Source organism: Nicotiana sylvestris, chromosome 1 (genome assembly GCF_000393655.2).
Source record: "Nicotiana sylvestris chromosome 1, ASM39365v2, whole genome shotgun sequence".
NCBI lineage: Eukaryota > Viridiplantae > Streptophyta > Magnoliopsida > Solanales > Solanaceae > Nicotiana > Nicotiana sylvestris.
The window spans coordinates 153239473-153382664 of NC_091057.1; the positions used below are offsets into that span (position 1 = coordinate 153239473).

At 37.5% G+C, this 143192-nt stretch overlaps 14 protein-coding genes, 1 long non-coding RNA gene and 1 pseudogene across 17 annotated transcripts; 11 read left to right on the plus strand and 5 right to left on the minus strand.

Moving 5' to 3' along the window:
* The first annotated feature begins 14596 nt into the window (after window positions 1-14596).
* LOC104224706 (histone-lysine N-methyltransferase ATX4-like) lies at window positions 14597-24797 on the plus strand. 3 transcript variants are annotated; one of them, XM_009776392.2, is made up of 23 exons: window positions 14597-16108; window positions 16325-16380; window positions 16455-16653; window positions 16967-17098; window positions 17289-17357; window positions 17460-17528; window positions 17636-17727; window positions 17866-17967; window positions 18420-18555; window positions 19190-19277; window positions 19366-19465; window positions 19577-19701; window positions 19791-19936; window positions 20158-20262; window positions 21391-21455; window positions 21707-21926; window positions 22745-22831; window positions 22929-22985; window positions 23304-23393; window positions 23497-23583; window positions 23927-24001; window positions 24163-24263; window positions 24409-24797. In XM_009776392.2, the coding sequence occupies exons 1-23, from the start codon at window positions 15260-15262 to the stop codon at window positions 24497-24499; spliced, it is 3141 nt and encodes a 1046-aa protein (XP_009774694.1). In that variant the 5' UTR covers window positions 14597-15259; the 3' UTR covers window positions 24500-24797. The 3 variants fall into 3 exon arrangements, with proteins under 3 accessions (XP_009774694.1, XP_009774696.1, XP_009774695.1); XM_009776394.2 differs by having other exon boundaries at window positions 17878-17967; XM_009776393.2 differs by having other exon boundaries at window positions 16970-17098.
* Window positions 24798-32178: 7381 nt separating this feature from the next.
* Window positions 32179-35917, minus strand: LOC104224709 (uncharacterized). Its single transcript, XM_009776397.2, has 5 exons — window positions 35802-35917; window positions 34690-35381; window positions 34339-34577; window positions 33286-33580; window positions 32179-32630 (listed from the first exon to the last, which is right to left on the minus strand). The coding sequence occupies exons 1-5, from the start codon at window positions 35915-35917 to the stop codon at window positions 32179-32181; spliced, it is 1794 nt and encodes a 597-aa protein (XP_009774699.2).
* Window positions 35918-37739: 1822 nt separating this feature from the next.
* LOC104224707 (putative B3 domain-containing protein At3g49610) lies at window positions 37740-38288 on the minus strand. Its single transcript, XM_009776396.2, has one exon. It carries the CDS (start codon window positions 38286-38288, stop codon window positions 37740-37742), a length of 549 nt encoding a protein of 182 aa, XP_009774698.1.
* Window positions 38289-40466: 2178 nt separating this feature from the next.
* Window positions 40467-44305, plus strand: LOC104224704 (probable F-box protein At3g61730). The gene is made up of 8 exons (XM_009776390.2): window positions 40467-40529; window positions 42399-42598; window positions 42701-42745; window positions 42871-43035; window positions 43108-43155; window positions 43438-43608; window positions 43894-44001; window positions 44091-44305. Exons 2-8 carry the CDS (start codon window positions 42454-42456, stop codon window positions 44171-44173), a joined length of 765 nt encoding a protein of 254 aa, XP_009774692.2. The 5' UTR covers window positions 40467-40529; window positions 42399-42453; the 3' UTR covers window positions 44174-44305.
* A 326-nt stretch (window positions 44306-44631) lies between these two features.
* On the plus strand, window positions 44632-47251 carry LOC104224705 (putative RING-H2 finger protein ATL21A). Its single transcript, XM_009776391.2, has 2 exons — window positions 44632-45479; window positions 46572-47251. Exons 1-2 carry the CDS (start codon window positions 44792-44794, stop codon window positions 47024-47026), a joined length of 1143 nt encoding a protein of 380 aa, XP_009774693.1. The 5' UTR covers window positions 44632-44791; the 3' UTR covers window positions 47027-47251.
* Window positions 47252-48451: 1200 nt separating this feature from the next.
* On the plus strand, window positions 48452-51186 carry LOC104224703 (putative RING-H2 finger protein ATL21A). The gene is made up of 2 exons (XM_009776389.2): window positions 48452-49149; window positions 50725-51186. Exons 1-2 carry the CDS (start codon window positions 48456-48458, stop codon window positions 51162-51164), a joined length of 1134 nt encoding a protein of 377 aa, XP_009774691.1. The 5' UTR covers window positions 48452-48455; the 3' UTR covers window positions 51165-51186.
* Window positions 51187-61580: 10394 nt separating this feature from the next.
* LOC138876330 (uncharacterized) lies at window positions 61581-62231 on the plus strand. Its single transcript, XM_070155244.1, has one exon. The coding sequence runs from the start codon at window positions 61581-61583 to the stop codon at window positions 62229-62231; it is 651 nt and encodes a 216-aa protein (XP_070011345.1).
* Window positions 62232-62294: 63 nt separating this feature from the next.
* Window positions 62295-71632, plus strand: LOC138876336 (uncharacterized). Its single transcript, XM_070155250.1, has 7 exons — window positions 62295-62442; window positions 62848-63290; window positions 63405-63519; window positions 63562-63711; window positions 63925-64157; window positions 64389-64589; window positions 71240-71632. Exons 1-7 carry the CDS (start codon window positions 62295-62297, stop codon window positions 71630-71632), a joined length of 1683 nt encoding a protein of 560 aa, XP_070011351.1.
* Window positions 71633-80302: 8670 nt separating this feature from the next.
* Window positions 80303-80755, plus strand: LOC104218061 (RING-H2 finger protein ATL20-like). Its single transcript, XM_009768459.1, has one exon. The coding sequence runs from the start codon at window positions 80303-80305 to the stop codon at window positions 80753-80755; it is 453 nt and encodes a 150-aa protein (XP_009766761.1).
* A 7684-nt stretch (window positions 80756-88439) lies between these two features.
* LOC104218060 (uncharacterized) lies at window positions 88440-92508 on the minus strand. The gene is made up of 3 exons (XM_009768457.2): window positions 91693-92508; window positions 90068-90638; window positions 88440-88800 (listed from the first exon to the last, which is right to left on the minus strand). The coding sequence occupies exons 1-3, from the start codon at window positions 92358-92360 to the stop codon at window positions 88654-88656; spliced, it is 1386 nt and encodes a 461-aa protein (XP_009766759.1). The 5' UTR covers window positions 92361-92508; the 3' UTR covers window positions 88440-88653.
* Window positions 92509-98593: 6085 nt separating this feature from the next.
* On the plus strand, window positions 98594-106424 carry LOC104212812 (wax ester synthase/diacylglycerol acyltransferase 11-like; annotated as a pseudogene).
* Window positions 106425-107556: 1132 nt separating this feature from the next.
* Window positions 107557-108230, plus strand: LOC104212808 (uncharacterized). Its single transcript, XR_011403171.1, has 2 exons — window positions 107557-107975; window positions 108058-108230. It is a non-coding gene; the product is annotated as an uncharacterized lncRNA (long non-coding RNA).
* A 395-nt stretch (window positions 108231-108625) lies between these two features.
* On the plus strand, window positions 108626-109000 carry LOC104212811 (non-specific lipid-transfer protein C, cotyledon-specific isoform-like). Its single transcript, XM_009762163.1, has one exon. It carries the CDS (start codon window positions 108626-108628, stop codon window positions 108998-109000), a length of 375 nt encoding a protein of 124 aa, XP_009760465.1.
* An 11205-nt stretch (window positions 109001-120205) lies between these two features.
* Window positions 120206-120950, minus strand: LOC138876360 (uncharacterized). The gene is made up of 2 exons (XM_070155273.1): window positions 120659-120950; window positions 120206-120576 (listed from the first exon to the last, which is right to left on the minus strand). The coding sequence occupies exons 1-2, from the start codon at window positions 120948-120950 to the stop codon at window positions 120206-120208; spliced, it is 663 nt and encodes a 220-aa protein (XP_070011374.1).
* A 3465-nt stretch (window positions 120951-124415) lies between these two features.
* LOC138876362 (uncharacterized) lies at window positions 124416-130351 on the plus strand. The gene is made up of 12 exons (XM_070155277.1): window positions 124416-124755; window positions 126907-127183; window positions 127289-127496; window positions 127601-127804; window positions 127906-128037; window positions 128121-128226; window positions 128460-128552; window positions 128636-128828; window positions 128936-129079; window positions 129177-129303; window positions 129481-130019; window positions 130105-130351. The coding sequence occupies exons 1-12, from the start codon at window positions 124416-124418 to the stop codon at window positions 130349-130351; spliced, it is 2610 nt and encodes an 869-aa protein (XP_070011378.1).
* A 1062-nt stretch (window positions 130352-131413) lies between these two features.
* On the minus strand, window positions 131414-131897 carry LOC104212810 (uncharacterized). The gene is made up of 2 exons (XM_009762162.1): window positions 131691-131897; window positions 131414-131575 (listed from the first exon to the last, which is right to left on the minus strand). The coding sequence occupies exons 1-2, from the start codon at window positions 131895-131897 to the stop codon at window positions 131414-131416; spliced, it is 369 nt and encodes a 122-aa protein (XP_009760464.1).
* Between the last annotated feature and the right edge of the window lie 11295 nt (window positions 131898-143192).

Consider the following 143192-nt stretch of genomic DNA (forward strand, 5'->3'; position numbering starts at 1 on the left):
ACAGGCTAAATTTACAAGTAGAATAAAACAGGAAAAAGAATTAAATTGAAATACTTAAGGAAAAATCAGATTTTCAACAATTAGCTCAGTATGCGCTCATCACCTCACGTACAAGGCATTTCAATTATTAAATATATCATATCCTAAGGGAAAGGTCCCCCACACAAGGTTAGACAAGCCACTTACCTCGAACCGGCTCAAAAATCAATCTGAAACCACGCTCTTGCCCCGAGTACTCGACTCCAAATGACCCAAATCTATTCAATTCAATTTCATAATGTAAATAACACTTCAAGTAACTGATTCTACAATTAAATTCTAAGCTAATACGCGAAATTAGGTAAAATGGCCAAAACACCCCTCGAGCCCACATCTCGGAATCGGGAGAAATTTACATTTTTAGAAACCTCGTACTCTCACGAGTCTATACATAACAAGAATACTGAAATCGGAGTCCAAATGACCTCTCAAATCCTCATCTAAAGGTCTCTTAAACTCAAGCTCTATTTACTCATTTTTCCCAAATTTTTTACCACTAATTAGGTCCTTAATCACATAAAAATGAATTATGAAGTCAAAATGTTACTTCCAAGTGATTCCCCTTGAATCCCTCTTCAACCCTCTTCAAAAAGTTTCAAAATCGCCTAACAATGGAGGAACCTAGACTAAAATTCGTGAAATAAACCTTTTAAAACATTTTGCCTAGGCATTTAATTCCTTCTTCGCGAACGCGGTCAAGGCCTCACGTTCGCGAATCACAAAAATGATGTTGACCAAAAGTCCTCTTACGCGAACACGACAAGGCCCTTGCGAACGCGAAGATTTACCCAGACAAGCCTTCGCGAACGCATTCCTCTCATCGCGAACGCGATGAGTAAATTCTACTGGGCCAATTTTTCTCCTACGCGAACATGAAGCCCAAACGCGAACGCGGTTCACAAGTATCCAGCCCTTCGTGAACGCAGAGACTTCCTCACGAACGCGAAGGCTAAAATTTCACTAACCCCCACTAACTCTTCGCGAATGCGAGGGTCCACTCGCGAAGGCGAAAAGTAAATATCTGCAACAGTTGAACCTGCAATTCTGAAACTTTTTAACAGCTAAAAATGATCCGTTGAGCATCCGAAACACACCCGAGGCCCCGAGACCTCAACCAAAGGCATCAACATATCCTAAAACCTTATTCAAACTTGTACCAATCTTCAAAACACCTCAAACGATATCAAATCAACCAAAATACATCGGATTCAAGCCTAAGTTTTCCAAAATCTTCCGAATTATGCTTTTGATCAAAAACCCAACCAAACCACCTCCGAAAGACTTGAAATTTCGCACACACATCCCAAATGACATAACGGAACTAATTCAACTCTCGAAATTCCATTCCAACCCTCGAATCAAAATCTCACTATCGAACCGGAAACTTCAAAAATTCAACTTTCGGCGTTTCAAGCCTAAATTAGCTACGGACTTCCAAAACACAATCCGAACACGCTCATAACCCCGAAATCACCCAATAGAGCTAACGAAACTATCGGATTTCCATTTTGAGGCCGTCTTCATATTGTTCCGACTACGGTCAACTTTCCAACAATTAAACTCTTCTTTAGGGACGAAGTGTCCCAAAACTCTCCGAAACTCAAAACCGAACATCCCGACAAATCAAAATAGCAGAAATAAACTTGGAGAAAGCAGTTAATAGGGTATCGGGGCATTAATTATTAAGACGACCGGCCGGGTCGTCACATCCTCCTACACTTAAACATTCGCTCGTCCTCGAACGAGCATAGAGACATACCTGAAGTAGTGAAAAGATGAGGGTAACGGCTGCGCATATCCTGCTCGGTCTCTCAGGTCGCCTCCTCGACCGGGTGACCTCACCACTGAACCTTCACTGATGCAATGTTCTTTGACCTCAACTTTCTGACCTGCTTGTTCAATATTGCCACTGGCTCCTTAACATAAGATAGATCCTTGTCCAACTGGACTAAGCTGAAATCCAACACGTGCGACGGGTCACCGTGATACCTCCGGAGCATCGAAATATGAAATACCGGATGAACTCCGGCCAAGCTGGGAGGTAAGGAAAGCTCATAAGCAACCTCCCCAACACGCCTCAATATCTCAAAAGGGCCAATAAATCTTGGACTCAACTTTCCTTTCTTTCCAAATCTCATGACACCCTTCATAGGCGAAACCCGAAGCAGAACCCGCTCTCCAACCATATAGGAAACATCGCGAACCTTCCGGTCCGCGTAACTTTTCTGTCTGGACTGGGCTATACGGAGTCTATCCTGAATCACCTTAATCTTCTCCAAATCATCTTGAACTAAGTCCGTGCCCAATAGTCTAGCCTCACCCGGATCAAACCAACCCACCGGGGATCTACACCGTCTCCCATATAAAGCCTCATATGGTGTCATCTAAATGTTGGACTGATAGCTATTGTTGTAAGCAAACTCCGCCAATGGAAAGAACTGATCCCAAGACCCTCCAAACTCAATCACACATGCACAGAGCATATCCTCAAGAATCTGAATAGTGCGCTCGGACTGTCCGTCCATCTGAGGTTGAAATGTTGTACTCAACTCCACCCGAGTACCCAACTCATGTTGGACGACCCTCTAGAACTGTGATGTAAACTGAGTACCCTTATCTGAGATGATGGACACTAGAATACCATGCAGACGAACAATCTCCCGGATATAAATCTCCGCTAACCGCTCCAAAGAATAAGTAGTACACACAGGAATAAAATGAGCGGACTTGGTCAGCCGATCCACAATCACCCAAATAGCATCGAATTTTCTCACAGTCCGTGGGAGCCCAACTACAAAGTCCATGGTGATCCGCTCCCACTTTCACTCCAAGATCTCTATCTGCTGAAGCAACCCACCCGGCCTCTGGTGCTCATACTTCACCTGCTGACAGTTGAGGCACCGGTCTACAAATCTTACTATATCCTTCTTCATCCGCCTCTACCAGTAGTGCTGCCTCAAATCTTGATACATTTTCGCATCACCCGAATGAATGGAATACCGCGAGCTATGGGCCTCCTCCAAAATCAACTCCTGAAGCCCATCAACGTTGGGTACACAAATCCGACCCTACACCATCAATACCCCATCATCACCAATAGTCACATCTCTAGCATCACCGTGCTGAACCTTGTCTTGAGGACAAGTAAATGAGGATCATCATACTGCCACTCCCTGATATGATCTAATAAAGATGACCGAAAAATCACGCAAGCTAGAACCCGACCGGGCTCCGAAAGATCCAATCTCACAAACTGGTTGGCTAAGGCCTGAACATCCATCTTCATAGGCCTCTCCAATGCTGGTAAATAAGCCAAACTCCCCAAACTCTCTTCCCGATGACTCAAAGCATCGGCCACCATATTGGCCTTGCCTGCGTGATACAAAATAGTGATATCATAGTCCTTTAGAAACTCTAACCACCTCCTCTGGCACAAATTTAGATCCTTTTGCTTGAACAGGTGCTGCAAGCTCTGATTGTCAGTATAAATCTCATAGGGAACACCGTATAAGTAACGGCGCCAAATCTTCAGGGCGTGAACAATGGCAGCTAACTCACGGTCGTGAATAGGGTAGTTCTTCTCATATATCTTCAAATGTTTGGACGCGTAGGCAATCACCCTACCGTCCTACATCAACACCGCACCGAGTCCAACCCTCGAGGCATCACAATAGATCGTATAAGACCCCAAACCTATAGGCAGTATCAAAATTGGGGTTGTGGTCAAAGTTGTCTGGAGCTTCTGAAAGCTCGCCTCACACTCTTCCGTCCACTGAAATGGAGCACCCTTCTGGGTCAACCTGGTCATAGGGGCTTCAATCGATGAAAACCCCTCCACAAAACGACGGTAGTAGCCCGCCAAACCAAGGAAACTACGGATCTCGGTAGCTGAGGATGGTCTGGGCCAACTCTGCACGGCCTTTATCTTCTTCGGATCCACCTGAATACCCTCACTCGATACCACGTGGCCTAAGAATGACACTGAATCCAACCAAAACTCACATTTCGAGAATTTAGCATATAACTTCTTCTCTCTCAAAGTCTGAAGCACAGTCCTCAGGTGCTGCTCATGATCTTCCCAACTCCGGGAATACACCAGAATATCATCAATAAAGACAATGACGAACGAGTCAAGATACAACCGGAACACACAATGCATCAAATGCATAAAGGTTGTTGGGGCATTGGTCAGCCTAAATGACATAGCAAGGAACTCGTAATGACCATACCGAGTCCTGAAAGTAGTCTTCGGGATATCTGGCTCCCGAATCTTCAACTGATGGTAACCTAAGCGCAAATCAATCTTAGAAAACACCCGTGCGACTTGAAGATGGTCAAATAGATCATCAATATGAGGCAAAAGGATAACGGTTCTTCACTGTAACCTTGTTCAACTGGTGATAATCAATACACATACACATAGAACCATCCTTTTTCTTCACGAACAAGACAAGAGCACCCCCAAGGTGATACGCTGGGCCTAATAAAACCCTTATCAAGCAATTCCTGTAACTGTTCCTTCAACTCAGGATGAGTCATACGATACAGAGGAATAAAAATGGGTTGAGTGCTCGGCAACAGATCAATGCCAAAATCAATATCTCTATCAGGCGGCATTCTAGAAGATCAGCTGGAAACACATCGGGGAAATCCCATACTACTGGAACTGAATCAACTAAAGGGGTATCAATATCGACATCTCTCACATAAGCTAAATACGCGTCACACCCCTTCTCAACCATACGCTGAGCTTTAAGAAAGGAAATAATTTTACTAGGAGTGTGATCTAAAGTACCCCTCCACTCAACACGCGATACACCTAGCATAGCCAACGTCACGATTTTGGCATGACAATCAAGAATAGCATAATGGGGCGACAACCAGTCCATGCCCAAGATAATATCAAAATCTTCCATGTTGAGCAATAATAGATCAGCTTTGGTCTCAAAACCACTAAGAGCAACCAAACACGACCGATAAACGTGGTCCACAATAAGAGAATCTCCGACAATAGTAGAAACATAAACAGGGGAACTCAAAGAATCCCGAGATACACCCAAATTCGGAGCAAAATAAGAAGACACATAAGAGTAAGAAGAGCCTGGATCGAATAGAACCAATGCATCTCTATGGCAAACCAATATAATACCTGTGATGACAGAATCAATTGAAACAACCTCGGTATGGGCAGGAAGGGCATAATATCTGGCCTGGCCTCCCCCTCTAGGGCGACCTCTACCTCCCTGACCTCCACTTTTAGCTGGCTGAGCAGGTGGGGTAGCAACTGGAGCTGTAATTATAGCTTGTGAACTCTGCGGGGCATGCTGTGGCTGAAAAGTCTATGGAGGTGCACTCCTCCCAAGTCTAGGGAAATCCCTCACCATGTGCCATGTGTCACCACACTCAAAATAAGCTCTGGGAGGACGTGGCGGCTGTGACTGGCTCAGACCAGGTCTGCTAGGCTGACCTCAGAAACCCATGCAGGAGGCGCGCTAGAAATTAGAGGTGTATAATAAGGCTCCTAAGGCCTAGGAGGATCTATAGCACTACTGGTTACTGGAAGATCTGAATGAACAGAATGACTCATATAACCCCTACCATGACGACATGTAGCTGGGGTACGGGCACCAGAATAATGGTCCGACTCTCGAGACCTCTTGGCCTCCCTCTCCTCTCTCTCCCTAGCATGAATACCCTCAATCCTCCTAGAAATGCTCACCACCTACTGATAAGAAATATCCATCTCTAACTCACGAGCCATGCTAGACCTGATGCTGGGAATAAGGCCCTCAATAAACCGGCGAACACTCTCGCGAACAGTAGAAACCAAGGCTGGTGCATGCCTAGACAAACTATTATAACGGACATCATACTCTGAGACAGTCATAGCGTCCTGGCGCAAATGCTCAAACTCTGCGCGCCATGCGTCCCTGAGGCTTTGAGGAACATACTCTTTCAGGAACAGATCTGAAAACTGAGTCCAATTCAGTGAAGCAGCCTTATCCAGACTGTCTAACTCATAGGTGCGCCACCATTCATAGGCGGCTCCTCGAAGCTGGAAAGTAGTGAAGGAAACCCCGCTCGATCCTGATATACCCATGGTGTGGAGAATGCATTAGCTCTCATCTAGAAATCCCAGAGCATCCTCCGATGATAGACCGCTGAATACAGGAGGCTTGTACTTCTTAAACCTCTCAAGCCTTAGCTGCTCCTCCTCGGAAATTGTTGCCCTGTCCTCGGGCTGAACTGAAACTACAGGCGGTCCAAGAATAATCTCAAGCAACCTGCTCAACATGCACTCGCTGCTCAAGAGTGCGGGCGGCAGGAGTTTGTGCTCCTCCCTCGGCCTGAGATGTGGCTACAGCAAGGGGAAGCAACCCTACCTGAGCCAAGGTGGTGTGCATGCTCATGAACTATGCTAAAGTCTCCTGAAGGGCTGGAGTAGTAGTAGCAATAGGCGTATCAGGTGCCTGGACTCCAGTTAGAACTGCGGGTGGTACCTCAGCGACAACTCGCGTAGGTGCTCTAGCTGCACTATGTGCTCATCCTCGGCCTCTACCCAGCCTCTGACGGCTGCAGTAGGGGACATAAGTGTCTGATCATCTCGGGTATCATGTGTCCTCACCATTTGTGAGAGAATATAAGATAGAAGTTTAGAATTGTGATGTCAAAATATCGCACGACAAGGAATCAAATGAAGTGGAAATTTTCCTAACAGTTACATAGCCTCTCGTAGATAAGTACAGACGTCTCCGTACCGATCAGCGGGACTCTAATAAACCGGCTTGTGATCCATAACTCCTATGAACCTAGGGCTCTGATACCAACTTGTCACGACCCCGGTTCGCCCTTCGTGAACTATCGTGACGACACCTAGTCTCTACGACTAGGTAAGCCTAATTTGCGGAAGAAAAACAAAAATTTTGTGGAAGTAAACAATTTAAAACAGAAATAAAGCAGTAACAGTGTTTAAATGTGCCGCTCGGCATACACCATGCTTAACTCTCAATACCAAAACATAAATCCAAGACTTGGAAATCCACGAATCATAAGCTAAGATTAATACTACATGGCTCTAACTCCGAAATGTCTAATAAGAACAGAAAAATACTGAAGGGCTAAAATACTAAAAGCAGGAATAGAAAGGGACTTCTCGGTATGCAGACGCGGCAGATGTACCTCGAAGTCTCTAGAGCAGTCACCTCCTCAAGTATGATAGGCCTGAGTAGTGGTACCTGGATCTGCACATGAAAAATATGCGCAGAAGGGGCATGAGTACACCACAACGGTACTCAGTAAGTGCCAAGCCTAACCTCGATTGGGTAGTGATGAGGAAGGTCAGGGCCCTACTGAGGTTAAATAAAATATAAAGATGATAGGATAAGATAAGCAGTGCAATTGAGAATACACAGTAAGAATCTATACAAGATAATAAGAGTACAATAATGAAAACAGAGATGAAGGCAAACCACAAGGAAGTACCACACATAACAAGGATGATAACGGGGATTTCTTGGTATCCTCAATATATGCTAGGGATCTCTTGGTATCCCGAGGATCTCTTGTATCCTCAATATATGCTAGGGATCTCTTGGTATCCCGAGGATCTCTTGGTATCCTCAATATATGCTAGGGATTTCTCGGTATCCCGAGGATCTCTTGGTATCCTCAATATATGTTATGGATCTCTTGGTATCCCGAGGATCTCTTGGTATCCTCAATATACATGCTAAGGATCTCTTGGTATCCCGCACCTCAGTTCATATCATAAATACGTATAGGGGATCTCCCAGGATGCCGTCCCGTAGTCCCAAAGTAAAAACACACGGCAACAACTCAAGAATACCCAATTAAGCTAAATTTCGTACCAAGTAAACAGTTAATTCTAGCCTAACATGCTTCACGTAATGCAATTAAGGCAGTTTAAGCAAATAGGCAATTAAGTCAACTAAACATGCTTTTCTAAACTAGCAATAAGCTAAATTAACAAGTAGAATAAAACAGGAAAAAGAACTCAATTGAAATACTTAAGGAAAAACTAGATATACCTCACGTATAAGGCATTTCAATTATCAAATATATCATATCCTAAGAGGGAGGTCCCCCACACAAGGTTAGATAAGCCACTTACCTCGAACCGGCTCAAAAATCAATCCGAAATCACGCTCTTGCCACGAGTACTCGACTCCAAATGGCCTAAATCTATTCAATTCAATTTCATAATATAAATAACACTTCAAGCAACTGATTCTACAATTAAATTCTAAGCTAATACGCGAAATTAGGTAAAATGACCAAAATGCCCCTCGGATCCACGTCTCGGAATCGGGCGAAATTTATATTTTCAGAAACCTCGTACTCTCACAAGTCTATACATAACAAGAATACTGAAATCAGAGTCCAAATGGCCTCTCAAATCCTCATTTAAAGGTCTCTTAAACTCAAGCTCTATTTACTCATTTTCCCCAAATTTTTCACCACTAATTAGGTCCTTAATCACATAAAAACGAGTTATGAAGTCAAAAATGTTACCTCCAAGTGATTCCTCTTGAATCCCTCTTCAACCCTCTTCAAAAAGCTTCAAAATCGCCTAAAAATGGAGGAACCTAGGCTAAAATCCTCGAAATAAACCTTTTAAAACATTCTGCCCAGGCATTTAATTTCCTCTTCGCGAACGCGGTCAAGGCTTCGCGTTCGCGAAGCACAAAAATGACGTTGACTAAAAGTCCTCTTACGCGAACGCGACAAGGCCCTTGCGAACGTGATGATTTACCCAGACAAGCCTTCGCGAACGCGTTCCTCTCATCACGAACGCGATGAGTAAATTCTACTGGGCCAATTTTCCTCCTACGCGAACGCGAAGCCTATTCGCAAACGCGGTTCACAAGTATCCAGCCCTTCGCGAACGCGGAGCCTTCCTCGTGAACGCAAAGGCTAAAATTTCACTAACCGTCACTGACTCTTCGCGAACGCGAGGGTCCACTCGCGAACGCGAAGAGTAAATATCTGCAACAGCTGAACCTGCAATTCTGCAACTTTTTAACAACTAAAAATGATCCGTTGTGCATCCGAAACACACCCGAGGCCCCCGGGACCTCAACCAAAGGCATCAACATATCCTAAAACCTTATTCATACTTATACCAATCTTCAAAATACCTCAAACGACATCAAATCAACCAAAACACATCGGATTCAAGCATGTTTTCCAAAATCTTCCGAATTACGCTTTTGATAAAAAACCCAACCAAACCACCTCCGAATGACCTGAAATTTTGCACACACATCCCAAATGACATAACGGAACTAGTGCAACTCTCGGAATTCCATTCCGACTCTCTGATCAAAATCTCACTATCGAACCGAAAACTTCAAAAATTCAACTTTCGGCGTTTCAAGCCGTAATTAGCTACGGACTTCCAAAACACAATCCGAACATGCTCCTAACCTCGAAATCACCCAACGGAGCTAACGGAACCATTGGATTTTCATTCCGAGGCTGTCTTCATACTGTTCCGACTACGGTCAACTTTCCAACACTTAGGCTCTCATTTAGGGACTAAGTGTTCTAAAACTCTCCGAAACTCAAAACCGAACATCCTGACAAATCGAAATAGTAGAAATAAACTTGGGGAAAGCAGTTAATAGGGGATCATGGCATTAATTCTTAAGACGACCGGTCGGGTCGTCACAAGAATCTAATATGTTAGTAAATAATTAATTTAGTTGTTATTTTTCACTTATCTAACTAATTAACCTTTAAATACAGTCACTGTTTATCTCAAATCTTGTATGCACGTGGAAAAGGTGAACATGATTTCAATGATCTAAATGTCCAAATACTTTGATGTATATCATTGTCAACAGCTTTGCCGAAATTCAGGTAAAGCTTTACTCCGTTTTGCTCTGTGTGTGTGTTCGTGTTATTAATTTTTTTGTGAAATTGGTTCTGTATTTCCAAATACACTTCTATTTTCATTTAAAGAAGCCATTGTAAAACCAAAATAATCAGTCATTTAGGGACTCGGGGATCACTGTTTGTGTTATAAATTCAATATGCATTGAAGTTATCATGTTAACTAAATAACTCATTCATACATAGATCTTTGACAGAATTTCATGTTACATTGTGCAGCTTAGTGGTTAGTAAAGATATATATCAACACAGATAAAGTAATGTCTGGATACTACACAGTTTAAATTCCATTAGACTATCAATCAACTCTGTTAGCGGGGTAAATACTGACATTACTATTATGCCTCTGTTAGTTGTTTTAACGTTGGTTATTCACCATTCTTTTCTAGTGCTAGCAGATCAACCTGTGATGCGCAGATAAAACTTAAATACCTAAGCTAACCAGTAAAGGTATTAACTGAAATTACAAGTATGAATTTTGATGAGTTATTGAATCGTTACATGGATAAATGATTACAAGCATAAGGCGATACACCTAGATAAATTATAATTTTAAGTATACGTCACCTGTTTAGTACATTGTTAAGCCTATTGAGCCAAGCTCAACTTGTAAATGTCACCACATCTTTGCTAACCTGCAAGTTAGCACTAAAACTACCGAATTGTATCTTCCATATGCTCAGATTCATCTGGTTACTGCCACTAGCAGTGGAGAAGCTCTTGGAAATCTGGTTCTGGTTCCTACTATTTTCAGTAAATGGGCTGTTTTGAGGGAAGGAAAGTAAAATGTGTCCTCCCAGAATGGGTAATTGTGAAATCTCTTCCATTTCTTTCTCAAAATTATGAAGTATACAATAGACAACAAAGACAAATTTTCCTGATCTACTATAATTAACTACTACAATTATTTTGAAAAAAACCAGTGAGAACATTACATAACAGAAAAGGGTACTAAGAATCACCTTAAACTCGTAGTAAATTCAACCAACTTTCCGACTTCTGAAAACAAGAATTGTTCCCCATATTAAGTAGTGTGACTTGGAGTTGACCAATTTCTGCTGAAACCAAAAATGGCTTACACCATGTCTCCACTATTTGGTGTCGCAAAAAGAATAGATTTTTTTTTACACTCTCGGTAATCATCTCTTTTACAGAGAGTTATTCCATGTGTAAAAGAGTCAATCATAAGGAAAGAAGATGATCAAGACTGGATATTCAAAATATACAAGTAGAACAAATAACGAAAATATCAGTTTGCAACTACAACATTCACTACACATAGCATGTGTCACAGCAGCTGCTACTCCAGGCCATTAATAATTACAACTGTCTGCAGTTTGTGTGTGTAAACATGTCATGCACAGCTTGATGAAGATTCAACACAATTTTTTCATATGCTACAAGAGAAAATACGTAAGCTACTAATCGGTCCAGATTGATATATAAATGAAAAAAAATAAAAGAAAAAACATTCATACTGGTGTTAAAGAAGAAATCCTTTTACTCTCAAAATAGCAAGTAGGTGAAAACTTCTGCATCAACATACAATTGGTGTGTAACTGTGTATAGCAATCTCGCAGTAACTTGTAATGCAATTGGAAAGTAATTAATTTTTATATTTTAAACAGTTTCTATTTTTTCTACACATGAAACGAAGAAGCATATAGGTAATACCAACTTGAAGAAGTTTCTGTCCAAAGCCAACCATTTCTCGGGAAGAACATATGATCTAGAAGATGTGTGTAAAGAAAAAGTAATTAATAAAGCATGGTGCTATATATTCACGAACGACTTTCTCCTTTATCAATGAGCTAAAATGTAGTCGAACTATAGAATTTCATGTGCCATGGTGTAGCTTGGTGGTTAGTAAAGATATATATTAAGATAGATAAAGAAATGTGTGAATACTACACAATTTAGATACCATTACAAATATCAATCAACTCTAGTTCAATCTCGAACCGGTTGATTGGCTATTGTTTAGACACCATTACATAATACTATACTAATTTACCGTAATTGTTTTATGATTTCACTCAACATACTTACAATTACAACGACTAATTTGTTTTTGAGCTATATGAAAATAAGATTGACGAATCATTCTCCTACAGTGTAAAATCATTGACAATATCGTCACAACCACCAATAGATATATTAAAATATTCCTTAAGAGTTCCTTACCAGTTGGTCCACCACCCTAACCATCATGCTTCACAAACACTAAAGGCATACCAGCTTTTACTTATTGCACTTATTTCAAGTGTCATTGGTATTCTGCCTGAAAAATCAAGCCACACATGTTAAAAAACAAAGGAGTAATCTAAGTTAAGGGAGTTTTGGAACTGTTTTTATCTTTAAGGATATCATATCTTAATGCATGCTTTATCCATTACTAGAGAGTAGTCTGACTTTTTTAATCAAACACGTTGTAGGTACAAGTTATATGAGTTTCAGGTCCTACACTTCATTTTGCTCATATTTATTAATGACTTATATATATCCCAATTATTGAGTTCTTCATATATTTTTTCATAACGAAACTTTTGTGCTTTCCATGTAATTTGCTATTTCATAGGTTTTGTTACAGGGTCATATGAAATTGTGGCCTATTAAGGATATTCCCGGACCTGGTGATAAGCTAATGATTGTTGTAAACAACAAGAGTGAAGAGAAGCAGTTTGTTGCTTAAGAAACCTCTTCTGCTGACAAAGGTGAAGGAAATTGTTGAGGCCTACCTTGGCTCAACTGTCAAGAATGTCGTGGTGAATGTGACTGCATGCTTCATATATCCATATATTATGACATGGAGATGATTTACGTCTAATTATTGAGTTGCAGTTTAAGTATTTGCTCAGGTAGGAGTTAGCCTTTAGAGCTGTTGATGGATCAATACTACTATTTATAATTACGGCATTTGTCACTTCTGTTGATGCCGAGAGTAGAAATTATAAATTGAAAGCTCTACTTTTGTTCTTGTTGATCTCATAGTTCCTTCGCCAATGTATAAGCTCAACAACAACAACAATCCAGTATAATCCCACAAGTGGGGTCTGGGGGTAATATGTACGCAGACCTTACCTCTACCCCGAGAGGCAGAGAGGCTGTTTCCAGGAGACCCTCGGCTCAAAAAGGCAACAGGAGACACTATATTAGTACTATCAATAGACTCATAATAAAACAACATAAAGTACCATAAAATCCATAACATAACATAAATACCATAAAAAACAAAGTAACAGCAATATAAGAGATATAAGAAATACGAGAAAGATGTAAGGTATTAATACACAGGAGATAAAGCCCATCATCAGTAGTTGATCAATAGCATCATAAGACTAATTCCTAACTGGCTAGTCTCACTCTAGTGCACTGTAACAAAGACATCACAATTTCCCTTACCTACAACCTTAATGCTCGATCTCCACAATTCCCTGTTTAGGGCCATGTCCTCAGTAACCGTAAGTCGCGCCATATCCTGTCTGATCACCTCTCCCCAATACTTCTTAGGTCTCCCCCTACCTCTCCTCGTACCCACCACCGCCAGTTGTTCACACCTTCTCACCGGTGCATCAGTGTTCCTCCTCTGAATGTGCCCGAACCATCTGAGTCTTGCTTCCCGCATCTTGTCCTCCATGGGGGCCACACCCACCTTCTCTCGAATATCTTCATTTCTAATCTTATCCTTCCTTGTATGCCCGCACATCCACCTCAACATCCTCATCTCTGCAACTTTCATCCTCTGGATGTGTGAGATCTTCACCGGCCAACACTCGGTCCCATACAACATAGCAGGCCTAACCACTGCCCTATAAAATTTACCTTTCAGTAACAGTGGCACTTTCTTGTCACACAGGACTCCCGTCGCTAACCTCCATTTCATCCACCCCACCCCTATACGGTGTGTGACATCCTCGTCGATCTCCCCGGACCCCTGAATAAACGACCCCAGGTACTTGAAACTACCCCTCTTAGGGATGACTTGAGAATCAAGCCTCACTTCCACTTCCGCTTCCGTCGGCTCTGCCCCAAATTTGCACTCAAGGTATTCCGTCTTCGTGCTGCTCAACCTGAAACCTTTGGACTCAAGGGTGTGTCTCCAAACCTCTAACCTCTCGCTGACGCCGCGTCGTGTCTCGTCGATTAGGACTATGTCATCAGCAAATAACATGCACCATGGCACCTCCCCTGAATATGATGCGTTATAGCATCCATCACCAGGGCAAATAGGAAAGGGCTGAACGCAGACCCTTATGCAATCCCGTAACATCAAGGGCTCAATAATAAAAAATTCCAAATAATACTTTTCTTTTCAAATGTTATGTTTTACGTTTTTCGCGCAACGTACGACTATGGATACTAGTTAAAAAAAAATAAAAATAACAATGGATCGTGTACCAAAAGGTCCAAAAACACAGCACCCTTCCAAGCTAAGCGGGCGTTACACGTCACATAACATCACAACTGCTCTTTTGGTACTTTTTGGCCACGAACCCCCAAAAAAATGATCCAATAGAAAATATACACGTGGAAAACCTCATAGATCCCGCCGTTCAAATTCCTTGCGATCACGGTTTCATCAATGCAAAGTCTATTTTACCCCTACAGAAATTTCGACTACTAACATTTTTCCTTTCGCGCGTCTACGATACCCTCGTCTCCCTCCCTATTTTCGCTTCATCTTTCGAATATCGCAACAATCTTGGAGCCAAAGCTTCCAATTCCTTGAGGAGAATTTAATATATTCTTTTTAATTTACTGTTTTTATTTTTTATTTTTATAGGGAAAGAGAACAAAAATATACCTTAGTATTGCTACTTCACAGACATATATCCCTTCTGAACATATATATCTCCAATTTCATCTGTACATCTACGAAATTTTGTTTTCCGTAACTCACAAATTTCAGAATTCTCATCAATTCAGAAGCTTCAAGTTTCGATTATAACTTGATTTTGTTGAAACATTTCGTTTGTTTTCTTCAATTTCACCGATTATAGATTTCTTCCTATTTTTTGTCCTTACGTGGTCTCGCTCTTTGCGATAAGTAAATTTGGAAAGTTGTCGATGTTGTTTCGATTGTGTTTCTGTAACTGATTGATTCGTTGAAGTGGTGAGTTTTTGGAGCAATTGATGTGAGTTTCGGGTTTTGAATTGGCTTTGAAATTCGCAGAATTGGGGATTTGAGTTCGAAGGATTTGTTGTTTCAATTTGAAAATTAGGGTTTTGGTTTTGGGATGGTTGAGGATTTTCCTAACGTACAACTTCGCGTGCGAGGAGTACATCCCCACGTAACCGAATTTTGATGAAGAGAAAGATGTTTGTGAAACGGACGGTGAAAGTGGAAATGCCGAAACTCAAGCGGTGCAAAACCGAGGAGGATGAGAAATTGAAAACCGAAGAGCTGTTCACAGTGCCTATAAAGGAATTAGAGGATTACCGCACTAGTTTGGTGGATTCGTTTTGTAGAGAAGCTTTGAGTTACGCAGGTGAAGTAGAATCAAGCTTGGCTTTAGCTGGAGCTTCGAGAAGCTTGGAAAAAGCTTTTGAGGTTCATAACCATAATAAGCCTCCACTTTTGAAGTCTTCTCGTGGCCGCATTCAAGTGCTTCCTTCAAAGTTCAATGACTCTGTTTTGCCTTCGTGGAAGAAAGAACAAAACCCAGAAGAACAAGAGCTGTTGTGCTTGAGTGAGAAAGATGAAGGAGCAGTTCTGCCTCACAAGAAAAGGTTCAAGTCTGAAGGGTATAATCAACGAATGCAGCATTTGCCTAGTTCTGTAAAATTTGAGGATAGACAATTTGGTTATATGCAGAGTAAAGATTGTTCTAGAAGTTCTGTGACGTCAGTAGGTGAAGTTGGTGGTTCTTCAGCTCTGGTGGAGAGTGGTGGGTGTGAATCACGGGGGAAGAGGGGCTTTGCAAGGGAGGATAGTAATTATATGAAGGAGAAGGTTGGAAAGAAGAAGGATTTCTTTGAGCCGGGAGATTTTGTTTTGGGAGACATAGTGTGGGCAAAATGTGGAAAGAATTACCCTGCTTGGCCTGCTGTGGTGATTGACCCGTTATGGCAAGCACCTGAGGCTGTTCTAAGGGCTTGTGTTCCAGGCACGCTCTGTGTGATGTTTTATGGCTACTCCAAAAGTGGGCTAAGGGTAATCTCTCTTTCTTGATTAGTAGTAATAAGAGTTTTTTTTAGTCTGCTGCGGAGATTATACAATTGGTATGTAGGCAAAAGGGTAATCTGTCTTTTTTTTTTGGTTGTAAAACTCAGCAATATTAAGTGAGCAGTTATGCCTTGGTATATTGAATACTTATATACTTAGCTATAGTTATTTGATTAGAGACTTTAAAGCTATTGTTGCTTGTAGGATTATGGGTGGGTCAAAGCTGGAATGATCTTTCCTTTCCAAGAGTATGTGGACAGGTATGTGATGTTCCATTTATCAATTAACTTCTGGTACTTCTGGATACGTGTATTTTCATCGTTACTTTGTCCAGATTTCAGGGGCAGACTAAGTTGTATGGCAGCAGACCAAGTGATTTTCACATGGCAATAGAAGAGGCAATTCTAGCTGAACATGGTTACACTGATAAACGCCCTGAGATGGAACAGGAGACATCTCCAGCAACTAATGACAGTGGAATTGAAGAGGCCACTGGATCGAATCAGGAGCTGGACTTGTGTTTCTCTGACCAGGCAAGTTTTCAAAAAACGTCCTTTATGTTTAAGAGCCAGGAAATGGATCTGAAATTGAATATTTTCTGATGTAGGCCTTAATCTAACCTGTTATCAGCTTTATGCTATTCTCTTGAGTTTTATTCTTTAGGTTTATAGTAATCTTCTTACTTTTATTAAAAAAAGAACCAAAACTCTCCTTTTACTTTTAGTCAAAAGTGTTCAATTTTTTGTTGCTGGAGCATTTGCGTTTTGAGATATAACCTTTCACTGCCATAATGACTTGAAGAATCTCCAGTAGTTCCATTTTGATGACTTCTGATTAATTCTTTAGCAGGATGGATATGATAAGAGGAAAGACACTCGACGATGTGACAGCTGTTATTTGATTTTTCCATTTCGAACCATGAAGAAAGTTAAAGATACAATGTCCAAGGCCCAGTTTTTCTGTGGGCATTGTGTTAAGGTCATCTGCAAAATCTTTTACTATGCATTTCATTGTATTCATATGTATTTCCTTGCGGAAGAGCGAATCCTGAAATTCTTTATTTATGCTGTTCAATTGATACTGTTGTATTTTTTTTTTCTATGAGAATCTATATAATGCTGTACTTCTTTTCAATCCCCCACTTTCTGAAGATTTTTATGCTGTTCAGTTGAGGAAATCAAAGCAATATTGTGGCATATGCAAGAATATTTGGCATCATTCAGATGGTGGGGACTGGGTGAGATTTTTGTGTTTTGATTTTGGTCTTTGGTTCCTTTGAATCTTTGGCTGGCAAACTAGAACAAACTATGGACCTTTTTTCGTGCGATATTCTTATTAGGTGTGTTGTGATGGTTGTGATGTCTGGGCGCATGTGGAGTGTGCAGATATTTCCAGCAATGTTTTAAAGGTATGTGATTTTCATATTCATTTTAAAGTACTGTCTTTCTTCTGTTTTCTTTACTTGATTCTAGATAAGGTTTTGGGAGATTTATCATATATACCAACCTTTTGCAGAATCTACAGAACACTGATTACTTTTGCCCTGAGTGCAAAGCAAATTCTGACAAAAAAATGTCGGTCTCAGAACAGCGGGGGGCAATAGCAAGGTATCTTCTTGCTTAATTTGCACTTTGCCACTTTGGTTATTGTATCCTATCAAACCAACAAGCTGCCTTTGTCTTTGGCTGGTCTTTTCCTTGTTCTAGTGTGCAGACTGTAACATTTTCTTTTTGACACTGTTTAAGTGTTTCAAACAGATTAAAAGAGAGCAATGGAAGTGTGATGCCTGACAAGATTACTGTCGTGTGCACTGGCGTCGAAGGGATTTATTATCCTGATCTTCACTTGTAAGTTCTTTAAATTCTGGAAAGAGAATGGGGGTAGAAAAGGCTTTGTCATGAAAATTCTTGAAATTTATTCTGGAACGGAACTAATCATCTGGATTGGAAAAAAAGGAAAGAAAAGCTAACCATCTGGATTGCTCTTTGTGGAGGGCTAAGGTCAACTGTCTGCTGTGTGTTTGACAGCCAATATTTCTTCTATTTTGAGAGTATTCTTCTGTCGGAAACATAATTCATGGACAGTTTTGGATTTTATTCCCCCAAAAGAGATCTACTACTTGATGAGAAAAACTATTTGCCGTTGGTATCAAATGTGAAAACTCACTTAAAGATGAGGACGCTCTTGTGAATCAACTGGTCTGCTGTAAAATATATAGGACACTTCTAATGCTTGATTACTGCATACTTATCTGCTTTAGACATGAAGTGCTCTAGTTTACTTCCTTCATTTTTGTCAGAGTTCAATGCAAGTGTGGTTCTTGTGGAACAAGGAAGCTAACACTTAGTGAGTGGGAGAGACATACCGGTTGCCGAGCAAAGAAATGGAAGTGCAGCGTGAAAGTGAAGGGCTCAAAGATAACATTGGACCAATTGGTGTGTTTCTAATTCATATTTCATCTTCTATGATGTCATATCTTACTCTATCTATTCCATTGCATTCTGTCACTAATCTTAAGGGTTCTGTTGCAACTGTTACAATGGTTTATTTTTTTTTATGTCAGCTTCACAAAGATTTTATGTTGTTGGGCAGTAAAAGGCCGCAAAAATGACTAATAAAGAAATGACTGATATTTGTTTTTATTTTACGATTAGCTTTATTTGTTTATTATATATTTATTTTGATCGGTGCAGTATGCTTTATTTAGATCATCCTTAACATTTTTGTTAGGATTTTAGATGGATCTTTGGTAGTTAGTAAACATGCTATCATCGCCTCAATGTTGCTTTTCGTGGGTATTCATTTCAGTTTTTTTTCCTGGAAATTGTAAGTGACATTATTTTGGATATGAACCTTTCATTTCCTTTGCTTTCCCGTGTTTTCTTTTTGATGTGAAGAAGTGATATATGATATTATTTGTAGTTGGGCGGGTGGGTGAAGAAATATTCACTTTAAGAGGATCTTGCTCCTCACTGCCAATAAATAGTAGTGATTCTTCTTCTGTTCATTAATATCTGGAATAGGTTTGCTTTATTTTCTTTATCTGAGATAGTAGTATTGATGCTGCAGCTTTCAGATCATAATGCTTATAACTTTACCTATCAGAAGTTTACCTATCAGAAGTTAGATCACCAGCAGCTGTTTGCATTTTTAAGAGGTATGCTGTATTGGAGTTTCAGTTGTGAGCGCCTATTTTTGTGTGTATTTTGTTGAGCCAAGAACTCATATATGTCCTTTTGTGGCAGAGAAGTATGAACCTGTTCATGCAAAGTGGACTACAGAGAGATGTGCTATTTGTAGATGGGTTGAGGATTGGGACTATAACAAAATAATCATATGCAATAGGTATTCCTGTAAATCAACTGTTTAGAAGAAAAAGATATATTGGATGAACATGTTACTTTGATCTGGTTGGCGAGATATCATTTTCTAGTGTAACTAATGCCGAAGATTCAGGTGTCAAATAGCCGTCCATCAGGAATGCTATGGAGTTAGCAATCTTCAGGATTTTGCTTCGTGGGTCTGCCGAGCATGTGAGACCCCAGAAATTGAACGAGAATGTTGTCTTTGTCCAGTCAAAGGCAAGTCATCTTGTATATCCAGCATTTTTCGTAAAATATTTCTCATCAATGGCTTTCAAATCTAGATTTGTTAAATGATGCTTTTGCAGGTGGTGCACTAAAGCCAACTGATATTGACTCCCTGTGGGTTCACGTCACATGTGCATGGTTTCGGCCAGAAGTTGCTTTCCATAATGCTGATAAAATGGAGCCTGCCGTTGGGCTTCTTAGAATTCCTCCAAACACTTTTTTGAGGGTAAATTGGTTTCTAGATCCAAATATTTAGTGGTATCTTTCCCATCTCAAAAAAATATATTTAGTGGTATCTTTGTATTCATTTGTTTGGTCCTTGGACATTCTTGGATTTCTCAATTGTGTCTGCTGCTGATTTGTTTGATGCAATAGGTAATTTTCTTTTTCTGTCAAAATATATAGTTATTGGTGGCTAAAAACCCTTGGTTATAAATAAATCTGCAGGCATGTGTGATCTGCAAACAAGTTCATGGATCATGCGCTCAGTGTTGCAAATGTGCTACCAATTTTCATGCTATGTGTGCTTTGAGGGGTGGATATCATATGGAAGTAAGCTTTTCCTCGTCGTATATGTTGTTCCACTATGATAATCTCTACGAGAGATGCTTTCAGTAGTAGAAGGAAGAGAATGTGATAGTTTGGTGTAAACTTCAAATATCATTCACCAAAACTCAGGCTTGGAATGATTGTCCTCACCGATGGATCAAATTTCACGCTCACATTTCACAGTTGCTTGGCCAATATAGGAATGCTAACATCTAGACAGCTTTTTATTTCTTATCTTGTAAGGGTTGAACTCTAAGTTTTGTGACTGGCAAGGTCTATAATTCAGTTTCTTTTGAAACCTTTTTTTTCTTGTGATAATTGTAGTATCCTGGTTAGCTGTGCGCACTTCGACTTGTACACTGGATATTTGCCACTTTCCTTACCTCTGCTAGAGTTAAAACCTTGGATCTTTGTTTTTTGGTAAATGTGATGTCCGGGCCAGCTTACGTGCACCTCGACTAATACAAATGGGTACCTGCTGCTATCTCCCACCAGCAATAGGTACCGGGTAACTCTATTCACTAATGCTTGGATAGATGTGAAGAAATCACCTAGTGCTTTTTTGTCTTCGTCGCGATTTGAACCTGAGACCTCATGGTTCTCAACCCATTCATCCACCATTAGGCCACACCCTCAAGTGCCCTTAAAACCTTGGCTCTCAAGGTTGTTAATCCAACTCTTCGATTGTTAAGTCACCCCTTGGTGAAAAACGAAGAAAAAAAATCAACAAATTTCTTTTCTTGCTCATAAAGCTCCCTTCTTTTGCCTAGAATTGCTTAAGTATGCCATTGTTAATGATGCATATATGCTAGGACTAAGTGCTGAAAGTTGTAGTGCCCAGTTTCTGTCTCTACTTCCCTTTTCGTTTTGTACATAGATGTTATGCTCTAGAACTGCTTTAATTGAATCTTATGAATGCACTATGTGTTTCTTTTCCCTCCACGGCGATTGGTAAGGCACTTGAACTAAGTGTACTATGACTATATAATGTTTGTAGTGTGTGTGTAATAATTGTTATATGTAGATAGACATTTACTTATCAACAAGAGAGAGTGTTTGTATATGGCAATGTGCTTTTTATTTTATTGGGAGTAATTACTTGCTTTGATAATTAAAAATTTTGAATCTCAGTTGAACTGCTCGGAGAAGAATGGTGTACAGATAACAAGATGGTTATCATATTGTGCCTTTCACAGGTAACATAATATCCTCTTATTCTTTATCTTTTGCTTCTTGCTTTGTTTTATATCTTTTTAGATTAATAACACCTACGGCATATAAACAATTCTCTTTTTCTATTAAATCTCTCTACCTAAACTTTGAAATTAAACAGCTCAAGGTTGATACAGTTAAACATTCCTATTAATTGTTGGGAAGCAATTTCTACATTGTTCATTTTTTCCATGGTTTTGATGTTTACCTAATATGTGGTATGCTTTAATTTCAGGGCCCCAGACACAGATAATGTCTTGGTCATGCGGACTCCCTTTGGAGTGTTTTCTACAAAAAGTTTGGTTGAAAGACAAAGTCAAGAACATAGTTTGAGAGGTCGACGGCTCATCTCATCTAAGGCTCTTGAATTCCCTGAGGCATCTGATACTGGGACCAGTAGCTTTGAGCCATTCTCTGCTGCAAGGTGTCGTATCTTTCAGAGATCTAGCAATAAGGTATTATGCTCTCTTATATTTTTAGATGTGGTGTGAAAATACATATTTACCTTTTGCATCTTATTCTGTTTGGTTCTGCGAATATCCTTTTATGATATATTTTTCCGCGTGTGTTGGGTTGCGACATCATAAAGCTACCAACCTTTATTCCTTGGTAATAAAAGAAATTATTGGTGTAGAGAGGAAAGATTGCCAAGTTGAGGATAAGATTCCTCTATGAATGACGAGTTAAATTGGAAGTAACAGAGCAAAACTGCTGTCCTCGGTGCCAACAGAGCACTGTCTAGTTGTATTAATTGTTCAATAGAGCCGCACCACCCAAACTATCGGGCTCTTACAACACTAGAAATCCATGTTTGCCGCACCAAAATCTTCTGTCATATGCTAGTTGTGAATTTTTTTGCATGTCTTTCTGATGAAACTTGTTAAATTGATGACGCACATCAAGAGCGCTGTATCATTTGCTTAATTCATCTTCAAAGACCCAAAACCTGGGTTCAATATATTTCATTAGAAACCTAGTACCCATTACTTCTATGCCATTCCATGTAACATGGCTTATAACAAGTCATGCGTGTCAAAATTAGAAAGCTCTAAGCCTTAGAGGAACCTTATCATAACAAATGAAATGGCTAACAGCAAGTGCTTGGCTTGGAGATGCTAGCAAGACGAACACATAAATTGCAGGGAAGTGATCCATTAATTTTATTATTTTCCACCCTTTTGTATCGTTTGCGTCTAATTTCTCGATTTATTTTTATGAGCAAAATTTCTTGTTTTTCTTTCTTTCACCTCTAATTTACTTCTATTTCGTCTAGAGGGTTGGACAAGTGGCAGTATTCCATCGACTGATGGGACCAAGGCATCATTCTATAGAAGCAATAGATTGCTTAAACTCACAAGAAGTATGTAATATGTTTCTTCTTGTGTTTTCGAATCCATCTTGTGTTGTAACACCATCTAATTGTATAGTTTTTCCTTCTCCTATTTTTATGTTTGCAGTTGGCTGGAAATGTGAAGGCTTTTTCAACACTCAAAGAACGGCTGATCCATCTACAGGCAAACAATCTTCTCTCTGTGCCACGAGGACTGATTGCTTATTCTATGCAGTATTTTCTCTAGTTAATATGCAATTACTTTAACTAGTTGCATGATACCTGTTGGCTAAGCATGTTCATCACCCCAATCTTTAGTACTACACAACTAAACTCACACTTAAGTATTACTTCTTACTGTCATCAGTTAAGCAACTATAACTGCGGCAAGATATTTATCAGAGTAAAGGCAAACAATTGCTGAGAGTAGAGTTTGGAACACATGCTTCTATAACTGCAAATACATTTGAAACCAAACTTACTCTCTATTTGTTTAAATCAGACGACGGAAAGCCGGAGAGTTTGTTTTGGTAAATCTGGAATACATGGATGGGGCCTCTTTGCACGTCGAAGCATTCAAGAAGGAGAAATGGTACTTTTCATGAGTGGAACATTATAAGTAATTTTTTAATTACTGTTATGAAGGTTTTAATCCAGGTATTTAAGTGATCCATTGTCTTTGGCTGCTTCTCTAGGTCCTTGAGTATCGTGGGGAACAAGTGAGGCGTAGTGTTGCTGATCTAAGGGAGGCACGCTATCGGCTGGAGGGAAAAGATTGTTATGTGAGTCAATTTCATTAATTTATGTGAGGTTATGCGTACATGTGCCTAGGCCATGGTTGTCTTGAACATGTAAAGATGAGCCTAATCTACTACACTAGTTTAAAATAGGCTTAGATTTTAGCAGTAATCGTTGGTTTCATCCTTCGTAAGGATGCTAAAGTGCTAAGACAGTCTTATCTTGTCCCTGCTATCCTATTTGCTGTACTCCATTCAAAAGGATAAAGGGAATGATGGTGCATAAACTGTCAAGCCCTTAAACAAACGATCTATAAGTTAGATCTGTTGCTTCTTCGGATTGTTTGCCTCAGTCATTAATTCTAACACATGTTCTCACTCCATGCAGCTGTTTAAAGTAAGCGAAGAAGTGGTAATTGATGCCACAAATAAAGGGAATATTGGACGCTTAATCAATCATTCGGTAGGCTGTTGTTCATTGTCAAACTGCTGGTTGAGTTTATTCTGCTCTCTGGGATACTTGGTTTCTCATCTCTACCGTAGACATGCCTTTTTGCTGACATTTTAATTCAGATTCAGATTTCATACTTTAGGTTTAAGCCTTCTTTTCGCTATCTCATGTAGTGCATGCCTAATTGCTATGCGAGGATCATGAGTCTGGGTGAAGAGGAGAGCCGGATAGTTCTTATAGCTAAAAGCAATGTCTCAGCTGGTGATGAGTTGACGTATGGCAGCTTTTTTTTTTCTTTCTCTTCATCTGTGGATCATCTGTTCGTTCATTTGGTTTCAAATTACGTTTTCCAATTTGTAGTCTTACAGTTTTTTCTCTTCTGAAAAATAAACTGTATTGTGCTTAATCTTGTTTAACAGGTATGATTATTTGTTTGATCCTGATGAGCATGATGATCTTAAAGTGCCCTGCCTATGTGGAGCTCCGAATTGCCGGAAGTTTATGAACTAGTGTAGCTGAAGTACAGGATTTATTCTTACAGTGACGTGCTGACATGAATACAGCAAATCTTTTTCTTTTATTATTTAAACAGCCAACAGTTTTGTCATTCTTACTCCAATTGCATTAATTTTAAGTTGTAAATAAGATGTATACACCAGCTATTTAGCTGGCATTTTACATTCTTCTTCATATCGTGAAAGCTTCTTTCTTCTCACAAAGGAAAAAGGAAAAAATTGTTGAATAACTGCTATGCTATTTGATTTATTTGGCAGAAGAAGGCTAAATTGCATTGTGAGTTTTGAATCAACAGCTCTATGTTTCAGGAGAAAGTTATACTATTTGTCTTATTCAGTTTGACCTTTTGTTATATTTAGTTCTTTCCAGAATATCAGTTTTTTGTTTATAAAATGGCACTAACTTTTCCCTCAACTAGTCTAAATTACTACGAAGTTGTATTATTTTGTAATAGGCAAAATGGCCTTTGTGACCACTTAAACTTGCGCCCATTTGTCAATCTGGTACACAAACATATATATTTCCCATTTGAATACTTCAACTCCAATATTTGTTAACCAATAAATCACTTTGACAGTTGATTATGCCTGTGTGGAGGTAACGTAGCTGACATGGCTAAATTGAATGAACATCACGATTAAAAAGCGCATGAATATATATAAATAATGAAAAGATAACAAAAATATAAAAAAGAAAAGAAAACAACACTTCCTCCCAGTCCCCTTCCCCATCCCCATTTCTTTAGTTTCATATTCCGTTCCCCAACGACCCAATACTATCTCGTCCCCATCCCCTTTCCATTATTACTTTATACTTGAAAAGGATTAAGGCATCTATCTTGTTGTATTGAGTACAAAAATGTAGAAGAAAAATAATAGAAAAGATTATCCACACAACTCGATGTCGGAAGAAGGAAATCTCCGATGATGTTGCCGGAGAAAATGAAGACCAAAGATGGCTTTATTTGAATTTGGAAACTAAGCACCAACAAATTTGAAGCGGGAATGATTTTCTGGTACCGCATCGAACCATTCACCATTTCAATTCTCCGATCTGGTTATGGGGCAATGGTGTTTACAATTGATATTGATGTTAGAAGCTTTCGATCCAATCTGGTCATTGCTCCTTTTTTTTTTCTTTCTTTAAATTTTTGTGGCAAGGGATATTAAATTGGGTTATTTTTGATTTGTTTGGTCTGGGTTGGTGGGAAGGAGGTTTAACGGAGATGGTAATTAATATGGTTGAAATCAAATGGATTAGGGGTTTTGGGCGAAAATGGTGGCTGAAAATTCTCAGACATTTACCAGTGAGTTTTCTGGTCAACTCGAGTTTTTCGGTGGTCTATGAGTTTCTTGGATTTGGGGCTTGATCGGAGGCTTTACCGGCAATAGCTTCTTTTACTGATTCTGGGGGGAGGGGGGAGGGTAGTTTAGTGGCAAAAATGACATGAAATTTTAATAAATAAATTTTAAAAATGGGACCCACAAATAACATATGTCATGTAATAAATAGTCTAGCATATGATGTGTTGTACAGGCCACCACAATTGATGTACACGCGCTATCGGATGTATTTATTAGTACTCATTCTGTCAAGATGGAGTTGTTTAATCGGAAAATATGAATTTTGGTCAAAGCTTACTTTTTAGAAGAACTCGGGTTACTGATAATCAAATATTGAATAAATAAGAAGATTTGACTTAGACAATAACTGAATAAGTAAAAGAAAACAAAATAAATCAGTATATTCGAATAATATTCTGTATCCTTACAAATGTTATTTCTTTCCTTTTATAGTTATTTCTAAGTAATACGTTTCTTTCCTCTCATAACAGAGCCATTATGAGCATTTAATGGCATTAATGTAACGTTATAATTGACAATCGCAACGGTTTCTTGAAGATTCTATAACGTTTTCCATCATTGATGCTCATTAATCACAAATAATACGTATTTGTACTTTTTGCTATCCAGGTTCACTCCTCCGATGTCTCTTCAAATTATCAAGAGGTCCGAATAACCGTGCCTTCTTGTTTCTAGAATCTTTACCCGCGCCTGTTAAGGTTCGTGCCTCTTCAACTATTCTTTGCCAGCTGTCATTCTGTTATTGATCCACGTATCTTGACGTGTCAGCACTTAATTAATTCCAAATGTTAACTTGATTTTTTCTAATACAGATAGTCCCCTCACTTGCCATTTATTCATCAATTGAATATTTGGGAAGTTGATCTCATTAAAGCGGAAATTTTTGCCGCCATTCTTCGTATCATTATAACTTCTCCAAAACTAACGCTTCGCATGTCACTTCCATTTAATGCTCGTGACACGTGGTGGCTTTTGATTGGTTCTGCAACTCTTGAGCGCCTTTTGAGGCTTTTTCCGACTAGCATCAATCACGAAGTGACAGTTCTCATTATGACGCTCCCATCATTAACTTTTTTGTTTAACGGTTGCTTTTGAGTATAAATATAACCTTTGTCTTTGTCTTTTCGATAAAAGTTTTCCATCTTTGAACATTCACTCTTGTCTTTTTCCTCGTACAACTATGTCTTCTTCGAACCCTAATCCCCGAAGAGTTCTTATTGTTGATGAACTTCCCCTTGCTCCTGTGAGAAGCAGAAGAGGGGGAAGACTACAAAGTTTAGGATCATCATCTATTCGAGGTGCTTCTTTGCCTCCACTTAGTTCTACCCCTCCTCCTTCTTCTAGAACTAGGGGTTCTCTTCCACATAGATCTTCTGCCAGAAGTAGGGATTCCAATGAGCCAATCCGTGAACCTATAGTAGACGAGATTATCCCTTCTGAACTTTCCTTCTATACCGATAGAGAATCAATTAGGAACCAAGTTTCCTCTATATCCTCTCATGATCGTGCTGATGTTTACCCTTCTCAGATTACTTGAAGGCTTAATCTCTGTTGTCCGTAGAGATTGCCATTGGAAATTTGACTTCCCAATCATAATTCTTAATCCAAACCAAAGAATCACATCCTACATGACTGGATTTTCTTTCATGTATACATATCCTTTTACATTGAATTTTAGACCCCTCATTGATCCTGTTATCATCAAGTTCTGTCGTTTTTTCAATGTTTGTTTAGGACAAATTGGCCCCATTATGTGGAGGGCTTTTGCTTGTTTAAGGTACTTGGCGAACTTGGTTCAATTGCCTTTTACCTTTTTTCATCTAATCCACCTCTACTCCCCTAAGTTGTTCCAACATGAGATCTTTACTTTGGTGGCGAGGAGTAAGAGGGTTTTAGTCAGCCCTGAGGATGACAAGGATCTTGGGTGGTATGCCAGATTTGTTGTTGCTCCTACTGTAGGGTTAGTAGGTGAAGAAAATACTCCATTCCCCGAAAAGTGAAATTTTGCACGTAAGTTTTCTTTACAACTTTCTTTTTCCTCTTTTTCTTTTTTTTTTCCCCAGAAAAGGTTTGTTCTTCCCGTGACTATTTCGCTTTTTCTTTTTTAGCAACCATGAGAACTGTTGAAGAGATTCCCAATTTCCGTAGCTGGGTAGAGAAATTGTTGACCATTGCTCCGATGGAAACTAGATCTTGAAAATACATTTCGAACAGGTTTGGTTGGAAGGTTAAAACTCATGGTAAAAACTTTACTCTTTCCCTTTCTATTTTTGTCTATCTTTCATTTAGAATGTATTTGACCCATCTTTTTATTAGGGTTTTCTATTCGTGGTGTTAGTGCCGAGTCAATCATAGCTTCCAGGGTTTCTTTGGCAATAGCTCAAGAGATAATTTTGAGTTCTTCATCGAAAAGGAAAGCTGATGCATCCCAGGATTCATAGGAGGAAGAGGAATGAGATGGAAATTCCTTGATTAGAAGGCCGCGGGCGAGAAGACGTGCCATTTCGGATGACGAAGCTACTTTCTCCATTCTATTCCTGTGACCGAGCCTGTTGAAGCCACCTTAGTGAGTTCTGATGATGATGCTCCTATAGCTGCTCGTGACTCTGATGAACAACTTTTTTCCTATGGGTTTGATAGTGAAAGTTTTGATTTGGTTTCTGATGAGGTACCTCTTGCCTCTTTCCCCGTGTCTGTCCCGGTGGAATGCTCTTTACCCGTTTCTACTGCTGTTGCTTCTCCCATGCTTCAAGCTATTATGTCCTCCTCTACAGTCCCTACTACTACCGTTCCTCACCTTGAAGTTGGTTCTGCAAGTGGAAGTAGAGTGATGAAGCATATTACCATTGAAGTCCTTGCTGATGGTAGTCTTTTGAAAAAGTCAGGTCGGGCTAATGTATGGTTGAAACCCTTGATTAGTCCGGTTAAGAAAACCAAACTAGAAAGTCATAGTTCTCTGACTTGGATGAATGATATCATGCAGTTATCACTGAAGGTATTAATTTCTTTTCATGATTTATTTCATTCTCCTTTTACCAAGATTCTTATCCCTTTTTTTAAGATCAATCTAATCGGTACGGAGATGATGAAAAGGGTTTCCCATACAGAGCAGTTTATGCATAATTATCAAATTGAGGCAGACAATTGGAAAGAATAATATGAAAGCCTTCGGTTTGACATGAAAGTTTTAGAATAAAGCAAATGTACCTTAGAGCAGCAGTTGAGGGTCATGGATTCAGAGTTAGTAGTTGAAAAAGCTTCTTCCAACCAGGCAGGCAAGGATAAAACTCTTCTTGAGTCATCATTTGCCGAACAACTCTCCAAAGCCACCGAGGAGATTAGAGGTTTGAGGGCCTTGTTGAACGAGAAAGAAGTCTATGCTGGAGAACTTGTTCAAACACTCACCCAGACCCAAGAAGATCTTCGTGTGTTTTCTGATAAGGTCAAGTTTTTGGAGAGTTCACTTGCCCCTTTACAGTCTTCTTATGATGTTGTTTTAGTTGAAAGGGAGGGGCTCAAGTGTGAAATTGACCATTGGGAAAGAGACTACGAGCCTCTTGAGGATAAAGCTGTTGTCGAAGTAAGTTGGGCTATATTGAACACATGCAATAACACCCTTATGGAGGTTAGCCAAGAAGGTTTTAACTTAGGTGCCGAGTTAGCAAAGATTAAGGAAACTATTGAGAAAACTCAGCAAGGCCAAAGTTTCTCTTCTCCCATGGCTGATACTCCCGAGCACGTTGAAGCTGATTCTAGTGCGGTGGATGTCCCAACTCCTTCAGATCAAGTCGAGCCTTCTGTTGCCAATGATGCTGTTTTGAACCCTTCTCGTGCTCCATAGTGAAAGCTTATTTGTGAAGTTTGACTTTTTTTTTCTTTTTTGGTGGAATATATGGGGTTAAGTTTTTGGCGATAATAAGTCCCCAGGTCCTTTCAGGGCTTTCTGCAAAAAAAAAAAAAACAATCAGTTTATAACTAAGTTCATACTTAGTTTAAACTTAATATTATAAAGTTTCTATTTCAATTCAATTCTCTCGAGTTTTTGTTATACTCTTTTTGCATTGTTTTTTTTTATATATCAGTCCAAGGTCTTGTTTTTAGTTCGCGGGTTTTTGTTCTAACCCTTTCGACTTTTTGCATTTTTAGAAATGCTTTATTAATTTCATGGATCTTTGAATCGAACATGAATTTATAAAAGAGGGCCCTTTTATATACGACATTTAATGAAGAAGACGTCTCAACTTTATAATGGTATAATTATACGAAAAGAGAAATAGGAACACACATGTTTCTTGAAATAACTTTGATAAAGTTTTCATCAAACTTTGTCAAGTTTAGATAACATCTTACATGCATTTAACTATCTTCTATTACTCTTCCATAACTGTTTTCTTTACAATATATTTGCAAAAAATAAAATCCAAGGGTTTCTTTATGACCCATGGCTAAATACTGCCTTTAACCTAAACACTGTAAGATTTTGAAATCTATATCCACTAGTGTACTCTTCACAGGTTTTTTGATCAGGCTTATGTTATTGGCTCATGACTTTGCTCTAAACTTGATATTTGATGAGTAGACTTTTAGGCTTGACTTGAAATTTAATTGTTTTCAGTCTTCTTTGCTTTCCTTATACATATATATGTATATTATATAGTCCCCCAAGTTTTTGAGCTTTGAAGTATGAAATCTCGAGCACTTGATTATTCCTTCTATGCGGTCCTTTTCTTGAAAAGGAAAAACATACGGGACTCGGAGGTACAATTTTAGATGAAGACTTCTTAACCCGTTTAAATTTCCATCAGAATAGTTGTAACCTTAGACCGGAAATTATGTTCTTTCCACGTGTCTTTTAGTTCGTAATTCATCATTTAGTGTGGTCTAGATTTTTGCCTATCATCTAAAATCATTAGTAAAATTTTAATAATTCAAATAAAAATCGTTAGTAAGGATACCTGCCCGTTGGTATTTTCTTCCCTTAGAAGTAGTATCTCTTTAGGTGAACAATATTCCAATTTGAAGGTAGAATCTTGCCATCCAACGTTTCAAGCTCGTATGCTCCTTTTCTTGCTATACCATTAACATTATAAGGCCCTTCCCAAGTTGGACGTAACTTTCCTGCATTGGCTGCCCTCGTGGATTGGAAAACTTTCTTGAGTACGTAGTCCCCAATCTTGAAATATCTGAGACGAGCTTTCCGATTGTAATACCACTCAATAACTTATTTTTGTGCTGCCATCCTTATTAGTGCATTTTCCCTTCTTTTTTCAAGCAAATCCAGGTTTACCTGCATCTCTTCTTCGTTCGATTCTTCGGTAGCTTGAATATATCTCGTACTTGTTTCTCCTACCTCGACTGGAATTAAGGCTTCAACTCCGTACACAAGTGAAAACGGTGTTTCTCCCGTACTTGTTTTTGCTGTTGTTCGGTAAGCCCATAAGACTCCAGGTAGTACCTCTGGCCAATTGCCTTTAGATTCTTCTAGTCTTTTCTTCAAGTTATTGATAATGACTTTATTTGTTGATTCAACTTGTCCATTACCCACCGGATAGTAAGGAGTTGAAGTAATCCTTTTAATTTACCAACTTTGAAAAAATTCTATGATTTGTGCACCTATAAATTGCGGGCCGTTATCACATACGGTTTCGTTTGGTACCCCGAATCGGCATATGATGTTCCGCCATATGAAGTCTCTGACCTCTTTTTCTCGTACCTGTTTGAAAGCTCCCGCTTCTACCCACTTAGTAAAATAGTCAGTAAGCACTAATAAAAATCTTACCTTGCCTTTGGCTTGTGATAGTAGACTACGATATCCATCCCCCATTTCATAAAAAGCCATGGTGCAACGACCGGATGTAATAATTCAGCTGGTCGATGCATGTTGTTACCATATCTTTGGCACTTGTCACAATTTGCCACAAAATTTTTCGCATCTTCTTCCGTTTTCGGCTAATAATAGCTGGCTCTAATCATGGTTTTTACCAAAGATCTTCCTCTAGCATGCTTTCCACAATGTCCCTCGTGTATTTCCCTCATCATGTACTCTTTTTGAGAAGGCCCGAGGCATCTTTCTAGAGGACAACTAAACATTTTTCGATAAAGATTGCCTTATTTTAAACAGTAGCGAGCAACTTTTTTGCGAAATGCTTGAGTTTTTTTCTTATCCTCAGGTAAAATTCCATGCTTCAAAAAATTGACAATCTCGTTCCTCCAATCCCAAGTTAGATTATTGTAATTTACCTCGTTTGTGTCTTGATCGAGTACTGAATGAAACAAATGAATCAAGGAAGCATTCTCTTCATTTGTCACTTATGCAGCAGATGCAAGATTAGCTAGGGCGTTTGCCTCAGCATTTTCTTCCCTTGGTATTTGCATGACTTTCCAAGTTTGAAATTGCGTAACCAAATTCCGTGCCTTTTCCAGGTATTGCTGCATCCTCGCCTCTCTGGCTGTATAAGTCCCCCGCATCTGGTTAACAACAAGCTGCGAGTCGCTTTTGATTACTATCTGCTCTATTTCAAGCTCTAGTGCTAACTCTAAACCTGCAATCACAGCTTCATATTCTGCCTCATTATTAGTGATTGGATGACACTTTATTGCTTGTCTTATGGTTTCACCCATAGGTGGTACCAGGACAATGCCCAGACCTGCTCCTTTTACATTTGATGAACCGTCAGTAAATAAGGTCCATGTACCTAGAATAGATCCGTTAAATACTTGCAGTTCCTTTTCTGCTTCTAATTGTATCCTTTGGCTAAAATCTGCCACAAAATCTGCTAAAACTTGTGATTTTATTGCAGTTCTAGTTGATATGTAATGTTATATTCACTTAGTTCTATAGCCCATTTGGCTAATCTACCAGATAATTTTTGTTTATGCAATATATTACATAAGGGGTAGGCGATTACCACTGAAATAGGATGACATTAGAAATAAGGTCTTAATTTCTTAGATGCCATAATCAAAGCTAATGCAAGTTTTTCTAAATGAGGATATCGGGTCTCAGCATCTAGCAAAGATTTTCTAACATAATAGATTGGTGATTGTTTACCTTGATTTTCTCGAACTAATACGACACTTACCGCCACTTCTTAAACTGAAAGGTAGACAAATAATTTCTCCCCATCTTTTGGTTTGGATAGAAATGGTGGATTTGACAGGTACACCTTTAAATTCTTAAGCATTTGTTGACATTCTTCAGACCATTCAAATTGGTTCTGCTTTTTTAAAGCTGAAAAGAATTTGAAGCATTTTTCTGATGACTTGGAAATAAACCTGCCTAAGGCTGCTATGTTTCCTATCAACCTTTGAACTTCTTTTTTGCTCGTGAGTATGTCTGGAATCTCTTCGATAACCATAATTTGCATAGGAGTTACTTCAATGCCACGGTTAGAACAAGAAATCCCAAGAACTTACCTGATGAGGCACCAAATGCACATTTCTCAGGATTTAACTTTATGTTGAATTTGCGAAGAATCTGAAATCTATTAGTCAAGTGTTGAATATGGTCCCCTGTTTGTTGTGATTTGACCAATATATCATCTATATACACTTCCATGGTTTTGCCTAACTGTTCTTGGAACATTTTGGTCACTAGCCTTTGGTGTGTGGCCCCAACATTCTTCAATCCGAATGACATGACTTTGTAACAGTAAGTCCCCCTATTTGTGATGAAAGAAGCTTTTTCTTCATCTAGAGGATCCATTTTAATCTGATTATATTCTGAATAGGCATATAAAAACTTAACAATTCATGCCCTGCAGTAGCATTAATTAGTTGATCTATATACGGTAATGGAAAAGAATCTTTAGGGCAAGCTTTATTTAGATCAGTATAATCTACACAAACTCGCCACTTACCATTCTTTTTAGGTACTACCACAGTATTAGCTAACCAATCTGGATACTTTACCTCGCGGCTAGACCCAATTTTTAAAAGTTTCTGCACTTCATCTTGAATCACCTAGTTTTTTAAGGAGTCTTGATTCCCTTTCTTTTGTTTGACAGGTGGATACGATGGATCTTCATTTAATTTATGGGTCATTACCACCGGTGGTATACCTGTCATGTCTGAATGGGACCAAGCAAAACAATCTGTGTTAGCTTTTAAAAATTCAATCAACTCACATTTCACTTTCTGGCTGAGGTTGGTTCCAATGTAGACTTTTCTGTCTGGCCAATGTACAAACAACACCACAGCTTCGAGTTCCTCGATCGTTGTCTTGATATTTTCAGTTTCTTCTGGTTCCCGAATAGTATCGGGCCTCGAATCTACATATGTTTTCCCATCTTCAGTTGAGGTTCGTGTTGATGTGCCCTCAACTATATTCTGTGATTGCTATTTTTCATCACTTTTTACTTTTGAATCTACCACAGAATTAATGCTTCGTGAATCTTGTTGGTCACCGCGGATTTGCCGTATCCCCTATTGTGATGGAAACTTGATAACTTGATGTAGAATAGATAGTACATTGTCCATTTCGTGAATCCATGATCTATAGAGAATCATATTGTAAGCCATATCCATTTCAACCACCTGAAATTTCATATCTTTGACGACTCTTTCTGCGAATATGGTTAGTATTATCTCCCCTTTTGTTACGACGCTCGAGTTGTCAAAACCAGATAAGGTGTGTGCCTTGGGTATTAGCTTATCATTAGCTTGCATCTCGTTTACCACTCTTAATAGAATGATATTCATGGAACTACCTGGATCAATCAAAACTCGTTTTACATTAGTGTCATGTACAAGTAAAGAGATTACCAATGCATCATTATGCGGGGTTAGCACGCCATCTGCATTTGCATCATCAAATATAACTTTCTTCTTCCAAAACCTGTCGAACTCGCTTTCCGCGTGTGACTGTAATTTTTGAAACTTTCTTTGTTGCCGTATACATTACGCCATTAATCTCTTCTCCCCCGCTTATGACATTAACCGTCCTTTTTGGTGAAGTGGGTTTAGGGGGCTCCTTCCTATTCTTCATATATGTTTGCTTCCCCTTTTCACTAAATAATTCGGTTAGATATCCTTGCTTTAATAAATTTTCAACTTTGCCTTGCAGCAATCTACAATCCACCATTTTGTGACCGTGATTGCTGTGAAACTCGCACCAAAAATCAGGATTTCGCCTATTCAGATTTGATCTTATTTCCTTTGGCCATCGTACCTTGTCTCCCATGCTCCTTAAAATAGCCACCAACTCGGAAGTGCTAACATTAAAACTGTAATCGCCGATCTTTACCTTCGAGCTTCTATCATCATCTCGCGGCTCTCGCGTGTTGCGTTCTTTTCCGAACCTTGATGATGAACCTGACTCCCTATCTCGTGATCTATGATCGTACCTCTGGTTTTCTTGTTTTGAACGAGAGTCTCTTCTTGATGGTCCCTTGTAAGGCTCGTACCTATTTTTACCGGACCTTTTTTCAGCTTCAGCTCGTCTTGTACTTACCCTTTCATCTTTTCGAGACTGAGTGATGGTATCCTCTTCTATCCGCAGTTTAGTGTTGTATCTGTTATAAACATCATTTCAAGTTGTTGCTGAAAATTCTTGTAGACATTCCTTAAGTCTTCTCGTGGCTTCTGAACTTTTCTCATTTAGATTACTAGCAAATGCCATAGCTGCCCAGTTATCAGGTACACGTGGCAACATCTTCCTCTCACGCTGGAATCTATCTACGAATTCCCTGAACAGCTCCTTATTTTATTTTGAAAATATCCCCCATTATTTTTTCAACTTTTTGAGCTTTTGAGTGTGTTTTGATAAATGAATCTACAAGCTCAGCAAAAGAATCTATAGAATTTTTGGGTAAAAGAGAGTACCATGTTAATGGTCCCTTAGTGAGTGTTTGGCCGAGTTTTTTGACCAATACTGATTTAATTTCTTGCTTGGTCAAGTCATTGCCCTTTACACCAGTTGTGAATGCAGTTACTGATCTCGTGGATCAGTTGTTCCATCATATTTCGGAATATCAAACATCTTGAATTTCTTCGGAATTGGTAGAGGAGCAACACTTGGCTTCCAAGGTTGTTGTGAGTATCTGTCCATATCTATTCCCTTGATTACAGGTGGCACTCCAGATATTTGCTCTATGCGGTCTCTCTACTCCTTGAGCGATTTCTGCAAAGTTAATACTAAATTTTGTAAATCAGAATTAACTGGGTTACCTGGTTCTCCATCACAAGATTCGTTAGGAGTTCCGCCACTGCCTGAATTAACGAGTCCTGAGCGAGGATTTTCTAGGGTGTTGTTGCTTGGAGTTATTGTTGGCGGTACAACTGGCAACTGGCTGGTAAAAGCCTAAAGAGCATTGCTGACATGTTGAGGGATTAATTTCTTTAGAGCTTCATCGATAGCTTGATCATTTGAAAGTCTATCGTTTTCATTCGATTCAGATTTGTCAGGAGACCCCTCTCGTGATTGTCGCTGAGAATGTTGTAGCGAAGGAGGGGGAGTTCTGTCACCTTGTTGGTTCAGCTGTTGTGGATCTCCTTGGAGTGGTGAATTTTATTGGTTATTGTCGTTGGCATTCAACATGATTGTTTTTGATAAAGAATCAATTTGGAAAGCAGAAGATTATCAGATTCCCGGTAACAAAACCAATTTGTTTAACCGGGAAATAGGAATTTTGGTCAATGCTTACTTTTTAGAAGAACTCGGGTTACTGATAATCAAATATTGAATAAATAAGAAGAATTGAATTAGACAATAACTGAATAAGTAAAAGAAAGCAAAGTAAATCAGTGTATTCCAATAATATTCTGTATCCTTACAAATATTATTTGTCTCTTTTTATAACTATTTCTAAGTAATACGTTTCTTTCCTATCATAACAGAGCCATTATGAGCATTTAATGGCATTAATGTAACGTTATAATTGGCAATCGTAACTGTTTCGTGAAGATTCTGTAGTTTTCCATTATTGATGCTTATTAATCACGAATAATACGTATTTGTACTTTTTGCTATCCAGGTTCACTCCTCCGATGTCTCTTCAAATTATCAAGAGGTCCGAATAACCGTTCCTTCTTGTTTTCTATAATCTTTACCCACGCCTGTTAAGGTTCGTGCCTCTTCGACTATTCTTTGCCACCTGTCATTCTGTTATTGATCCACGTATCTTGACGTGTCCGTACTTAATTAATTCCAAATGTTAACTTGATTTTTCCCAATACAGGAGTATTCAAATAAGAAAGATATAAGTTTGTGTATCGAATTGACAAACGAGTATAAGTTTAACCGATCACGAGGCCATTTTGCCTTTGTAATATTTCACAACGCAATGCAAATGTGCTCTACACCCTTTTTTTCTGTGGGATTTTCCCCTTGTTTGGGTATTTGATATTTGATTGAAACGTTCTCACTTTCATTCTAGATTACACGTGGAAAGGAAATAAATTCAATCCTTTTTGTATGCATAATACTCCCTTTGTTTCATAGAAATTGACCAATTTACTTTTGGCACGCCTATTAAGAAAATACTAAATTCTATATAAAAATATCTAGTATGACTAAACTACCCTTAATTAAATATTTAATGTGAGGAGTAAGGAAGCTTTTTAGGGATATGTACATAAAGGTAATTTTGTAAAAACAAATTGCATTCTTTCTTGATTATATAAATGAACACTTATTTTGGACCAAAATAAAAAAGTAAATTGGTCACTTATTGTGGAAGTGAATTTTAGCGTCATCTAATGTACATTTATGCCCTCCAAAGATGATCATACTTGTAAAAACTGTTCATAATTATGAATTAGGCATCAAGAATACTATCTTCTCAAAATAATATTTACTATCTTAAAGATAAAATTACGATGAAAAAGGCAAAAGGTAAAAGGCAAAAGGGAAAAAATTCTACATGGAAATCCTAGTTCTTAATGATATTTATAGCAAAACACAATTTCAAATCAATTCGGAAGTGCCAGAGATCAACTGTATCTCCCTTTTGAAGATTGTTAGCTTCCACAAGATTGTTCCATCCTTTGTTAAGCACAAATCTCTTCAAGCTTTGCCATCTGGTGAACTTCATCTTATGAAAGTTACCGTCTTGATCCATTACTTTGACCTCAAAACTTTTATTTTTATCATCGTTCTCTAACTTGATTCTCTCCTCTTCACTCAAGTTCTTGAGTAGTTCTTTGTCGAATGTACCCGGAATTAAGAGCCTGCTCAAATCAGGGTTGATGTCTGAATCCTCTGCCTTCTTCCTTCCGATGTAAACCAGTCGACTCCCTCCGGCAAGTCGAATAGCCTGACACATATTTGTTGGAGGCAAATTCTCTTGTAATGCCGCTTCTTGTTCTTGTTCTTGTTCATGTTTAACGTTGCATGGGTAAATGCGTGTTCCAAATAGCTTTATGGTCTTCGGCTTCTCCTCCACTTCAATTTCTTTCCCAAAGAGTTTTATTCGAGTCATGGCTCAATTGATGTTGTTGGAAGTGTAAACTTTGCATGTTATATATAGAGGGGGTTAGCTTGCATCCTAGCGTTATGTTTTTTCCTATTTGATCTGGATTCGGAAAAGTTGTTTTGTGTGTCTACCGTTAGCAACAATCCCATGCATATAAGAATTAGGAAAGATATATTACCGCGTCCAAAAATTCCTAGTTAAAGAAAACAGAAGAAATTTTCCAGAAAATAATACATATATTGGATTAAAATTACACAAGTGCCTATAAAGTTCCCAAAACATGGGCTTCAGGCCTAGTGACGCAAGCACCAGAGTAATGGGGGAGAAATTCAAAATTAGCATGATTTGCAACTGCTATAAAAATTAGCCATTTTTTTAAAATTATTCGTAATTTAGCCACTTTTTTACGTGGTAATAATATTTGGACAAAAATACCTTAAGTTAAAATTCGAAAAAAAATTCAGCATAATATATTGGATTTTGAACTTTTTACATAGGTAATTTCAGCATAATGTATTGTAGTTCAAAATATCCTGTATGTGAATTTCACCGCAATTCGCTGGAGTTTGAATTCTTTCAAGTTACACTCCAGCATAATATGTTGAAATTCGTATACAAGGTGTCTTTGAAGTTTGCAAGAGTTTTATAATCCAGCATATTATGTTGAATTTTTTTCGTATTTGGTAAGGGTGTTTTTGTCTAGATTTTATCTCCGCATAAGATAGTGGACGCTAGCTATTTTTTAATTACCAGTCGAAAATTGGCTAGCCCATGCTATTTTGACGAGTAATGAGAACCTAACAGGCCGAGACATACAAGGGTTATTATTATTTTTAGCCCGCAGCAGAAACTATTTACATCTGGGTTGCCGAAAAAGTATATAAAATTTGTATAATTTTGTATATAACGTACAGTATATATATATATACACATACATACATACAAAAAATATACAAATTTTATACATTTTCCGGCTATTATTCTTACAGCGGCTATAGAGGGGTATTGTCACTTTTAGCCCGCACTAGAAATTATTTACATCTGGTAGCCGAAAAAGTGTATAAAATTTGTAATTTTTTTTGTATATAATATACATAATGTATATATACAAATTTCATATATTTTGGGAAATTATTTTTACAACGGCTATGCACGGTTATTTTTCCTAAAATAAATTAAGGAAATTACCGGCTATGTCCATTTATAAGTAGCTCATTACAAAAATTGGCCAATTGATAAAATATTACTAATATTAGCCAAATAGCTATTTGTAGCAAAAAAATATCAAATTTTTGTTTTGTTTTGAGTGGGTGTTATTAGAATAGATTGGGCACAACTTAAGGAGCTTGAATCTAAGTTTTGGGATAATTTGGTGAAGTTTTGAGGTGGTTTGAATTGAAAATTCGAAGTAAAAGCTGAACATGAAAAAAATAATACGTGTATCACACTGTGTATCACACTGTGTATCACATATGTATCAATTGTGTATCACATGTATATTCATGTATACCTGTGTGTGAGATACATGCGTGATACATGTTTCGCAGAAGACTTTTTTGAATTCGATTTAATTATGAATTTTGATACAAAACCAGTCCAAATCACCTCCAATCTTCCTCAAATTTTGTATATTGACTTATCTTTATATTTTGAATGAATTTCAACTATGCCCATTGAAAAAGTTCCTTTTTTTGTTTAGATTTTTGGAATATTGTATAGATTTTTGTATTTCATCACCTTATTTGCTACCCCGTCCATGAATTTCCTTTCCGTCTTGTATCTAATGTTGCTAATCACGCTTACAAATATGGAAGGTGATTTTTGCATGTGATTCTTTGATAGAAAGAACCCTATTATTTGGTTTTTCAATTTTTGTTGGCTAGTTTTGGTGAGTCTATGACTAATGGCTAGAGGTTGGTAAGTTGAGATTTATTTGGGATATTTGTGTAAGTTTCCCAATAAATTAAAGAGAAAAGGGCCGAGATCCGTGTTCGATGGGCCTGAAGCCCAGAGTACTGATGAAGCTCCAGTGTCCTCCCTCATGCAAAGAAAGCGTCTGTAGTTTGAATTCTAGTGTTGGCGCGCCTATAAATAGCTAATAGGCCTTCAGTTCAAACTAAGCAGAGTCATTTCAAATCTAAGAGATACAGAACTCACCATGGGTAAACGAATGAGAAGAACCAGAACGCTCTGTTGCTGCGTATCTCCTCGAGTTTCACATCTCACTCCTCACGCTATCTTCTCCTGGTTCTCTCTCTCTCTCTCTCTCTCTCTCTCTCCAAATTTGTATTGTGTATATCTAGAAAACAGGTAATTCGATTGGAAAAGAATTTTGAAGCGGAAGCTTTTGTGATTTTTATATCAGTTTAGTGCACTAAGTTATGTGAATTCAAAAGCGAAACGAATTGAATTTTGTGCTTAAGTTCAGCTGCTTCGCTTATACTGATGCCTGTAATGCGGCAACTGTCAAATTCTTATTGATTGAGATTTTGCAGTTCAATACTCTCTGGTCGAAATATTTGAGCGAGAAGCAATTTATCTTTGAATATTAGTTAAAATTTGATAGCCGAAATTTCTCCTGTAGTCGAATCTATTGCTTCTGTGAGAAGGCAATGCGATACTGTATTACTCCAATAGATTTCTCTTAGCTCCAGCGCATATTTTATTGTATCTAGAAGATAAGTAATCCGATCGGTAAAAACAGTTGAATAGATGCTTTGTACTTTCTCAATCAATTTGATGCTCTATGATTATATGAATTTGAACCCGGACCAAATTGAATTTTGAGCTAAAATTCAGCTGCTCTGCTTATTTCGATGTGTGTTATGACGCAACTGTTGAATGCGTATTATTGATCGAACAGTTCAGTGCTCTCTCTGAGTTGGAAATCAATTCATTTATTAATATTAGCTACATTTTGATAACTGATATATTACGCCTGCAATCGAATATATTGTTTCTGTAAGAAGGCGATTCGATCTCTCTGACGCTGCATATTTCTACAGTATGATATACTGCTATTAAAATCATCATCATTAGACTCTTTCTGTTGCGGCGTATTTCTATTTTATGTATCTAGAAGATAAGAAACGATTGAGAATACATTTGAAATTAAGGTTTTCTGATTTCTCAATCAGTTCAATGCTCTAGGTTCCATGGATTAAATAGCTAAACATGTTAAAATTCTGAGCAAAATTCAGTTGCTCTGCATATTGCGATCCATGTTGTGCTGCAACTGTCAATGCGTACATCTAGGGCTGTCAAATTTGGCCCAAGCCCAAATGACCCGCCCAACCCGCCCAAGGTTGAGTTGGTTATTGACCCGCCCATTTATTGAACTTAACCCATCTTGACCCAACCCATCTCAACTCATTTAAAGTTCGGCTAATTTTTAGCCCAAATTAATCCACGAGTAAGTTTGTCAAAATATCTTAGAAATAATTTTATTTTTTGTTTAATATTTTAAATATGACCATAACAAAAGCAAAAAAACTTTATTTAGTAATTATACAATTTATAAGAAAATAACACATATTAATTAAAGTTTAATAAGAGTTGGGCGGGTTGGGTTATGACCCGAATTTTAACCCATCTTGACCCAACCCATCTTAGCCCAAGTAACTTTTGGGCGGGTCATTTGACCCGCCCAATTATTGACTCAACCCATTTTGACCTGCCCAAAATTGACCCAACCCGCCCATTTGACACCCCTATGTACATCGATTGAGGCTTTACATTTGAATGCTCTTTGATCCAAATTTTAGCTTCGAAAAGCACTTCGTTTTAATTTATCAGTTCAGGAATGAGTTTAGAAGTATTCTGGTTCGTGGATAACCGTAAGGTTTTGAATGTACAAGACTACAAGTTCAAGGGAATTTCTAATGGCTATCCTACTTTTGACGTCAGTTTAGCCTCTGTGATACAGCGAATCAAAATCAAATGGTTTGTTATATCGCAGAAGTCAATATTGCTATGAACTCTAGAATATTAGCTGCTTTGTTTAATTAATATCATCCGCATGATCATGAACACTACTGAGATTATATTATCATATGGTAGTTATCAAGTTACTCTTGAATGTTGAAACTGAGTTTATGCCAATTTGAATTCCATAAGGTACGAAGAGGATCTGTGGACAGAGATAGCTAAGGTCTTGGATGGAAAATCTTTGATGATGCTTTCAGCAACTAGCAAGTGGTTCCGTAGTATCATTATGGAGGACAGCATATGGAAATATGCATGCTTGCGAGACCTCCAGGTTCCCGATCCTGGAAAAGTATCTTTCAAATGGATCAACTTATATGCAGCAGCCTTTAGTAAGTAGTTTCTCGTTTTACAGTGAGTTTGACAACTTAATTGAGAAATGACATCAAAAGTGTCTTGTTCTCTACTATAACAAATTAATTTATTCGTTGCAGATGGATGCCACTCTTACAAGTTCCGCCAGCAGGAGAAGCATATTGGTATGACCTCTCCTGCAGTTTCGCTTTTATATGGTGGATTTTGGTATTAACACTAAGCACGGCTGTGCTGACAATTTCTGTCAATGGTTGGTGACCCCTTTAATTTGTTTGAACAAAATGATCAGACTGGATGCGCATTGGAGCATTTTCCTTTGACTCGCAAAATGCACTCCTGACAAATAATTTGATCCTTCCCTTGAAAATCCATAAGGAGAAGACAACAGAGAAGATGTTGGAGTCAAATGGGTGCTGTGTGGTCAGAAATATCAAGAGTGGAATCTGGATTGCTGGTAAATTCGTGATTGTGCAATATAATTTCTTATCATCATGACTTTTAAACCCCTGTTCATTGGGTTTTCCAGATTTGCAGCTTGTTCGTTGTCCAGTCTGTGACCTCAACACATGTGATGGTAAGCTGATTGTGTATTCAGTTAATATTTTAGAAAGGAAGGACAAGGTTAGTGTCCTTCAGGATCTTAATCAGTAATGGAGGTTTTCCACTAAATCTGCAGCAAATTGAATGGTCGCCACTTTATATTAGTGCAAATTAAATTATTCCACAGTCCGCCCTTTTGGGTTTTGCCCATTCACCTAGGGACTCCACCCCCTGGATTAATTCCTTCGATTGTTTGTCCTATCTATCTGAAGTGATACCAAAGCTGCTTAAAGATTTGGATCATGTGTTATTACAGGAACAATGCAGGTATTAGATGCAAGACATATTGAACTGTTCCTAAGTGAAGGATACCAGGATGGAAGCTGGGACTATGAATTGCTGGGTTCCCACGATGTGAAGAAGCAAGCTGATGGAGCATCTGCTGGTATATTTGATATCAAACATCTCAAAGACTGCTCAACTTCTGGTAAGTTCAGCAGTAAAAATCAGTGACATAGTTACCAGTTACTGTTAGTTTTTCCAACACAATCAATTTCAAAATCAAACTTCCAAAATATAGAATCTTCGTGCTGGGACCTTCTTGGGTTCTTCATGCATTAGTACAAGAATTCATCAATTTTTCAGCACGTAGATAATTCATAGTCACAAGAAATCATTGGAGACAACTCCTCGTATAAAGAACAATAGACTGGGACTTATTCTTGATATGAAATTTGATTTTATCCTGTGTGATTTATAAATGCATGTTCAGCTGTCCTTAATCTCAAGTCATGGGTAGGAAAGCCCAAGGATTGGCAACCAAAAGCTATGATAGCCCCTTATGCAGTTGCAGTCAACACAAATTTGCAAGAGAATGAAGGTATATTTTCCCTGGTTTCTGCAACTTTCATGAGTGACAAACTGTCCCTTATCTCTCACCCAGTACTTACTGTTACATTGTGGTGGCAGGTCTTCACATAAAATTCCATACCATGAAGTCCGGGAAGAATGGTGAAATTGTTTCAATGAGAATATGTGAGCAGCTCCTGTGATTTTGTCAAATTCTGCCAAGTCTAATCTTACTGTCTACAAAACCATAGTTCATTTTTCCAGCAAATATCAGCTATAACTCCATAAATACAACAAGCAGCCCACTATCGACAAGTTTCAGATGGGTTGTAAGTTGTAACCCGCCAAGTATACCTAGCAAATTAAAAGAATATATATACTATTTGTTAGTAAATGATTCTTGTTTGTAAAAGTATTACTTACTAGCCAAATTAGCACAGGCAAAATTCGTAATCTGCAGCCTGAACTTTTTTTATGGCTTATTCTTTCTTTTCCTCTAACAGAAGCGACCTAATAATAAATAAATGGAATTTGTAAGCTTTAACTTGTTCTGAGTTCCCAAAGGCAGTATTTTAAAGGAAGTTGAACTGTTAACATCATCTTATCTGTTTATACATCGTACAACTTGGATTTTATAACATCTTTGGCGTGTCAACGAACTTGAACTTATGACTTTTTAAACAACGTGATAAGTTAACGAAATTCTCTATGCTTTGCTATTGGCTATTGCTGATAGCGGTTTGATCTTTGATATACATGAGCAAACTGCTATATATTCCTGATGGCAGTTTCTCCCTATCCAAATTGACTTTTTGAAATACATGGGCAATCTGAAATTCATCATTTTCTCTTGTCTCCTTTGTTCAACTGTTTATGCAAGACATGATTATCCGGATTTCATTTGTGGGAACAACCACTTTGACATACGATTCCCTTTTGCATTAGAAGGCCAGAACTTTCAGAACAGTGGCTATCCTGGTTTCACTCTTAAATGTAGCAATAAAGGCAGAGTAATTCTAAGTCTTCCAGGTGCAGGAGATTTTTATGTACGTGATATCGACTACCTCACCCAACAAATACAGCTCTACGATCCATCTAATTGCCTCCCAAAACGGCTGTTCAATTTCAACACTTATTCTCCTTCTTCACCTTTCAAAGCTGTTTCCCACCGAAAATATACTTTCTTGACCTGTTCAACAAATTCAGTTTCGTCTCTGTTCAATGTCATTGGTTGTCTAAGCAACTCCACCACTTCTACTTTAGCTACTTCTTCAACGAGTCTTGCAAGCCAAATGACAAGTTTGTATAACTGTAGCATAATGAACACTTCGTCTGTTCCTGTTTCTTGGACTTCTCAATACGAAACAGATTTTTCAACTGACCTTAATAACGATCTTGTGTTAACATGGGATGAACCAAACTGCCAAGAGTGTGAAGCAAAACAAGGTGTTTGTGGGTTCAGGAATGCCACTAGCGGAGAAATTCAATGCTTTGATAGTCCTGGGACAGGTAAATATTTTCTCCTTTAGAGTCTCCTTTCGTTTCTTCTTCTGTATTTTCGTTTGGGTAGCTAGGAGTAGAATCAATCAATAGATTACGCCTCAATCTCAATCTTTTTGGGTTACTATACGAGTCCTTCTATATCTGGATTGGTAATAGTTAAATTATACCTCTACATCGGCCATCAACCAATGTAATTTTTTTTTTTTTTTTTTTTTTTAAGATCTAGCTTAGGACAAACTATACTAGGCAATCACGTAGGAGAAGCTCAAGGATAGGTGAGAGTATTCGAAGAAAATAATCAAGGTGGTTAAAGGACTTTTTGACTTTGATTTCGTAGGATATTATAAGGGAATGGAAAAGGATAGCTTTAGGTGAGCTTTTTGAGTAAGGTCGGTTTATAAGGTGATGCGGAAATAAACTAAAGCATAATACTAATCATGATGTTTGAATCTTGTATGGATTGTCTCTCACCCATTTTTGTATTCACCACCAACGTTAATAAGTGCATTTGACAAATTTGAAAGGCCAGGCTGCCCCCGTTTTATTTTAATACAGTAGTCAAATGTCAATCCTTATGGAGAAGCTGACTTCTATTTAAGTGGCTAAGATTATTCCCCAACTTACGAATCGTGATTGATTGAGATCGTGCAGAAGATGAAAATGTATCATGTATGTCATTTTATCACTTCCGTATAGATCGTAACAATTCAATAAATTGATCTTATTGATTTTAGATTGTACCACTGGCTTGTAAAGAAAATAACGATTTAACTTGACATATAAAATATAGAGTATTACTTTTGGATAACATTTTATATCCTGTATGAAATGTTATATGACTCAACACCTTGCAGTATATGTAATTCAATTGTGATACTTACGGGTGCAATGACAAGCTCACCAAAAGTTGGTTCTGATAATTTTGAGTATCAAATTCGAAAACGGTAAGATTAATTAGTGAAATAGTCCAATAACTTCATATAATAGCAATGTTATTAACAATGATGAAGCCAATGTTACTAAATTTTAGGCTCAATAAAAATAAAATAAAATAAAATATGCCAACAGTTTTGCCTAAAGTTACCATTTCATTTGCAGGCAGCAACCGGGGTCTACAAATTGCCAAATTTATTGCATTAACCTTACTTATTCCAGCTATCACATGTGCATTGGGAGTATCATGTTACATCTGCTTGGATTATAGCCGATACAGCCGCGCCATGGCTGCAGTTCGGAACACCGCCGCTGCAATCCAGAACGCCACCAACAGAACAACCGTAGCACCACAACCGGCAGTGACCGCCGGCCTCGACGATTCGACAATCGAGTCCTACACAAAAGTAGTCCTTGGAGAGAGCAGGAGAGTTCCAGGGCCAAATCAAATGACTTGCCCAATATGCCTGGCGGAATACAATCCTAAAGAGACAGTTAAGAGCATACCTGAGTGTGAACATTGCTTCCACGCTGAATGTATTGGTGAATGGTTAAAGATTAATGGTACTTGTCCTGTTTGCAGAAACAATCCTTCTCCTGCTCATTTTAGTTCTTTATAACACATGTAATTTGTTTACATTTCGCATTTCAAAATCAATGTTGTAAGTTCCAATTCAAAGTTGTACATATGCTTACAGAACGTTTGTTAAGATCATTGTGGTTCAGTGCTAATTTCTTTACTTCTTAAGAAGCTTAGCTAGTTCTCCTCAGATATTTTGTTCACATGCCCATGACTAAAGATTGAATTTTTCATTATTTATATGAAAGTCTTTCATCTTTTGATTCGATTTTCCCATAGTGTATTCTACTTTTTTCTTGGATTAATTCTTTTTCTGATGATCGAGATACAACTTTAATAAAAAAATATACCTTGGTTATATTTTGTCTCAATCAAAACGAAGGTACTTAAATTTCACATTCAAAAGTGATAAGCATGTCACACACACACACAAACACACACTCTCTCTCAAGTTTTCAATTAATCGCTAATTACACACCTTTCAAATCACCATTTCCTTTCTTTCCCTACTCTGCTCTTTTGAACTAGCTATTATATTTAGGATGGCGGGTCTTCACATAAAGTTCCCTGCCATGAAGTGCGAGAAGAATGGTGAAACTGTTTCAATCAGAACATATGGGCAGCTCTTATAATTTTGCTATATAATGGCAAGTTTAATCTTTCTCTCTACAAACTCAGAGTTTATTATTCCTAACGGTCGATGAAGTTGAATGAAGACCACGGGAAACCACGATATCAGTTAGCAAATATAGATGATTTTTTCTTATCTGTCTAACCTTTGGTAGGCCCAAGTTGACTTGCAACCTTCATTAGAAAAAAAAAATACTAGCAAATATCAGATATAACCCGATAGATGATGCAATTGCTCCATTTTCAACAGGTTGCAAATTGGGTACTCCGCCACGTTATACCTAGCAAATTCAAACAAATGTAATATAATGCTGTTGCCAAGCCATTCTCGTTTTGTATATATTATTAATACCATTCACATTAGTCACAGGCAAAGTTCATATTCTGTAGTTTAATCTCCTTATGGTTTGTGCTTTCTTGTATCCATTGAAGCAACTTAAAGATAAACTAATGGAACTTTTTAATCATTTACTTGCTAGTATGAGTTTACGAATACAGTGTTTTCAAGGAAATGGAGCACTTAAAATTTTTTCCATTTGCTAATAATCATTCAATCAATGAATTATTTGTATTTGTTCTGCTTATTCAGGCTCATACGTGTCCTTATGGAATTGTATTCACCTTTTTTAACTCTTGCGTTAACCTAGGGCGTCACATCCTCTGTCCTCTATTTTATATGTTGGATTTTATATTTGCTGTTGAACAGGCTCATAACATTTTTGGTATGAACAGCAACTCAAACATTTGACTTTTGAAACAACTAATAAATTAATGGAACTCTTTATATTTCTAATATAAGGGCCTTTCCGTATCCTTATCGAGATTGATTCTTGAAACATATGGGCAATTTTCAAGTCTTCTTTGTCTCTTTTCTGCTCTTTGCATCTGTCTATGCAATTGCAAGATATGATTGCCAAGATTCCATGTGTGGAATCAACCACTTTGATATACGATTTCCTTTTGGATTACAAGGGACAATAAATCTTCAGCACTGTAGCTATCCTGGTTTCAATCTTACATGCAACAGTCAAGGCAGAGCAATTCTAAATGTAGCAGGTGCAGGAGATTTCTATGTACGTGATATCGACTACGTTGCACAAGAAATTCAACTCTATGATCCATCTAATTGCCTTCCAAAACGGCTTATTGATTTTCAATCTTCTTCTTCTTCTCCTTTCAAGGCGGTTTTTTATCGGAACTATACTTTCTTGACTTGTTCTACAGATTTGATCAAGTCTAATTTCAATGTTATTGGTTGTCTAAGTAATTCTACAACCTCTACTTTAGCTACTTCTTCAAGGAGTTTTGTAAAAGAAATGACAAGTTTATATAACTGCAGTGTAAATAGTACTTTGTCTCTTCCTGTTTCATGGACTTCTGAATATGAGTCAGTTTTTTCAACTGATCTTAATCTTGATCTTGTGCTAACATGGAATGAACCCAACTGCCAAGATTGTGAAGCACAACAAGATCTTTGTGGGTTTAAAAATGCAACTACTGGAAAAATTCAATGCTTTGATGCTCCTGGAACAGGTAAATATCTTTTCCATTTACAGTCTCTTCCCATTTCTCCTTCAATATTTTCAGCCAAAATTTGCTAGGAGTATCAATCACCTACGCCAAAATCTCAATAATTGGTTGAAGTTGGTTATAAACATTAAGTTTATTGTTCTTGAATAGCTCAGTCTCTTGGGTTAAATCAGCCAAAAAATAGTCTTAACTATATACTGTTTGCTTTAGGCCAAGTCCGCACGCGGTAATGCGTTCCCTAAAAGGTGGCTATTGAAAAAACATAGAAGAATTTTCCTAAATAGCCGCCTATCTAATCGCTTAAACTAAAAATAATATGTATAATCCATGTATAATATGTGTATAATATATATATATATATATATATATATATATATATATATATATATATATATATATATAGCCCGAAGGCTCGTTGCACTTGCCATACAAAACATATACATTATATATATATATATATATATATATATATATATATTTACATATATATATTTATGTAAAGATCTCTAAAAATATGCATACACCTTATATTAACTTCTTTTTCTTGTCGATTCTTAATGTGAAACTTTATTTGAACATCCAACAAATGGTGGAGTACTGGTCGATCGTTAACCTATTGTTCATGACGCTACTTTACTTAAATATAGATAGGACATTGAGCAACAGGGGCGCAGCCAGCATATCGTATACGTGTTCGGCCAAACCTAATAGTTTTGGTTTAAATCATGTATTTATCTTAAAAAATTCATTGAATATATAAAAGTTATTAGTTTAGAAGCCAGTAACTTAAAAGGATTAGAACATTAAACCCATAAGTTTTAAATCCTGGATCCGCCTCTGAGCAATCCTTCGTAATCATTCTGATTTAGTATTAAGAAGATTCATTATAGTTAGACTGATTTCTTTATTTAAACTTCGAAGTGATTGTACTTTACAAGTAACCAGGGTTAGCTGAGAGTATTTAACGGATAAAAACCAATGCGGCTAAGCACATTTTGACCTTGATTGGGTCAAGTTGCCCTCTTTAATTAAGCTTTTAACATATATAGTACTCAAATGTCAAACTTATGGAGGAATAAGACTAATATTTAAGTGTTTATGTATTATTATTTCACCAACTTTTCTATCGGCTGAGATCGTGCAGATAATGATGTATATATGCCATTCTATAACTTATAGGTTTTAATTTTAACAACTTGATAGTTGATAAATTCAAAATTATTGAAATTGATTTGGATTAATATTACTTTAGCTGAGAGAATCTGATCTAAATTTTAACCTAATGGGTACAATTATCGCTGCACACGTTATTTCTTTATGAAAATGGGTTTAAACTTAATACTCCATAATTATGTATTGTTAAAAAATTTAAGTATATGTATAACTTGAGTTAAAGATAGCGAGTGCGTCACATTCCTTGCGTTCAAATTACATCAGGTTTTATTAGCAATATTTACTTAGTTTAGCAGGTAAAGAAGTCTACGTTACTCTTAGGCACAACAGAAATAGAAGCAAACATGACAGAGACATTTTAATTTAATTTTTTTGGCCTTAACATTACCATAATTTTACTTGCAGGCCATACACGAGGTATACAAATTTTCCGAATTATTGCACTATCTTTAGTGATACCAGCCATCACATGTTCATTTGGTGTGACATGTTACATTTGCTTTGAGCAAAGCCGATACAACCGCCGAGCAGCGGCTGCAGTCCAGAACACTACGGCCGCTACAGCAGCCGCCGTAGCACCACAACCGGAAACGACCACCGGCCTCGACGAATCGACGATCGAATCCTACACAAAAGTTGTGCTAGGAGAAAGTCGGAGAGTTCCAGGGCCAAATCATGGAACTTGTCCAATATGTTTGGCAGAGTACCATCCTAAAGAGACAGTGAGATGCATACCTGAGTGTGAACATTGTTTCCATGCAGAATGCATTGATGAATGGTTAAAGATCAATGGTACTTGTCCTGTTTGTAGAAATACTCCTTCTCCTGCTCATGTTAATTCTTAATAACACGTTCTAATTTCCCACATCTCGAATCTTGTCTTTATATGCATTTTTCTCATCAAACCTTTTTCTGTTTGTTTGTTTTACACGTTCCATTATAAAATTAAAATTGTATATCTCAATTCAAACATGTACATATGCTCATTGAACGTAAAACCTTGTTTTATTTAAATGTTGTTCTTCTTATTTATATTGAAAAGCTCTCTTTGCTTCTGCTCCGAGGATTAGGCTTACCCGAACCTCATTAAATTATTGTGTTATTTTTTCGTTATCTATTTACTTTATATGTGATTGTGTGCAAGTTAATTAACCCACAATCTTCCGCAACAAGTTGAGTGTGCGAACAAAATCTCATATTATTAGCTGAAAATATTGGGAGCATATATATATATATATATATATAACGATCTCTTAATGGTGTGAGACATTTTTGGAAGACCATGCGGGTTTGGCCCAAAACAAATAATATCACACTATGTTAAGTATAACTTTGAGCCATTGCGCTTCGGGCTCATAGGTTGGTAAAAATAGCACAGTATAGCCAGTTTTCGGACTGGTCATTTAAAAATAGCCAACGTTTATGAAATCAATGAAAAATGGCCACTATTTTGCTGCAACAGAGACCGGTCCAGCATAATATACTGGAGTTCGGTGCACTTGTGTATGAACTCCAGCATATTATGCTGGACCGGTATACTTTGTTGACTCCAATATAATATACTGGAGACTGGAGCACCGGTGCTCCAAACTCCAGTATATTATACTCGACAATTATACTTGCTGGAACTCCAGCATATTATGCTGGAGTTCTAGTGTACTTATGCTGGAACTCCATCATATTATGCTGGAGTTCCAGCATACTTATCCTGGAACTCCAGTATAATATGCTGGAGTTCAAGAATACTTATGCTAGAACTCCAGTATAATATACTAGCGTATTTTCCGGGTTTTGAATAGTGTTTTCGCTCAGATTTATCTTTACATGAAAAGTGGTTAAATTTCAATTACTTTTGAAACAAGACTATTTTTGAACGACCAGCTATAAATCTGGCTATTTTTGAATTTCTCCCCATAGGCTGACCCATTTGATAAAAGGCCAACTATTGAGCATGTTGAATAGTATATTGGACATTTATTTAAATTAAATTAATTAGATTTAACTAATTAATCCAACTATACTAGCTTATAATATTTATCTCGACTAATATATGTTCAATTTATGATAAAATCCAATTTTTTTATGGATTTGAACTTAATAAAAAATTTAATGTCTACAGAATTTTAGCTGCTGCAATTGTAATCAAAATTTAGTGCACTCCAATCCACAGTTTGGTGTCATGAGTTCAAGCTTCAGTGAACTCCTGACCACATAGTTATCGACTTGAAAATTCACTCGTCGTTTATACTTAGTTTTAAGCCAAAATAATTTCGTGTTAAGATTTTAAGAAAGTCTACAAGAAAAATTATCATGAGCTGTAAAGGTTTTAATTTTCAAGCTGAATTACTTTCATTTGACTTATCTTGAATTAAGTTATCACATTTGTTTTTCTTTTATTTTTGGCCAAATATATAGATAACCCATTCAACTTGCCACCATTTTTCATTTTGGCACTTTATTTTAATCTTGTTCCATTTTGGCACTTCACCCTTATTTCTCATGTGTCACTTTAACACAAAAGCTGATTAGTCACATAATGTAAATTGCCTCACCTGGTAGGGCTCGTGAGGCAACTTTTTTGGGGCAAAACTCCTTCTCCAACGGTAATAAAATTACTGTTGGCCCCATATTTAATCCTCAAACTTCCTTCCCCATTATTTCATCTGCATTATTTCCTTCCCTTGCCTCATCTTTATTTTCAAAGCTCCAAAGCTTTTATCTGATTTCATACTGGGCCATCCAGAAAGCTTCAAAGTTTTGCAATTTTGTTGTTCCTTTATTTAATTTGATTAATTTTTTTGTGGATTTATTTCATCTAATCTTGAAGTTTGAAGTGAATCCACGTCTCAAAGAAAATTATGGACAAATCGATACTTACCAGTACAAGAACCACGCTAATAAACAGTAGTTACTTCGAAGGCCAACAACAATCAAAGCTACTCTTCAAATCAATCTCAAATGTTGATGAATCTGAAGAAATAGCTGATGAATATGTGATTCTCGTCTTCAGATGATGAAGAAACCACCGATAATCGAGTGCGATTAGGGACTTGGGAAGGAGCTTAGAGTACTATTACGATTAGGGATTTGTGACAGTGAGAAAATAAGAAGCGTGATATTAATTTTACCCAAATACAGACAGTTCAAATATTTTAGTATTGATCCGTTTGACATGGATGGAAAATCAGGTGGCAACATTTAATTGGATATTTATTACACTTCAGATTTGCGTATACACTATCATGGGCTGCTTTCCAGACATGCCCCATGACCCCTTGGCCGCGCCCCATGGCGGCCTAGCAAGCCTCACAATGCCTAGCGCCATGGTCGGCCCCGTGGTCTTGGCTGCGCCAAGCGACAAGCGCGCATGTGCCTCTGTCGCCCCACCGATGCCTCTCGCCAGCGCCCAAGGGCTGGCCAATGACAACAGCGCCGCGCGCCCTGACAATGCCGCGCGCGCAGATCCTGATGCCTCGCCAGCGCCCAGCTGCAGGCCCATTCCAGCAGCGCCTCGCGCACAGACCCTGATGCCAAGCACCAGTGCCCAGCCTCAGGCCAGCACATCAAGTGTCGCGCGCGCCCACAGCAACGCGCGCGCAGACCCGCAAGACAAAGATGCTGCCATCGGACTTAGTTTTTCCTTGTAATAATCTAAGTCCTTTTCATTGTAATCATAGACTAGTTTTCATCATTTTCATTTCAGTGTGCTTCTACAGCTTTATTAGGACTAGTCTTGTCATGTTGGTTTATTTTTTTTAAGCATTATTAAGGGGGACCAAACAATCAAACATTTCAATCAGCATTTTCTGGTGTCTCTCCCCCTCGACACCACATCATTGTAATCAGCATTTTCATTCAGCAATAAAATCATCATCATCATTCAAAACCCAATTCTCTCTCAGCTTCCGCAATTTGCTTACGACATTGGTTTTCCCGCACGGCACTGACAATCTAGTCTAGCGTGCGGCGAGGACCTCATTGGCGGACAGCAACCGCACTGACATCGGTTGCTTAGCCTTACGTTGCCCTTCCAAAGATCATCAGGAAGGCGTTGCGTAACAGTTGGTATCAGAGCCTAGGCTCGACATCGGACGAGGGAACATTTGCCATCATCACCATTTCTGACCATGGTGAATCATGGGGAGCGTCTAGCATCCCTAGAGGAGACGGTTGACCGATTACGACCCATCGTAGAAACGGTGCCTGATCAAAGCAACAACCTAGTGCAAAGGTTGGACGACCTGGACCGCCGAATGCGGCAGGCGGAAAATGACATTGCAAACATCAGTCGTGACTCCGACGAGGACCGACAAACGGCAGCCATCGAAACTGCCAATATTCATGGCAAATTTGAGGACCTCCAACAGGAGCGTGCCGACGATTTAGCCCATCAGCAACATGAGGCAGACAGACTAACTGCCATGCAGCAAACCATAAACGACTTGACTGACAAGCTCAACGTTGTCAATGCTGCCTTACAGAGCCTACTTCGAGAAGGCGACCATCACATCAGGGGTGCAGCAAACCTCACCCCCATTCCACAAAAGCTTAAGATACCGGAGCCAAAGCCATACGACGGATCCCGGGATGCTAAAGAAGTGGAAAACTTCATCTTCGACATCGAACAATACTTCGATGCCGTGGGCCATTTGGAGGAATCCAAAAAGGTAGCGACTGCTGCCATGTATCTTCAGGGCGATGCCAAACTTTGGTGGCGGGTCAAACACGAAGCCATCAAGGCCGGTGAAGATACTCTTCAGACATGGGACGAATTGAAGGTAGCCATACGCCTGCAGTTCTTTCCCGAAAATGTGGAATACAATTCCAGGAGAAAGCTACGGGACCTCCGCCACACCAGATCAGTGAGGGAGTACGTGCGCGAATTCTCCGCACTCATGCTAAACATACGCGACATGGGGGACAAAGACAAACTCTTCGCATTCATAGAAGGTTTGAAACCTCATGCCCGTATGGAACTACAGCGACAACGGGTAGACACCCTGCCCAAGGCCATTCAAGCTGCAGAATGCCTTGGCGACTATCATTTGGGAACTCAGAACGACAGGCCCCAGCCGTCTGTCCGAGGGGGATTCAACGGGCACCATCCCAGCAATGGTGGCCCAAGCAAAAGTGGGGGAGATCGGAGTGCATCCAAAACTAAGACTCCTCCCTCCAACAGCAACAGTGCTGCATCCATCAACAACAATCAGGGGAGAAAGCCTCCCTCAGAATGCCGTCATTGCGGCGGGGCACATTGGAACAATGAATGCCCAAACATCAAGGTCAATGCTCATCAGACGGTCGAGGGTGAGTTAGACACATCAGACTCATCAGACGACGACCAGGTAGGCGCCTTCAATGCAATTGTTGGCTCTATCCCTCATGCCTTAGCGGGGACCAGTGCATCTCCTCCTAAGAAAACATCAGTCCCGATCACCAGGAAAGGGAAAGAAAAGATGGACGAAGGACCTCCTAAACAAGCGAGGACCCTAATGTTCGTCGAATTGAAAGTGAACGGCAAGCCCCTTCACGCCTTGATAGACACGGGTGCCACCCACAACTACTTGTCATCAACACAAGTAGAGCGCCTAGGTCTTGTTGTACAAAAGAGCAAAGGCCGCGTCAAGGCTATCAACTCACCACCTCAGACATTGGGTGGAACAGCTACAAATGTCCCAGTGAAACTTGGCCCATACAAAGGAAGCATCGACCTGCGCATCGCAATCATAGATGACTTCGACATCATAGTGGGTTTGGATTTCATGAGGCAAACCAACACCATACCAGTACCATATGCCAACATGCTCCTGATGATGGGAGAAAAAGGGGCCAAGCCCTGCACCATACCATGCTTTCCCATAAAGATGGCCGCTGAAAACATCTCGGCCATGCAGTTGGAGAAGGTAGTCAACAGACATGAACCTCAGGTTCAGGCTACCCTTCGCAGCAACAATCAGTCATCATGTCATCGGCCTCAAAAGACTGGTGACGCTCATCATCGTGTGAAGACTTGTCAGCCATGCCACAAGGACAAGTCGGATCACTCATCACAGCCGGGACCCTCGCAGCCATCACATGTCCCTCAGAGACCATGGGAAAGTGTTTCCCTCAGATTCATCACGGGATTGCCCCAAGTCGGCAATCTTGCATCCATCATGGTTGTCATAGATCAATTTTCAGACTATGCAACTTTCATAGCAGCCCCGCAAAACATCTCAGCAGAAGATACAGCTCGACTCTTCTTCTCGCACATTGTCAAACATTGGGGCCTGCCCAAAAACATTGTTAGTAGGCGCGACTCACGCTTCACTAGCAACTTCTGGACCCATCTCTTCAGGTGCTTTGGGTCAACATTGAGTCACAACACAGACATCCATCCACCATCGGATGGCCAGACAGACCGGTTCGATGACATGCTGGAGGAATATCTCCGCAACTTCGCAACCGGATCACAGAAGCATTGGGTGAAGCTCCTGGATGCTGCTCAACTGTGTTTCAATTCTCAAAAGAGCCATCATACAAACAAGAGCCCTTTTGAAATTGTTACCGGACAGCAACCGCTTCTCCCGCAGACGGTGAATGCATCAACCATGCCGAAATCTCCTCGAGCTGCCAACTTCTCGAGCGAATGGGAGCGCAACATGGAGATAGTGCGGAGCTATCTCACCAGGGCCCAAGAGCGGGCAAAAAGGTTCACCGAACAAAAGCGTTGCTTTTCCCAACATCAACCAGGGGACAAAGTAATGCTACGCATCCCAAAGCAGTACTTGTTTGCAGAAAGGACCCATGACCCTCGCCTGCAACAAAAATACATCGGGCCCCTGTCCATTGAAAAACGCATTGGGGAGTCCACATACCAGGTAAAAACTCCATCCTGGTGGAAGATCCATCCAGTCTTCCATGTCAGCCGCATGAAATCATTGCTTCGCTACAACAGCAAGCTCAAACAACAGAGGGGCGCAGACCTCCCATCCAACAACAATCATCATCATCATCATCATCATCATAAGGCTCCGAGGACGGCGCCAACTCAGGTGGGGGAGAATGTCATGGGCTGCTTTCCAGACATGCCCCATGACCCCTTGGCCGCGCCCCATGGCGGCCTAGCAAGCCTCACAATGCCTAGCGCCATGGTCGGCCCCGTGGTCTTGGCTGCGCCAAGCGACAAGCGCGCATGTGCCTCTGTCGCCCCACCGATGCCTCTCGCCAGCGCCCAAGGGCTGGCCAATGACAACAGCGCCGCGCGCCCTGACAATGCCGCGCGCGCAGATCCTGATGCCTCGCCAGCGCCCAGCTGCAGGCCCATTCCAGCAGCGCCTCGCGCACAGACCCTGATGCCAAGCACCAGTGCCCAGCCTCAGGCCAGCACATCAAGTGTCGCGCGCGCCCACAGCAACGCGCGCGCAGACCCGCAAGACAAAGATGCTGCCATCGGACTTAGTTTTTCCTTGTAATAATCTAAGTCCTTTTCATTGTAATCATAGACTAGTTTTCATCATTTTCATTTCAGTGTGCTTCTACAGCTTTATTAGGACTAGTCTTGTCATGTTGGTTTATTTTTTTTAAGCATTATTAAGGGGGACCAAACAATCAAACATTTCAATCAGCATTTTCTGGTGTCTCTCCCCCTCGACACCACATCATTGTAATCAGCATTTTCATTCAGCAATAAAATCATCATCATCATTCAAAACCCAATTCTCTCTCAGCTTCCGCAATTTGCTTACGACATTGGTTTTCCCGCACGGCACTGACAATCTAGTCTAGCGTGCGGCGAGGACCTCATTGGCGGACAGCAACTGCACTGACATCGGTTGCTTAGCCTTACGTTGCCCTTCCAAAGATCATCAGGAAGGCGTTGCGTAACAACACGCGCGCTATATTTTTTGCACTGATTCAACTTTTGTGTTACAGTGACAAATAAGAAATAAGATTAGAGTAGCAAAATAGAACAAGAAAGAAATAAAGTGCCAAAACAAAAAATGGTACCAATTCCTTTATTTTTCCCTGCGTTTTTACCTTGACTCTCCCCTCCATCTCCTCCCCACCCCCAATTTGCGTGACTGATGACACAACATATGTACTACTATATATTAGTTGATTTTTGCCCTTCTTTTTTTAATTCCTCAAGTTTGGTGATGGGGCTTGTCCCTCAAGCTGGAAACTTTCTGCTGACGACAACATAGATATATTAATTGCTATTAAGGGACGTGACCCTTTCTTTCATTAGTCAAAATAATTGAGTTCTTACTTCGATTACCAATTATGATTGTTTAAATAAAGACAGCATTATATGCATATCTTTCGAGAGAGCTGCCTCATAATTTCAAATATTAGATAAACATACATTGTAATCTACGAAACAAGCTAAATATTCTTTATGTTTTAGTTAAACTTTCTTTATTTTTTTTATGGAAATTCTGTACTCTACGATTTAATTTGTAATTCTTTGTATTCAAGTTTTAAAGGGAGAATTACACAAAAATACAGTCCATCTATATACATTGCAGCAGAATAATCCAGTTACAACTTTGCAAATTTGTAGCCCATTAACAATAGGCAAACGTTTGAAAAATAAGCATTTTTTTATTTTTTTTTATTTTGCAGATCTTCAAGCACGAAAATTCGGTGATTTTTTATTCTTCTTCCCCAAGTTTGTATATATTCCTATTCCAGCTACAAAAAATTCAAATTCATATATAATGCAACTTGAAAACCTTAAGTTTTCTTCTTTTCCAAGTTCCAAATAGCATAAATAAAAAATAAAAATTGAAAAAATTATTGGACGTTCATGATTTTGCAAATAAATCAACAAGAAAAGTCGATTTATACATAGATTGAACATATAAAATTTTAATTTTAGATTTAACTACACATGTCCATTACATGTATAATGATGTATAACTTTGTATAAACTTGTATATACAATCTCTAATAATGTATATCATAAAAATAAGACAAAGAAGAAGAAAAGAAGAAAGTGTCAAACATCCATGAATGCCTACTATACACGTACAATGTATATACACACTTATACATTAAAAATATATCTAATTTATACAACATTGTACGCATATATACATATTTATACAATATTGTATGAGTTTGTATAAGCACTATTGTATTGGGAAAATCGAGTTCACATATTGAAGTGATTGAAAGATGACGTGTCATGACACGGAGGCTGGTCAAAGAGTGATGATTGTCAAAGAGGCACGAGTTGCAATAGATACGAGCAGAAGGTACAAGTAGAGGCACGAGCAGTTATTCAAAAGACTCAACGCTCGTACCTATTTATACCCAAAAATCAAGGAGAATGAATCTGACAGCACAAGAGAGTACATATACAATATTTAATAAGCAGTAAATACTAAAAACGTTAGAGAATATGTATTAAATTATAATAATTATGTAACGTAGCATTTAATGCCTTTAATTGTCTATAATGGCCTTATTATGACAAAGGCAAACATATATCTTTAAGATAGCTATAAAAAGGAGAGAATGGATCATTTGTAAGGACACGAAAGATCATCTGAATATACTGGTTTACTTTGTTCTCTTCTGTCCATCTTATTATTAGCAAAATCACTTTCCTTTATTCCGTTTTGATTATCAGTAACCCGTGTTTTTCTAAATTAAAACTTTGACCGAAATTTTACTTTTTGGTTAAACAAATTGGTTATGTTACCGGGAATCTGATAATCTACTCTTTCTTAGCCTAACCTTTTTTGTTGCATCAACTATGTCGAACATCAATGACAACACCCAAGGAAACCAATAACTCCAGGAGAATCCACAGGATGATCACATCCCAATCCCTTCTCCACAAAGCTCCCCTCAACGATCTCGAGAAGGCACTCCTGATGGATCTCATGCAATTGAAGCACTCAATTCAAAAATGATGAAGCTATCAATGAAGCTTTGCAAAAGCTAATCGCTCAAAAGGTCAATAAAGCTCTTGAGGCCTTTGTCAGCCAATTACCTGTTGCACCACCAACACCCACTCCAAATAATAACACTTTGGAGAACCCTCGTTCTGGGCTTGCTAATTCAGGTAGTGGTGGAATCCCCATCGAGTCACGAGAAGGAGAACCAGGTAACTTAGTCAATTCTGATTTACAAAATTTAGTACTAGCATTGCAGAAATGGCTCAAAGAGCAAAGTGACCGCATAGAGCAAATGCCTGGAGTACCGCCCATAATCAAAGGGATAAATATGGATAAATATTCACAACAACCTTGGAAGCCAAGTGCTGCTCCCCTCCCAATTCCAAAGAAATTCAAAATGCCCGATATTCCAAAATACGATGGAAAAACTGATCCACGAGACCACGTGACTACATTCACAACAGGCGTAAAAGGAAACAACTTGACCAAACAAGAAATTGAATCATTATTGGTCAAAAAATTCAGTGAAACACTTACTAAGGGAGCATTAACATGGTATTCTCTTTTATCCGAAAATTCCATAAATTCTTTTGCTGAGCTTGCAGATTCATTTATCAAAGCACACTCTGGAGCTCAAAAAGTCTAAAAAAGAATGGAAGATATTTTCAAGATTAAACAAGGGGTCTCAGAGTTGCTTAGAGAGTTCGTGGATAGGTTCCAGCGTGAAAGGATGACGTTACCGCGTGTACCTGACAATTGGGCATCTATAGCCTTCACTAGTAATTTGAATGAAAAAAGTTCAGAAGCCACGAGGCGACTCAAGGAAAGTCTTCGTGAATTCCCTGCCACAACGTGGAATGACGTTTACAACAGGTATAACACAAAGCTAAGGATAGAAGAGGATATTATTTCACGATCTCAAAAAGAATAAAAGGTAAGTTCTAAACGGGCGGAAACCGAAAAAAGGTTCGGTAAAAATAGGTGCGAACCATATATGGGCCCAGCGAGAAAAGATTCACGGTCAAAACACGATAATACTAGGTACGATCATAGGTCGAGGAATAGAGAGTCAGGCTCGTTATCAAGATTGGGGAATGATCGAAACAAGCGAGAGCCACGGGATGATGATAAAAACTTGAAGGCAAGATTTGGCGGTTATAATTTTAATGTAAGCACTTCAGAGCTCGTAGGTATTTTAAGAAGCATGGGTGATAAGGTGCGGTGGCCAAAAGAAATGAAATCGAATCCAAACAGGCACAATCCTGATCACTGGTGCGAATTTCATAACGATTACGGGCATAAAACGGTAGATTGTAGGTTGCTACAAGGGGAAGTTGATCATCTATTAAAGCAAGGGGTAAGCAAGCACACATGAAAAATAGGCAGAAGCCCCCTAAACCACCTTCTCCCAAAATGACCGTTAATGTTATAAGCGAATGTGAAGACATCAATGGCATGACGTACACAACAGCCAATAAAGTTTCCAAAGTCACAATTACCCACGGGAAGCGAGTGCGACATGTCTTAGAGGAAGAAAGTATTACGTTTGATGATATGGATGCGGATGGCGTATTATCTCCACATAACGATGCACTGGTAATATCTCTACTTGTACATGATACTAATATGAAACGAGTTTTGATTGATCCAGGTAGTTCCGTGAACATTATAATGCTAAGAGTACCACGCGAGATGCAAGCTGAAGATAAATTAATATCAAAGGCGCATACTTTGTCTGGATTTGACAATTCCAGTGTCGTGATGAAAGGGGAGGTAATACTTACTACATTCGCAGAAGGAGTTGTCAAAGATACAAAGTTTCAGGTGGTAGATATGGAGATGGCTTACAATATAAATCTCGGAAGACCATGGATCCACGAGATGGATGCCGTTCTGTCGACCTTGCACCAAGTAATTAAATTTCCATCACCATGGGGGATATATCAAATCCGTGGGGATCAACAGACATCCAGGAATATCAATTATGTAGCAGATTCAAGTACGAGAAACGAAGAAAAATAGCAGTTATAGAATCCAGTTGAGGGTACCACAACACAAACCTCAACTGAACAAGGGCGAACAGATATGGACTCAAGGCCTGATTCCATTCAAGAACCAGAGGAAAACGAAAATATCAAAACAATAATTGAAGAACTGGAGGTTGTACTGTTATCCATACAATTGCCTGAAAGGAAAGTCTACGTAGGGGCCAATCTAAGCTATGACATGAAAGGTAAGTTGATCGAATTTTTGAAAACTAACGTGGATTGTTTTGCTTGGTCCCATTCTGATATGATAGGAATACCACCGGAAATAATGACTCACAAATTAAATGAAGACCCATCATATCTGCTTGTCAAACAAAAGAAGAGAAAGCATGGAACTTTCAAAAATCAAGTGATTCAAGATGAGGTCCAAAAATTACTAAAAATTGGGTCTATCCGCGAGGTAAAGTATCCTAACTGGTTAGCCAATACTGTTGTGGTACCAAAAAAGAATGGTAAATGACGTGTTTGTGTAGATTACACAGACCTTAACAAAGCTTGTCCTAAAGATTCTTTTTCATTACCACATATAGATCAACTAATTGATGCTACTGCAGGGCATGAGTTGTTAAGTTTTTTAGATGCATATTCAGGATACAATCAGATCAAAATGGATCCTATAGATGAAGAAAAGACTTCATTTATAACAGACAGGGGGACTTATTATTATAAAGTAATACCCTTTGGTCTTAAAAATGTTGGTGCAACATATCAAAGCCTAGTGACCAAAATATTTCAAGAACATTTGGGAAAAACTATGGAGGTCTATATAGACGATATGCTCGTTAAAACTCAACATTCAGGGGATCATATATCACACTTGTCTGATACGTTTCAGATCTTGCGAAAATTCAATATGAAATTAAATCCTGAGAAATGTGCATTCGGTGTTGCATCAGATAAGTTTTTGGGTTTTCTTGTTTCTAACCGTGGTATTGAAGTGAATCTCACACAGATTAAGGCCATTGAAGCAATCCCTAACATGCTTACAAGTAAAAAAGAAGAGCAGAGGTTGACAGGAAGAATTGCAGCCTTGGTGAGATTTATTTCTAAATCATCAGAAAAGTACTTTAAATTCTTTGCAGCTCTTAAAAAACAAGATTAGTTCGAATTGACTGAGGAATGTCAACAAGCACTCAAAAATTTGAAGACATACTTGTCAAATCCGCCATTACTCGCAAAACCAAAAGTTGGGGAAAAATTGCTCATCTACCTTGCTGTCTCCGAAGTAGCGGTAAGTGATGTGTTAGTTCGTGAAGATCAAGGTAAACAATCTCTGATTTATTATGTCAGCAAAACCTTATTAGATGCAGAGATGCGATATCCTCAATTAGAAAAGCTTGCACTTGCATTAATCATGGCATCTAGAAAATTAAGGCCTTATTTTCAATGTCATCCTATTGCAGTAGTAACTACTTATCCATTACACAATATATTACACAAGCATGAGTTGTCAGGTAGGTTAGCCAAATGGGCTATAGAATTAAGTAAATATGACATCACATACCATCCTAGAACCGCGATAAAATCTCAAGTGTTAGAAGGTTTTGTGGTTGATTTTAGCTAAGGAATGCAATTGGAAGCAGAAAAGGAATTACAGGTGTTTAACGGGTCTAATCCGGGAGTTTGGACTTTATTTACTAATGGTTCATCTAATGTGAAAGGTGCAGGCTTAGGAATTGTTTTGGTACCACCTACGGGTGAAACCATTCGACAAGCCATTAAATGTCATTTTATAACTAACAATGAAGCAGAGTATGAAGCTGTGATTACAGGTTTAAGACTAGCACGAGAACTTGACGTTAATCAGATTGTAATTAAAAGTGATTCACAGCTCGAAGTTAATCAAATGCTGGGGACTTATACGGCCAGGGAAGCACGAATGCAGCAATACTTAGAGAAGGTACGGGATCTGATAAGGCGATTCCAAACCTGGAAAGTTATGCAAATACCAAGAGATGAAAATGTTGAGGCGGACGTCCTAGCCAATCTCGCATCTGCGGCAGACGTGGCAAGCAATGAAAATGCTTCTGTGATCCATTTGTTTCATTCAGTACTCGATCCAGACAAAAATGAGGTAAATTTTAATTACTTAACCTAGGATTGGAGGAACGAGATTGTTGCTTTTTTGCAGTATGGAATCGTCCCTGAAGACAAGAAAAAAGCTCACGCGCTTCGGAAAAAGGCTGCTCGATATTGTTTAAAGCAAGGCAATCTTTATCGAAAAATGTTCGGTGGTTCCTTAGCAAGGTGCCTCGGGCCTTCACAGACGGAATATGTAATGAGAGAAATACACGAGGGGCATTGTGAAAATCACGCCGGAGGAAGATCACTGGTAAGAACCATGATTAGGGCAGGTTATTACTGGCCTAAAATGGAAGAAGAAACGGAAAATTTTGTGGCTAAATGTGATAAGTGCCAAAGATACGGTAATAACATGCATAGACCTGCGGAGTTATTACATCCGGTCATTGCACCGTAGCCATTTATGAAATAGGGGATGGATATCATGGGTCCACTACCACATGTAAAAGGACAGGTAAAATTCTTGCTTGTACTCACTGACCATTTTACTAAATGGGTGGAAGTAGGAGCATTCAAACAGGTGCGAGAAAAAGAAGTTAGAGATTTTATTTGGCGAAATATCATATGTCGATTTGGTGTGCCAAAGAAAATCGTGTGTGATAATAGCCCTCAATTTATAGGCACACAAATCACAAAGTTTTTTCAAAATTGGCAGATCAAAAGGATTATATACACACCTTATCATCCGGTGGGTAATGGACAAGCTGAGTCAACAAACAAAGTCATTATCAACAATTTAAAGAAGTGTTTGGAGGAATCCAAAGGTAATTGGCCAGAATTACTACCTGGTGTTTTATGGGCATACCGCACAACAACAAAAACAAGTACGGGAGTGTCACACCTCCTTTTTCCGGCACCGCGAGGTGCGTAAGGAGTTTTTTCCAATTAAAGGACAGTCAAAACGGGATTGGTTTAATTATTTCAGAGTCGCCACTTGGGAGATTTAGGGTGTCCCAAGTCACCAATTTTAATCCCGAATCGAGGAAAAGAATGACTCTATATTACAGTCTGCGTACCAGAAATCCGGATAAGGAATTCTGTTAACCCGGGAGAAGGTGTTAGGCATTCCCGAGTTCCGTGGTTCTAGCACGGTCGCTCAACTGTTATATTCGGCTTATTTATCTGATTTTTAATACAATTATGAACCATGTGCAAATTTTATCTTTTACCGCTTTATTATTATAATTATTATTTTTTAGGAATGTGAACATCGCTTAAAACATATCTTTGGATTGTGTCACATGAAATGCACCCACAATACGAAACATATTTTATTTGATGTTTTAGGATTTAGATTTGGGTCGCATGAAATGCGCATCCGAGTTTAAGAAGGTAAAATTAATTAAATCGCGCCTAAAGAGTCTAGCGCGTCATTATCTTTGGGGAAGGAAGTGAAATTCACTAAACAATCCATCCCAAATTCTAAGTAATTTTTTTAAATAATTAAATAAATAAATGAGATTGGAGAATCCTGTAAATTTGTATTATTTACATCTATTTATTTTTAGCGAAATCCTTTAAGAATATCCTTTAATGACTACCTTTTTATTATTACTAAGTTTTTTATAAATATAAAATCAAGGTTGTATTGGAAATGTCCTGCGAAAGCCTGTGCCAAGTCATCCCAGGTGTACCACCTGCTCGGATCTTGTCTTGTATACCACTCTAACGCCGACCCGCTCAAACTCTGGCCAAAGTAAGCTATTAATAGCTCATCTTTGCCCCCTGCTCCCCTCATTTTGCTACAAAAACCTCGTAGATGTGCCATAGGATCACCATGCCCTTCGTATAAATCGAACTTGGGCATTTTGAACCCTGCTGGTAATTGAACGTCAGGGAAAGGGCATAGATCCTTGTAAGCCACGCTGACCTGGTTACCTAACCCGTGTATGTTCCTGAAGGATTGCTCCAGGCTTTTAAATTTCCGCATCACCTCGTCCTGCTCTGGGCTCTTAGCCGGCTTTTCAATCTCCGCCGGGACCTCAAAGTGGGGATTATAGGTATGTGGCTCGGGTGCTTTGAATGTGAGTTCAGGGGGGTAGTATTGTGTATCGTGAGCCTGAAACAATGGCTCACTAGATGATCTGTGCAATGGGGCTGGGGGAGGTGCCACAAAGACGGGAACATTTGGTGGAGGAGGGTTTTGAGTGGGTGGTGGAGCTTGGGAATCATAAGCCTCTCTTCCCTGATAATAGTGATGGCTTGGGAAACTTGTTGAAGGACCGGGAGAGGGGTATTCCGGCGTGTGTGTTGGTTGGAGGGTAGGAGTAACGGGTAGTTCTTGCCCCTTCTGGGCTCTAGCTAAGGCTATCTGCATTTCATTCATTTCTAGCCTCATTTTTTCCATTTTCTCCAGGGCTTCCTTCAGCATCTGATTGGCCGTTTTTTCTGACTCAACGCTGTTGTCTGACCCAGTCATGCTTTCTGGTATAGGACCTTTTGATCTTGTCTGATAATGGTACGGTGCCAGTACGCTCTAACAACTAACTGATATTGATTGGAAAAACAACAAACTTGTCAGTGTTAGAGTCTTAACGGATATTGTAATTGCACGTTAGGGGGATGCAATGCTCCTAGGCAGTTAATCATTTCTAACATGCTTTTGCTCTGATCGCATGCATCATCCCGGCTTATTTTTGCTCTGACAAATATATATTCTTCCTCTTTTTTTTCTTTTTCTTTTTTTTTTTAATTACGGTCGAATCCTATAGAGATTGCCTACGTATCGTGACCCCGCACGAATCAGACCAAGCGTAGTTCGTGCCATAAGACCAAATATTTTTTTTATTACTCAAAATAATGCTATTACAAGCCATCATAAAAAAAACAAAAAATACAGACTTTATATATATATATATATATATATATATATATATATATATATTTTTGAGAATGTTTGAAGAAAAAAAAACATATGGGTAGACAACAGACTCGAAAAACAAACAAGTGCAAGATTGAACTAGGGATACATTAAAGCTTTGAATTTTGGTGCCCGCGAGGCATCATTCGGCCTTTCCGCGGGCTTGGGGGCCAGGCTTCTTTGCAAGCTTTTTAGTTCCTCCATGATCTGATGGACATAACCCATGATTGAGGCAAATAGGACATCACGAGGCATCTCTTCACATGTTAGGCACTTTGTGGTGATATAGCGCCCTATATCATTGATCCTACCCCTGATTCTATCCCTCTCTATGCACAGCTGTTCTATCCGTTGATTCTTTAGTCCCAATATTCGAGTATTGTCAATGAGCTGCTCTTGGAACCTCTCCATTTGTTCTTCCATCCGGGCTATCGACTCATAGCAGTGTTCTCTATATGTTCTAGCATCCTGGGCTTGTTTGAGGACCCGATTATTGAGAATGGAGTTTATCTCTCTCAATGTCGCAACACTCATTTCGTAGTCCCTTTTTACTTGCCATAGGTGCTCTCTCCGTGATGTTGTAACTGTAGCCCACCTGACCCGCATTCTTGTTATACAAGCCTGGGATCTCTCCAAGTCTTCTCGGCTTTGGCTGACTTGATTTCTCAATTCCGCTATCAACCTTTCATCAGAGCGACGTTTCTGTCGGTCGCTATCACTCTTACTGACTTGGCGAATTCGGGCTTTCAGTGCCTGGTTTTCTTTGGCTAATTTGTTCTTCTCACCCTGCTCTGAGGCTACTTGAACGTTGTTTTCAAACATAAGCCTTTCAATTTGTCGCTTCAGCTTCCCGATTTCAACCCGGTAGCCTTCCTCTCTCACTAACCAGCCCCACTGTTCCTGCGAATCATCCGTAAATTGTTGGACGTGAGCTCTTTTGGCAGGCCTCTGACGAATCTGGAACCTTTTCCCGAACCAAACATCGTATTTTGGGTCTACCTCACCCTTAGCCAGCTCTCGAACCATAGTCTTGGGTTCAAGGAATCTACATTCGTGCCACAGCTTTCTAATTTTTCCTTCGGGGAACACGACTCCTGGACTCAACTCAATGGCGTGCTTGCTTAGATCCTCATCAGTGGGAATTACCTGAAATCTTCCTAGTTGGCGCAGTACCCGATGAGGAGCATATGGTTGGATGCTACGAAGTCCCATCAAAAGAACATGACATTCCTCGGCCGCCATGTATATTACCTCAGTATCATTCAACCACCCAAATGCCCATTCAACTTGGTCGGCTGTTGTTGACCTCAATTGTGCAAGCCATGCTTCGACGCCTTCGGGAAATATGACGCCTGTCATTCGTTTCTCAAAGCCGCTAATGCAGTTTCTCTCAGTCAACCCGTGGTTCATGTATCCCACTCGGTGATGGAGGTGTTCTTGCATCCACAGCTGGAGTAACAGATTGCATCCCTGAAAGAACTTGCCTCCTTCTCGGCATATAGTTAAAGCTCGGTAGATTTCGGACAAAATCAAAGGAACCACAGTACTGTCGGTTCTTTTGATTGCAACATCGGCCATCCCTACAAGGCCTATCTCTATTTTTTTATCTTTGCGGGGACAGACCACAACTCCCAGAAATGCTGTGATAAATGCCAAAGTACGTCTTGCTTCCCACTTGATTCTGTTCCCAGTGTGAATTAATCCGAGGTTTGGTTCTTCCAAACCCTGAGGAATTCCGTACCGTTGATACAAGAATTGGAGAGTACAACATCCCTTCGACAAATCATCATTCTGTACCTTCCGACTAATGCTTAGCAAATCCAAGAACGCGTGCGGAGATACTGGTCTTGGTGAAAGTAAATACTGCCCTCTTAGTTTCCCATTCAACCCCGCATATCCGGCGACTTCCTCTAGTGTAGGTGAAAGTTCAAAGTCAGCAAAACGAAACACGTTGCGTGTTGGGTCCCAGAACGGTATTAGAGCCTCGATGATATCTGTCCTTGGCTTGATATTCAACAGATCGACAAAACCTCCCAAAACTCTTTCCACTATCTTTATACTATCCTTTCCCATATCATTCCACCACATGTGGAGTTGCGAAGGGACCTCGCTACACACTGAGAATGATTCATTTTGACTTGTGCTCATCCTGCACATTTATTATAGTGATTAAAGAAGGAAAAACTTTTATTTGACTTAAAAACTATCTATATTCTAAAGAAATATTTTTTGGATTTTAATTTTTTTTTTTGAAAAAAAAACTTTTAAGGAGAAAGGAAATATTTTTGAACCAATATTCTGAATTTATGAAAGAAATACTACAGAAAAATATTTTTGAATTTTATTTTGAATATCTTTTAAACAAATAATTGGGATTTTGAGATTAAAAGGAAATATATTTTTTTTAAAAAAAAATTTTGAGGTTTAAAAGAAAAACTTTCTAAAGAAGTGAGTAATGTTAAATATTTTTGGATTTTTTTGAATATGGTGAGCCGAAACCAAAGAGGTTTGCCTCTGATCTCACATCCGGTGAGAATCATACCCGCGTAGTTCAGGCTATAAACTAACTAATTTTTTTTTGAAAACAAACAAATTTTTCCTTTTTCTTTTATAGCAAAAAAAACTATTTTCCTTTTTCATATTTTTTTTTTAAAAAAAATAAAGCAAATTAAAATAAAAGACTTATTCCTACACACTTTCTGCTTTCTAGGCAAACAAACAATTCTAAAAGTAAAAATATATATGTTTTTTTAAAAAAAAAAATCGGCAGCATTTCGACAGTACTTGGACACTGATTTTTCTAAATTAATCATCTAACTTTCCACTTGCTAGTTTTATTTTATTTTATTTTTTACACTCCCGAGACTCAGAAGCCGGTCAACATGCAAGACCGAGCAAATAAATGCACATAAAACAAATAAGATGCATCAGGATGGTCATTTTCATTTTTGGTGCACCTGTCCTAGACAGACCCAACCCCTGTGTTGAGCCTCCAAAGTCAGATGCACGTGATGCAAACAAACGTTCCTACTAGGGATCCGACATGTGGTTTTGTTATACTAGGTTCAGAACCTGGGTGTTTGTTCTAGAATAACTAGGCATATTATAGCGACATATTAAATAACGTCTTTACCAGATTATTAGGAAATATATTTAAACCTGATTATTAATTAAAATTGTTTAAATAAAAAAAATAGAAGAAATAACGTAAAAATGGCGTTATTGAATCAGTTTGGCAAAAATTAACTAAGTTCCTTATTCATAAGGTTTTTCGTCAACGATAAGTTAATCCGAATCATGTAGTCAATTTCAGTTATAACATGAATTAGTTTGCGAACAAGTATTAGGACATGATGAATTAAAACAAAGTTAGTTAATGTTAAATTGTTTAAATTTTTAGAAATATGATTTAGTACTCAAGTTTTTATTTTTATTTCTTTCAATTTTCAGTATTTGTAAATAATTAGTTTCAATAAGCTTAAGTCTTACTAATGGACTGGGTCGACCCAGTTCGAAATGGACTGGGTCGTAGGGAAGATTGGGCCATTTTTTGGGCCTATGGCTTGAAATCGAAGAAGAGGCCCAATTCCGACTTTCTTTATATTTTCGCTCTCTTTTCTTCTTTTATTTTTCTAAAACTAAATTATAAAAATACTTAAACTATTATTAAGAACTAAATTAAGTTATAAAAGCGCAAATTAACTCCCAATAACAATTAACGCACAATTAAGTAATAATTAAGCATAAAATTGTATATTTGGACATTAAATGCTAAAAATGCAAACGATGCTTATTTTTGTAATTTTTAATTTTTTGTAAACAAATTTAATTAGTAACAATTATAGAATTAAATCCTACATGCAAATGCGACATATTTTTGTATTTTTTTATTAATTTAACAAATAAACACGCACAAACAAATACAAATAATTATTCAAAATATCACAAAATATCACAAAATTGCACACCAAAGAAAAATCATTTTATTTTTGAATTTTTGGGAGTAATTCTCATATAGGGCAAAAATCACGTGCTTACAGGGAGAAACACCATTCTCATTGGTTTATGGAGCTGAAGCCTTAATTCCAATTGAGATAGGAGAGCCAAGCACGAGGTTTACACAAGCGTCAGAAGAATACAATGACGAAGAAATGCGCATAAACCTTGATCTACTTGAAGGAAAAAAGGAAACTGCATTAATAAGAATGGTAGCACAAAAGCAGGTCATGGAACGATACTACAATCGAAAAGCGCGTCTAAAATACTTCAAGATTGGGGACTTCATTCTCAAAAAAGTTTTTCAATCTACGAAGGCGGCTAATGCAGGAAAATTGAGTCCAACCTGGGAAGGACCCTACAAGATTCATGGTATGGCAGGAAAAGGAGCATACGAGCTGGAAACGATAGATGACAAGATACTACCTTCACACTGAAATATCGTTCACCTGAAGATATACTATTTCTAAGGAATACCCACGGTCAGGTATCCATATTTTAAAATTTTATTTTTGAATTGTTAAAATTTTACTAACGATTTTAGATGATAGGCAAAAAGCTAGCCCATACTAAATGATGAATCACGACCTGCAAGTCACGTGGAATAAATTAAAATTCTCAGTCTAGTGTTACAACTATTCTGATAGAAATTCAGGCAGGTTAAGCAGTTTTCATCTATAATCGCACCTCCGAGTCCCGTGTGTTTTTCCTTTTCAGGGAAAGGACCAAATGAGAGGAACAATCAAGTGCTCGAGACTTCATACTTCAACGCTCAAACACTTCGGGAACTATATAATATATGTGTATAAAGAAGGCAAAGAAGATTGGGAAATAATCAAAGTTCAAGCCTGAGAAGTTTACTCATTGAGTGAGAGCAAAGTCACGAGCTAAGGCCAAAGAAAAACCTTATCATAGTTAGGGTAAAGACAATGTACTGAAACGGGTTATAAGTAAAAACCTTGTATTCATTTTCTTTTTTGAAATATGTTATAAGGGAAACAGTTGCGAGAAAGTTATAGAAGTAATTCAAATACATGTAAAGTGTTATTTAAAACTTGACAAAGTTCAAATAAAAACTTTTCTAAGTTATTCCAAAAAACATGTATATTCCTATTTCTTTTATCGTACATTAACACTATTATAAAGTTGACACGTCTTCTTTATTAAGTGTCGAATATAAAAGGGCCATCTTTTATAAAATTCATGATTAATTCAAGTATTCATGAAGTTAACAGAAGCATTTTTGAAGAATAAAAATGCAAGTTATTCAGTAAGTCCTTAAAAATAAAGGCAAGAATAAACAAAACAGAAGTTCAAACAACAACGAAAACTTCTTAATATTAAAATTTTTAGACTAAGTATGAACTTAGTCATAAACCAAAAGTTGTTTATACAAAGTGCCCCATAAAAGGTCTGGGGACTTAACATTTTCAACAAACCTTTAAAAAGACCAAGGGTCACAATCACATACCACCAAAAGAAAAAAAATTAAAGGAATTCAAACAACATAAACTTTTCACTGAGAAAATGAAGGGACTGAAGCAGGGTCATCAGCAGCAGCGGGCTCAACTTGACTTGAAGGAGTGGGGATACCCATATTATCTTCAACATTTTCAGAATCTTCAGCCACGGGAGAAGAAAAATCTTGGTTCTGCTGAGTCTTCTCAATAGTCTCTATGATCTTGGCTAACTTATATTCCAAGTTAAAATTCTCCTAGCTAACTTCAACGAGGGTGTCATGGCGAGAATTTAAAAACGCCCAACTCACTTTAATGGCAGTTTTATCTTTAAGGATCTCATAATCTATTTCCCAGTCAGCAATTTCATTTCTTAACTTTTCATTTTCAGCCAAGTCAGATTCATATGAACTTTGAAGAGAAGCGTGGGAAGTCTCTAAAGAGCAAACCTTATCAGAAGATACCCGGAGGTCTTCTTGAGTTTGAGTTAAATTCTGCACGAGTTCACCAGCATATGCTTCTTTTTCACTCAAGAGAGCTCTCAACTCTCTAATTTCTTCACTTGCCTTGGTATAATTGCTCGGAAAAAGAGGTTTCCAGATGAGCCTTTTCCTTACTTTCTTGATTTGAAGAAGCCTTTTCAACTGTTAACTCTGAAGTCAAAGCCCGTACCTGCTGCTCTAAGGTACTTTTACTTTCTTCTAAAGTTTTCATGTCGATCTGAAGACTTTCACACTGTTCGTTCCAATTATCCGCCTCCACTTGGTAGTCACGCACTAATTGCTCTGAGAGGGAAACCTTTTCATCATCTCTGTGCCAATTAGATTGACCTAAAAAAAAGGGGAAAAAATGAGAATCCTGAAGATAGAAAAATGACAAAGTAAAGCTTGAAAAAGGAATACCTTTAAAGAAGCATGCACTATATCATTCATCAAGACCACAGAACTATGGCTATCAAGCTTAGCTCTCTCAACTGGACCAATCAAAGGCTTTAGCCACATGTCAGCTTGACCTGATTTCCTTGAAAGGTTACCTTCAGCGGAAACTTCAATGGTAACTCGCCTCATAGCACCACTCCTACTCGAAGAACCAACTTCTGTGTAAGGAGCAGTTGAAGGAGGAGTAGTCGAGGGAGGAACTGCGGAAATAGTCATAATAGCCTGGGGAGGAACGGTAACAGCCATGACCGGCAAATGAGGAATCACAGGAACGGGAGTAGAAAAAGAAGTAAGAGGTGCTTCATCAGAAATCGGACCTAAATTTTCACTACCAAACCCGCGGTTAAAACGTTTCTCAACTGAATCATGAGCAGCAACGAGGACTTCATCATCAGGAATCATCACTGGGGCTTTAATAAACTCAGTAAGAGGAACAGAACGAGGGGGATGCTTCATCATCAGAAATGATTAGCCTACGAGCTCGTGGCCTTTTTACCAAGAAACCCCTATCTTCCTCTTCTTCAGAATTTTGGTCACTAGCGGCTTTCCTTTTCGATGAAGAACCCAAGATTATCTCTTGGGCTCTTTCCAAAGAAATACGGGAAGCCACGACCGCCTCGCACTAATCCCTCGAACAACAAATCCTGATAAAAAGAAGGATTAAAATAAGTTCTGGGAAAAACAATAAAGAGTTAAATAAAAAATAAAAAAACTCTTACCATGAGTTTTCACTTTCCAACCAAATCGTTGGGAAAGATTCTTCCAAGATCCACCCTCCATTGGGGCTGTATTCAGTAACTTTCCTACCTAACCACGGAAATTGAGAATTTTCTCAACAATTCCCATGGTTGCTGAAAAGGAAAAGGAAAATGAGAATAATGATCATCAAAATTGAAGAAAAAGGTACGAGAAAGTTATTAAAAAAGAAAACTCACGTGCAAAATTCCACTTCTCGGGGAAGGGGACATTTTTATCACCCACTAAACCAACAGTGGGGGCAGCAACAAACCTGGCGTACCAGCCACGGTCTCTATCATCTTCTGGACTAACCATAACTCTTTTGCTCCTTGATACTAAAGTAAAAACACATGTGAAAAAGTCTGGGAGTGTAAAGGTGAATTAAATGACCAAAAGTGAAAGGCACACCGACCATGTTAGTCAAATGCCTCAAACAGGCAACAACCTTCCACACTATAGGGCCAATTTGACTTAAGCAAACATCGAAAAAATGACATAATTTGAGAATAACAGGATCAATAGCAGGTTTGAATCCTAATGTGAAAGGGTATGTATAAACAAAGGAAAATCCAATTAAATAAGAGGTGATTCTTTGATTCGCGTTGGGAATTATGATAGGGAAGTCATGACTCCAATGACAGTCTTTACAAACTAAAGAAATCAGACCCTCTGTGATCAGAGTTGGATAGATATCAGCACGATCTAAAGAGGATACTTGATTCCTAAGGGACTCCCTATCATTGTAGAAAGATAGTTCGGCAGGAACTATTTCTTCTACTGTAGGTTCACGAACAGGTTCAGCGGGTTCCTTACCCCTAGAAGAAGATCTTTGTGAGAAAGAATCTCTGTTCTAAAGGAAGGACTGGAACTAGATGAAGGAAGAGAAGAACCACGTATAGAAGAAGACCCTAAATTATGAAGTCTACCTCCTCTTCTACTCTTGCTAGGGGCAAGAGGAAAGTTATCAACTATGGGGACTCTTCTAGGGTTAGAGTTTGGTGAAGACATGATAGTATGAGGAAGAAGCAAACAAAAATTCAGGAATCGAATATTTAGAGAACTTTAAGGAATAAGGATAAAGACGAAAACTATGTTTATACTAGGAAGCAACCGTCAAAGGAAAATGAGCAATGATGGAAAGGTCATAATGAGAACTGTCGCTTCGTGATTAGTGAAGCCGTAAAAAACCTTAAAAAGTGCTGCAAAGTTGCAAAGCCAATAAAAGGGTGCCACGTGTGATAAGCATTAAATGGAAGCGACAATTGAAGCGTCGATTTTACCGTAGCATTAATAGCGGCAACATTCCCGCTTTAATAATATTCACTTCCTAAATATTCAATTAATGAATAAATGGCAAGTGGTGGGACTATTTGTATTGGAAAAATCGAGTTTACATATTGAAGTGATTGGAAGATGACGTGTCATGACACAAAGGCTGGTCAAAGAGTGATGATTGTCAAAGAGGCACGAGTTGCAATAGATACGAGCAGAAGGTACAAGTAGAGGCACGAGCAGTTATTCAAAAGACTCAACGCTCATACCTATTTATAACCAAAAATCAAGGAGAATAAATCTGACAGCATAAGAGAGTACAAATACAGTATTTAATAAGCAGTAAATACTAAAAACGTTAGAGAATCTATATTAAATTACAATGATTATGTAATGTAGCATTTAATGCCTTTAATTGTCTATAATGGCCTTATTATGACAAAGGCAAAACGTATATCTTTAAGATAACTATAAAAAAGAGAGAATGGATCATTTGTAAGGACACGAAAGATCATCTGAATATACTAGTTTACTTTGTTCTCTTCTGTCCATCTTATTGTTAGCAAAATTACTTTCCTTTATTCCGTTTTGATTATCAGTAACCCGTGTTTTTCTAAATTAAAGCTTTGACCGAAATTCCACTTTTTGGTTAAACAACTACCTATACAAGTTTACACCAGAAAATACCTTCTGTCCATCACCACATTACAGTTTTCGGTGGTTGCTGGTGTTGAATTTTTTCGGCGAGGTTTTGGCATTCAAATCTGGGCTTCACAAGTAGCAAAGGATGAAAGAAAAACTAAGAGAAGCATATCATGGCTATATAAATAATATATATGTAATATGTATGTATAAATCAAATTATTAAAGTGCTTGACGAAAAAGTAAAATAACAAAACAATAGTAAAACTAAATTGCCATGCGTAATAAATTAATAAGAAAGTACAACATGAAGCATAAATACGTCTAATAATTTTAAAATAACACAAATTGTTGAAATATCTTAAAGACGAATTTGTGGATAAATACCATCAACACAATACCACCATGGAATGAGCACAACACCATGGAATACTATAAGAAATATCTTAGTCTTCCTCCCCCAATGGAATGAGCACAACAAAGTATTAATACCACCATTAAAAGGGGAAAAAATTAAAAGAAGATATGCCAAAGTACAAGGTACACCATAATCTACATTGTATCTTATAAATTTTCTTGTAGTATATATGTAAGTATATATTGTATGTTATGTGTATATATATATATATATATATATATATATATATTCTTGTAGTATATATTGTATGTTATGTATATATATTATCTTTTATATTTTCTTGTAGTATATATTGTATGTTATGTATATACATTACCTTATATATTTTCTTATAGTATATATTGTATGTTATGTATATATATTCCCTTATATATTTTCTTATATATATATATATATATATATATATATATATATATATATATATATATATATATATATATATATATATATATATATATATATATATATATATATATATATATATATAGTATATATTGTATGTTATGTATATACATTACCTTATATATTTTCTTGTAGTATATATTGTATGCTATGTATATATATTACCTTATATATTTTCTTGTAGTATATATTATATGTTATGTATATACAACAACAACAACAATAACAACAACGACCCAGTATAATCCCACAAGTGGGGTCTGGGGAGGGTAATATGTACGCAGACCTTACCCCTACTCCGAAGGGTAGAGAGGCTGTTTCCAGGAGACCCTCAGCTAAAAAAAGCAACAGGAGCCGATATATTAGTATCATAAAAATGCATATTAAAATAACAACAATATAAGAGATATGAAATACAGAATATGAAATACGAAATAGATGGCTGGTATAGTAAAACTAGCAGGTAAAGCCCTGCATCAATAGACGACCAATGACATTCTTAGTCTAACTCCTAACTGGCTAGTCTCACTCTATTGTAATGTAGAAATATTCACAACTCTCCCCTAACCTACAACCTTAATGCTCGACCTCCATAATTCCCTGTCAAGGGCCATGTCCTCAGTAATCCTAAGTCGCGCCATGTCTTGTCTGATCACCTCTCCCCAATACTTCTTAGGTCGTCCTCTACCTCTCCGCGTGCCCACTACAGCCAGTCGCTCACACCTCCTCACCGGTGCATCAGTGCTCCTCCTCTGAATGTGCCCGAACCATCTGAGTCTTACTTCCCGCATCTTGTCCTCCATGGGGGCCACGCCCACCTTCTCTCGAATATCTTCATTCCTAATCTTATCCATCCTTGTATGCCCGCACATCCACCTCAACATCCTCATCTCTGCTACTTTCATCTTCTGGATGTGTGAGTTCTTTACCGGCCAACATTCAGTTCCATATAACATGGCAGGCCTAACCACTGCTCTATAAAACTTACCTTTTAGTAACGGTGACACTTTCTTGTCACACAAGACTCCCGACGCTAACCTCCACTTCATCCACCCCACCCCTATACGGTGTGTGACATCCTCGTCAATCTCCCCGATCCCCTGAATAACCGATCCAAGGTACTTGAAACTACCCCTCTTGGGAATGACTTGAGAGTCAAGCCTCACTTCAACTCCCGCTTCCGTCGGCTCAACTCCAAATTTGCACTCGAGGTATTCCGTCTTCGTCCTGCTCAACTTGAAACCTTTAGACTCAAGAGCATGTCTCCAAATCTCTAGCCTCTCGTTGACGCCGCCTCGTGTCTCGTCAATTAGAATAATGTCATCAGCAAATAGCATGCACCATGGCACCTCCCCTTGAATATGATGAGTCAGTGCATCCATCACCCTTATATATTTTCTTGTAGTATATATTGTATGTTATGTATATACACTACCTTATATATTTTCTTGTAGTATATATTGTATGCTATGTATATATATTCCCTTATATATTTTCTTGTAGTATATATTGTATGTTATGTATATACATTACCTTATATATTTTCTTGTAGTATATATTGTATGTTATGTATATACATTACCTTATATATTTTCTTATAGTATATATTGTATGTTATGTATATATATTCCCTTATATATTTTCTTGTAGTATATAATGTATGTTATGTATATATATTCTCTTATATATTTTCTTGTAGTATATATTGTATGTTATGTGTATATATTGTATGTTATGCTATTTTTTAAACTTCCAAACGGTCATAATTGCAGCCCAACAACTATAATTTTAATTTTTGGAAGTTGCTATTTTTTTCTAATTTTTTTTTTTTAAAAAAAGTAGCCCATCAGGCCCGTTAGGCCCGGTAAGACCGGCCCAGGCCCGCCAGCCGGTCCGGGGCTTAGCGGTCCCGGGCTCGTGGGCTTTTTTACCATACCCGGCCCGCCACGGGCTTTTTGCACCATTAAGGACCGGCCCACCAGGACCGGCCCACCAGGACCGGCCCACCAGGCCCGTTTAGCCCGTTAGGACCGCGGGCCCGGTCCCGGTCTCGGTCCCAGCCCGGCCCACCGTACAACACTATGGTTGTATTTATCATCTTGTTCTCTCCTCTACAAAAAGAAATGACGCCATAGCCATCATAATTAAGCTTCCTCTATTGAACTAGCTATTCCAAATTCTTAGATCTCTGTATTCCGCCATAGCTAGTTTTTAATCTTTATTCCAAAGATTTCTAACAAAATCATTAGAACTGAAAAAACAAACATTGCCGCAGCAACTTGTCCTTCACACATCATAGCTAATATAACCAGCTGTTTTTAGAACTTATTGTTGCAGAAGCTGATAAATACAACCATATATATGATATCAATGCTCATGTCATATCAATTTCTTCATATCAGAAATTGTATAAACCAAGAGTGGAGATAAAGGTCTTTCCAACTGAGGTTGGCTGCTAACTCTGAGCGTTTAAGAAAATTAAACACTGCTGATCTAGAATAAATTAATGAAGCCATCTCCATACTTAGAATATGGAATTTGAAAGGTTAATCTTCCTCCCCAAAAATAGAAAACTTCCGCTCTAAAGCTGAAGTTCGATAGTTACAAAACAAAAACTTCTGCTCTAGAGCTGAAGTTTGCCCGTTACAAATAAAAACTTTCGCCAGTTATAAAAACAAAAACTTCAGCTCTACAGCTGAAGTTCGCTAGTTACAAAACAAAAACTTCAGGTCTAGAGCTGAAATTCAGGCCCGGCTACTAGAATGCTGAAGTTTTGCGTGATTGTCTTTGCTACTTCAGCCCCGTTTGCTGAAGTTATGCGAAAAAGCGGGTACACTTGCAATTTTTTTTGCAAAGCGGACACAAATTAAAACATGACACAAAAAACGGGTATAGATGCAAATGCCCCATTAAAAACGTAATTCTTTCAGTTTTAAACTCTCGTCCCAATTTTGCATAAAACTGATTAACTGTAGTTAAATCGTCCCATCAAATTAAAAGAAAAAAAAGTGTGGCAGGGGTAACAGTGACTTTCCAATTTATTTTATCTATTACAATAAGCGTCACACAACAATAAAAGAATCTCAACTGGATGATATAATATAGCGAGCATTGCACATTATTGAACAAAAAACTTTTAACTAGTACTCGATCATAACTAGTTGACTTAATACATGGTATATTGATGATCTGGCTGGTAATATATATAAGGATGCGATTCAGTTGAATATTCCAGAATCAATGGCAACTCATCAATTAATCATCTTCGTTCTAATAGTTACGCTATGTCTTGTTGTACCAACCATATTGTTAGTACTCTGTATAGTATTTCGTTTTCGCGCTGAAGGCATTCACCGGCAACATCGACAAACCAGCAGCGGCGGGACCACCGAGTCAGCGGCGGAATCCGGCACCGGCACCGGTCTTGATGAGTTTACGATTCAGTCATACACAAAAATAGTTATTGGTGAAAACCGGCGACTTGTTCCGGCTTGTAAGAACGAATCAAGTTGCCCAATATGTTTGGCTGAATACTTAGCAGGAGAAATAGCAAAGTGTATGCCTGAATGCCAACATTGCTTCCATCTTGATTGTGTTGATAGGTGGTTGAAGATCAATACTACTTGCCCTGTTTGTCGAAAGTCTCTCCTCTTCTCCAAATTGCATAATGATAACCTCGTCCCCAATTTGTAGCGTTTTCTTTTATATCCAACTTTATTGTCATTATTTGCCTTGTACATAAACTTGGATCAGTGGAATTCTAAAGCTTATCTTCTGTTCCAAATTGATGTTTATCTTTTTTATTTTCAATAGTATCGTCTATTGTATACATATTGGAGTGTTTTTGTTTAAGAAGATAGAATAATTTTAGTTAAAATTTCCGACAAAGTTGTGACGAGTGATACTCTAGGTTCAAGGTGTCTCTGCAATTGATTAGTAAACTTTTTTACCACAGTAGTTGTGAACAAAATCAGTTTTGATCTTTGGCAAATGCACATCAAGTAGATGAGAAGTAGAAAAAAGCGAAAAAAAATACACAAGTTAACAAGTAAATATAGTCCTTGATATAAAAAGGGACATATTACTTATATTAATTGGATTATATTTGGACTAAATTCTTAAATGCCTTAACCGCGTCTTGTTTTGCTACCCGTGAATATTATGTGTTAGGATCGAAATAATCAAATTTTAGCAAGCGCCAGAGTTCCAAGTGCAAACCCAACATTAATAGTTGGATCATATGTCAAGCACATGTTAATCAGTGATCCATATGCTTCTATTAGCTTTAATTTCTTCAACATTAATCAAATATTATGTTATTTGTGGCTTTGAATTATTTTCTTGTATTTTTAGGAAATTCATAGTCCCTATAGGTTTAGGAAAACTCAGATTTGGGAAAAGAAAACCTATAGTCCTTGTCAAATTGGAAAACCTTTCTCATATATGTTTGGGACATTTTGGGATCTATATATAGGGGTTGTAGTTGGGGATTCTACAGATTGTATTGTGCTTTTCTTCTCATTCATAGTGGAAAATTCTCTTTGCTTTTGCCCCGAGGATTAGGCTTGACCGAACCTCGTTAAATCCTTGTGTTGATTTTTCTTCTCTATTTGCTTTGTGTGTGATTGTGTGCTAGTTAACCCACGATATTCCGGAACAATTGGTATTAGAGCAAGGTTCGGGTTTCTACACATAATTTAGGGTTAAGATGTCTTCATCATCTTCAACAAAGTACGAAGTAGAGAAATTTGACGGAGGTTCTAGTTTCAGTCTATGGAAAATTAGGATGAAATCGTCCCTGGTGTTACAAGGATTATGGAAACCAATTGATGAGGATTTTCCTGAAGATATGAAAGAGACAAAGAAGGAAGACCTAAAGGAGAGGGCTTTGAGTGCGATCTTCATGAGCGTTACAGATAGCGTTCTTCGGGAAATTGCTGAAGAAACTTCTGGAACAACGGCATGGAAGAAGCTAGAAGATCTGTATTCTAAGAAATCGCTGACAAACCGCCTCTACCTGAAAAAGAGGTTATACAATCTCCGTATGAGCGAAAGTACACCTGTTAAAACCTTGATGAATTTAATTCAATTATAATAGACCTGAAGAATGTGGGTATCAAAATTGAGAGTGAGGATCAGGCCTTGATTGTATTATGTTTTTTACCACAGTCTTATGATACTTTTGTCGATACACTGCTATATGGGAAAGATAGCATTTCACTAGAAGATATTAGTAATGCACTAAAATCTAAAGAGTTGAAAAAGAGCTTTCCAGACAACAGAATTGAGGGCGAGGGTCTTGTAATTAGAGGAAGAACACAACAAAAGGACTTTAACAGGAAAAAGTCAACCGCCAGATCAAAGTCTAGAGCAAGGAAGCAAAACTGTTATGAGTGCTGGGAGAAGGTCACTACAAGAGAGATTGTCCTAAGCTGAAGGAGAAAAGAGGGAAGCAGAAAATAGATAATTCGGCAAATATTGTTGACACTAGCAATAATTCTGATGATAGTGATTATGTAGTGGAAGTTTGTGCTATGAGTTTCAGTCATGGGCAAAATTCTTGGGTTCTTGATTCCGGTGCTACATTCCACATGTATCCACACAAGAATTGGTTTGCAACTTACAAACAAATGAGTGGGACTGTCTATATGGGAGATGATAATCCATTACCAGTAGAGGGGGTTGGTAACATCAAATTGAGAATGTTCGACGGAATTATCAGAAACATTGAGTGTTGGCATGTTCCTCGGATAAAGAGAAATTTGATTTCTCTTTCGACTTTGGATGATCAAGGGTATAAATTTCACTCCGAGAATGGAATACTTAAAGTGTGTAAAGGCTCCATGGTACTTATGAATGGTAAACTACATTCTAAATTGTATCATCTTCAGGCCAGTGTAGTTGAAGGGGAAATTGTTGTAGCTTCTGAAAAAAGTGATCTGAATCAGTCTCAGTTGTGGCACTTGTGACTTGGTCATATGAGTGATAATGGATTGTCTTTGTTGAGTAAGCAGAATTTGCTGAATGGGTACAAAAATCAAGTTTTGAATTATTGTGAACATTGTGTGTTTGGTAAACAGACAAGGGTAAAGTTCATCAAGAAGGCCTAGCACAAGACCAGAGACAAGTTAGATTATATACACTCTGACTTGTGGGGTCCAAACAGAGTTCCCTCCAAGAGTAGTGCCAGGTATTTTATGACTTTGATTGATGATTACTCAAGGATGGTGTGAGTGTATTTTCTGAAAACAAAAGATGACGCATTTTCGACATTTGTTAAATGGAAGACGATGGTTGAGAGGCAGATAGAAAGAAAAGTTAAACGTCTTCGAACTAACACTGGGTTGGAATTTTGCAATTTTGAGTTCGATAATTTCTGCAGCATGGAGGGCATAGTGAGACACCGCGCTTGTGTCGGAACACCACAACAAAATGATATTGCAGAACGTATGAATAGAACGCTTTGTAATAGGGCACGAAACATGATTTCACACTCATGTGTTAGCAAAGATTTTTGGGCTGAAGCAATCAATACAACTTGTTATTTGGTCAATAGATCTCCATCCACAGCTATTGAGTTCAAAACTCCTTTTGAGGTATGGTCCGGTTCGCCTGCTGATTATTCAAATTTAAGAATATTTGGTTGTCCTACTTATGCTCATGTGAGGGATGGAAAACTTGAGCTGAGGGTAAAGAAGTGCATATTTCTAGGGTATGCAATTGGAGTGAAAGGTTATAAGTTGTGGTGCACATATCAAAAGACTCCAGGACTAATTATTAGTAGGGATGTAACATTCAATGAATTTGCCTCACTGGATAGTCAGAGGGAGAAGGCAATAGCAGAAACAGATCGTGGTGTCAGTGACCACATAGAGCTAGAAATTGAATCTCCACTAGCTCAGCCCAGTAGTTCTAAAGTAGAGGAAGTGGAGGAGGTGCAAAATATTGATCAAGACGATAATGTTGATGTACCTGCGCAATAACCCTATAGCATTGCAACAGGTATAGAGAAGAGAGTGATCAACCGACTGCAAAGGTTTGCAAACGTAGTTGATGGGAATCTTCTTGGATATACGAATCCAGTGGGATTTGCTTTGGCGGTTGCAGAGACCGTTGATGCGTTTGAGTATTATAGCTATCTAGAAGCTATTCCGAGTATAGAACCAAATTGACGGATTAGTGCTATGGCTAAAGAGATTGAGTCTCTTAACAAGTTTAGGTGTTGCCTAGACTTGGTTGATGTATGCGAAAATGGATAGAGCCCTTGCGAGGGCTGAGGGCAAGGTAGAGAGACGTTGTTCCTGTTGATGAAGAGAATTCAAGCCAAGGGGAAGATTTGTTATTTGTGGCTTGAATTATTTCCTTGTATTTTTACGAAACCCACAGTCCCTATAGGTTTAGGAAAACTCATTGTCCTAATAGATTTGGGAAAGAAAAACCTATAGTCCTTGTCAAATTTGGAAACATTTCTCATATATGTTTGGGACCTTTTGGGATTTATATATAGGGGTTGTAGTTGGGGATTCTACAGATTGTATTGTGCTTTTCTTCTCATTCATAGTGGAAAACTCTCTTTGCTTTTGCCCCGAGGATTAGGCTTGGCCGAACCTCGTTAAATCCTTGTGTTGATTTTTCTTCTCTATTTGTTTTGTGTGTGATTGTGTGCTAGTTAACCCACGATATTCCGCAACATATTAATATGTACAGTCCCTATAGACAATAATGTTTAGCTTGCGAGTTCACATCTCAGTAACCTGTTTCTTTATTATTATTGAGTTGAACCTTTCCAATTTGTTAACTATGAAAAAGAAAGAATAATCAATTGTATTAGTCATTTTCAAGCTGGAAATAATTAATTTCCCGTCTGACTCCCTCAATGTATTATGTATCAGGCCAGGTTTTAGGAGTGTCTTTTTGTTCCTTTTAATATTCTTCGCTAAGTTTGATAATGTATAGTTTTTTCTTGAAGCTCAAGGGACAGTGACCCTTGCATTTCTTCAAATTATATACTCTTAGTTGATTTTCCTACTTTAAACAATAAATTGCCAAAAGTCTTCTCCTCTTCTGCAAAATGATAAGCTTGATTCTTTCTTTTTCTTGCATAGTTTCATACTTACTTGTAGCTGAAGGGGCAAAAAAAAATTCACTTATACGAGACATGTCTTTTCACTTCATGCTTTGCACGTAAGTTTCGATAAACAAGAATTTTATCTTTCTTGATTCTCCCTAATGACCCATGAGAAGACCAAGCATAATACGTTAGACAGATACACTATGGTTTTTTTAGATATACTTATTTTTTTTGTTGAGATATACTTCATTTGTTCACTTTTACTTGTCCGATATTCTACTTGTCACGACCCAAATTTACCATGTCGTAATGACGTCTAACGTAGAACTAGGCAAGCCGACTCTTTTACCAAGCAACCCGATAATCCGAAATGAAGATGTCTTTAAGCTATTAATTAATAAAACTTCATAATATAAGTCAGAATAACAAAGTGCGGAAGAAAAACCCGACATCGGGGTGTCACAAAACTAGAAGGCCCATTCCCTTCTATGAAAATCCCCTAAAAAATCGCCTTCAACCGAGCTCTCTATTGAATTTTAGAATTATGAACTCAAACCCTCGTTTTGAACATTTAAAATTATGCCCAGTTATTTTCTTAATCGCGATCGCGGAAATACCATCGCAATTGCGAAGAACAACTTTGCTGACTCCTGACTTTACCCTATGCGAACGCGTTAGACACCACGCGAACGCGATGTTCTGCCTCTCACTCTTACGCGATCGCGGACCGCGATCGCGATGAACAAACGCGTGACCCCAGCTTTCGTCCACTTAACTCTACGCGAACGCGGCTTAGCCCGCGCGTTCGCGATGCATCACTTGAGGAACTTACGTGATCGCATCAAGGCACCTATTCTAAATATATATTTTCACTTTTATCATATCAAGGACAATTTTTTTTTCCATACCCACAGTATTAATTACTCATTTAAAATCATTTTCTCAAATTCATTTAAAAAATAAGCATCAATTAATATAGGTGTCATGGTAAATTATGCACTTCATTTATTATTTTTTAGGGGTGTGCAAAGTCCACGTGGATAAGTAAAAGTGAATGGAGGGTGAACTATGTTAAATCACTAGTGAACTTAATTGCTCTCTCTTCACCAAAAAGTCAAAATCTTCATAGATGAGACCTATGGGCACTGTGAGTCTCTTCTTCTTTCTTTTTCTCCATCATTTTGCCCTTAGTAGTTCTACAACATATTTCTCTTCAAACGTTTCCATTTGTGGGAATCTCACCATTAAATACCCTTTCCAACTACAATCCCAAAATCATCAAGATCAAAATCCAGGTTATAATAATTGCTTTTCCCTATCCCTATGGTGTACTGATCAAGGCAATGCACTACTCAATATTCCCTTTTCAGGAGATTTTCTTGTACTAGAAATCAACTACTCCACTAAAGAACTAAAACTCCAACGTCCCTCTAATTGTCTTCCAAGAAAGCTCCTATATTCTCTCCTTTCTTCTTCTCCGATTTCGTCTTCTCATCAGAACTACACCTTCTTCCTGTTATCTGGTTTTCGTGGAGATATTAGACTATCATGGGATGTTCATCTTGACAAATATAGAGATAGTAACGTGACAAAAAGTGGAGAAACCACTCATCCCAATGTCCCAAGAACAGGTGAAGCTTTTGACTTTTTATAACATGTTACTATTTCTTTCAACTCGCTAATCAATGAATTATACAAAATTACCTTCAATTACCTTTTAAGTGATCTAATTATGTAACTATTTTAATATTGCAAGAAGTGGATAGCTAAATGTTTTGGTGTGTCTTGTGTAGCTATCACACTAACGCATTTGCGTAGACGAAATGTTAATTAGATGAAAAGTCGTAAGGTTTAGGCTAACGTTTGTGCTTCAACTATTATGCTTTTTCACACATGCATATAACAAATTTTATATATGTAATTGGCATAAAGTTATGTGATAGCTAATTATTGATTTTACGTTGGGATATATAATCATTTTCATGAATTGACAGATAGGACTTCACGTCAAGAAGCAATCTTGATCATTTTCGTGGGTGTGTCCCTCATTCTACCATCCCTCCTCTGTTTAATCTGCGTAACATGTCGAATTTTTCTCGAATTAAGCCATCACCGCCAAGTCACGGCCGCTGCTGCTGCAGCCGCTATGGCAAGGTTAGCACCAATGCCAATGATTGTGATAGCAGGGCTTGATGACTCCACGATTCAGTCCTACCCGAAAGTGGTTTTTGGAGAAAGCCGACGCCTTCCGGGAATTAATGCTATAACTTGCTCAATATGCTTAGCTGAGTACAGTGCTGGGGAAGCACTGAGATGCATACCTGAATGTGAACATTGCTTCCATGCTGAATGTGTTGATAAATGGTTGAAAATGAATAGCACTTGCCCTGTTTGCAGAAATTCTCTTCATTCGTGATCTTGTGCTCTTCTACTTTAGCTTCAGTGCTTTCAGCTCGAATCTTATATATGTGTATGTGTGTATATATATAGTAGTTACTCTGAACTATTGAGCCCAAATCCTGCGTCCACGTCCGCTCCAAGTTGTGAACTTTTCTCTCTAATCCGATCAACGTAACAATAGTCAAACTGTGATGAACAGTTAAGAAAATTGAATATAAGTTACTACAACCAACCCCAATTTATTTGGATTTGAGGTGCATTAATGTATACTTCTTTTATTGTGATTTTGGTGTAGCACGGCAACAGCTCTTCATCTCCCTGATTCAGGGGAGTTTTCTGTGCGCGAAATCAACCACTTCAAGATTACAACTATATGATGCTCCAAATTGATTTCCAAGAAGGTTTTTAAACTTCAGCAACTTCTCTTCTCCATTTCAAGCTTTAAACTATCAAATCTACACATTTCTTAGGTGTCCTCAGGAGCTAGTGAAGAGCTGCTTCTCCAATATTGAGTCCCTTAGCAACTCTATAACTTCAATATTAACTACCACTTTAATGAATTGTATGAGAGCTATGGACAAGTGTGAAATTGATGTAACTAACTTGCCTGCCTACATCTTATCACAATGATTGCATTTACCTAGGTTGATTCTATCCTTTTAATTTCTATTTCAGAGTTTTTGGTTTACTTCCACTTCCAAACGATTTGGAAAACTAGAGGAAAAAAAGCTTTTCTAAAGATGGACAAACAAAATTGTGAATGTAACCAGAGACTATCAATAGGAGACCGTAACTTATCATGATTCTTAATGTAGTAGCCGTTTTAAAAACCAGTACTAGTTAGCTTCTGGTATTAGTAAAAACGAATCATGCAGTCATGCATATACGGCACTGAATTCACATATATCGAGACAAAATCAACATTAGTAGCCTTTTATAATTCTGAAAATGCGAACTACTATTCATCGTGCTCGGAACATGTTCTGGAACCCAGTAAAATACACTCATATCTACAATTCTACATGGCACGTCGAACAGAGAAAAAGCTGACACTTTACTTAAACATCTGGGTTTACAAGTTACAACCAGCTTCTCAAAAGCAAAACAAACGAGCACACAATTATTTCTTAGCGAGCAACTTCTTTGGAAGCATCTCCAAAGGTGTGGTTTTGAGTAGGAAAAGCCTGGCTGCACGTTCTTGCAGAGTGCCCCCACACTTCAACCCACGCACTTGAAGTTCTGATTTTAACCTCTCCATACCGAGGGCCTAACATAAAACCAAATCAAAAAACATTATAAGGTACAATAAAACCGTAAATCAGAGCGACATGACTGCCACATCTACAATTAACAACAAGACAAGCATCACTGGTGATGAGGCAACCATACAGATAATAGAATATCTCCAATGACCAAAATCACGATACACTTTCCATTAATATAGCAACTAATTATATCCCAATTGCATTCATGTCAAACAACATATAACCCTTGCACTCTTCAGGTCAGACTGATAGGAAATGCTTAGTGTCAGACACCTCCATCCTCTTGTCTAAGTAAAGACTCACGGCAGAAAGTAAGAAACCAAGCAATGCCTTAACACAGGAGTTGCCCAAAACAACAGACGCCCAACATTCGCAAAACCTTATTCCCCTTAAAACACAAACTTACTTGCAATAAGGCACATAGGTAGCATTCAATTGGGCGGAAAGCAACAGCAAAGAACCGGAAGTTAATTGTTACAAATGTTTATTCATTTTGATAGAAATAAAGTTGTTAGAAAAGCGCTTAAAACATTCCCCCACGTAAGATTTCCTTCAAACTCCTGCAAATGAGAGAAAAGGAAAATAGTCCCGCCTTTTTTGTTTTTGTTTTTTGTGGTAAGTGAAAATGGTCTTCTTATCATTTAACACTCATTTCCTTTCAAACAAAGAATTCTAGAGAATGACTTCCCTTCTCTTTTTCTGATTTTACTGCAATTTTCTCAGGAACACATTTTCCGCCAACCTTTTTAACAACCAATTGAGTCCTAAAAAAGTATATTATGTCACTGAAGAGCAATGTGACTGATTCAGCTAACATCTAAAAGGTAATAGCAAAGAGAGTGAACCATGACAAATGAGATGTTTAGAAACTCTCTCAAAGATTTCTATCTCAATTGTCTCAAGTTGGCCTGCAGCGCCAGCCAGTAGGATATAAAAGGTTTGCGACTCAAGCCTATGTATTACTCCCTTCAGCTAGGCTAATGTAAACAAGTAAACAGTTACCCACACTGTGCGGTCATTAGAGAATTTTTAGCTATCTAAAACAGAGAGCGGGTCACCCATAGGACGTCCACAAATAAGAGAAGCTCAAGCTCTATGTTATTTTCAATGTGATAAAAAACCAGCTAGTTTAAGAACAAATTGGTAGCAAGCAGGGGACAGCCTAAAGGATATGTATGTAATGACAGATGAACCACACACATGTTCTACGCAATGGAATCATATGATGTCTACTATATCATAACAATATCAGAGAATCTGCATACATACCTCCAGTTCTGATGCTGAACTAAATTCCTCAAAATTGAAAGGCTTGTTCAAGTCTGAATCCTTTGAGGTTGCATCTTCCAGAGGAACTGGTTTAGGGCTTAAACTACCGCTGGCTTCAGCAACATCATTTTCTTTCTCACCAGAGCTAGCTTCCACTACAATTGGCTCAGAACTACCAGAAACTTCCTTTCCTGTTTGAATACTTTCAGTTGCAGATGCAATATCAGTACCAACAATAGAGGCAACACAATTCTGTCCAGGTTTTTCTTGATTGTCTGGAGTGAGTGTGGAGGGACTTTCACCTTCATGCTGAACTGAAACTACGTTGACATCATTACCAAATTCAAGATTCTTCAGAGTATCCTTTTCTTCCTCGGAGCCGCTCTCAGATGTAACACCATCAACTTTCCTGCCAGTCACAGAATCCAAACTTCCCTCTGCTTCTCCATTGGAGTCTGAATTATTCCCATTATCGATGACAATGGATTTGTCATTCTCTTCCTCGTCTTCCTCACTGTCATCATCATCTAGATCCTCGCTATCACTGTCACCCATTATCCTCTTACCCAACCTACCAAAAATCACAAGCTTTAAGTTATTATTCCCTTTTACAAGGTACTAATTTTACTAAATAAAACGGGAAATTTCCGCATACAAAATGTGTATAAAAAGCGGAAAATCATCATGAAAAAGCGTGATTCTCTACAACTAGCATTCAATAATCTGATGTTTCCATTTTATAAATTAATGTGTTTTCTACCAGGCAGGTAACACGTAAAATTATGAGTGTTTATAAATATATCATTATACAGAACACTGATTACTCAAACTCACCACTTTTTAAGAACAAACTGAATAGACAAAGATTAGGTAGAAGAGAAATTAGAGATAGAAAATTCACAAACCCATTCTAGCTAAGGATTCTTATGGTCCAACTATAGAGAAAAAATTCACAAACCCATTCTAGCTAAGGATTCTTATGGTCCAACTATAGAGAACCAGCATCGTTTATCCAAATAAGTAAATAAACAAATAAAAAGAAAGAAACAGGAAAACCAGGAAAACCAGGAAAACAATGCTTTCCCTCCTTTTTCTGTCAGATTATTTGGTCTTAGAATGCTGATCTTAAGAATGAATCATTACCCTTCCCTGTCCCTGATTGCGCAACATCTAATGGGTTCCACTTCTTGACCAAGTTTCAATGGCTGTCGAAGGTGTCCTTGAGGTAATACAACTCTATAAAAGGGGAGAACTATACAAAACCAGTCGAAAACATACTAAACATAAGAGTATTACCTTTTAAAAATACTTCATTTTGAAAAACTCAAAGCACGTGTTCATGTTCTCACATTCAAATTAAACTGAAATACATTTCACCAACTGAGAAAATAGAGATGATTATCAGCTGTTCAACCCAAGATATTGGCTTTCCAAATAGCAACTCAATTCAAAACAACACTAAAGCTAAACCTATAATCACAAAGTAGTTGGCATCAGCTACTAATCCTCAATATCCACTCTGGTTTCATTCCAATACTAAATATTTAGTCTTTCGAGCAAAAAAATTATTCTTGAACAAAATGGTTCAAAAAAGAATGCGACAAGTGAAAAGTGACAGGCCTTACCATATCTTGAGCTTCTTGGGATCAGATTCATTGAGCTCAGCAGCACCTTTTCTTTTAGATGACACAAACCCCTTAAGCGATTCCCTAACAGATCTCTCTACTTCCTCCATACACTTAGCAGAATCATCCCTATACTTCTGCACATACTTATCCGTGTTACTATCTCCACTCTTATTACCCTTTTTTGCCGCTTCTTTGGCATTCTTCTTAAGGAACTCCTCCGCCATCTTCTCCAACTTCCTCTCCTCCGCTTCAGCCCTCCACTCTTCCAGCTTCTTCTCCGCATTCACATGCCTTAGCCTTCGTCCACTCATGTCCCTGCAAGCGTCGAAATTATTTGTCTTCTTCTGCCCTGCCTTCGTCGCCGCTCCTCTCAGCAATGACCCGAATCCTCCTTTACCGCCCCTCAGCCGCACCAACAAATTCACCACCACCGGAAAATTAGACCTGTTTGAGAGATTTAGAGTTTGGAGGTCGTCATGTAGGGGGTAGAATGAATTGGAAAGGAGTAGGAGCTGAAGGTGACAAGGGATTGAAGTTAGGGCTTGGATTTTCTGCTTTAGGGTTAGGGTCGAGATGGATGAGGTACTGAAATTTAGGGTTTTGTGCTTCCCATCGAGAAGTTTAACGAGGACTTGATGAATTACAGACCCTTCCTTCATCTCCATCGCCGGTTTAATTGATTGATCGGTAGTTTCCCTTTTGTGCTTGTTCGCCGGAACGTGCTTTAAACCGATGGGCGATTGGGATTGAGGAAAAAGAATTCCAATTATCGCAATTTGGACAATATATATAGAAGAGCTCGAATTCGTTATAACTTCCGGCAAAAAAATAAAGAAGAAAAACTATGGATAACTTCAAGCCGGGTCGGTTCTTATTAGTGTACATCAAAGTTCGGGCCTTTATACAAGCCCAAGTATCATCCAATGTACTAAATTGAGAAATTTTTATAAATCACTGTCTTTTAGTGGTAATTAGTTATTTATAGATACCATTTGCTATATTACGAATTGTAGATACGTTTTTTGTTATTATAAGATGTATTAGATGTATTTAAGCTATTGTATTCATGAATACAGTAACAAAAATGGGCGTGAATCAGGGAAGTTCAGCTAATCAGTTGTTATATTCGAGTGTATTCGACTATATTCATGGCGTGAAACATGAGATTACAGTTGGAGAGATTATTGTATTCAACTGTATTCACGGTGTGAAATAAGGGATTACACTGTTTTAAACGGAAAGTGAATCCATTAACATAATAAACTCCTAATATAACTCAACAAACTCAATTATAACATACAAATTTTATATTTCCAGTTATAAAAAAGATTCTCAACCGAAAAATACCTCAAAAACATAGCAATCTTCAGAGAAATTATATAATAGATCTGAATACATAAATTATATTAATTAAAAAAATATATGAATACATTCATGGCATATAGCGAGACAGTGAATACAATGAAATACATAGAATACAGCGGGATACATTGAAATATAATGAAAAAAAGACATTAAATACAATGAAATACATGGAATACAGCGAGATACATTGAACTATAATGAAAAAAAGAACAATGAATACAATGAAATACATGGAAATACAGTGTGATACATTGAAAATACATTAAAATATATTAACAGAAAATCAAGTTGCTCAACCCCAAACTCTGTCGTCTTTGTTCAAGAACAAACCCTAATTTCCGTCGAATCTGCCATCGAGCAAAAACCTTAAATCTCACTGTTCCCACGCATATGGTACATTAGCCGAGCAAAAATCATGGCATGACTTAGCATATCGTTTTTGATAATGTTGCATCTTAGAATACTGAATGAGAAAAAGAGGAATATAAGAACCAACACGGCTAAAGTAAGAACTTAGGCCATCGATAGATTCTTCAGGAACAATGAGTTTCAACTAATTAAATCCTTAATATACCTATTCTCAGCAGCTTATCAGAAGAATAAAGAGAAGGCAAAATCACCATTTGTGACTAGTGGTAGGTAATGTGGGTGAGCTGATTTTTGAGATTGAGCATCGTGTTTTCAGGGAATGAGGGAAGAAAATGGCATGTATCAAAGTAGAGAGCGAAAGAAAATAGTGTAACTGAATAGCGTATTTAGTGGCTTAGGGATATGAGATAACCAAAATTAGATATTTTGCTATAAACATTAAAAGGTATCTATAGAATATAATTTTTTAAATGATATTTATTTAAAATAAATAAGGTGTTAACCTTTGCTATAGCAGGTAAAAAGTCCTACTAAATTTTATTGGAAAAATGACCGTGTATAGCCGCTTTTAAAATAATAACCTAAAAAATGTATATCTATTGTGTGTGTATATATATATATATATATATATATATATATATATATATATATTTCGGCTACCGAATATAAATTATTTCCTCTACGGACTAAAAGTGATCTTTGACCAATTGAAATTTTACTTGGACATCAAATTATGAATGAAGTGAAATTTCAAGATATATATAAATGAGTTTAATTTTCCCGTTCTATATTGTGAAGCATCAATAGAACTAAGCTCATAATTGCTCGTTTAGCTTAACTTTACGAGCCAATTACACAATTTAAGAAAGATTGTATGATTAATACAGTACTATTTAGCTGGGTTTAACATTATTTCAGCTTCATAAATTTTATTTCCTTTAGTCATACAGTCGCCCTCTCTATAACAGCCTTGTTTGTTCCGATACTTTTTAGCTTTTTTAGTGAATGACTGTTATGCACTTATAACATTGTTTGACGTTTAAATATTTTTTGGCTTTTACAGATAAATATTATCCAAAAATCAATTTTTTTTCTTTTTTAATGTTGCATATAAAAGATAAGAAAATTATTCAAATTTAAAATCTAAAAAAATATGCATATTTTCACTAGTTAAATATTGAAGAAAACTAATACATTATTAATAAATTCATAACTAAACGTATAAGGATACTCTAAGGCAGACATTTTAAAGCTACCTAGAAAAATAAGTTCTTTCAGGAGTGATAGAAGAACTTTGTAATTGTAGTTTTTTCCGTAGATTTCATTCTCTTACTAGTCACATAACGCTTGAACTGGCGAAGATTCATGTCCAAAATTTTAGCAAAAATGTATCCAATAGCTTTCCCTTGAAGACAATCTAAGCGCTTACAACAACATACTCAGTAAAATTTCACTAGTGGGGTCAACAGTTAAATTTTCTATCTATAAATATTTTGAAATTTGTCCAATGGAAAAAATATTATGTGCAAATCTTCAAATCTTATATTTTATGCAAGATAGAAACTTTTTTAATCTTAATGATTCTATATGACTGTTATAGAAGGATAATTTTACAGAGAGCGCTCTGTTATAAATATGGTCGTTGTTGTTATAGGTAAAATGCTTTTATAGAGAGATAAAATATAACGTAAAAAATTGATTCTAAAAAAAGCTTGTTTTTTTATAATAAATGACTGTTATATATGAATATTGTTATAGAGAGTTCTCATTGCACGCGATTTTTCAAGTGCCTGCGTCCTTCGTCTTGCATAAGGAAAAGTGGTGGAAAGAAAGGGGGCTAAAATGATTTAAATAAGGAGGAATATATAATTGCTTGAAGTTCTCTTTTGTTGTTTTTTTCTAATCTTGTCTTTTTTCATTTATCAGGTTTATGTAGGCACTAATTTGAGATTGTATTTCTTCTCAGTTGACCAATTACTAGTGCGGCATAACTACAATGCACTTAGACAACTACCCAAAGTCGAAAGGGAGTCAGATGAAACTTCCGGTTAATTGGCCATAAATTTTGGCTTCGTTTTTTCAAAAAAATATTTAAAATATTGTTTATTTATGAAATATGATCATGTTTTGAAAAAAAAAAGACTTTAAAATTTTTAAGTTTTTCAAAAGCTGGTTTAGGGCAGTTTTTTCTTGCGCTCACAAAACTTCTACTTTTATTCAAATAAAATGCATGTTCAAACACAACTTCAAAAACTCTTTTTCCAAGTTTCAATCAAATCTCTGTCCAAACGCTAACGTAGTAATTTTCGTTTCGGCATAGAAACAAATTAATCCAGTGCAATTGCTAAAACCTAAGGTGAACTATTTTTCGTCAAAATGTGACTGCTATGACTATATATATGACGTGGCAGTCCGAGATGAAGGTGAATAGAAACTTCAGAAATGGATATGATCGCCCATTTGGGAATTGTACGATAAGCTGCATCATTTTGGTAATTGCATGCAATCTATAAAATGAAGATGGCAATCACAAGCTGAAGTACACCACGATCGACATCCTAAATTAAAAATATCATATACTATCATATTCCATGGCTTCAGCTCCACACCTTCCAACTCCTATTTCATCACCCAATAATGGAAAAACCTTCGACCAAAAACTTTTTGCCAGAATTCGAGTAGCCACTGAATCCGATGTCCCACACATATACAAACTCATACAACAGTTATTTGCTTATCACAACATAACTCATCTCCTTAAATCCACTGAGAACTCCATTGCCTCGGCGCTATTTAAGCCTAAATTCCCTCATCTTAGTCCTGTTACTTCACTTGTTCTCGAAGTCTCACCTTATCATTTTCCTTATTCTACGTGCAAGGTCGACTCCAAGGTAAGCCCATTGAAACGATTGCTTTCTGCCCAGACAGTTAAATGACGGGCCGCGCGCATTGCGGGACTTAGTGCATCGGACTGCCTTTTTATTTTATTGTATATTGTATATATTTACAAGTAATTTAACTTTCATTTAATTAAAATTTACATTTTATTTTTAATGAGATGGTGAACTACATAAATATTTTTGGCTTATTTAAGAGTATAAATTTCAAAAGAATTTCCTTTTTTTGTTAAACTTCACACTCAATCTGACACCATCATATAAATTAGGACAAAGAGAGTCTTATATATAACGAGGAGCAGATCTAGTAGTATAAAGATATTTTCATTTGAACGTGAGACGGATCCAAGATTTGAACTTTATGGGTTCAAATTCAGAATTTTATCACATCACGTCTAATTTACTAGGTTCAAACTCTATTTTTACACTAATTTAGCTGGATTTTTAACACATATACAGAGCCTAAGCCGACGTTACTCGGTTCAGATGAACCCGTAACGTCTTCATTGGCTCCGCCCCTGATTTAAACCCATAACTTTTAGCCTAGATCTGACTTTATCACTACTAGAATTCCGGAAAAAAGCGACCAAAGTTGGTCTGTCAAGAAAAACGACCAAAGTTGGTCGTTAAATTGGCGAAAATAATAAAATAATTATTTGATATACATTAGCGACCAAGGTTGGTCGCTACTTGGTCGCTAATTTTGTCAAAATATTGACCGGACTGGTCAAACTTGCTTGGTCAAAGGTATACTGAGATTAGCGACCAACGTTGGTCGCTACAGGGGACCCACTTATAAAATTATAATAATTATAATATTATTTAAAAAAATTATAAAATATAAATAAATATAATTTAAAATTAGCGACCAAAGTTGGTCGCTAATTAAGGGGTAAGCAGATAGCGACCAACTTTGATCGCTAAAATGGGACCCAGTTATAAAATTTTAATAATTATATTTTTATTTAAAAAATATTATAAAATATAAAAAAATATAATTCAAATTTAGCGACCAAAGTTGGTCGCTTACAAAAATAGAGACCAACTTTGGTCGCTAATCTGGGAACCTAGTTCTAACGTTTAACAATTATATTATTATTTTAAATATTATATAAAATATAAATAAATCTGATTTAAATTTAGCGACCAACTTTGGTATCTTGCTAACACTAAAAGGCGTGACATAACATTTTCAGTTAATGTCTTAACAAGATATAGCTCTGCTCCTACAAGGAGACATTGGAGTGAAATTAAACACATATTGTGTTATTTAAAAGGGACTACCAATGTGGGTTTATTTTATGGCAATGATTGCAATCCCGATCTTGTTGGTTATGCCGATGTAGAGTATTTATCTAACACACACAAGGCTTGATCTCAAACATGCTATGTGTTTACATGTGGAGGCACTGTCATATCTTGGCGATCGACTAAGCAATCAATCGTGGCTACTTCTTCTAATCATGCTGAGATAATTTCTATTCATGAAGCAAGTCGAGAATGTATTTGGTTGAGGTCTATAATATATCTTATCCGAGACAAATGTGGTTTGAAGTGTGACAAACTACCCATAATTTTGTATGAAGACAATGCAGCATGCATAGCCCAAAAGGATGATTCATAAAAGGAGATAAGACAAAGCACATTATACCAAAGTTATTTTTCACACATGATCTTCAAAAGAATGATGATATCAATGTGCAACAGATTCGTTCAAGTGATAATATGGTTGATTTGTTCACCAAATCTCTACTGACATCAACCTTCAAGAAGCTGGTGTACAAGATTGGGATACGAAGGCTGAAGGATGTGAACTGATGCTCTCATCAGGGGGAGTTAATATGCGGTGTACTCTTTTTCCCTTACAAGGTTTTGTCCCACCGAGTTTTCCTTGCAAGGTTTTTAACGAGGCAACCAAAAGACGTATATGTGTACTCTTTTTCCTTCATTAGGATTTTTTTTCCCATAGGGTTTTTTCCTAATAAGGTTTTAACGAGGCACATTATTTATGGATATCCAAGGGGGAATGTTATGATAAATATCATATTATGGTGGATGTCTACTCTTCCTTCATGATCTTCATGTCAAATGCTTAATGACATATTCAATGACATATTTTCTATGTTCAATGACATATTCCATGACATATTTTCTTTACTTTTCATGCCTATATAAAGGCCTTGTAATAGATAGGAAAATACACACAATTAAAGAAAAAAATCTCTTCCTTCTCTCTATCTCCATTTTTTGTTCATGTTTTACTAAATTGTTTTTATTTCCTTGTTTCATATTGCTACTTTGAGTTATATTTCATATCACTTAGAGGATTTTGGGATTATAGTGAGCTAAAAGAAAGCAGGAAACTATTACTGCTCTTTGTTGACCTGATACAATTGCCATTTATAGCACAATCATCAACCTTCTATATGCATGTTGACGAATCTAAAAGCTACTAGTAGTACGTACTTTGGCTTTCCAACTTATATATAAAGCAACAGCAACCCATTTTCAGAACAACGGAAAATTAAAGTTATTACTACTATACGTACTTAGTAGCTAAACGTTATTGAGAACAAGTTCTTACATTAATGGAGTCCATAAGATGGAAAAAACCGAGTCTGAAACCGATTCAAACTGAGCCAAAATTAGCCATGGAAGAAGAGCCATTAAGTCCGTCAGCAAGGTTATTTCAGGAGCCCAACTTCAACGTCCACGTTTTGTCCATAATGGGCAGCAAATCAAGAATCAATCGTCAAGTTATCAAAGAGCAGTTGGTCCATACTTTCGTTAAGCATCCTCGTTTCTCCAGCCTCCAGGTACGAAAACTGTAATATTTTACTGAACATATTTAACCTTCACTTTTACTCCAATACATAAATATTGTTAACTAAAAAAAAAGGATTTTCAAAATAACAAAAAGTTCTTCATTATGCCTTCAATCATAGTATGCCTTCTTAAACCGCATGTTTCATTCATCTTTTAGGTGGTGGACGAGAAAAAAATAGAGAAATCAAATGGGTGCGCACAAAGGTGGACGTAGAAAAACACGTTGTGGTGCCAAAAGTGGATGAACAAAACCTACAGGAATCACCAGACAAATTCGTGGAGAATTATATTCATAACCTTAGCAAAACAACACTTGACAAATCGAAACCTCTATGGGATCTCCATCTTCTCAACGTCAAAACATCTGATGCTGAGGCTGTTGCCATTTTACGAATTCACCATTCACTTGGAGATGGAACCTCTTTTATGTCCCTTCTACTTGCTTGTACTCGTCAAACTGCTGATCCAGATAAACTTCCAACTATTCCAGGAAATAAAAAGAGGCCTATTAATTCTTCAGACCAGTATTCGACGTCAAAGGGATTGTGGCCATATGTTGCAAAAGTTTGGTCATTTATGAGATTGTTTTGGAAGTGTTGAAATGTCAAATATTTCAGATTCCCACATCGGTGGGTTAGCAATAGTTGGGGGATCTTCCCCTATAAAAGAAGGCTTAATGTTTAGGATTTAAATACACCTCTCATTTGCCTTCTCATCTGTTTAAGGCATTTGTATCTTCTCTCTTTAGTATTATTTCACTTGTATTTTTGGAGTGAAATAAAATATTGGTTGTGTCCGAGGAGTAGGCAAAATTAGCCGAACCTCGTAAATTCTGGTGTTCCCTTTATTGTTGTTTTATTGTCTTATTTATTATTTGGTGGCTGTCATAATTTTTGGTATAGTAGTTGTGACTTATTCACACTATATACATTTGGCTTCCGCAACAATTGGTATCAGAGCCAAGGTACTGTCTAAGTATGCTCTGTGGTTGCAGCATAGTCTGATCTTCCACATCAGAAAAGATTTATCTTGGTAACTGAGTCAAGGTTCTGTCTGAGTATGCTCTGTAGTTGCAGCTTAGTCTGATCTTCTACATCAGAAAGGAAATAATCTTGATTTGTGTCGTCAGCTATTAAATAATATTTGTGTCAAATATGGGAGACAATAAACAAGAAGAATCTACATCAAGTGTCAACAATACGTCATCATTGGCATCTTCGCTTATGACAAGAATTGTGTCAAATGCGAAATTTGCGGTAGAAATTTTTGACGGGTCCGGACATTTTGGGATGTGGCAAGGCGAGGTTCTAGATGTCCTTTTTCAACAAGGGCTAGATCTGGCCATTGAAGAAAAGAAACCAGATGTTATTGGAGAAGAAGATTGGAGAATTATCAACCGTGTTGCTTGCGGTACCATTCGATCCTACCTTGCTAGAGAGCAGAAATATCCATACACAAAGGAAACTTCTGCAAGTAAATTATGGAAAGCACTGGAGGATAAATTTTTGAAGAAAAACAGTCAAAATAAATTGTACATGAAGAAGAGATTGTTTCACTTCACCTATGTTCCTGGTACCACGATGAATGAACATATCACCAGTTTCAATAAGTTGGTCACAGATTTGCAAAATATGGATACAACTTATGATGATGGTGACTTGGCCTTGATGTTGTTGGCGTCACTTCCTGATGAGTACGAGCACCTTGAAACTACTCTACTCCATGGAAATGACGAAGTTTCTCTCAGAGAAGTTTGTTCGGCTTTGTACAGCTATGAACAAAGAAAGCGAGAAAAACAGAAGGGCGGAGAAGGAGAAGCACTATTTGTGAGGGGTCGTCCTCAAAATCAAACGAGGACAAAGAAGGGAAGATCCAAGTCAAGATCCAGACCCAGCAAAGATGAATGTGCCTTTTGTCGAGAAAAAGGGCACTGGAAGAAAGACTGTCCGAAGTTGAAGAATAAGGCCAAATATAATAATGGAAAGGCCATTATGGATTCAAATGTAGCTGATTGTGATGATTCAGACTTCTCATTAGTTACAACAGAGTCATCAACATCATCAGACATATGGTTGATGGACTCGGCTTGTAGCCATCATATGTGTCCCAACAGGGACTGGTTTGTGGAATTTCAAGAAGGAGAATATGGAGTCATCCACACAGCGGATAACAGCCCTCTTACCTCATATGGCATTGGTTCAATACGATTAAGGAACCATGATGGAATGATCAGAACATTAACAGATGTTCGATATGTACCGGATTTGAAGAAGAATCTCATCTCTGTGGGAGCCCTGGAATCAAAAGGGTTCAAAATCATTGCAGAAAATGGAGTGATGAGAGTATGCTCCGGTGCACTAGTGGTAATGAAGGCTAATCGGAAGAATAATAATATGTACCGCTATCGTGGCAGTACAGTTATTGGGACAGCGACAGTGACATCCAGTGACGACAAAGAGGCAGAAGCAACCAAGCTATGGCACATGCGCTTGGGACATGCTGGAGGAAAATCCTTGAAAACTCTATCAGATCAAGGATTGTTAAAAGGAGTAAAGGCTTGCAACTTGGAGTTTTGTGAGCATTGTGTTAAAGGGAAACAGACAAGGGTTAAATTTGGTACAGCGATCCATAATACTAAAGGCATTTTGGATTATGTACACTCTGATGTTTGGGGTCCTTCCAAAACACCTTCATTGGGTGGGAAGCACTATTTTGTAACCTTTGTTGATGATTTTTCCCGAAGAGTATGGGTGTATACAATGAAGAGCAAAGATGAAGTGTTGGGAATTTTTCTCAAATGGAAGACGATGGTGGAGAATCAAACAGGCAAGAGGATCAAGTGTATTCGCACAGACAATGGAGGTGAATACAAAAATGATCATTTCAATAAGGTCTGTGAAAATGATGGCATCGTCCGACACTTCACTGTTAGACATACACCACAACAAAATGGAGTGGCAGAACGTATGAACCGGACCTTGCTGGAGAAGGTACGGTGTATGTTGTCCAATGCTGGCTTGGGCAAAGAATTTTGGGCTGAGGCAATTACATATGCATGCCACCTCATTAATCGTCTACCATCTGCTGCTATTGATGGCAAGACACCATTTGAAAAATGGTATGGAAAACCTGCTGTAGATTATAACTCTTTGCACGTGTTTGGCTCAACTGCATATTATCATGTGACGGAGTCAAAATTGGATCCAAGGGCAAAGAAGGCTATTTTTATGGGAATTACTTCTGGAGTCAAAGGATATCGCTTATGGTGTCCTATGACAAAGAAAGTAATATTCAGCAGGGATGTTACCTTTGATGAATCTGCTATGGTAAATAAGGTAACAGAAGATACCAAACAAAATAAAGGTGCTTCTAAGCAGGTGGAGTTTGAGGGAAAATTTATTTTTCCTACACAAGAAGCAGAGGAGGAAACAAATGAAGATTACCCTCTGGAAGGAGAGCCAGTAGAGGAGATTCCAACTCAGGAACCTCAACAACAACTTGAATCAATAGCAACCAGCAGGCCAAAAAGAACAATAACGAAACATGTTCGTCTCATAGAGACGGTTGCTTGTGCAACCTCAATTGTAGCTGATGATGTTCCTACTACTTATAAAGACGCTGTCCAAAGTTCAGAAGAAGATAAGTGGAGGATTGCCATGAATGATGAAATACAGTCCCTTCATCAGAATCATACATGGAGATTGGCCAATCTCCCGAAGGGAAAGAAAGCAATTGGGTGCAAATGGGTATTTGCAAAGAAAGAAGGATTTCCTAACCAAGTAGATGTTCGCTACAAAGCAAGATTGGTGGCCAAAGGATATGCTCAAAAGGAGGGAATTGATTACAATGAAGTGTTTTCTCCAGTTGTAAAACATTCCTCCATTAGAATTATGTTGGCTTTGGTAGCACAATTGGATTTGGAACTAGTTCAGATGGATGTAAAAACTGCGTTTTTACATGGAAACTTGGAGGAGGAAATCTACATGACTCAGCCAGAAGGATTCAAAGTTGCTGGAAAAGAAAATATGGTGTGCAAACTTGAAAAATCGTTGTACGGATTGAAACAATCTTCTAGACAATGGTACAAGCGATTTGACGAGTTTATGTTGCGGCAAGGGTACAAGAGAAGCAAATACGATCATTGTGTGTATTTGCACAAGCTTAAAGATGGTTCCTTTGTATATCTTCTCCTATATGTTGATGATATGTTGATAGCTTCCAAGAATTCGGAAGAAATTGATAAGTTGAAGATTCAACTGAAGAAGGAGTTCGAGATGAAGGATCTGGGTGAGGCAAAGAAAATTCTTGGCATGGAGATAATTAGAGATAGACGTTCAAAGAAACTCTGTTTATCTCAGAAAGAATATTTGAAGAGAGTACTACAACGTTTTGGCATAGATGACAAGACTAAGCCAGTTAGTACTCCACTTGCTCCCCATTTTAAGCTAAGTACTACTATGTCGCCAATGGATGAAGCTGAACGAGAGTATATGTCAAAGGTACCATACGCAAATGCTGTTGGTAGCTTGATGTATGCAATGGTTTGCACAAGGCCTGACATTTCACAAGCTGTTGGAGTTATTAGCAGATATATGCACAATCCAGGGAAGGAGCATTGGCAAGCTGTGAAGTGGATTCTACGGTATATTCATAATACTGTAGATGTCGGGTTAGTTTTTGAGCAGGAAGACAATCAGTTTGTAGTTGGATATTGTGACTCAGATTTTGCGGGTGATATGGACAAACGAAGATCAACTACTGGTTATGTGTTTACTTTTGCAAAGGCACCAGTTAGTTGGAAGTCTACTTTGCAGTCAACAGTTGCTTTGTCTACAACAGAGGCAGAGTACATGGCTATTACAGAGGCTGTGAAAGAGGCAATTTGGCTTCAAGGATTGCTAAAGGAGCTTGGTGTTGAACAAAAAGGTATCACAATTTTTTGTGATAGTCAAAGTGCTATTCAATTAGCGAAGAACCAAGTTTATCATGCAAGGACGAAGCACATTGATGTTCGGTATCATTTCGTACGAGAAATCATAGAAGAAGGTGGAGTCACGGTGAAGAAAATTCATACTACGGAGAATCCTGCTGATATGCTGACAAAGGTGGTGACTGCGGTCAAGTTTCAACATTGTTTGGATTTGATCAACATTGTTGAACACTGAAGATTGAAGATGAAGACACAACCAAAATTTGTTATAGAGAGAAAATTGAAGACGTGGAATTTTTGCCAAGGTGGAGATTTGTTGAAATGTCAAATATTTCAGCTTCCCACATCGGTGGGTTAGCAAAAGTTGGGGGGATTTTCCCCCTATAAAAGAAGGCTTAATGTTTAGGATTTAAATACACCTCTCATTTGCCTTCTCATCTGTTTAAGGCATTTGTATCTTCTCTCTTTAGTATTATTTCACTTGTATTTTTGGAGTGAAATAAAATATTGGTTGTGTCCGAGGAGTAGGCAAAATTAGTCGAACCTCGTAAATTCTGGTGTTCCCTTTATTGTTGTTTTATTGTCTTATTTATTATTTGGTGGCTGTCATAATTTTTGGTATAGTAGTTGTGACTTATTCACACTATATACATTTGGCTTCCGCAACAGGAACACAATAGTGGATGTATTGATGTTTATGGCCACGACTGTTTTTTTGAAGGACACAAATACGCCAATTAAGGGCAAGCCTGGTTCTGAGTTTAATCCTAGGAGACTTGCTCATAGGACAATCAGTCTTGATGATTTGAAGTTGGTGAAAAATACATTAAATATGTTACATATATTCTTAGTCCAATCAAATGCTGTATGTGATGTATATTAGATGTTACTAATATATAGCTGTTTGATGTTTATGAACTTTGTTATTTCTTGCACAGACAATAAACGATGTCGCTGTGGGAGTAACACAGGCTGGTTTATCTATCTATCTTAACAGGAGATATGGTAAGTTCTGCCTCATGTATTAGGAATAATTGTTAATAACAAGAAGGTAGACAACCTGTTATATAGAACATGTAAAATTACACAAATATTATAATCTCTATTTTCTTTACACTACTTTATCCGTGGAAACAGCCTCTTGCAGAAATGCAAGGTAAGATTGCGTACAATAGACCCTTATGGTTTGGCCCTTCCCCGGCCCCGCGCATAGTGGGAGCTTACTGCACCGGGCTGCCCTTTTGATCAGAGTAAATAAGTTAGATTAAAAAAGAATTAAAAACTAGTTTATCCAGTACTTTTATTGTTTGAACTGCTGGGAAAACAGAGTCATGGCAGTAAATTTTAATGCAAAATTTGGCAGGTGAGGACAAGAAGGACAAGGGAGCAACAGAGAAAAACAGTAATCTCCCTAAGAACATAAGACTGAGATCAACACTTCTTATTAACTTAAGACCAAGGACTGGAATTCAGGTGATGGCATTTATTCTTTCTTCAAAATCTTAGCATTTCAATTTCCTTAGCTTACTTCAAGCCAAGTTATTGACATTCTTTTCATGTTTAACAAATATATAGGCTTTAGCTGATATGATGGCCAAGGACACTGAGGCAAAGTGGGGCAATTGCGTTGGTTTTGTCCTTTTACCCTTTAAAATTGCATTACGAGATGACCCCTTAGATTATATATATTAGACAAGTTAAGACAATCGTTGATCGTAAGAAGAAAAACTCTCTTGAAGCTATCTGCACATTTTCCATCTCCAAATTAGCACTCAAGTTTTTTGGGATTAAGGTAATGGCATAATCACTTCTCAATTTTTATCTTTAACATAAGATTTCAATAATTACAAGATTTGACCCTTTTTCTTCTGTGAAAAAAATAAATTAATTCAGACATCAAGTACAATATCGCACAAAATTCTCACCAATACAACACTCTGTTTCTCTAATTTGGTCGGTCCTCAAGAGGAAATTGGCTTCTATGGGCACCCTATTGCTTACCTTGCACCCAGTTCTTATGGGCAACCTCATGTAAGTATCACTAATTTGCTTGACCAAATCGTAATGATTTATCAATAGATTAGTGATCTTGTTTAGATTATCTAATTTACATAAATTTCAGGCGCTGATGATTAATTTCCAGAGTTATATAAACAAGATGACTATAGTTCTATCAGTAGACGAAAGTGTGATTCCTGATCCGAATCAACTGTTGGACGATCTTGAACAATCTCTAAAGCTCATAAAGGATGCTGCGGTAGAAAGAGGCCTTTGCCTTGGATAAAAAAAAATGCTGGACAAGCTCTTCTAGTTATGGCTCAAATTTTATAGTAGTTCTTTTTCTTTTTTATTAGGAAGTGTCTTATTGACAATAACATTGGTACACAAGTATAATGCGACGGATCACTATCGCTACAATATTAATGAAATATAAAATTTTGAGCAATACGTTTTTTTTTCTTTCATCAGCAATAAGTTTACATATCATAAATGTGCTCGTGCTGACAAACTCAGTCTTGCATTTATGAATCATGAAATAAACACTAAGTTTTCGAGTTTTGTTGAGGAGCATCCAAATGTGTAATAAGCTAATCAACATTAGTCCTAAATTTGGAGAGGAGGCCTTTTTTATAAGCCTGAATGACTCGACAAAATCATCCCCAAGCTGGTTAGGATCTGCAATTATTCCTTCATCACCTGTTACAGCAAATGTTAACTTCTTGGCACAACTACACGCATGAACATGGGCATATGTAGCCCTATAACACCGGGTTCAATTGAACCCATAACTTTTGATTCGGAGTACAAATTTATATATAAAAAATCGCTACAATCACAATAAATTATAGATATGAACCCATAACTTTTAAGAACATAATGAGTTCAGTAGTAAGAACCTTAAAGGTTGAACCCATAGAGTTTAAATCCTAGATCCGCCTCATGCGACATGAATCATTAGCCGTTACAATATGCAGCATTTGGATTCAGCGATTCTGACATGAGTAGGATCTTTTTTTTTTTTAAATATGGAATGAAGAGTGTCCAAATAAAATGATATGAGTGCACAAGGTTCATAAACCTGATCTCAACTAGTTTGTGATAGATCAGACATAATTAATTGATGGTTGACTGAAGAAACTTACAGTTGGATGTCTATCACATGTTGGGGCAGGGAATGTCAATGGATGGCCTGTTCGTATTACATTTCCTAGGTGGACCATTGTTTTTTTTTTTTGGTGGTTAAAAGACCATGTTTTACGTGCAAATAATTAATTTTATGAAGAGCAAAAATTTCCTTTTTGTCCTCTAATACATTGTTGTTCCCTGTGAGTTTCAATCAAAGAAAATCGTACGAAATTCCAATTGAACAACAACCTGAGAAATTACTAATTCATGAGAATTGCATGTTGTAACAGCCAAAAGGGTTGAAAGAAACAACTTATTGTTGGATAGGTATAAATGTTGCTCATCTGCACAAGAATTGGATTCATACATACTAGTACACTAAAGTTTCACTTCCATTTGTTGAATATAGTGCAGGCATAAACATTGGCTATGGCTCGTTTGCCTGTATTTCTTTGTTTCCTACTATTAGCACTCGTAGGATCTTCCTCGGCTGCTCCATCCTGTCCAACTGTTAAAACGCAGCTAGCACCTTGTCACTCATACGTCGAAGGTAATCTAAAGGCTAATCCATCCGAAGCTTGTTGTTCAGGTTTAAAGGACATACTTGAGCTTGTAAAAGCCAGAGAAGATGGAGTTGCTCTCTGCAACTGTATAAAAACAACAGTGATTGATGATCACGATATTCCCTCTCGCATTTCTGAACTCCCCAAGAAATGTGGCCTTCCTTATACAATCCCTCCCATAGATAAGAACTTCGACTGTAACAAGTAAATCCAAAATATTTCAGCCAATTTTTCTCAGAATACTTGCTTGATCTGCTTAGCTAAACTTCTTGTTCTCTACATGCAGGATTTCTTTGAATTGAACGGATATCGCACAAGGAAGCTGCCTGAACCACTATAGAATTATGAATAAACCATACACGATTATATAATTATGTATGAAACAATATCTTAAATGTATTATGTATCTGCAAGCAAGAAACATTGTGAAATTAAGGAATGGACAGACATCTTTGTTGACGATATGCTGTATTCTTGAATAAGCCTTCATTTAGAAATTAAAACATGTCTAGAGTATGATGGCAACATATTAGAAGCACTTTGTGACAGAACCTGGTTCCCCACTTCTCTTATACAAGAATTACAAAATATAGCATATTCTTGGCCTTATGGATTACACTCTCAACAAAAAAGTGGAAAACTGAATCCAGATTAAGGCTCAGTTAGTTTTTCTTTTACTTCCCTTTAACAGACTGAATCAATCACAATCTTAAATGTGGAGAACTCTCAGCATTGCATGATGCTTGTGTGTTAACCGGGCAAGAAATTCAGGCAACAAACTCTAGCCTCACTTAATATAAGTTATTACACCCAAATTAGAATACCCCACTCATCAGTATCAATGGTTAAAAAAAATGGTGAAGATATTCTATACTCTGATCATTCTCTCGCTAGTTTTAGCAGCACCGGCAATGGCCAAGCCCTCTTGTAAGATGGTTTCAAAAGGGCTAGTACCATGTTATTCATACATTAAAGGGAAATATCATTCCATTAAGCCATCAAATAGGTGCTGCAGAGGACTGAATGATATAGCTGATATGTTGAAAAATGGCGAGGAGGGTCCTATAGCTGTTTGCTTGTGCATAAAGGGAGCACTTTTACATGTTCGTTATGATCCCACGCGCATCACACTTGCTTCACAACAATGTCATACGCGGTTATCTCTGCCTCCCGTTGGCCATAACACTGTTTGTTCAAGGTATAGTTTTGATAGGGCTGGTGTAGTATGATGGCAGTCAATAAACTAAAATCATAGATTTAAGTTATATATAGTGACAGCGTAAATTGTTTTTACAGAATATTGTAGTTTTTATCCTGTTATAGTAGGTGCAGAACTAAAACCTGAAATGGGAAAGAGAAAAAAAGGAAGGACTATCTATTCGATTGATTTATCTTTTATTAATGCACTTGGACGGACAAACCAAAACCATCTTCTTATTAAAGTAGATTGGTATTGACCATATAATTGGAGCAGAACTTGAATATAGTAGTCTAAGAAGCTAAGTACCCCAACTGGGTCGATTCTTCTTCAGCCAAATACGATAAAAGTAGAACTTGCGCAATGAGAAATAGCATACGAGGAAATCCATGTTTTTCTTTGTCAGTTTCAAAACAAGGAGAGATAGTGAATGTATTGGTCAAAATCTAACCGTTGCGGTCAAGCTGACCAACATTCCGTCCAGGCGGTAAGGTAGCAAAAGATGACATGGTCTATTTCACATCCGGCACTCTCGATACCCGTCGAGTCAGAAGAAACAACGTTTAGAGGACGACCAAGGCAGACATAGTGAGAGAGAGTGTCGGACCAAGTAAATAGCAAAAGGTCCCATAACTATATATAGTAGGGGAAAACCTTCGGTTAAGGTGGCGGGTTTTTCACTTCTTCCTCTCTCCCTAGGGCCTAGTCCCCTCCCCTGTAATCTTCATAATGAGAAGAAGAACGGAGCACTCTCCAAGGAAATATGTAAAAAGGGTCCCTTCTATCGATTAATGGGATCAACAACGGAAAGTTTTTTCAATAAGATTGGTTATCTCTATCTCATCTTATGTGTTATTTTTCCAATTAGTTTATTGATCTAGAGTTTATTATGGTTGACTAAGATTTAACCCTCCATTTTCTTTAATTGATTTGTTCAAAATGGTTCCAATATCTTTTGAGTCAAACAATTTGGCGCCGTCTGTGGGGATTTCTTAGTGAAATTTCCTAGTCTCTTCCAGATCAAAGACAAGAAACACGATTACCCACGGAAAAGAGTGCTAAGGCAAAGCCCAACCCACGCAGGGCAAAGGCGCAGCATAGGAGGGGAAGAGAGCTGAATACAGTCACTGAATTTAGGAATCATCTCCCCATCAACCGTTGAAATGCCAGAAAAAACGAGCAACGTTACAAACCTACTCTCATTCACCGATCCATCGGATGGGGGTAAGGAAAGTATCATTTTAACTCACCTTCTGATCTTTGCTCAAGCAGGAATACAAGTGATGTGCGGGCGAGCGAGCAAAGAAACATCTCAATTAGAGAATGGGAAACTACTACAGGACAACCGAAACATCGCCCGCCGATGACACCTCCAAGCCGAAAGGCAAGAATTAGACAAGGAAACTCCAATGTGTGCACAAAACGAACATAAGCGAAACAACAACGTTTCTTACTCCGCGACATCACACTCTCCAATGCAAACAATATCAAGCGAACTGGTACTCCCCCAGAGGATTCCTGATTCTCAAAAAACTAGGACTGACGACGGGTTTCTATTTCGATAAGTTCGTAATAACACCTTTAAGGCCAAGGGCCTTCGCCAAAAAGAAGAGTTCGACCTCGTTTGAACGACAACGAGTTACTATTTTGATAAGTTTGAAATAACATCCTTTAAGGCTAAAGACCATCGCCAAAAAGAAGAGTTCGACCTCGATCGAACGACGACGCGTTACTATTTCGATAAGTTTGAAATAACACCCTTTAAGGCTAAGGTCCTTCGCCAAAAAGAAGAGTTCGACCTCGATCGAACGATGACGTGTTACTATTTCGATAAGTTCAAAATAACACCTTTTAAGTCTAAAGGCCTTCGCCAAAAAGAAAAGTTCGACCTCGATCGAACAACGACGGGTTACTATTTCGATAAGTTTGAAATAACACCATTTAAGGCCAAAGGCCTTTGCCAAAAAGAAGAGTTCGACCTCGATCGAACGACGACTGGTTACTATTTTGATAAGTTTGAAATAACACCCTTTAAGGCCAAAGGCCTTCGCAAAAAAAAAGAGTTTGACCTCGATCGAACGACGATGAGTTACTATTTCGATAAGTTCAAAATAACACCCTTTAAGTCCAAACGCCTTCGCCAAAAAGAAGAGTTTGACCTCGATCAAACAACGACGGGTTACTATTTTGATAAGTTCGAAATAACACCCTTTAAGGCCAAGGGCCTTCGCCAAAAAGAAGAGTTCGACCTCGATTGAACGATGACGGGTTACTATTTCGATAAGTTCGAAATAACACCCTTTAAGGCCAAGGGCCTTCGCAAAAAAAAAAAGAGTTCACCCTCGATCGAACGACGGTGGGTTACTAGTTCGATAAGTTCGAAATAACACCCTTTAAGGCCAAGGGCCTTCGCCAAAAAGAAGAGTTCGACCTCGATTGAATGACGATGGGTTACTATTTCTATAAGTTCGAAATAATAGCCTTTAAGGCCAAGAGCCTTCGCCAAAAAGAAGAGTTCGACTTCGATCGAACGACGACGGGTTACTATTTCGTTAAGTTTGAAATAACACCATTTAAGGCCAAGGGCCTTCGCCAAAAATAAGAGTTCGACTTCGATCGAACGACGACGGGTTACTGTTTTGATAAGTTCGAAATAACACCCTTTAAGGCCAAGGGCGTTCGCCAATAAAGAAGAGTTCGACCTCGATCGAATGACGATGGGTTACTGTTTCGATAAGTTTGAAATAACACCTTTTATGCCAAGGGCCTTCGCCAAAAAGAAGAGTTCGACCTCGATCGAACGACGACAGGTTACAATTTTGATAAGTTTGAAATAACACCCTTTAAGGCCAAGGGACTTCGCCAAAAAGAAGAGTTCGACCTCGACCGAACAACGATGGGTTACTATTTCGATAAGTTCGAAATAACACCCTTTAAGGCCAAGAGCCTTCGCCAAAAAGAAGAGTTTGACCTTGATCGAACATCAACGGGTTGATATTTCGACAAAAGTTTGAAATCACACTCTCAAGGCCACGAGCCATCGCCAAAGAGAAAAGTCGAAGTATTCCTAAGGCCAAGAACCATCAGAAAATATAAAGGGAAAGAAAGACCGGGACTCTCTATGTGAGAATCTACTTCGCACCAAAGTCACGAAAATCAAAAACAAAGATAAAGTGCACGACAAATAACAATAAAAAATTCTTCTTTATACAAAGTCACTGCGCAAACGGTCGCAGATTACACACGGCCCAAGCCAACAATTAAAAAAAGGGAAGAGGAAAGGAGAAAGAAACAACGACAACCGACAACGAATAAAAAAATAGAAAATAGACAAAGACAGCATTCTTTCACTCGGCATCATCACCTCCACCATCATCGCCACCATCTCCAGGAAGCCCTCCGTCATCATCCGCGCCCTCATCGGCCTCCGGAGTTGTAAAGTCATAACCACAGTTGATACGAGCCTTTCGCACCTTTGCCTGTGCTTCCTCATATGCGGCCTTAGTAATATTGCCTGCCTCCCACAAACTCTTGTATATATCCCGCTAAGCTTCAGCATGAACCCAAAGCTCATGTAAGCGATGAGGAATAGTGGTGGAGGAAAAAGTGTCGCCCTCATCTATGTTTTTCTTTGTTAGTTTCAAAACAAGGAGAGATAGTGAATATATTGGTCAAAATCTGACCGTTGTGGTCAAGCTGACCAATATCCCGTCTAGGAGGCGAGGAAGCAAAAGACGACATGGTCTATTCCACATCCGACACTCTCGATACCCGTCGAGTCAGAAGAAACAATGTTTAGAGGACGACCAAGGCAGACATAGTGAGAGAGAGCGTTGGACCAAGTAAATAGCAAAGGTCCCATGACTATATATAGTAGGGGAAAACCTTCGGTTAAGGCGGCGGGTTTTTCACTTCTTCCTCTCTCCCTAGGGCCTAGTCCCATCCCCTGTAATCTTCATAATAAGAAGAAGAACAGAGCACTCTCCAAGGAAATATGTAAAAAGGGTCCCCTCTATCGATTATTGGGATCAACAACGGAAAGTTTTTTCAACAAGATTGGTTATCTCTATCTCATCTTATGTGTTATTTTTCCAATTAGTTCATTGATCTAGAGTTTATTATGGTTGACTAAGATTTACCCCTCCATTTTCTTTAATTGATTTTTTCAAAATGGTTCCAATATCTTTTGAGTCAAACAGTGAAGATCATAGATGTTTTGCCTAATCTGAGAACTGGAAATGTTCTAGCAGTATGACATACATCTTATGATCATAGGATCTAGATATTGGAACATCCAGGGGCAGAGGCACAAGCTGGCCTATGAGTTCGGCTGAACCCAGTAGCTTTTGCTCAAACAGTGTATTTGATGATTTTGAATTCATGAAATATGTATAAATATTAAATCTAGAACCCAGTCATTAACACTTGAAGTTGTGGTCCCAAAATTCAAAACTCATAAGGTTGAAATCCTGGCTCCGCCTCTTGGAACATCACAGGGAATTAGATTGATCAGATTATAACACTGCAATAGATTAACTTGTTGGTATATATTGTTGTTTAACAAAAAAATAAGAATTTCGGCCAAAGCTTAATTTTAGAAGAACTCGGGTTACTGATAATCAAATAAGGAACAAATAAGAAGAATTAACTTAAACGATAGATGAGTAAGTAAAAGAAAGCAAAGAAAATCAGTGTATTCCAATAATATTCTCTGTCCTTACAAATGTTTATTTCTTTTCTTTTATAGCTATTTCTAAGTAATACATTTCTTTCCGCTCACAACAGAGCCATTATGAGCAATTAATTGCATTAATGTAACTTTATAATTGGCAATCGTAACTGTTTCGTGAAAATTCTATAACGTTTTCCACCATTGATGCTCATTAATTACGGATAATATGTATTTGTACTTTTTTGCTATCTAGGTTCATTCATCCGATGTCTCTTCAAATTACCAAGAGGTCCGAGTAACCGTTCTTTCCTATTTTCTTGAATCTTTGCTTGTACCTATTAAGGCTCGTGTCTCTTCGAATATTCTTTGCTAGTTGTCACTCTTTCATTGATTCACGTGTCTTAACATGTCAACACATAATTAATTCCATATGTTAACTTGATTTTTTCCAATACAGATAGTCTCCCCACTTGTCATTTATTCATCAATTGAATATTTGGGAAGTGAATTTCATTAATGCGGGAATTTTTGCTGCCATTCTACATATCATTATACCTTCTCCAGAACTAACGCTTTGCATGTCACTTCTATTTAATGCATGTGACACGTGGTGATGTTTGATTGGTTCTGCAACCCTTCAGTGCCTTTTAAGGCTTTTTTACAGCTTATATCAATCACGAAGTGACAGTTTTTATCATGATGTTCCCATCATTACCTTTTTGCTTGGTGGTTGCTTCTTAGTATAAATATAACCTTTGTCTTTTCTTTCTCATAAAAGTTTTCCATCTTTGAATATTCAATTTTTCTTTTCTTCCTCGTACAACTATGTCTTCTTCGAACCCTAAGCCCCAAAAAGTTCTTATTGTTGATGAACTTCTTCTTGCTCCTACTAGAAGCAGAAAAGGAGGAAGATTACGTAGTTTAGGATCAACATCTACTCGAGGTGCTTCTTTGCCTCTACCTAGTTCTACTCCTCCTTCTTCTTCTAGAACTAGGGGTTTTTTTCCACATAGATCTTCTGCCAGAAGTAGGGACTCTAATGAACCAGTTCGTGAACCCATAGTAGACGAAATTATCCCCTCTGAACTTTCTTTTTATACTGATAGAGAGTCGATTAGGAATCAGGTTTCTTCTATGTCCTCTCTTGATCGTGCTGATGTTTACACTTCTCAGATTACTGAAGGTTTGATCTTTGTTGTCCGTAGAGATTGCCATTGGAAATTTGACTTCCCACTTATAATTCCTAATGCAAATCAGAGGATCACGTCCTTCAAGGCTGGCTTTTTCTTTCGTGTATATGTGTCCCTTTACACTGAATTTTAGACCCCCCATATCCTACTATCATGGAGTTCTGTCATTTTTTTAATATTTGTTTAGGACAAATTGGCCCCATTATGTGGAGGGATGTTGCTTGTCTAAGGTACTTGGCTAACTTGGCTCCCACAATTGATGCATGATTACCAAATTGAGGTAGACAATTGGAAAGAGCAATATGAAAGTCTTCAGCTTGAGATGGAAGTTTTAGAAGAAAGAAAATGTACCTTAGAGCACTAGTTGAGAGTCATGGTATCGGAATTGGCAGTTGAAAAATCTTCTTCCAACCAGGCGGGCAAGGATAAGAAGCTCCTTGAGTATTCCTTTGCTGAACAACTCTCCAAAGTTACTGAAGAGATCAGAGGCCTTAAAGTTTTGCTAAATGAGAAAGAAGTTTATGCTGGTGAGCTTGTTCAAACACTCACGCACGCCCAAGAAGATCTCCGAGTGTCTTCTGACAAGGTTAAGTTTTTGGAGAGTTCACGTGCCCCTTTACAATCTTCTTACGATGTTGTTTTGGCTGAGAGGGAGGAGCTCAAGAGTGAAATTGACCATTGGGAAAGAGACTACGAGGATCTTGAGGACAAGGCTGTTGTTGAAGTAAGTTGGGCTATTTTGAACACGCGCCATGATACTCTTATGGAGGTAAGCCAGGAAGGTTTTAACTTGGATGCTAAGTTAGCCAAGATTAAGGAAACAATAGAAAAAACTCAGCAAAGCCAAAGGTTTTCTTCACCTATGGCTGATACTCCCGAAAATGTTGAAGTTGATCCTGGTGCGGTGGATGTCCCATCTCCTTCAAAACAAATCGAGCCTTCTGTTGTTGATACCTTGAACTCTTCTTCCGAACCTTCTCCATAGTGAAAGTTTATTTATGACGTTTGACTTCCTTTTTTTTCTTTTTGGTGGAATGTGTAGTGGTATTACCCCTGGTCTCATTTGGCGGTTATGTTTTTGGTAACAGTATGTCCCCAGGTCTTTTCAGGGCTTTTAGAATGGCAATCAGTTTATGACTAAGTTCATACTTAGTCATAATATTATAAAGTTTTCGTTTTAACTTAATTCTCTCGAGTTTCTGCTATACTCTTTTAATAATTTGCCTTGCTTTTTTATAAGTCCAAGGTCTTGCTTTTTAATACGTGGGTTTTTGCTTTACCCTTTTGACTTTTTGCACTTTTAGAAATGCTTAATTAACTTCATGGATTTTTGAATTAAACATGAATTATAAAAGAGGGCCCTTTTATATACGATACTTAATGCAGAATACGTCTCAAGTTCATAATGGTGTAAACATGCGAAAGGAGAAATAAGAATACACATGTTTCTTGGAATAACTTTGATAAAGTTTTCATTCGAACTTTATCAAGTTTAAATAGCACCTTACATGTATTTAAATATCTTCTATTACTCTTCCGTAACTATTTTCTTTACAACAGATTTGCAAAAAAGAAAATTTAAGGGTTTCTTTATGACCCATGGCTAAATACTGCCTTTAACCTAAACATTCGTGATTTTGAAATTTGTATCCATGAGTGTATTCTTTACAGATTTTTTGATCAGGCTTGCGTTTTTGGCTCATGACTTTGCTCTGAACTTGATATTTATTGAGTAGACTAGAGGCTTCACTTGAAATTTAATTGTCTCAGCCTTTTTTGCCTTCCTTATACATATGATATATGTATATTATATAGTCCCCCAAGTGTTTGAGCTTTGAAGTATGAAATCTCGAGCACTTGATTATTCCTTCCATGCGGTCCTTTTTCTGAAAAGGAAAAACATACGGGACTCAGAGATACGATTTTAGATGAAGACTGCTTAACCCATTTAGATTTCCATCAGAATAGTTGTAACCCTAAACCGGGAATTATGTTCTTTACACGTGTCTTTCAGGTCGTAATTTATCATTTAGTGCGGGGTAGCTTTTTGTCTATCATCTAAAATCGTTAGTAAAATTTTAATAATTCAAAAATAAAAATCATGAGTTGGGATACCTGACCGTTGGTATTTCCTTTCCTTAGAAGTAGTATCTCTTCAGATGAACAACATTCCAATTTGAAGGTAGAATCTTGTCATCCAATGTTTCAAGCTCGTATGCTCTTTTTCCTGCGATACCATGAATCTTGTAAGGCCCTTCCCAATTTGGACTTAACTTTCCTGTGTTGGTTGCCCTCGTGGATTGAAAAACTTTCTTGAGTACGTAGTCCCCAATCTTGAAGTATCTGAGACAGGCTTTCCGATTGTAATACCGCTCAATAACTTATTTTTGCGCTACCATCCTTATTAATGCAGTTTCCCTCATTTCTTTAAGTAAATCCAGGTTTATCCGCATCTCTTCTTCGTTTGATTCTTCAGTAGCTTTATTATATCTCATACTTGGTTCCCCTATCTCGACTGAAATTAAGGCTTCGGCCCCGTATACAAGTGAAAACGGTGTTTCTCCCGTACTTGTTTTTGTTGTTGTTCGGTAAGCCCACAAGACTCCAGGTAGTACATCTGGCCAATTGCCTTTAGATTCTTCCAGTCTTTTCTTCAAGTTGTTGATAATGACTTTATTTATTGATTCAGCTTGTCCATTACCCACCCGATGGTAAGGCGTTGAGGTACTCCTTTTAATTCGCCAACTTTAGAAATATTTCGTGATTTGTGCACCTATGAATTGTGGGCCGTTATCACATATGATTTCCTTTGGCACCCCGAATCGGCATATGATGTTTCGCCAGATGAAGTCTCTGACCTCTTTTTCTCGTACCTATTTGAAAGCTCCCGCTTCTACCTACTTAGTAAAACAGTCAGTGAGAACTAATAAAAATATTACCTTGCCTTTGGCTTGTGGTAGTGGACCTACGATATCCATTCCCCACTTCATAAAAGGCCATGGTGCAACGACCGGATGTAATAATTCAGTTGGTCGATGCATGTTGTTACCATATCTTTGGAACTTGTCATATTTTGCCGCAAAATTTTCCGCGTCTTCTTCCATTTTTGGCCAATAATAGCTAGCTCTAATCATGGTCTTTAAAAAATATCTTCCTCCAGCATGATTTCTACAATGTCCCTCATGTATTTCTCTCATCACATATTCCGTTTGAGAAGGCCCGAGGCATCTTGCTAGAGGACCACCGAACATTTTTCGATAAAGATTGCCCTGATTTAAATAGTAACGAGCAGCTTTTTTGCGAAGTGCTTGAGCCTTTTTCTTATCTTCAGGTAATATTCCATACTGCAAAAAATTGACAATCACGTTCCTCCAATCCCAAATTAGATTATTGTAATTTACCTCGTTTTTGTCTTGATCAAATACTGAATGAAACAAATGAATCACGGAAGCATTTTCTTCATTTGTTACTTCTGCAGCAGATGCAAGATTAGCTAGAGCGTCTGCCTCGGCATTTTCTTCCCTTGGTATCTGCTTGACTTTCCAAGTTTGAAATTGCCTGACCAAATCGCGTGCCTTTTCTAGGTATTGTTGCATCCTCGTCTCTCTGGCTGTATAAGCCCCCTACATCTGGTTAACTACAAGTTGTGATTTGCTTTTGATTACGACCTGCTCTATTCCAAGCTCTCGTGCCAATTCCAAACCTGCAATCACAGCTTCATATTCTTCCTCATTATTAGTGATTGGATGACACTTTATTATTTGCCTTATGATTTCACCCGTAGGTGGTACCAGGACAATGCCCAGACATGCTCTTTTTACATTGATGAACCGTTAGTAAATTGCAGTTCTAGGTTGATATATAATGTCATATTCACTTAGTTCTATAGTCCACTTGGCTAATCTACCTGATAACTCTTATTTATGCAATATATTACGTAAGGGGTAGGCGGTTACCACAGAAATGGGATGACATTGGAAATAAGGTCTTAATTTCTTATATGCCATAATCAAAGCTAATGCAAGTTTCTCTAAATGAGGATATCGAGTCTCAGCATCTAGCAAAGATTTGCTAACATAATAAATCGGTGATTGTTTACCTTGGTCTTCTCGAACTAATACGATACTTACCGCCACTTCTGAAACTGCAAAGTAGACAAGCAATTTCTTCCCATCTTTTGGTTTGGCTAGCAATGGTGGATTTGACAGGTACGCCTTTAAATTTTTAAGCACTTGTTGACATTCTTCAGACCAGTCAAATTGGTTTTGCTTTTTTAAAGCTGAAAAGAATTTGAAGTACTTTTATGATGACTTGGAAATAAACCTGCCCAAGGCTGCTATTCTTCCTGTCAGCCTTTGTACTTCTTTTTTGCTCGTGAGTATATCCGGAATTTCTTCAATAGCTTTAATATGCGCAGGATTTACTTCAATGCCACAGTTAGAAACAAGAAATCCCAAGAACTTACCTGATGAGATGCAAAATGCACATTTCTCAGGATTTAACTTCATGTTAAATTTGCGAAGAATCTGAAATGTATCAGTCAAGTGTTGAATATGGTCCCCTGTTTGTTATGATTTGACTAGCATATCATCTATATACACTTCCATGGTTTTGCCTAAGTGTTCTTGGAATATTTTGGTCACTAGCCTTTGGTATATGGCCCTAGCATTCTTTAAACCGAATGGCATGACTTTGTAATAATAAGTCTCTCTGTCTGTGATGAAGGATGTTTTTTCTTCATCTAGAGGATCCATTTTAATATGATTATATCCTGAATAGGCATCTAAAAAACTTAACAATTCATGCCCTGCAGTAGCATCAATTAGTTGATCTATGTGCAGTAATGGAAAAGAATCTTTAGGGCAAGCTTTATTCAGATCAATATAATCTACACAAACTCGCCACTTACCATTCTTTTTAGGTACTACAACAGTATTAGCCAACCAATCTGGATACTTTACCTCGTGGATGGACCCAATTTTTAAAAGTTTTTGCACCTCATCTTGAATCACCTGGTTCTTGAAGGAGACTTGCTTCCTTTTCTTTTGTTTGACAGGTGGTCATTTAATTTATGGGTCATTACCTCTGATGGTATACTTGTCATATCTGAATGGGACCAAGAAAAATAATCTGCGTTAGCCTTTAAAAATTCAATCAATTTACGTTTTATTTCTGGGCTGAGGTTGGTTCCAATGTAGACTTTTCTGTCTGGCCAATGTACAAATAGCACCACAACTTCCAGTTCCTCGATTGTTGTTTTGATATTTTCATTTTCTTCTATTTCCTGAATAGTATCGGGCCTCGAATCTACATCTGTTTTCCCTTCTTCAGTTAAGGTTCGTGTTGATGCATCCTCAACTGCATTTTGTGATTGCTATTTTTCGTCACTTTTTGCGTTTGAATCTGCCACGGAATTAATGCTTCGTGAAGCTTGTTGGTTACCACGGATTTGACGTATCCCCCATCGTGATGGAAACTTGATAACTTGATGTAAGGTAGATGGAACAACGTCCATTTCGTGAATCCATGGTCTGTCGAGAATTATATTGTAAGCCATATCCATTTCTACCACCTGAAATTTCGTATCTTTGACCACTCCTTCTATGAATGTGGTGAGTATTATCTCCCCTTTTGTCACGATGCTCGAGTTGTCAAAACCAGACAAGGTGTGTGCCTTGGGTATCAACTTATCATCAGGTTGCATCTTGTTTACCACTCTTAATAGAATGATATTCACGGAACTACCTAGATCAATCAAAACTCATTTTACATTAGTGTCATGTACAAGTAAAGATATTACCAGTGCATTATTATGCGGGGTTAGCACCATCTATATCTGCATCATCAAATGTAATACTATCTTCTTTCAAAACCTGTCGAACTCGCTTCCCGTGTGTAACTGTTATTTTTGACACCTTCCTCACTGCCATATATGTTACGTCATTGATATCTTCTCCTCCACTTATGACATTAACCGTCCTTTTTGGTGAAGGAGGTTTTGGGGGCTCCTGCCTATTCTTCATATATGCATGCTTTCTCTTTTTACTAAATAATTCAGTTAAATATCCTTGTTTCAGTAAATGTTCTACTTCACCTTGCAGCAATCTACAATCCGCCATTTTATGACTGTGATCGTTGTGAAACTCGCACCAAAAATTAGGATTTCTCCTATTTGGGTTTGATCTCATTTCCTTTGGCCACCGTACCTTATCTCCCATACTCCTTAAAACAGCCACCAACTCGGATGTGTTAACATTAAAACTGTAACCGCCGATCTTTTCCTTCGAGCTTCTGTCATCATCTCGCGTCTCTCACGTGTTTCATTTTTTTCCGAACCATGATGATGAATCTGCCTCTCTATCTCTTGATCTAAGATCGTACCTTGGGTTTTCCTGTTTTGAATGCGAGTTTCTTCCTGCTGGTCCCATGTAAGGCTCGTTTTTGCCGGACCTTTTTTCGGTCTCAACTCGTCTTGAGCTCACCATTTCATCTTTTCGAGACTGAATGATGGTATCTTCTTCTATCCGCAGTTTTGTGTTGTATCTATTATAAACATCATTCCAAGAAGTTGTTGGAAATTCTCGTAAACTTTCCTTAAGTCCCTTCGTTCCTTTTGAGCTTTTTTCATTTAAATTACTGGCAAAGGCCATAGCCGCCCAGTTATCAGGTACACGTGGCACTATCATCCTCTCACACTAGAACCTATCTACAAATTCCATGAGCAACTCTGTATCTCCTTGTTTTGTTTAAAAAATATCCTCCATTCTTTTTTCAACTTTTTGGGCTCCCGAGTGTGCTTTGATAAATGAATCTGCAAGCTCAGCAAAAGAATCTATAGAATTTTTGGGTAAAATAGAATATCATGTTAATGCTCCCTTCGTGAGCATTTCTCCGAACTTTTTGACTAGTACTGATTCAATTTCTTGCTTGGTCAAATCGTTGCCTTTAACGCCAGTTATAAATGCGGTTACGTAATCTCGTGGATCAGTTATTCCATCATATTTCGGAATATCGGGAATCTTGAATTTCTTTGAAATTGGTAAAGGAGTGGCACTTGGCTTCCAAGGTTGTTGAGAGTATTTGTCTATATCTATTCCCTTGATTACAGGTGGCACTCCAGGTATCTGTTCTATGTGATCGCTCTGCTCCTTGAGCTACTTCTGCAAGGTTAGTACTAAATTATGTAAATCAGAATTGACTGGGTTACTTGAGCCTCCATCACGAGATTCGCTTGGAGTTCCTCCACTGCCTGAGTTAGCGAGTCCTGAGCGAGGATTTTCCACGATGTTGGTGTTTGGATTTGGGGTTGGCGGGGCAACACCTGGCAACTGGTTAGCAAAAGCTTGAAGAGCGTTACTGACCTATTGGGCTATTAATTTCTTCAAAGCTTCATTAATAGCTTGGTTATTTTCGAACTGATCATTCGTATTCGATTCAGATCCGTTAGGAGTCCCCTCTCGAGATTGTCGAGGAGAGTTTCGTGGCGATGGAACTGGAGTTCCATCACCTTGTTGATTCTTCTGTCGTTGTTGATCTTCTTGGTGTTGTAAATCTTGTTGGTTGTTGTCGTTGACATTCGACATGATTGTTTTGACAAGAGCGTTGATTTGGAAAGTAAAAAATTATCAGATTCCCGGTAACGGGACCAATTTGTTTAACCAAAAAATAAGAATTTCGGCCAAAGCTTAATTTTAAAAGAACTCGGGTTACTGATAATCAAATAAGGAACAAATAAGAAGAATTGACTTAAACGATAGCTGAGTAAGTAAAAGAAAGCAAAGTAAATCAGTATATTCCAATAATATTTTGTGTCCTTACAAATGTTTATTTCTCTCCTTTTATAGTTATTTCTAAGTAATACGTTTCTTTCCTCTCACAACAGAGCCATTATGAGTAGGGGTGTTCACGAAAACCCGAAAAACCGAACCAAACCGAAAACCAAACCAAACCGACCAAAAAAACCGATACTTTTTGGTTTGGTTTGGTTTTGGTTTTGAATTTTAAAAACCAATCAAATTTGGTTTGGTTTTGGTCTTAATCAGAAAAAACCCGAACCTAACCGACTATAGAAGTAGTTATTTCAAATTTATTATTATATATATATATATATATATATATATATATATATATATATATATATGTGTGTGTGTGTGTGTGTGTGTGTGTGTGTGTGTGTGTGTGTGTGTGTGTGTGTATGTATATTGTTATACAAAATTTCAAAAATTTTATGGTAAATGTTAATAGTTTGCACTTTTAATATAGTTCTTTACCTTTACATTCTAGTTTGATTGGGAGTTTTCTTTTGTTTAGTGTAAGAGTCCATTTCGTGTTAAAAATAACATATTTTTAATTGAGTCCTTAAATTATTCATCACTATTTGATTCAATTATCATCAATATATTTTGGTAAATAATAGATTTCTCAAAGGGCAATTGATTTGATAGTGTTACATTGAAAATGTGGTTGTCGGAATATGTGTTTGGTAGTGTATGTCTTATATTTAAGAAAAAACCGACAAATAACCGAAAAAACCGAAAACCGACATAAACCGAATCGAGAAAAACCGACTTAATTGGTTTGGTTTGGTTCTAATATTTGAAAAACCGACTTACTTGGTTTGGTTTCTTTTTGGGGATAAACCGATCCAAACTGAACCATGAACACCCCTTATTACGAGCAATTAATGGCGTTAATGTAATGTTATAATTGGCAATCGTAACTGTTTCGTGAAGATTCTATAAAGTTTTCCACCATTGATGCTCATTAATTACGGATAATACATATCTGTACTTTTTGCTATCTAGGTTCATTCCTCCGATGTCTCTTCAAATTACCAAGAGGTCTAAGTAACCGTTCCTTCTTGTTTTCTTGAATCTTTGCATGTACCTATTAAGGCTCGTGTCTCTTCGAATACTCTTTCCTAGCTGTCACTCTTTCATTGATTCACGTGTCTTAACATGTCAGCACATAATTAATTCCATATGTTAACTTGATTTTTCCCAATACAATTGCTAAAGCTCGAGGAAACTAAAATGATCTTACAAAAGCCAACCAAATTGAAACAGTTAAAGAAACTCATTGAATGCTTTTCTAAATCTAAACATTTAAAGGCAAGTTTCAAAGTTTCAAGGAATTGACAGTCGACAGACTTCTTTGTGATTAAATTCTACCTAAATAATTAGTATTTGACTGTGAACTGCCACGATAATGAAACGAAAGGAAGAAGTTCACTAAAGTATTCGACGATACTCCTTCCTTACACCCCGGAAATTAAGAATGTGTAGAGTATGATGGCAACAAATTAGAATTATGCCCAGGTTCCTCACTTCTCTTATACAAGAAGTACAAAATACAGCATCTTCTTAGCCTAATTGAATGCACTCCGAAAGAAGAAAAATCACAATCTTTAAATGTGTAGGAGTATTAGTATTTCATGATATTTGTGTGCTAACCGCCCAAGAAATTCAGGCAACAAACCCTTGGCTCACATAATATATAGTATATAATACTCTTTAGTATTTCATTTGTACAAGCACCAAATACAAAAACTACAATCACTCTTTATATCAGTAGAAAAAGAAACAATGGTCATGAAGCTGATCTATACTCTGATCATTCTCTTGCTAGTTCTAGCACCACCAGCAATGGCCGAGCCTTCATATATCATTGTCTCGAAAAGGCTAGTACCATGTTATTCGTACATTGAAGGGAAATATCATTCAATCATGCCATCAAATAGGTGCTGCAGAGGACTGAATGACATAGCTGATATGGTGAGGAATGGAGAGAAAGATCGCATAACTGTTTGCAAGCTTATAAAGAGAGCACTTTTACATATTACTTATGAACCATCTCTTATCGCTATTGCTTCACAACAGTGTCAAACGCGGTTATCTCTGCCTCCCATTGGCCATAACACCAATTGTTCTTAGATATACTCTGAAAAGGGGCTGATATAGTATGAGGGTAGTCGGTATATTGATCTATATACTATGATTGACTATATATATTAAAAAAAAAGTGAATCTTTATACTAAGTACGTAAGATTGTGCTTGATTGTCATCCTTTTTATTGTACGTCATGCTAAGTACGAGTTTCAGTTACTTATCAAAAAGCGCATGCAAGAACATAACTTGTAGAAACTGATCAAGACACATACAGAAAGCATGATTTAATCTTATTTCCAACATCCTCAACTTCTTCACGAATCCAATTTCAGTGAAGAAAAGGTAATTAATATTACGGCAAAATGATAACGCAATCACGAATTTATCATGTTAGACTACTTATAGTCTCGTACAAGTAATTAATCTGTATAATTTGTAAACCAAATAGAATTAGAGGAAATCTTTTGTGGATTGCTTACCAAATCTCTTAACTTTCGAACATTCTCTTCATCAGTACTATCATTCAATTTCCGTAATACCAAACAAAAATCTAAGCTTGGATCTTTTTCCTTCCCTTGTCAAACAAAAGGCAGATGTCTTTGCTACCTGCAAATGCGAAAGGGTATAAATTAATTGGAGAAAATGTTTATTTACAATTACCACGAAAATCAGTGAAAATAGTATAAGTTGTTTACTGCCTGATATTTGATGTTTTGAACTAGTTATTGTTGGACTAAAACGGCTGAGAAATACTCTTAACATGACGTAATAATATAATATTATTTACTTTAGGCCAAGCCCGCACGGTTTCCCCAAAGGAATTTTTACATTTCTATGTCATATAAGAAACTATATTACCCTTAATGTTTAAGGTTTGATTTAATAACATTTAGTATACCTAATTACCAATTCTATACCATAAGGCATTTTAACTGTACATTAATTGTACCTTATATTACTCCTAAATTAATGGTACCGTCTATTCCTCCATATCCCCCCGCCCCCACGTTTCTCTCTCCTAAACCCACAACCTCACCCGCGTATCACGATACACACACGATTCTAGCCATTATTCCCTCTGCTAAAATCAGAAAAACAAAGGTAACCATCTACCATTAACGTCCAAAATTAAGGTTTTTCTTCTACAAAACCAGTCAAAATTGAAGTCAAATCTTCAATTTCGTTCATACACAATTTACCTTCAGCTTCAAAATTTCTCAATGAAGAAGAACAAAGCTTCAAAACACAGCCCTAAAAAAGATCTAGAATCAAATGTACCTTTTTTCGATTTGGGTGTATTATCACCACATTCACCCCAAAAGCAAGGGAAATATGCACATGCAATTGTAGATATGAAGCATAGTGTTTCTCCGCGTCAAATCAGACTGAAGCTAGAACTAAACAAAAATATGATTTCGATGTTGGAGAATCTTCGAGGCCAATCAAACAAGCGGATAGAAAACGAAAGGGATAGTTCTATATGATGATTTTGTAGAAGATGTGTCTATCAGTAAACCTAGAAAGAAAGCTAAGGTGGCTCCCAGTTCAAAAATTCCAAAAAGAAGAAAAATTCAAAAAAGCCCCTAATGTTAAAACTCCTAAAAATGTTCGAAAACACTCATTGGTGAAGGTAAGAATTTTTTAATTTCTTCAATACTTATTTCGCATGTTTTAGTTGTTAAAAATCTACATAATCTGTGGTTTTTTTTATTTGTAGATTTTTGTAGAAATGTTGTATATAAATTGCATATGTATCTATGGTTTTTAAGCAATGAAATTATATGAGATTATTTGTCTTAATTTTGTAGTTTAATTGTAGATTTGTTGATCTATTTAACATTGTTGTTATATTATATATTTTTGAAGTTATTTTGTAAAAACATACAAATGTATCAGTGCTTTTAATTACTGTATTAATGTTAGATTACATTTGTTGAATTTTGCAGAATGGACATTTTTTTTTTTTGCATCCCATAATGTTGATTATGGGGTGCTTAGATTCCAGACATTATGTGACCCTAGCATTCCTAGCCAAATTAAAACGCTTGTCTCCAAATGATTTAAAGTTGTTCAAGAAGACATGCTTTGGTTATTTACTGTCATTTCCCAATTTATGCATGCAAAATCAAGATATTCATTTTCTTATGAAGTATGAATTGAAATCATCTGATGCTTCCTATTTTACAGCTGAGTTAAAAGGTGAGAGGTTAAATTTTGGATTGAGAGAGTTTGTAGTAATAACTGGTCTTAGATGTCATACTGAGGTGACAGACTTTGGTTACACTCCTAGTTATATCAGTAAGATAATGAGCAGTTACTTTCCAAACAAGGTAAAAGTGGAGAAGACATGCCTAAAACAGATAGTAACCACCAAAAGCTGGATCAATTATGAGGATGCAGTCAAGTTATGTATTCTATATCTCATAGAATACTTCATTTGTCCTTCAGAGAAAGACCATATTGGGTTGGTAGATCATTTTAGGTTTTATTTGGTTGAATCCGGTCAGTACGAGTCATTTCCATAGGGTGTTCAGTCTTACAGACAGTTGATTGAATCTGTTAGGCACAGGCTAAATCCTTTCGTTCATTCTTATCTCATTCGAGGATTCCCACTAGCCATGCAAGTATGGTTGTATGAGTGTTGCTCATCCGTCAACATTGATATAGCTACAAAGATTTCTAATTCAATCCCTCGCATACTAAATTGGTCAGCTGCTAAGGGTCAAATTTGGTTAGCTGCAATTGAAGACAAAATGATCAATCCTGAATGGATGAAGGTAAATGGTTTTTATTTATGATAATACAATTTATCTACAAAATATCTACATTTTGTATACATATTCTGCCTTAAACAAGCTAATTTATTTTTTTCATCATTCAGTTCACCAACATAAATGAATCACCTGAAGAGCTTTCAGTGATGTCTTTGCCTGATAAAGTTGAGTACACAATTGAAGAGGTTGAACATGTTTCTGAGAATCCAAAAGTTGATGCTCCTCCATTGGAACCCAAAGAATCAATTGCAAAAGAGGAAAAGGAGTCTATTCTTCGTAAAATAAAAAAGTTAAAAAGAGGTATTGAGAAGGTAACATGTAGTCCTAAAAAGCATTCTGATTTTTATATAATAGTGTATCTGTTTTTTAATACATATTTCTGAAGGTAACTATGTATTTTTTTATTATGTAGGTCGATGAAAAGCTTGAAAAATTTAGGAAAGATTTATTTGAAGAACTAGGTAGCCTTCGAGACCTAATAAAGGATTCAGTCAAGGCTGTTTTGCAGGTGATAAACAATCCAAATGATCAAGTTGATGCAAAGGTAACATTTGATTCTTAATCATATTAACAAAACTATTTATGTCACCTCTAAAATATATATACTAACTAATATAAAACTTACAGTTTGCTGGGAGTTCAACAAAAAATACTAACCAACCAAAAGATAAGAACAATCAACAATTTCAGTTCAATAGTGGTGAAACAGTGCAAGTCAGCCCCAGCAAAATAGGTATCTAAAATATATCTCCAGTATATCTACAATTACATACAAAATAACTATAAATTATCTACAAAATAACTATAATTTGTCTACATTATATATACACAATATATACAATTAAATCCAGCTTATTTACACAGCAATACAGATTTATGTAGATATTATGACACACCTTCATATCTTCATAAGTTGTCAAGACAATACTATCCAGTATTATTTAACATTTTTAATGAAAAAAACAGAACATGTTGAATGTGCACATGGTGAAGAAAATCATCCAGCACGTGTTGATTTATATACACATTTTGAAGGGACTGTTGATGAAGAGAATGCAGGTTTGAAATTATTTTCAGAGATATTTTCTTTTTGTTACAATTTTTTTACCATTCTATTAAGTTATATATACATGGTGTTTCAGAGAGGGAAGATATGCATGCACAATCTCCAATTCACGGAGTGATAGTAGCAACTCAAATAGAACAGCAGAATCTAGATGATGACAATGTAGGTGAAAAGGCAGAGTATGTGAATGTAGGTGATTCAGAAGAATCCGAAGGTGAGAAGAAGGAGGTTACGCTTGATGATTTCGAGCTGCCTGATAACTTCTCCCAGTTGGTTAAGTTCGGCAAGCCTATACAAGATGAAACAACACTCGTGCATCAAGGTAGAACAAGGCACCGGGAAAGCATGCCTGATCACCATTTCTCCCTTTATACAGTTCTGGTGGCAGCATCTCGGTTGGACCTCAAATATTTCACCTCAAGCACCCGTTTACTAGTGTTATTGGTCAAAATGTAGACCCTGAGTTGTTGGATCAATTCCACAAGTGGTTATACAACGGTACCGACACAGGTCCAAAGAGGTTAGGTTGCACAATTTGACACTTTTATTCCAGTATTCATCTTTTACACATCCACTTCATTCAACAATTATTTTTTAATTTCTATTTGTTTATATAGGAGGAAGGCTCCGTATTCTATAAAGGACAACCAAATTAAGCCATGGTTGGATCTTGGAGTTGAAAAGGTTGACAAGAAGGAGTGGTTCTTTTCTCTTGCACACCCAGGACAAGTCCTTAATGACTCAGTAAGATTCAATATATTTAATTTGTAGATATTTTGTAGAGAAATTGTAGATAGTTTGTATTCTAAATGAATAGATGCTTTATATTTCTGATTGTAGATGTATTGTAGTTATTTGTAGTTTTGTGTAGAATATTTTGAGATAACATGTAGAATAAATGCAATCTGTTTTTGTTTGCAGTACATTAATATTATAATGTATTACTTGAGAAAAAAAGGCAAGTATGACCCCTACAACAACACCATATTTACTACAACAGATTGTGTGTTCAAGACTAGGATTGATCAGATTTATGAAAAGTTCAAAAATTCTCCTCAAGAAAAGAAGTTTTCTATTGTCAAACTCCAGGATGTTGTAGCAGAATATATATTGGGCTATAGACTACTTACAAATGTTGCATGGGATGAAGTAGACTATGTCATCATGCCCATCAACATTGTAGAAAAATTTCACTGGGTGTTGGTTGTTTTTGACATTGCAGAAAGGTGTCTTTATGCGTATGATTCCATGGTCTCTTCACACAATCACTCTATTGTTGAATCTTGTGCCGACAAGTTTTCTATTATTATCCTTTTGTATTTGTCATGCACCGGGTTTTATGGGAAGCGTAAAGATATCAACTTCAAGAATACAAAAACATACATTGAGAAACCTGTTACCGACCTTCTTAACATTCAGTGGATCATCGGAGAGATACCACAGCAAAAGGAAGGATCACTGTAACAAAAATCTTCTTTCTTTCTTTACATTTAACCCTTTTTTTATGATGGTTGGATAAATGTTGACATTTTTTATCTTTTGCAGCGATTGTGGTGTATTTGTTGCTGCCTTTGCAGAGTATGTTAGTATTGGAGAATTATCAATTCCGACAGAAGATTTTTCTGATATTGACCAACACTGTAGATGCTATGGAGCGCTGCTTTGGGATTATGCTAGAAAGAAGCAAGAGATTGGGGCAATTAGTGATAGTGAGGTGACATGCAAATTTGCAAGAAGGAAAGGTGCACCAACTTTGAATGAGAAAACAAGAGTCCAGAGGAAGAAGAAGTAATTGTAACGTTTGGAATGGAACATGTATTACAATTGTGTAGATGATGCTAGTTTATAAGATAGATGGTAGACAAGTTTTTAAACAATTTATTATGCTTTAATTGTAGCAGACTTGTGCTACAATTATATTAGCCTTTGTTTCTTTTTTCTTATCTAGTATAGTAGTACAAATAGTAACAGTTTGTTGGGTTTATATTCACTTGTTGAATATGTACAGTACTTGATCTTCATTATTTTTAGCATTCAAATCCTTTGCAACTGAAATTTTATACAGTTATTCTGATCTACATTATTTTCACCATAAAGATTCTTTTTACCTGAATTTTAATCTATATATTATGTCAGCTACATATATTGTAGTTATATTTGTAGATAATTTGTAGAATATTTTAACAGTGTGTTTTGTTTCTTTTATATTCATTTTTTCAATGTAAACAATACTTCATCTACAATATTTTAAGTGTTTAACTACTTTCCTACAGATTTATAATGTATATACTCTGTAAATTCCAGATAATGTATTTTTTGTAGTTTTATTGTAGATAAACTACAAAAACACATTAACAACTATGTAAAGTATTCCATATATAGTAAAAAAGTTATAGATTATATATATAGAAAATATTCATAAACAAATCAATCTATGAAAGTATTATCTCAGTATAGAAACATCCTAACTAACTACATAATGATCTTAAAAAAAATAACGATTACACATCAAAATCTGTTATCCAGAACTAACTAACAAATTTTATGAAATATTCTGTTAACTACATAAATTTTATTTCATTTTGGGTGCATTCTTGCAAGATCTTTTGTTATGCCCTTCTCCTCCGCAGTTGCCGCATAAAACCTTGTACTTCTTTGAATTTATTTCATCATATGTTTTGTATCTTTCTTTTTGAGGTCTTCCTGGCTGCCTTTTCCCTCTTTTAGGTGGATTTACTACTTCTTCAGTTATATATTGTGGCACATTTCATTTACTCTCATCAGGCAGCGGATTTACTGATATTTCATACGTACGCAAGAGGTTTACCCTTGTGTAATAAAGAGAACAATATTCTTAAAAAGACTCATCCCTTTGTCTTAAAGCAGCCAAAACATGTGGACAAGGTAGTTCATCAAGCTGGAATTGCCCACAACTACATTTCTTCTTTTCAAGACAAACAATATAGCGCCTCACACCATCTATTACTGTATGGATGTAGTCTGTTGAAGCCCTCACCTACGAGTACATTACAAACAAAAAAACAATTCATATATGGTTAAAATCAAGCTATATACAAAATATCTACATTTTGCTGTTTCTGAATTTGATTCAATATATAATCAGATCTTACTCTAAGCTTGTGTGACAATGTTCTGTTGTCATCTAACTCTTTGTTGAATTTGTATCCAAGGTATGTGAATGTACCCTTTGCTTTCAATAATGTTTCTTTCATCCAACGTTCAAGAAGGGTCCTCATATACTCTAATATTTCTACTATCAGCAGCTCTCTTGCATATTTTGTTACAGCATTCAACGACTTTGCAATGTTTGATGTCATAGTCTAAGTTCTGTTTACCGTAGCATGTACTCGAGACCATCTATGATATCCAATATCGTATAAGTATGCTTTAACACGGGGGTCAATCTCCTCAATCTTTGACATCCTTTCATTAAATGCATCAAGTGTGTATGACCGCGCCGTGGCAAAGTATAATTTACTTAGCTTAAGATGTCTCTTCTTGAACTTTGCCCGTATATTTGTCCAAATATGTCACATGGAAGAATAATATGGCAAGTCGGGATAAACAATAGATGTTGCCTTCAAGATACTCTCATTCTGATCCGAAATAACACACATATTTGGTCTTTCACCATATGCGAGCTTGAATTGCTCAAAAAAACCACTTCCATGATGTGTCATTCTCTGAATCAACAACAACATATGCCAATGGTAATATTATACCTACATTATACGACAAGAAGCAATTAATTGGCTGCAGTAATTCTGTTAAACATTATCACAAGGAAACTGAAGAACTAAAAAATTACAAATAAACTACAAAATTAGAAAAATAATAATCTTTGACTATTCATATGTTCATACCTTCTAGCACTAGATCTTTTAACCCTGAATTGGAACTTGTGCATAACAGAATAGTGCTTTATTGCAGTTGTAATTGTTTTCTTGTCTTGGTATACTTGTCCTACTTCAATAGAACTTGGTGTACTATCTGTTATTATTATACTTTCATATTCGTCTATAACGAGAGATGTTGGCACATCAAGTAACTTTAGTATTCCAGATGAACCTGCATGAAAATAAATATAAATATTGCTATCACCAGTTTGTAGAAAATTTGTAGATAATTTGTAGAAAGGTTGAAATTAAGTATTTCATATTATTTTTCAAATTTTTTGTAGTTTTAATGTAGAATAAATGTAGAAATTTTGTCGATATTATAGAAATCCATACTGATATATATATATATATATATATATATATATATATATATACACACATATATATAGTTTATTTGTAGATAAAATGTAGATAATTTGTAGTTCATTTACAAATTACCATAATTTTATAGAAAAAATAACATCACACACCTGCAGCTGTGTTCTCATTTGTGATACTCAATTCCATATTGAAATCGGGAACAGTTCTCCATATATACACGAACACCCATATCGTTCCTAATTTCCATTGGAGGACAATGCTCGTTGACAATGTATTTGATTTCTATAATTTTTTTCCGATGTATAAATCATTAATTGATGTGCTATTATAGAAATCAATAGAGTGTAACTCGCATCGTCATCGACTACAATGCCATCGACCTCGAATTCTCTAAATCGACCAAAGCTATCCCAATTCACATTTGATTGTAGCATAATTGATATTTTCGCCATAATTGCTTTTGTTGCAGAAGAATTGTAGAAGATTTTGTCGATTTTGATTTGTGAAATCAGAGAAAAAGTTGAAACAGAGTCTATCTCTAAAACAGAGTACGAAAATTTTGTAACGAAGTCGACGATAGTTATACTGTGCGTGATTTGTGTTGTGAAAGATCTGAAAAATATTAAATTCCTCTTTTTAAGTGCGCCTAAATAAGGAATCCTACAGCTACAATGATTCTTTATTTAATGATTGTATATATTATGTAGAAATACTATTAACATGAAGGGCAATATGCAAACTATGAACATATTTGGTAATATAGTTTCCTATATGGTATCGGAACGAAAATTTCCCTTCCCCAAAAGACTTCACACCATTAAAATTATCCAACTTATTTTTCATGTGAGTCTTTGTTCACACACACCCAACAATTATGTTAATTGCTAAACCCGATGTACTTTGATGCGATTGACTTTTTCATATATCTTAATTTAATGGAAAGAATCCGTGATTATCACACCTTATTTAGAGGAGAAGATCTTTTCAAAGTAAGGTGGCATCTAGGGGCGGATCCACCCTATGGGTGGGGGTGGTGTGGCACCCGCTCGGTTGGAAAAATTATCATATATTTATGTGTAAAAGAATTTAAACTAGGTTAAATATATGATCCTGCCACCCCCATCCGCAAACTAGACAAATGTGTCATGACTGGTAAATCTTTTTAAAAGCTTTTCTCGTGTGTAAAATTCAAGTTCGAATTTATCTTGAACCTTGTCTGACTTTCCCTTTCGTTATGTTTTTTTTTCTCCCAGTCATTTTCCTGTTTGGCTACCTCCCAATTTCCTATTTGTCGTTTATTATTTTTATTTTTTTCTTCTATTCTATTACTTTATCTGTGATATTTAGCAAGAAGTACACTCAAAAAGAACCTCCAAAATTTAAATTTTTTTATAATATAAGCAATTCTCTTAATCTCAAATCTTTTAGTTTTCTTCTTTCAAAATCAAAAAACTTGGGTCTTGATATTTAGATTGAGATCAAAATTAATTTATAATTTCTTTTATTTATTATAACATAAAAATTTATGTTATTCTATGATTGTTAAATACAATTTAAATCTCTTCAGTAATAAATTATGATGAATATTTCACAAGCATTAGATTTATGATTTTAAGTATTGAGATCTTGTAGTTTATGTAATTCTGCATCTACTTATGGGGTATAATTTATCTATTGAAGATGTTTTCATTTTTATTTTTCTTATTCTGATCGGTGGAGTTCCCTTATTAAAGATTCTAGTTTACCTGAGCAAATTTATTTTTAGCATACAAAAAAATGTAGTTTCCTAGTGAAAATATTGATTTTACTTGTATTATTAATAATAAAAGTGTGATTCCTTCTTTAAAATGTTAATTATATTTGCTTCTTAATGTCTAAGATGTAATTTTCATACGACAATAATAACATATATACCCAATGAAATTCCATAAGTAGGGTCTGGAAATTGATGTAATTTTTATATTTGCAAATAAAGTGCTTATTAAATTACCCAAATAAACTTAAAATATGAATTGGACAAACGTTCCAAACAAACTATATATTAGTAGTTATTGTAAGGTGTACATTAAAAGAAATTTTGGTACCAGCCATCTTAAAATCCTAGATCCGCCTCTGGTGGCAGCCCAAAACATCTCATTAACTTCTCTTTTGTGAATAACTTCCTTTACACTGCATAAGTGTGTAAACCGTAGTAGCTATAGCACGTCAAGAAGATATTTTCTTTAGAAGAAAAAACAAACAGCAAAAGAGAAAAATATGAGAAATATATATTTTTAGCCGCTCCCAACAATAATTATAACCGATAAAATATATATATATATATATATATATATATATATATATATATATATATATATATATATATATATATATATATATATATGATACATATTTTATATATTTTTGGCTAGTGAATGCAATTAATTTATGCCAATTTTATATTTGCCCTAAAGATATACCCAAAAAAAAAAGACTTCTTATGTTAAAAAAAACAGTAGTTTACAATGTGCAAAGTTAAGATCGGCAGGCTGCCTTAAAATCCAAAAAAAAAAAAAAAAAAAAAAAGGTAAAAAGCTGCTTGCTTTAATTACACATACATGAACAGCAAATGGTTTGCTTTAATTTATTCCTCTAATACGTATATTGTCTTTGACAGAGAACTTCAATCAAGCAACTCACATCTCCGAATAGAAGAGGAGCCCCTTCGGGACATCCGATAAAATTAGAATGGTACGTGTTATGAACCCGAATTCACAGCACAAAATAAATAAGGAAAATGATGGATTTAATTCATAAACTCAAAGATTCAATCATTACAATAACAATAACTAGAACTAAGAAGGAGATCCAGAGAATAAGGATAAAGAGAGCCGAGGGAGAATAGAAAGAGATGGCCCAGAGGGAGAAGCAAGAAGAACGGAGACGAAGGGGAAGAGTTCTCAACAATATGCATAATCCCTAGAATCACTGACTTCTCCTCTTTCAATAGAATAGTTCTTGGGCTCACTACTCAACTCGGATCCCAAATTAGTCTGACCATATTATTTGTTCTCGGCCCAATAGCTCTTTTCAGCTCAATAGTTATGTGTGTTGATATACTTATTGGATTGTGTGTGATTCATAACAATACTCTCGTCCTCAATGAGAACCTTGTCCTCAAGGTTAAGTCAAGAATAGTGATACTCACGAGCTCCCAATCTAAACCTTGTCTTTCCTGGCTCTCATACATTAGAAACGTTATCAACTTGAGTGCCATCATAACCTGTCCTGCATATCGACAAAATATTGCTTGCCCTCTTCGCGAAGCAGATAGCGGAGAGCGAAATGAGTGAACCAAGGCAAACTTTCCAGAAGCAAATCCCCACAAAAGCACCCTGAGTAATGTAATCAGCAAGCCATCAATTTGCCTCAAACACCTTAGTATCCTTTCCTTGGTAACCTTTAGATCCTTCAGGATATATTCTGTTGAGCAATGGATTGGAAGGATGGTATTGTACAGTACTACTTTTGGAACAAGTCCTTTGTGAGATATGTTTGTCAACACACACTCAACTTCATCATATTTCATAAATTTCAACGGAATAAGCATCCTATACATGGCAGTTATTGACAATTTGCCATTTAATTTCATTGCTTCCTTCAAAATGAGTGGCTCATCCAGATTATCATTCCTGCAAAGCCCATGAATGAGGGTAGTATAAGAGACAATAGGATGACATGTACTTGTAATTGCTCTTACTCTCAGGAATTGTGTAGTTTCCACATAATAGCCGTGAGAAAGCTGTACAAGGCTTGAATTCTCATTGATCTCTTCACACAAAGCTTATCAACCACCTCGACAACATATCCGCAAGAAATACATGCGCTAATGTGTTGAATGAATAAGGATATTTGGCTAGCTCGTTGTTCATCATGAGCACTAGGATGCTGCTGGCCTATCTTGTTCATGGTTGGAGAACAACTATTCAAGTGTAGTGCAAATAGAAAATGAATAGAATATCTAAGAGTATTACAGAAGATATCCGAGGAACCAAACGTTTGGTTTTGGTTGAGGTGGCCACAAGATCTGCAATGGTGGAAGATGAACTCAAAGGTTCAGCTGGTACCCATGTCAAGGCATTTGTTGGTGAGCGTAATCCAATACAAGAAAGTTCTGCTACTTGTGAATCAATATTGTCACATTTAGTTGCGCGCAGCGATATATCACTAATCTCCAAACCAAACATTATATTTTCAATTATTTCGCATATATAGAAATTCACACAATATTGTCATCCGGGATCCCACACCTTGATCATAGAGTAAGAAGATGCAAATGAGCAAAACTTTCCAGTGGATACCAGCAGTAGTAATGCTTTACTTTTCGGAGTCCGAAAATTCTCCATATGCATTGTGGAAACCAGTGCACCACCAGTCCATGGATCACAGTCATCCCATGCGAAAGTTCCAACAACTTGTTTAATTAGGGATACTACAGGTTCTCGGCCACCACAAGGAAACGGATAAACAAGTCGAATAGATCTCGCATTGGAAGGTGAGACTACCAACTCACTGGTATCAATAGAAAGCAGACATGATACCATGATAACATCACCAAAAACAGAAAGTTTGTCATCCGTCAAAATTGTCTTCTTAGTACCATAAGGTAAAGTAGCATAGCCATTTAGGAGTATGAAACTCAAAATTAGAAGTCGAAAATCACATAATGATGGCTGCTTAATTATCAACGCGAACTGTTCATCCCAATTTGGATTTTCAGACTCAACAAATAAAATGTCATCAGAGACAGATTTCTCAATAACTAAAACCTCATGAGCTATTGTGAGCTTCTTAATCATGTTGATGCACATACTTGTGGCTACCCAGAAAAAGAATCAGCCATGATTCCTTATGTGAAACACGATCGATTAACTCTGAAGTATCATTTTTGGGACTCTCGGTGAACACCTTGTTCACATGGCTTATTTTTCTTACTTCTAAAGCAGATCCAGTCTCAGGGAACGCAACCTGTGCATTTGGTTTTTCATCGTTTGCTAAAGTTGTAGTTTCACTATCTATATAATCTATAGGTTCAAGTTCAACATAGTCCGAAGCAACCTGGATTTCAAGAGACGGAACTGAAGATGGCAATTCACGAGAATCACACTCGTCAGCTCTATTGGACAATTTATCAAACACATTGGCTTCCTGTGAGTTTCCACTGTTGAAGGCGGCTTCCAAGTCAGACGAGTTTGGGGCATGGCTCAGAGTTGCAACTGGAGATGCAGAGGTCGGTTGTGGAGATGCAGAGTTGTAACTCACGTAGTTAACACGGGCTCGTGAAGTATTTTCCCTACTCACCGAATCTGTGAACGTCCTTTGTCCAAATCGTATGCGCAATTTTTCTTTAAAATGCGTCTGTTGCGGAAGCCAAATGTATATAGTGTGAATAAGTCACAACTACTATACCAAAAATTATCGTAGCCACCAAATAATAAATAAGACAATAAAGCAACAATAAAGCAACAATAAAGGGAACACCAGAATTTACGAGGTTCAGCTAATTTTGCCTACTCCTCGGACACAATCAATATTTTATTCCACTCCAAAAATATAAGTGAAATAATACTAAAGAGAGAAGATACAAATGCCTTAAGAAGATAAGAAGGCAAATGAGAGGTGTGTTTAAATCCTAAACATTAGGCCTCCTTTTATAGGGAAAAATCCCAACCAATTTGGTCTTCCACCGATGTGGGAGTTTTGGCATTCAACAAATCTCCACCTTGGCAAAATTCCACATCTTCAATTTTCTCTCAATAACAAATTTTGGTTATGTCTTCATCTTCAATCTTCAGTGTTCAACAATGTTGATAAATTCCAAACAATATTGAAACTTGATCGCAGTCACCACCTTTGTCAGCATATCAGCAGGATTCTCTGTAGTATGAATTTTCTTCACCGTGACTCCACCTTCTTCTATGATTTCTCGTACGAAATGATACCGAACATCAATGTGTTTCGTCCTTGCATGATAAACTTGGTTCTTCGCTAATTGAATAGCACTTTGACTATCACAAAAAATTGTGATACTTTTTTGTTCAACACCAAGCCCTTTTAGCAACCCCTGAAGCCAAATTGCCTCTTTCACAGCCTCTGTAATAGCCATGTACTCTGCCGCTGTTGTAGACAAAGCAACTGTTGACTACAAAGTAGACTTCCAACTAACTGGTGCTTTTGCAAAAGTAAACAATAACCAGTAGTTGATCTTCGTTTGTCCAGATCACCGGCAAAATCTGAGTCACAATATCCAACTACAGACTGATTGCATTCCTGCTCAAAAACTAGCCCAACATCTACAGTATTATGAATATACCGTAGAATCCACTTCACAGCTTGCCAATGCTCCTTCCCTGGATTGTGCATATATCTGCTAATAACTCCAACAGCTTGTGAAATGTCAGGCCTTGTGCAAACCATTGCATACATCAAGCTACCAACAACATTTGCGTATGGTACCTTTGACATATACTCTCGTTCAGCTTCATCCATTGGCGACATAGTAGTACTTAGCTTAAAATGGGAAGCAAGTGGAGTACTAACTGGCTTAGTCTTGTCATCTATGCCAAAACGTTGAAGTACTCTCTTCAAATATTCCTTTTGAGATAAACAGAGTTTCTTTGAACGTCTATCTCTAATTATCTCCATGCCAAGAATTTTCTTTGCCTCACCCAAATCCTTCATCTCGAACTCCTTCTTCAGTTGAATCTTCAACTTATCAATTTCTTCCGAATTCTTGGAAGCTATCAACATATCATCAACATATAGGAGAAGATATACAAAGGAACCATCTTTAAGCTTGTGCAAATACACACAATGATCGTATTTGCTTCTCTTGTACCCTTGCCGCAACATAAACTCGTCAAATCGCTTGTACCATTGTCTAGAAGATTGTTTCAATCCGTACAACGATTTTTCAAGTTTGCACACCATATTTTCTTTTCCAGCAACTTTGAATCCTTCTGGCTGAGTCATGTAGATTTCCTCCTCCAAGTTTCCATGTAAAAACGCAGTTTTTACATCCATCTGAACTAGTTCCAAATCCAATTGTGCTACCAAAGCCAACATAATTCTAATGGAGGAATGTTTTACAACTGGAGAAAATACTTCATTGTAATCAATTCCCTCCTTTTGAGCATATCCTTTGGCCACCAATCTTGCTTTGTAGCGAACATCTACTTGGTTAGGAAATCCTTCCTTCTTTGCAAATACCCATTTGCACCCAATTGCTTTCTTTCCCTTCGGGAGATTGGCCAATCTCCATGTATGATTCTGATGAAGGGACTGTATTTCATCATTCATGGCAATCCTCCACTTATCTTCTTCTGAACTTTGGACAGCGTCTTTATAAGTGGTAGGAACATCATCAGCTACAATTGAGGTTGCACAAGCAACCGTCTCTATGAGACGAACAGGTTTCGTTATTGTTCTTTTTGGCCTGCTGGTTGCTATTGATTCAAGTTGTTGTTGAGGTTCCTGAGTTGGAATCTCCTCTACTGGCTCTCCTTCCAGAGGGTAATCTTCATTTGTTTCCTCCTCTGCTTCTTGTGTAGGAAAAATAAATTTTCCCTCAAACTCCACCTGCTTAGAAGCACCTTCATTTTGTTTGGTATCTTCTGTTACCTTATTTACCATAGCAGATTCATCAAAGGTAACATCTCTGCTGAATATTACTTTCTTTGTCATAGGACACCATAAGCGATATCCTTTGACTCCAGAAGTAATTCCCATAAAAATAGCCTTCTTTGCCCTTGGATCCAATTTTGACTCTGTCACATGATAATATGCAGTTGAGCCAAACACGTGCAAAGAGTTATAATCTACAGCAGGTTTTCCGTACCATTTTTCAAATGGTGTTTTGCCATCAATAGCAGCAGATGGTAGACGATTAATGAGGTGGCATGCATATGTAATTGCCTCAGCCCAAAATTCTTTGCCCAAGCCAGCATTGGACAACATACACCGTACCTTCTCCAGCAAGGTCCGGTTCATACGTTCTGCCACTCCATTCTGTTGTGGTGTATGTCTAACAGTGAAGTGTCGGACGATGCCATCATTTTCACAGACCTTATTGAAATGATCATTTTTGTATTCACCTCCATTGTCTGTGCGAATACACTTGATCCTCCTGCCTGTTTGATTCTCCACCATCGTCTTCCATTTGAGAAAAATTCTCAGCACTTCATCTTTGCTTTTCATTGTATACACCCACACTCTTCGGAAAAAATCATCAACAAAGGTTACAAAAAAAGTGCTTCCCACCCAATGAAGGTGTTTTGGAAGGACCCCAAACATCAGAGTGTACATAATCCAAAATGTCTTTAGTATTATGGATCGCTGTACCAAATTTAACCCTTGTCTGTTTCCCTTTGACACAATGCTCACAAAACTCCAAGTTGCAAGCCTTTACTCCTTTTAACAATCCTTGATCTGATAGAGTTTTCAAGGATTTTCCTCCAGCATGTCCCAAGCGCATGTGCCATAGCTTGGTTGCTTCTGCCTCTTTGTCGTCACTGGATGTTACTGTCGCTGTCCCAATAACTGTACTGCCACGATAGCGGTACATATTATTATTCTTCCGATTAGCCTTCATTACCACTAGTGCACCGGAGCATACTCTCATCACTCCATTTTCTGCAATGATTTTGAACCCTTTTGATTCTAGGGCTCCCACAGAGATGAGATTCTTCTTCAAATCCGGTACATATCGAACATCTGTTAATGTTCTGATCATTCCATCATGGTTCCTTAATCGTATTGAACCAATGCCATATGAGGTAAGAGGGCTGTTATCCGCTGTGTGGACGACTCCATATTCTCCTTCTTGAAATTCCACGAACCAGTCCCTGTTGGGACACATATGATAGCTACAAGCCGAGTCCATCAACCATATGTCTGATGATGTTGATGACTCTGTTGTAACTAATGAGAAGTCTGAATCATCACAATCAGCTACATTTGAATCCATAATAGCCTTTCCATTGTTATGTTTGGCCTTATTCTTCAACTTCGGACAGTCTTTCTTCCAGTGCCCTTTTTCTCGACAAAAGGCACATTCATCTTTGCTGGGTCTGGATCTTAACTTGGATCTTCCCTTCTTTGTCCTCATTTGATTTTGAGGACGACCCCTCACAACCAGTGCTTCTCCTTCTCCTTCTCCGCCCTTTTGTTTTTCTCCCTTTCTTTGTTCATAGCTATACAAAGCCGAACAAACTTCTCTGAGAGAAATTTCGTCATTCCCATGGAGTAGAGTAGTTTCAAGGTGCTCGTACTCATCAGGAAGTGACCCCAATAACATCAAGGCCAAGTCACCATCATCAAAAGTTTCATCCATATTTTGTAAATCTGTGACCAACTTATTGAAACTGGTGATATGTTCGTTCATTGTGGTATCATGAACATAGGTGAAACAAAACAGTCTCTTCTTCATGTACAATTTATTTTGACTGTTTTTCTTCAAAAATTTATCCTCTAGTGCTTCCCATAATTTACTTGCAGAAGTTTCCATTGTGTATGAATATTTCTGCTCTCTAGTAAGGTAGGATCGAATGGTACCGCAAGTAATACGGTTGATAATTCTCCAATCTTCTTCTCCAATAACATCTGGTTTTTTTTTTCAATGGCAAGATCTAGCCCTTGTTGAAAAAGGACATCTAGAACCTCGCCTTGCCACATCCCAAAATGTCCTGATCCGTCAAAAATTTCTACCGCAAATTTCGCATTTGACACAATTCTTGTCATAAGCGAAGATGCCAACGATGACGTATTATTGACACTTGATGTAGATTCTTCTTGTTTATTGTCTCCCATTTTGACACGAATATTATTTAATAGCTGACGACACAAATCAAGATTATTTCCTTTCTGGTGTGGAAGATCAGACTAAGCTGCAACCACAGAGCATACTAAGACAGAACCTTGACACAGTTACCAAGATAAATCTTTTCTGATGTGGAAGATCAGACTATGCTGCAACCACAGAGCATACTTAGACAGTACCTTGGCTCTGATACCAATTGTTGCGGAAGCCAAATGTATATAGTATGAATAAGTCACAACTACTATACCAAAAATTATGGCAGCCACCAAATAATAAATAAGACAATAAAGCAACAATAAAGGGAACACCAGAATTTACGAGGTTCAGCTAATTTTGCCTACTCCTCGGACACAATCAATATTTTATTCCACTCCAAAAATACAAGTGAAATAATACTAAAGAGAGAAGATACAAATGCCTTAAGAAGATAAGAAGGCAAATAAGAGGTGTGTTTAAATCCTAAACATTAGGCCTCCTTTTATAGGGAAAAAATCTCAACTAATTTGGTCTTCCACCGATGTGGGAGTTTTGGCATT

What these genes read in the sequence shown, in the direction of transcription:
- LOC104224704 (XM_009776390.2), top strand. Translation starts at nt 42,454, where the DNA reads ATGATGCTTTCAGCAACTAGCAAGTGGTTCCGTAGTATCATTATGGAG. An exon ending in CTTATATGCAGCAGCCTTTA is followed by an intron (nt 42,599 to 42,700) that starts GTAAGTAGTTTC and finishes TATTCGTTGCAG; the next exon opens with ATGGATGCCACTCTTACAAG. An exon ending in CCAGCAGGAGAAGCATATTG is followed by an intron (nt 42,746 to 42,870) that starts GTATGACCTCTC and finishes CAAAATGATCAG; the next exon opens with ACTGGATGCGCATTGGAGCA.
- LOC104218061 (XM_009768459.1), top strand. Translation starts at nt 80,303, where the DNA reads ATGGCAACTCATCAATTAATCATCTTCGTTCTAATAGTTACGCTATGT.
- LOC104218060 (XM_009768457.2), bottom strand. Translation starts at nt 92,360, where the DNA reads ATGGAGATGAAGGAAGGGTCTGTAATTCATCAAGTCCTCGTTAAACTT. An exon ending in CCCAAGAAGCTCAAGATATG is followed by an intron (nt 90,639 to 91,692) that starts GTAAGGCCTGTC and finishes GATTTTTGGTAG; the next exon opens with GTTGGGTAAGAGGATAATGG. An exon ending in GTTCAGCATCAGAACTGGAG is followed by an intron (nt 88,801 to 90,067) that starts GTATGTATGCAG and finishes GTTTTATGTTAG; the next exon opens with GCCCTCGGTATGGAGAGGTT.
- LOC104224706 (XM_009776392.2), top strand. Translation starts at nt 15,260, where the DNA reads ATGAAGAGAAAGATGTTTGTGAAACGGACGGTGAAAGTGGAAATGCCG. An exon ending in GCTGTTTGCATTTTTAAGAG is followed by an intron (nt 19,278 to 19,365) that starts GTATGCTGTATT and finishes CTTTTGTGGCAG; the next exon opens with AGAAGTATGAACCTGTTCAT. An exon ending in TCAGCTGGTGATGAGTTGAC is followed by an intron (nt 24,264 to 24,408) that starts GTATGGCAGCTT and finishes CTTGTTTAACAG; the next exon opens with GTATGATTATTTGTTTGATC.
- LOC104212811 (XM_009762163.1), top strand. Translation starts at nt 108,626, where the DNA reads ATGGTGAAGATATTCTATACTCTGATCATTCTCTCGCTAGTTTTAGCA.
- LOC138876360 (XM_070155273.1), bottom strand. Translation starts at nt 120,950, where the DNA reads ATGGCGGATTGTAGATTGCTGCAAGGTGAAGTAGAACATTTACTGAAA. An exon ending in TGATGATGCAGATATAGATG is followed by an intron (nt 120,577 to 120,658) that starts GTGCTAACCCCG and finishes TGATTGATCTAG; the next exon opens with GTAGTTCCGTGAATATCATT.
- LOC104224707 (XM_009776396.2), bottom strand. Translation starts at nt 38,288, where the DNA reads ATGACTCGAATAAAACTCTTTGGGAAAGAAATTGAAGTGGAGGAGAAG.
- LOC104212810 (XM_009762162.1), bottom strand. Translation starts at nt 131,897, where the DNA reads ATGACATCAAACATTGCAAAGTCGTTGAATGCTGTAACAAAATATGCA. An exon ending in CATTGTCACACAAGCTTAGA is followed by an intron (nt 131,576 to 131,690) that starts GTAAGATCTGAT and finishes ATGTACTCGTAG; the next exon opens with GTGAGGGCTTCAACAGACTA.
- LOC138876330 (XM_070155244.1), top strand. Translation starts at nt 61,581, where the DNA reads ATGAAAAATAGGCAGAAGCCCCCTAAACCACCTTCTCCCAAAATGACC.
- LOC104224703 (XM_009776389.2), top strand. Translation starts at nt 48,456, where the DNA reads ATGGGCAATTTTCAAGTCTTCTTTGTCTCTTTTCTGCTCTTTGCATCT. An exon ending in CTTTGATGCTCCTGGAACAG is followed by an intron (nt 49,150 to 50,724) that starts GTAAATATCTTT and finishes TTTTACTTGCAG; the next exon opens with GCCATACACGAGGTATACAA.
- LOC104224705 (XM_009776391.2), top strand. Translation starts at nt 44,792, where the DNA reads ATGGGCAATCTGAAATTCATCATTTTCTCTTGTCTCCTTTGTTCAACT. An exon ending in CTTTGATAGTCCTGGGACAG is followed by an intron (nt 45,480 to 46,571) that starts GTAAATATTTTC and finishes TTTCATTTGCAG; the next exon opens with GCAGCAACCGGGGTCTACAA.
- LOC138876336 (XM_070155250.1), top strand. Translation starts at nt 62,295, where the DNA reads ATGGACTCAAGGCCTGATTCCATTCAAGAACCAGAGGAAAACGAAAAT. An exon ending in TCTAAGCTATGACATGAAAG is followed by an intron (nt 62,443 to 62,847) that starts GTAAGTTGATCG and finishes ATGCATATTCAG; the next exon opens with GATACAATCAGATCAAAATG. An exon ending in CAGGAAGAATTGCAGCCTTG is followed by an intron (nt 63,291 to 63,404) that starts GTGAGATTTATT and finishes AAAAATTTGAAG; the next exon opens with ACATACTTGTCAAATCCGCC.
- LOC138876362 (XM_070155277.1), top strand. Translation starts at nt 124,416, where the DNA reads ATGGTCATGAAGCTGATCTATACTCTGATCATTCTCTTGCTAGTTCTA. An exon ending in CATTGGCCATAACACCAATT is followed by an intron (nt 124,756 to 126,906) that starts GTTCTTAGATAT and finishes CCTATTTTACAG; the next exon opens with CTGAGTTAAAAGGTGAGAGG. An exon ending in CAGCAAAAGGAAGGATCACT is followed by an intron (nt 130,020 to 130,104) that starts GTAACAAAAATC and finishes TATCTTTTGCAG; the next exon opens with CGATTGTGGTGTATTTGTTG.
- LOC104224709 (XM_009776397.2), bottom strand. Translation starts at nt 35,917, where the DNA reads ATGGACAGATACTCACAACAACCTTGGAAGCCAAGTGTTGCTCCTCTA. An exon ending in ACAGGTTTTGGAAGAAGAAA is followed by an intron (nt 34,578 to 34,689) that starts GTTATATTTGAT and finishes TGATTGATCCAG; the next exon opens with GTAGTTCCATGAATATCATT. An exon ending in GGATTCACGAAATGGACAAT is followed by an intron (nt 33,581 to 34,338) that starts GTACTATCTATT and finishes GAATATAATCAG; the next exon opens with ATTAAAATGGATCCTCTAGA.